This window comes from Cetorhinus maximus, chromosome 29 (genome assembly GCF_964194155.1).
Source record: "Cetorhinus maximus chromosome 29, sCetMax3.hap1.1, whole genome shotgun sequence".
NCBI lineage: Eukaryota > Metazoa > Chordata > Chondrichthyes > Lamniformes > Cetorhinidae > Cetorhinus > Cetorhinus maximus.
Window position 1 is genome coordinate 19586875 of NC_135907.1, and position 122612 is coordinate 19709486.

Here is a 122612-nt window from a genome sequence, read left to right on the forward strand (position 1 = left end):
GAATATGGATTATAAGTGGTCGAGGCTCCAGCGCTAATCCTTGCAACACCCCAACAGCCTGCCAACCTGACAATGACCTGGCTATTCCTACACTCTGCTTTCTGTTTGTTAACCAATCCTCTACCCATGCTAATAAATTATCCCCAACCCCATGATTCCTTATCTTGCCTAATTCTGATAGGTTTTACACTTGCATTTATTACCAAAGAAGTAAAAGTAATTCGAAGTAATTTTTAAATATCTCTCAGACCTGATAAAAATCTATACAAATGCATACCAGTCTGTTTTTATTGAAGACTGCCTCTCTGTATTTCCAGTTGCAATTTGATATAATTATAAAATAAATACAACATTTGCGCCTGAGTGGCACAGAAATCTCCAGAGTAGACAGATTTCTGACAGGTGATGACAAAGCATACACTAGATGAAAAGTTGTTACACATAAAATTTTCAGTTTTACAACCTTGCTCCCCTATGTTTCATGTCTAATCTTATCAACAAGGCTATCAGTTTTATAGGCATTTTCCTTACATCTCTGGCTAATGCCAAGAGACACAAACTTTATTGCTCATCAGGAATTACCTGGAAAGGATGGCTATTTGCTGTAATTAGAAAGTAGTTGGTAGCATTTCCATTTCTCACCTCTTTCCACTTTCCAATACATAACCACTGATCCACAGAGATCAGTGCTGGGGCCACAATTATTTACAATATATATTAATGACTTGGATGAGGGAAATGAATGTACTATCGCCAAGTTTGCGGATGTCACAAAAATAGGTGGGAAGTCAAGTGGTGAGGATGACACAGTCTACAGAGGGATATAGACAGGTTAAGTGAGTGGGCAAAAACGTGGCAGATGGAATATAATGTGGGAAAATGTGAGATTATGCACTTTGGCAGGAAGAATAGAGGAGCTGAATATTATTTGAATGGAGAAAGACTGAAGAAAGCTGCAGCACAGAGGAATTTGGGGGTCCTCGTGCATGAATCTCAAAAAGCTAGCATACAAGTTCAGCAGGTAATAGGGAAGGCAAATAGAACGTTGGCCTTTATTTCAAAGGGAATGGAGTATAAAAATAGGGAAGTCTTGCTAAAACTATACAAGGCACTAGTTAGACCACACCTAAAATACTGTGAACAGTTTTGGCCCCCTTATCTAAGGAAAGGTATATTGGCATTGGAGACAGTCCAGAGAAGGTTCACTATGTTGATCCCAGGGATGGAGGGATTTTCTTGTGAAGAGAGGTTGAGCAGGTTGGGCCTGTACTCATTGCAGTTCAGAAGAATGAGAGGTGACCTTATTGAAACATATAAGATTCTTAGGGGGCTTGACAGAGTAGATGCTGAGAGGTTGTTTCCCCTTGTGGGAGAATCTAGGACCAGAGAGCTTAATCTCAAAGTAAGGGGACGTCCGTTTAAAACAGAGGTGAGGAGGAATTTCTTCCCTCAGAGGGTAGTCAATCTGTGGAATTCTTTACCACAGAGTCTGTAGAGGCTGGGTCACTAAGTATATTCAAGGCTGAGATAGACAGATTTTTAATCGGTAAGGGAATCAAGGGTTATGGGGAAAAGGCAGGAAAGTGGAGTTAAGGATTATCAGGTCAGCCATAATCTCACTGAATGGCGGAGCAGACTTGATGGGCCAAATGGCCTACTTATGCTCCTACGTCTTATGGTCAAACAGCACTAAAAGGATGGGCAGTTTTTGCGCTGAAGACTTAGCTTAGTTTGAATTGGGTTCAGACTGCACCGAAATGACTTTACATTAAACACTCAAAGGCAGCAAAAGGTGGGGGGGGGTTTGGTCCCCATCGATCTGGATTTGAACCCAGGTTCCAAAAAGTAAAATTGCAGTACTGCTTTCATGCTGTCCAGCAAAACCATGATAGATTTACACAAGACTCACCCCCCTGCCTGATATTTGATCAAAAGGTTCAATACACAATTCATTATATTAAAAAATTACAGATTTTCAAAGAGCTCATTTTCCCTGAGTGTGGAAGATGGTCCCAGGATCACAATCGATTGAGGGCAGTGAAATTGTTGTGCAGCACCTTCAGAGCTTTGCAAATCTATGGTAAGCGTATTAGTCAATCTTGGGTGAGACTTTCCATTTCTTCAGAAGTTTTCTTTTTGAATAACCGAATGTTTCCACCCAATAACGGCCATGAAGCGTGGGCTAACAGGAAGCTTTCCTTACAATTCGCAATTGGTAGGTAACACATTTGGAGTAAGTTTGCGAAATTATCACCCTCAAAATTCTGATTCAGTTAGCAAAAACACTAACTAGTTGACAATCATGAAATGGAATGGGGCGCTGATTACACATGACTTATCCTTACACAAGTAAAGCGGATGGGATGTGCTTTCATGGGTGAGGGAACTAACTTCAGCCTGGGGGCACAAGAGGGGAAGGAAACAGAAGAAAGATGGAAAGGACTAGCAAGATGCATTGGAGCTCAGTTCTTTATAGAATGATCAACTCAACGACAGGGAACAAAACTGGAAACACACTTTAATTTACAACGGTCGAAACTGCAAAGAGTTGCAAAAAAAAACTAAACCTGCTCTTTGTCATCTGAGCTGTGATCCATTTCTGATCCCTAATTTATGCAAGTCCGAAATCTATAAACGATATGGCCATTATTCTTTTATTTTGCTGATAGCTATTGTCTGTGTAGTTCCCGCTCATCAGATACCCTACCAACACGAGTGAAAGTATTGACCAGATCTGTGACCAATTAGATTGGAAAATTTTGCTGTTTGCTGCCTAACCCAATATTCATATTACAATGGGAAAGGCATGTTAATTTAGCTAGACAGGACTTCTTTCTCCCACTGTTAAAAATCATTGATTGTTGCCCTCCTGAAACAAGAATTACGTTCTGGAAAGGTGGGGGAATGTTGTAGTCTGTTAGCCCAAGGTATTGTGGCTCTAGTTGGCAAAGATTTCTCCCATTGGAATCCAGATGTTCTTGCACTGCGTAGCTTGGTACAGAAACTCTTCTCCTGCCCCCTGCTGAGGGTTCCACCAGTCACGCTGGACCCCATAGTTCACCCAGGTCCGCTTCACATTTGCAGCTGATGACCACTCAACAAACTTTGACCCCTATAGAAGACAACAAAAAAATGGGTGAATTTTTTTTTTATATAGATATAAAAGTTATGGAACCAAAGTAATGGTGCACAGCCCATGATGCAGGATTTCAAAAAGGAAGACTGGTGTCATGGATTAGACACTGACCTGTAAACCTCTAGGACAAGAGCAAACAATGTTGGATTTATTTAGCATCCTTCAAAACCACAGAATGTTTCATAATGCCTTACAGACAATGAAGTGTTTGTAGGAGAATACCTGGGAGGCAGTGATCACTGTACCATAAAGTTTGGGATGACTACGGAAAAAAGACAAATAACAATCCAGAATAAGAATAATTAACTGGAAGAAAGCCAGCTTGACTGAGGTAAGAACAAATCTGGGCTGAATAAACTGGAGGCAAAGGTTGGCAGGTAAAATGGTAGCTGAACAATGGGCTTCCTTCAAAGGAGAGATACTTTGGGCACATTCAAGATACATTCCCTCAGAAGGGAAAGGTATGGCAAACAAATCCAGACCTCCCTGACTGGCAAAAGAGATAAGAAATTAAGATAAAGAAGAAAAAGTGTGCTTATGACAGATGTCAGGTAGAAAATACAATTGAGAACCAGGCTGAATATAGAAGGTTCAGACGGGAGGTGAAAGAGCAAATAAGAGGAGCAATGAGGGAGTACAAGAGGAGACTGGCAGCCAACATAAAAATGAATCCCCAAAGTCTTCTATAGGCATAAAGATAGTAAAAGAGTAGTAAAATGAGGAGGGGGGCTGAATGGGAACCAAAAAGGGGTTTTACACATGGAGGCAGGGGACGTAGCTGAGGTACTAAGTTAATCATTTGCAGCTGTCTTTACCAAGGAAGAAGATGCTACCCAGGCCACAGTGAAAAAAGTAGGTAATTCAGACACTAGAAGGGTTTAAAATTGATAAAGAAGTGGTATTGGATAGGCTGTCTGTACTTAAAGTGGGTAAGCCACAAGGACCGGATCAGATGCACCCAAGGGCATTGAAGGAAGTGAGTGTGGAAATTGCGGAGGTACTGGTCATAACTTTTCACACTTCTTTCGACTTGGGAGTGGTGCAGAGGGCTGGAGAATTGCAAACGTGACATCCTCACTCAAAAAAGAATGTAAAGTCCAGCAACTGGAGGCAAGTCAGTTTAACTTCAGAGATGGGGAAACTTCTAGAAACAATAAATCCAGACAAAATTAAGTCACATGAACAAACGTGGGTTAATTAAACAGAGCCAGCATAGATTTCTTAAGGAAAAATGGTGTTTAACTAACAGAGTTTTTTGAAGAGGTAACAGGGATGGTAGAGGAGGGCAATGCAGTTGGTATGTTGCACATGAACTTCCAAAAGGCATTTGATACAGTGCCGCACAACAGACTTGTGAGCAAAGTTATAGCTCACCGAACAAAAGGGACAGTAGCAACATGGATTCAAAATTGACTTGAGTGACAGGGAACAGAGAGAGTAGTGGTTAATGGATGTTTCTTGGGCTGGAGGGAGGTTTGTAGTGGAGTTTCCCAGGGGTCAGTGTTGGGACCCTTGCTTTTCCTGATATACATTAATGACTTAGACCTTGGTATACAGGGCACAATTTCAAAGTTTGCAGATGATACGAAACTTGGAAGCATTATGAAATGTAAGGAGGATAGTGTAGAACTTCAAAAGGACATAGACAAGTTGGTTGAATGAGCGGATAGGTGACAGATGAAGCTCAATGCGGAGAAACATGAAATGATTCATTTTGGTAGGAAGGACATGGAGAGACAATATAAAATAAAGAGCACAGTTCTAAAGTGGGTGCAGGAGCAGAGGGACCTGGGTGCATACGTGCATAAGTCATTGAAGGTGTACAAGAGCAAGGAGGTCATGTTGAACTTGCGTAGAACACTAGTTTGGCCTCAGCTGGAGTACTGCATTGAGTTCTGACCGCTACACTTTAAGAAGGATGTGAGGGTACTGTATTTTGAGAAAGTGCAGAAAAGATCCACGAGAATGTTTCCAGGGACGAGGGACTCCAGTTATGAAGACAGATTGGAGAAGTTAGGGCTCTTTTGGTTGGGGAAAAGGAGGCTGAGAGAAGATTTGATATAGACATTCAAAATCATGAGGGGTCTGGACAGAGTAGATAGGGGGTAACTATCCCCACTCATGAAGAGATTGAGAATGAGAGGGCACAGATTTAAAGTAATTGGTAAAAGCAAAAGTGGCATAAGGAAAAGCCTTTGATTTCTGCTGACACAGCCTGGAATTGACAAATTAAGTTTCACCCCTCCTCTTTGGAAGGTGTCCTGTTGAGGTTCGGTACACTGGTGCCTGCAATGCTCTCATACTTTGCCCAAGTAGCCATTCAAGGCAAGTGCCAGTCAGCAGTTCAACCAGGGAAGGAGTCACAACCACCTTCCATGCACACTTTTCAGCAAGAGTCACAGGATAAGGAAGCCTGTCTGGTTCCCCTCACCCCTTTTATGCTAATTATAACACAAACAGTGGCCCTCATGGGGCTTAACAAACCCACCGCAGACCAGGAATCAAGTCTGGGTTCTTCTGATCTGCCTGGCGATGCCTTTAGCCAACTAACCCTCCCAGGAAGCTACTGAAATTAGTTTTCAACTTTCTGCTGCTATGCACAGATAGGTTAACTGACAGCACTTAGCAAGTCTCAGGTCATTGACCTACATTGCAACAGGAAAATATGATTTTGGGCACTGCACCAAATCTAATTAGGGGAATTACACAAATTACATGCAAAAAGGACACAAGCAGGACATCTGTCACAGGTCACCTTATGTGATAAATTTAAAAACCACAGTTGGACTGAAGTAGCAGCAAGTTTTATGGTGGATCGAACAATCAAACACAACAGTTAAAGCTAGGTCTTACAATGTAACCATTCACCTCATGTTACTGCATGAGTTTTCAAAAACAGAATGTCATTCTTGGTTGACCTTTGCAGTGGAGGGGGTAAAAAGGAACTTGTTTACTCTCTGTCCGGTCAAAGGTGAGGGAATCAAATGGAAAGTGATGACATGTTAACTGTTTAAAGTGGGCAGTGAACAAACATATCTTTGGCAGGGAGCAGTCGGACTAATTGCTAGCTAGCAGTTTGATTCAGTCGGTAGCAATCCCATTTAGAATCAACTCCCATTTCCAAACTCGAACACATGATCTAAGCCAGTGGTTCCCGATCATTTTCGTCCGCAGATCACTCAGATGGGAACAAAAGACTGGGCGGATCACCTACCAGCCCTTCCCCACTGACTATCACTTGCCACCAGAAAAAAAAATCATCAGAATCAATGGGAAGAATAATGTTGCTCTTTTATTTATTCTTTTCATGGGATGTGGGCAAGGCCAGTATTTATTACCCATCCCCAATTGCCCTTGAACTGAGTGGCTTGCTAGGCCATTTCAGGGGGCAGTTAAGAGTCAACCATTCTCTGGATCTGGAGTCACACATAGGCCAGAATCTGATGGCAGATTTTCTTCCCTAGAGGATATTAGTGAACCAAATGGGTGTTTACAACAATTGATGATAGTTCTCATGGTCACCATTACTGAGGCTAGCTTAATATTCCAGATTCTTTTTATTAATTGAATTTAAATTCCACCAGATGCCATGGTGGGATTTGAACCCATGTCCCCAAGGCATGAGCCCAGGTCTCTGGGTTACTGGTCCAGTGACATAACCAGGACATTGTTAAGATACCAATGAGGTGATACCTGTGAAGCCCAAACGCAAACTGAAGGAACGGCGCCTCATCTTCTGATTAGGCACTTTACGGCCTCCCGGACTTAACATTGAGTTCACCGACTTAAGACCATGAACTCTCTCCCCCATTTTTACCCCTTTTTTAATCCAATTTATTTATTTTTATTTATTCATTTATTTTATCCATTTTCCCCAACTCCACCACCCTCCTCATCCACAGGGCCATCTGTCACTTGTTTCTATGTTGTACTTTCACTGAGCGCTGATCCTTGTATTTACCACTACCATTGTCTTGTGTCCATGACATAATTGTCAATCTTTCCTTAGCTTGCACCACCTATCCCTGACTTCTATTTTGCTCCACTCACTCTTAAACAGTATAAAATCCATCACATTTATACTTCTCTTTAGCTCTGAATAAGTGTCACACGGGCTTGAAACGTTAGCTCTTGTTTCTCTCACCACAGGTGCTGCCAGGCCTGCTGAGTTTTTCCAGCATTTTCTGTTTTTATTTTAGTTTCAGTCTCACGGTGGGCTTCACGTTCAGCCAGTTCCTCTTCTTTGTTTTCAGCCCCACGAGTGTTGAAAATGCAATCTCACAGTTGTACTTTGCTGGGGATGGCAGCCGGTGCTTCAGAGTTGCATCAGCAAGTCCAGGATACTTGGGTGTGTACATGGAACCAAGCGTCTGTCAAACCTTTCCCATCAAATACCAGCTTCACTGACTTGCATTTTGGACCAGTCTGCGAACCACAAGTAGGATCCTCGTGGACCACCAGTGGTCCGTGGAGCAGGCTTTGAGAACCACTGATCTAAGCTGACATGACCTGCATGGAGGTGAGGGAGTGCTTCATTGTTGAAGGCACTGTCTTTCAGACGAGATGTTAAGCTGAGTCTACACACGCCTGTTTGGTTCGATATTAAGAGATTCCATGGCACTAATTGAATTTAGAGCAAGAGGTTCTCCCAACATTGGGCTCTCAACTACCAAAATCTGATCAACTCAACTCTTCATTTAAAGGTAATCAAGGTTATGGAGAAATCTCACAATGTGGACGAGGGAGATCTCAGATTCCTGAAATATTTGATCACCAAGTGGTCTGAGCAGAATGCCAAGACTCAAACGTTTCATGGGAAAATGAAGCTGGCTTTATATTTTAAATAGAGTTTGATAATCCAACAGCAAAGTAACTTTAGCTTTACACTTAAATGGGCAATTTCATTTAGAATCATGGAATACTGCAATAACAAAAGGTGGCCACCTGGTCCATTAATTCTTTGCTACTCCTTTCAAAGACCTTCATCCCTGGTCTTCACATTTACCTTTCTTTTAGCTATGTGCTCCACTAATTCCTCACGGAACTGTCAAGAGACCCACCTTACAAATCCCCTTAATTAACCCATGTCCTTTTAAGTGAATATTAGTCATATCAAGTCACACGACCGCTAGAAACTTCTCTATAATTACTCTGTTTAATCGTTTCCCTGCTTTGTGAAGAGATTTACACGGACGATGCTTTACTGCTCCAGCACAACTTCCATATCTGAGGATATTTGAAGATTTTGCTCTTTCCTCCACAACTTCCCTCAGCATTCTAGGGTGCATGTCATTAGGGACCGGTGTCTTTCCTCCTTCGAGTGTCAATTTTTAAATACTACACCCTTATCTAGTCATCTTATCAAGCTGCTCCATTTCCTCTTCCTGTACCTGTTCAGTCCCATCACTACATGCTAAAACTAATGACTCAACTAGCTAGGCTCATTTGAGAGGGGAACGTGGTATATTGTTCAGCACACAAACCTCTTGAAAGTTACACTTTATAAAATTTAATGGTTGTTTCTGCTAATCCTGCTTCCTCACACGATCGGGCTGCCTAACCCCAAGCCCCGCGTCACCAACATGGACCTGACCCAAAGTGATGACCCAAATGGTAAACTGGATCATTCTTTTAAACAATTTTAAAGGGTTTCTTGACGGGCAGGCTCTTTCTTCATAAATCTATTTTGTACTGGGCTCGTTTTGTTACAATTTCGACAACTGCCCTCTTGGTAGTCATATACAGAGCAGGCCTTTCCACAATGGAAACAGTTATTGTTAAGTGAAACCAGATCAATGACCCAACTGCCCTAACTATCCCTCAGATCCAAAATTTGAGTGAGTGGTATTCAGCAGTAACTGTCAGAACTTATAGCGGGGGTGTGAATACACGGTTTCTATTTTTATTTCACCAGATCAGAAACACCGTCACGAACACAGAGTGCCACCCTCCAGCTATTTCCTCTATATGGAAAGTGAACGGGTGTTGGCTGCCGGCTGCTACAGGCTCAGCAGCAAGGTTCAGAGAGATTTTTGATGTGCTTTAGGAGCAATTCACTTTATCCCACAACCTCCCCTGTACGGAAATAGTGACTACTGCTGCAGGTCAGCACACTCCAACTGTATCTAGAGTTTCCAATGTTCAGGTTTATTAATCTCACTTCACAGTCACCGGGCTGAGATAAATTGAGGTCAGCATTCACTTTGGTCACACCAAGAAAATGTCAAAAAATATAATGGAAAAATTAAAAGCCCCAGTACATATTCTGCTGACTTCCATCCAGCCCACCATGCCCACCATGCAAAAAAGCTCTACTAAACCAAATCAGCTATATTCTCTCTGGGTTAATACATTTCTGATACTGTGAAATTTCCAAATTTTAAAATAAGAGATCACCCATAAGGAATGGTAAATGATTGAAAGCAAGACCTTGTGAACAAACCAAAGGACAAAAAAAAAACATTTAAGTAGATCACAGATAGCCTGCAAGGATCAAAAGACTGCTTCCTGTTCAGAATGTATTAATAAATCAAAACCATCCAAATTCACACAGTGTACAGCTAGCCCTCTCATAACTCTTAAAAAATGGCCATCACATAACGCTTGAAAGAGCTATAAAACCATTACCTACTTGCACCAGCAGGGTTTTAAAAAAGGAACTTTTAAATACGCACCACAGCAGACAGTAAAGGTGAGCTGGAACTGTTCAGTTTACTGCACTGAAACTATTCACACGGTTCCACCATCCAACTTACACAGTAGCTCATGCTACGTATGTACAGAACCCATGTTTTAAACACCAGTTTGGTCATCATGGCTAACATAAACATTTTAAAAGTGCTTAAACGGAGGGGGAATGGCTTTGTCTTCTTTGCAAGTTCATGTTGTAGCTTCATTTCTATTTAAAGTTTATTCAAAACAAAACTTTAAAATCTCTCTTCCTAAAGTGTGAGCTATGTATAAACATAATGTAATCGAATGATGAGATGCAGAGTCAGTTCCTAAACTCAATGTTGTAGATCAGGCCTAAAAACATTAACAGTGCGTGTGGTTTACAATGCAATCTGAACCCCTCAAAGAGACCCCAGGCTGAAACCTGCCTCAGGTATCAGTGACTTTAGTAGAAACCATTCAAGGCCCTCCGTTTGATTTCAGCCTTGAGTTTACTTCCAGACCCACGACCACTACTATCTAGAAGGACAAGGGCAGCAGACACCTGGGAATACCACCACCTGAAAGTTCCCCTCCAAGCCACTCAACATCCTGACTTAGAAATATATTGCCGTTCCTTCAGTGTTGCTGGGTCAAAATCCTGGAACTCCCTCCCTAACAGCACTGTGGATGTACCCACACCACATAGACTACAGCAGTCAAGGAGGCAGCTCACCACCACCTTCTCAAGGGCAATTAGGGATGGGCAATAAATGCTAGCCTAGCCAGCAACACCCACATCCAGTAAATGTATTTAAAGTCTTTTGTATTTGCAAGTCTTTGTCTGCACAGGAGAGCTGTGTTTGGCTGCAGTAGAGTGCTTCAGTTGGAGATTGGTGACTGTGGGAATTTATGGGTTAAATTCTATCAAAAGTCTAATCTTTCTTTAATTTAGCAATTAACTAAAAGTTGCTGCTAGGGTTGGAAGGTGAGTTTGAGTCCAGCCTTGAAGCAGGCTCTGCTTGCAACTGTAACTAGTTAATTAAGTAACTGGCTTAATCAGGTTTACAGAGGCTAGGTTAAGAGGCAATAAAAGTAAGCTATCTTATAGTGCTGACCTTGTCTTCACTGGAGTGCTGTGTTTGGCTGCAGTAGAGAGCTTCAGTTGGAGATTGGTGACTGAGGGAATTTAAGGGTTAAATTCTGTCTAAAGTCTAGTCTTTCTTTAATTTAGCAATGAACTAAAAGTTGCTGTTAGGGTTGGAAGAAGGTGAGTTTTAGACCAGAGAGGAGAGCCCAGCGAGAGCAATATAAAAGGGCACGAGAAAGAGAGGCCGAGACCGGAGAGGAGAGGCATACCCCTCAGGACCTTCAGGCAGTAGAGTTCAAAGCGACATCACTATTCAAAAAGTAACGCGACACAGGGGAGGCAGCTGATTGGTAAGTAGGGTCAGGTGAGTACTTCTACTTTTTCTACTAATTAAACTGATGTAGTCCATTAGCTTAAAGTGAGGACTTTGGACTGTAGTGGGAGTGTTTGGAATGGAATAAGGCCCCTAGCTTAGTTAGTATTCTTTAAAGGGAGTAACTAACAAGCTTAATCTAAAGGGAAGTCATGGCAGCAGAGCTCCTCCTGCCCAATGTGGAAAGTCATGGACACTTCCAGTGTCCCTGGTCACCACGTGTGCAGGAAGTGTGTCCAGCTGCAGCTACTGGCTAACCGCATTTCGGAGCTGGAGCTATGGGTGGATTCACTGTGGAGCATCCGCGATGCTGAGATTGTCATGGACAGCTCGTTCAGTGAGGTGGTCACACTGTAGGTAAAGGCTGAACAGGCAAAAAGGAGATGGGTAACCACCAGGCAGAGTAGAGGAAGGCAGGTAGTGCAGGAGTCCCCTATGGCCGTGCCCCTCTCTAACAGATATACCGTTTTGGATACTGTTGAGGGAAATGACTTCTCAGGGAAAAGCAGCAGGGGCCAAGTCCATGGCGCCATGGGGTGGTTCTGCTACACAAGAGGGGAGGAAGAAGAGTGGCAGGGGTATAGTGATAGGGAATTCAATAGTAAGGGGAACAGAAAGGCATTTCTGCGGCTACAAAAGAGACCCCAGGATGGTATGTCGCCCCCCTGGTGCCAGGGCCAAGGATGTCTGAGAGAGGCTGCAGGGCATTCTGAAGGGGGAGGGCAAACAGCCAGTGGTCATGGTACATATTGGAACCAATGACATAGGTTAAAAAAAGGGATGAGGTCCTACAAGCTGAATATAGGGAGTTAGGATGTAAATTAAAAAGTAGGACCTCAAAGGTAGTAATCTCAGGATTACTACCAGTGCCACATGCTAGCGAGAGTAGAAATAACAGGATATATCGGATGAATACGTAGCTGAAGAAATGGTATAGAGGGAAGGGATTCAGATTCCTGGACATTGGGACCGGTTTTGGGGAAGGTGGGACCAGTACAAACAGGAAGGGTTGCATCTGGGCAGGATCGGGGCGGGGGGGGGGGGGGGGGGGGGGGGGTGTTTGCTCATGCTGTCTGGGAGGGTTTAAACTAGAATGGCAGAGGGACGGGAGCCTGAGCAGGAAGACAGAGGAGGGAGAAACAAGACTAGAAACGAAAGACAGAAAAGTAAGAAGCAAAATTGGAAGGCAGAAAAAACAAGGGCGATAAACAAATAGCTTTATTTTTCACTATGACGCCAAGATGACTAACCAGGTTAAAAAGGCAAGTCTAAAGGCATTGTATCTTAATGCGCGAATTAACAGCCCAAATAGATAAAAACAGTTATGATATAGTTGCAATTACAGAGACATGGCTGCAGGGTGACCAAAGATGCAAACTGAACATCCAGAAGTCCACACCTGGAGTATTGTGTGCAGTTTTGGTCTCCCTACCTAAGAAAGGATATACTTGTCATAGAGGGGGTGCTACTACAGAAGGCTGTGGAGGCCTCAAAGGGTATGGAGAGAAAGCGAGAATATGATATTGAGATAGAGGATCAGCCATGATCATACTGAATGGCAGAACAGGCTTGACAGGCCAAATGGCCTACTCCTGCTCCTACTCCTAGTTTCTATGTTTCTATCCTAAGCTCTGCTGCCCATATCTTAAACTCACAAGTCCCATTCACCCAACACCTGTGTTCACAACCCACATTTGCTCCCAGTTAAACAATATCTCGATTTTATCTTGTTTTCAAAACCCTCCTTTGCCTTGACCCTTCCTATCGTTTAGCTCCTCCAGAGCCCTATAATCCTCTGTGATATCGACATTCCTCTAATTCCGGCCTCTTCCGCATGCTTGATGTTTAATGCCTCACCATTGGCGGTTGTGCCTTTAGCTGCCAGGGCCCTGCTTCTGTGAAGCATCATGGGACTTTTTAATACATTAAAGGTGCTATATAAATGCTAGTTGTTGCTGTTTTTGCAGAAACCATCAGGAATCCATTATTAGATTCCAGCCAAAAGTAATTCACTTTTTTGCTTTGGCTTATGAGCTAAAACTGCAACAGCAGCTTTGAAAGATGGACTAGCTCCCATTCTCGACCATTAAAATTGCTTCGGCTCTCCTTTCCCAGCCTACTCTTTTATCCCTGCTCTGTGACCCAGTGCTGCAGTTGCTTACAATGCAGAATGCTGCACGTTTCCCCATGGAAAGCAGTTGCACAGTAGCAGCTTACTTTTTCAGATCCAAAGTACCACATGGCTTGGACATCTTGATGCTCGACTAGGGATTTACTGAGGTGGTCTCGACATCCAGTCAGAATATTCACAACACCGGCAGGAAGATCAGAGGTTTCAAAGACCTACAGAAGCAGAAATAGGAGTTCTTCAGTTACAACGTGGAATGCTCATGTAAATTAGCCTGACTTTAATCCACAGGTATGGTCTATTATTAAGATAACTTCTGATAATGATTAAGACTATTTTTAATGACTAAAACATCAACAAAGCAGTCCTGAATTGGAAAGGATGGTTCCACCTCTATAATGTCATAAAGGCATACGGCTATAATGGAAAAAGGATTTTTTTTTAAAATTCGTCAAATTTTTTCTTCAAATCGTTCATAAAAAAGACGGGATTTTAAGTTATCGCTATACAGTGCAGACAATTAACATCAGTTTTTTAACCTCTGATCAATATATTAACTCCAGCCAATCTGCTTATCCAATGTGTAATAAGTTTGTTTATACATGAGGAATGCTTTAGAAATGTAAGTAGTTGTTGTTGTTTAGAGATAGATTTGAATCCAAAAATTAATTGGGCAAGTCTGGAGCACAGAACTGGGCATGTGGAGTCGTGCCGAAAATGGTCACGATTAAGGTGAATTTTATAGAATAGGGTAGCTGAAGCTTCAATCCGTACCTGACAAGATTATGCCTGACTGGATGCCAGTGCTGATTTTAAAATGTGGAAAAGCGTTCCAAATGCCAGCACGAGCACATAACGTGATGTTTGAGAAATTAAAGTAACCAGTTCAATGCTACTATGGACATTAAATAGCAAGGCATCAACCCGAAATGGTGCCAGAAACAGAGGGAAAAATAAACAGGAATCTATTTCTAGATTCTAGGGTGGGGGGGGGGGGGGGGAGATCATGATTCATAAGATCAAACAGTGCAATAATCGTAACGCAGAATCCAAGGCGGTGTGTTTAACAACACGTAGAAAAAGTAAGAAAGCACTGCCCACAGCTTTAGATCCCTCAGCTGGCTGGGCTCCTCGAAGATGCTCGTCAATCCGCATCCATAGAGAGATGATTGCTAACAGCAGCTCTGAGCAGGAACAGTCACCAGGCTGCAGGCAACCTGATGGCCTTCGAGTCAAGTAACCATGGGCACAGCTGGACAGCAGGCAGTTCTGCCCCTTGAGCCTGTGGCACAAGTGGAAACAGCACACTGCTTCAGGGAATGTTAGAGAAGAGAACTGTCTGACCAACAGGCACCCGTACATTGGTGCCCCTGGAACTATAGTACAAGAAATTCCAAAACCTACCAGAGCAAAGTTTACACGAAATTTTTACCATAAAGATAAAATCCGTTGCCAAACCTCATTATTCATGCAGATTGATCATTTTTTTCTCACTGTTCTCACCCACTGATGGCACTAAACTCTAGTGATACCATTTTATGGGTGCTGGGGCACCTCTGGTAACTCGCCCAAGTACCCAGTCTTCACATGTGAACCCAGTCAGCAGGCTATTCAAACATGAAGGTTTCAATCCTGTCCTCACTAGAAATTTCTACCTGTGCTTTTCAACATGGAGTCCTGGGTAGGAATCAGCAGCGGAAACCCTAATAGACCGAGGACTGTAAATGCTAATAGTGGCCCATCTGAGATCAGTTAGCTCAGTATATGTTAGTGATGAAATCTACTACATTCCTGGTCTGGATAACTGGATCAATAGATTAGGTGGGTTGAGACTTTCAAAAAGTTTAAATTTGTGTCACTGGCTGTATAGCAATATAATCATTACAGCACAAACCAAGAGTGGGAGAAAAGGTGGGAAGTTTTCTACAAGGGCAATCAAAAATATCTCACTGCTGCACAGATATCTTCAAACTCTCGCTTGTACCTGGTAGAGTTCCAAGGCTGGCAGAGGATACCTCTCACTGGGAACAATGACGACTGCATTTCCTCGAACAATGGCTGGAGCAAAGAGACTCACAAAGCTGAGCAGGGGATTCTCATCTGGGCACGCAATGGCTATCACCCCAACCGGCTCCCGAACCATGACTGTGGCACCATAAAGCAGGGTTTCCTTCAAGAGGGAGAGAATAGTGAGAGAAGTTAATGTTTTAATGGTTAATAAACCACAACCCTTACACTGCTGAATGAAAAGATAGTCTATAATTACACAGTGAGCAACCTTTACCTTACTGAATAGATGGTGACTCCAGATAATTACAGAGACATTAGCACCACTTCTTTTGTGAGGCTGGGAACAGAGCAACAGCTATAATTTTACATCAAGGTGCTCAAGCCAGGATGTTACGTCAGGAGTAGTGGTGTGTATCGCTCTAATACCTCACATTAGCATTAACCCCAGTGAACGGATGAATTCTATGGTAACCCTCATCCTGCCGAATTAACATGAAATTCATAGGCGTACACAGAGGACCTTTTATCTTGATTGAACAATAGCTCAATGATGACACTAGGAGTAACACGTACACAGCATGTGTAAATATGTCAACATAACATCACAGAATGATGCAACACAAGAGGACCATTCAGCCCATCATGTCTATGTAAGAGTTATCCAATTAGTTTCCCTCCCTTGCTCTTTTCCATGTAAGATTTTTCCCTTCAAGTATTTATCAATTGCCTTTGGAAAGTTATTATTTAATCTGCTTCCACCACTCTCAGGCAGTGCATTCTACATTATAACATCTTGCTGTGTAAAAAAAAACAAAATTCGCCACATCTTCTCCACAAAGCTTCTAGTGCTTTTGCCAATTAACTTAAATCATGGCTGATGATCTTGTGTTCCGATTTCCACATTCCCATCTAACCCCAATAACCTTTGATTCCTTTGCCTGACAAGAATCTATCTACAGAGATAAAAACAAAAAGCTAAAAGCTACTGCGGATGCTGGAAATCCAAAACAAAAACAGAATTACCTGGAAAAACTCAGCAGGTCTGGCAGCATTGGTGGAGAAGAAATCAGTTAACATTTCGAGTCTTCATGACCCTTCGGCAGAACTGAAGCATAGTTAGGAGAAAGGTGTAATATAAGCTGGTTTAAGGTGGGGGGGCGGGGGGAGAGAGAAGTTGAGGGTGTGGTGATTGTGGAGATAAGCAAGCAGTGATAGGAGCAGATAATCAAAAGATGTCACAGACAAAAGGATCAAAGAGGTGTTGAAGGTGGTGATATTGTCTAAGAAAAGTGCTAATTAAGAATGGAAGACAGGACACTCAAGGTACAGCTCTAGTGGGGGTGGGGTGGAAAGACTAACAAAGTTTTAGTTTTAGATTTAAAAATAATGGAAATAGGTGGGAAAAGAAGAATCTATATAAATTATTGAAAAAAAAGGGAGGGGGGAGAAACGGGGTGGGGATGGGGGGAAGGGGGAGTTTAAGATCTAAAGTTGTTGAATTCAATATTCAGCCCGGAAGGCTGTAAAATGCCTAGTCGGAAGATGAGGTACAGTTCCTCCAGTTTGCGTTGGGCTTCACTGGAACAATGCAGCAAGCCAAGGACAGACATGTGGGCAAGAGAACAGGGTGGAGTGTTACAATGGCAAGCGACAGGGAGGTTTGGGTCTTTCTTGCGGACAGACCGCAGGTGTTCTGCAAAGCGGTCGCCCAGTTTGCGTTTGGTCTCTCCAATGTAGAAGAGACCGCATTGGGAGCAACGAATGCAGTAGACTAAGTTAGGGGAAATGCAAGTGAAATGCTGCTTCACTTGAAAGGAGTGTTTGGGCCCTTGGACGGTGAGGAGAGAGGAAGTGAAGGGGCAGGTGTTGCATCTTCTGCGTGGGCATGGGGAGGTGCCATAGGTGGGGGTTGAGGAGTAGGGGGTGATGGAGGAGTGGACCAGGGTGTCCCGGAGGGAACGATCCCTACGGAATGCCGTCAGGGGGGGGTGAAGGGAAGATGTGTTTGGTGGTGGCATCATGCTGGAGTTGGCGGAAATGGCGGAGGATGATCCTTTGAATGCAGAGGCTGGTGGGGTGATAAGTGAGGACAAGGGGGACCCTATCATGTTTCTGGGAAGGAGGAGAAGGCGTGAGGGAGGATGCGCGGGATGTGGGCTGGACACGGTTGAGGGCCCTGTCAACGACCATGGGTGGAAAACCTCGGTTAAGGAAGAAGGAGGACATGTCAGAGGAGCTGTTTTTGAAGGTAGCGTCATCAGAACAGATGCGACGGAGGCGAAGGAACTGAGAGAATGGGATGGAGTCCTTACAGGAAGCGGGGTGTGAGGAGCTGTAGTCGAGGTAGCTGTGGGAGTCGGTAGGCTTGTAATGGATATTGGTGGACAGTCTATCATCAGAAATTGAGACAGAGAGGTCAAGGAAGGGAAGAGAAGTGTCAGAGATGGACCATGTGAAAATGTTGGAGGGGTGGAGATTGGAAGCAAAATTAATAAATTTTTCCAGGTCCCGACGAGAGCATGAAGCAGCACCGAAGTAATCATTGATGTACCGGAGAAAGAGTTGTGGGAGGGGGCCGGAGTAGGACTGGAACAAGGAATAAAGAGACAGGCATAGCTGGGGCCCATGCGGGTACCCATAGCCACACCTTTTATTTGGAGGAAGTGAGAGGAGTTAAAGGAGAAATTGTTCAGTGTGAGAACAAGTTCAGCCAGACGGAGGAGAGTAGTGGTGGATGGGGATTGTTCGGGCCTCTGTTCAAGGAAGAAGCTAAGGGATGTAGGTGGGAAGGGACTGGACAAAGGGAGAGAGAAGGGAGTCAAGATAACGAGAAATGAGTTCCGTGGGGCAGGAACAGGCTGACACGATCACCACCAGGATGGTCTCCTTTAACTCCTCTCACTTCCTCCAAATAAAAGGTGTGGCTATGGGTACCCGCATGGGCCCCAGCTATGCCTGTCTCTTTATTGGGTATGTGGAACATTCCTTGTTCCAGTCCTACTCCGGCCCCCTCCCACAACTCTTTCTCCGGTACATCAATGATTACTTCGGTGCTGCTTCATGCTCTCGTCGGGACCTGGAAAAATTTATTAATTTTGCTTCCAATCTCCACCCCTCCATCATTTTCACATGGTCCATCTCTGACACTTCTCTTCCCTTCCTTGACCTCTCTGTCTCAACTTCTGATGATAGACTGTCCACCAATATCCATTACAAGCCTACCGACTCCCACAGCTACCTCGACTACAGCTCCTCACACCCCGCTTCTTGTAAGGACTCCATCCCATTCTCTCAGTTCCTTCGCCTCCGTCGCATCTGTTCTGATGACGCTACCTTCGAAAACAGCTCCTCTGACATGTCCTCCTTCTTCCTTAACCGAGGTTTTCCACCCACGGTCGTTGACAGGGCCCTCAACCGTGTCCGGCCCACATCCCGCGCATCCTCCCTCACGCCTTCTCCTCCTTCCCAGAAACATGATAGGGTCCCCCTTGTCCTCACTTATCACCCCACCAGCCTCCGCATTCAAAGGATCATCCTCCACCATTTCCGCCAACTCCAGCATGATGCCACCACCAAACACATCTTCCCTTCACCCCCCCTGACGGCATTCCGTGGGGATCGTTCCCTCCGGGACACCCTGGTCCACTCCTCCATCACCCCCTACTCCTCAACCCCCACCTATGGCACCTCCCCATGCCCACGCAGAAGATGCAACACCTGCCCCTTCACTTCCTCTCTCCTCACCGTCCAAGGGCCCAAACACTCCTTTCAAGTGAAGCAGCATTTCACTTGCATTTCCCCTAACTTAGTCTACTGCATTCGTTGCTCCCAATGCGGTCTCCTCTACATTGGAGAGACCAAACGCAAACTGGGCGACCGCTTTGCAGAACACCTGCGGTCTGTCCGCAAGAAAGACCCAAACCTCCCTGTCGCTTGCCATTTTAACACTCCACCCTGCTCTCTTGCCCACATGTCTGTCCTTGGCTTGCTGCATTGTTCCAGTGAAGCCCAACGCAAACTGGAGGAACTGTACCTCATCTTCCGACTAGGCACTTTACAGCCTTCTGGGCTGAATATTGAATTCAACAACTTTAGATCTTAAACTCCCCCTTCCCCCCATCCCCACCCCGTTTCTCCCCCCTCCCTTTTTTTTCAATAATTTATATAGATTCTTCTTTTCCCACCTATTTCCATTATTTTTAAATCTAAAACTAAAACTTTGTTAGTCTTTCCACCCCACCCCCACTAGAGCTGTACCTTGAGTGTCCTGTCTTCCATTCTTAATTAGCACTTTTCTTAGACAATATCACCACCTTCAACACCTCTTTGATCCTTTTGTCTGTGACATCTTTTGATTATCTGCTCCTATCACTGCTTGCTTATCTCCACAATCACCACACCCTCAACTTCTCTCTCCCCCCACCCCCCCCACCTTAAACCAGCTTATATTTCACCTTTCTCCTAACTATGCTTCAGTTCTGCCGAAGGGTCATGAAGACTCGAAATGTTAACTGATTTCTTCTCCACCGACGCCGCCAGACTTGCTGAGTTTTTCCAGGTAATTCTGTTTTTGTTAAGAATCTATCTACCTCTGCCTTAAAAATATTCAAGCATTTACATCCTTCTTTAAATAAGGAGACCAAAACTGCACACAGTATTCGAGATGTGGTCTCACCAGCTGAAGCATAACATCCTTACTTTTATGTTCAATTCCATTCCATTATCCTTCTTATATACTTACTGTATCTGCATACTAACTTTTCATGACTCATGTACTAGAACACCTAGGTCCCTCTGCACCTCAGAATTATGCAGCCGTTCTCCATTTAAGTATGCATTAAAATTTCCCTGAATTAAAATTTCATCTGCCATGTGCTTGCCCATTTCACTAGTCTGTCTCTGCCTTCCTGAAGTCTGTTACATCCTCAATGTTCACTACATTAGCAAGTTTTGTGTCACCTGAAAACTTTGAAATTATGCCTTCTATAATTGAGTCCAGGTCGTTAATATATATTGACAAAAGGCAGTGGTCCTAATACTGATCTCTGCTTGACACCCCTGTATCCTTCCCTCCAATCTGAGAAACAACCTTTCAGCTGCTTTTTCCCCCTAGTCAATTTTGTATCCATTCAGTCACTGCCCCTTTAGTCTCATGGACTCCGATTTTGCTAATAAGGCTTTAGAAGTCCAAATGCATAACATCAACTCCACTACCTTCATAAACCCTCTCTGTTACGTCAAAGAAATCATGTTTGTTAAACACAAAGTGCTTTTAACAAATCCGTCCTGGTTGTCATTTATTAACACATCATTTTCCAACTGATATTACAAAGACTAGCGCCAGAAGATAAAAAGCATTCTTATTACCAGACCTATATGAAACGGGAACAGTAACAACAATCAAGTTAAGATTAGGAATGCTTGCCACTTGATACAAAGGCTCATCTTGCAGTGTTTCATGTGCTGTTAAATATAATAAAGCTTTACTACAAAGAGCACATTTATTTATGAAAACGTGGCCATTTTCAGCAAGTGGTTGAGACTTGAACATGTTTGGCTCTCTTTCTGGTGGATTATGTAATGCAAGGTAAAGGGGAAAAGTCACTTTAAAAAGAGGACTCACTTGCTTGGAGAGAGAAGGGAGAAGAGAAGACAAATGGAATGAAGGCTTTCTTAAGTTAGCTTTCTTTTGCTGAAGTCAGGTAGTCTTATGGGTGCAATCAGGATGAAAGCACACTCAACCTGGCTTAGCTTCAACACATAAGGGTAGAAATTCAACAAATTCAAAGGCAGCCCAAAATTGGGCTTCATTAATTTTTTTCTGCCTGAGCTGATATCAGCACCCGTCACAGTCCCACACTCCAGACTTGCACAGGGGAACTTACCTGCTTACATCCCACTGCTGTGTCATGACACACTGGGGTTTAGCCATACTTACATTCTGCTAATCAGACAGTAAATCAGTGATATCATGTTCATGATCAGCACGATGCTCTGTCATTCGTGTCTCCAGACTGCCTGTCACCTTATTGCGCCCTCTTTTCCTGAATATTTCAAGGAGAACGTGATTCCACTGATAATAAACATCCAAATGGGTGAAGTAAGTGAATGCCTAGATAGTGAATTTGGCTGAAGGGTGGGGAAAACACATACAAGACTTGCTCCGAATCCCTACACAAGTGTCAACTCGCAGTTGGCAGCCTTCAGCCGGAGCAGCACTGTCTGATTTTTCACTTCGCTTGCCCAGGGATATCAAAGCAATCATAGCATCCTGACTGCCCAGCACAAATGAGGGACTGGGCTCTAAATATTTGTGCTTTGTACAAGCTCAGTTCTACACCAGCTTTAACATTTACCCATTGGGCCATCGGTGGCAGGAAAGGGGCAGGTTTGAGGGTGAATTCAATTCAGCAACTGTTTTGATTCTTCCTAACAAAACACGCGATCAGTTTACCCACCTGGACTGTGCCCCCATATTTGTCACAATAGGCGCCCCAGTAGAAAAGTCTCTCAATGCTTGAGTCCACTTCTCTTAGGGCTTCCTCGATGTCAACACCAGTCAGGGAGCTCAGGTGCTGCGCCATCTCTTCCCGGCGTACCTCCAGGTTCTCCGCCATGTAGTAGACAATCTGAGCCCTGTTGTGTGCAGCTCGCTTCCCCCAGCTGCAGGAGACAAATCACAATTCTTTCATTATTCTGTCCTGCTTTCTTCAGATTCTTCACCCCAACCCATACTGTCTTTTTGCCAGTCCATGACTTCCGAGAATCAGCAGGAGCAGCCCAATCCTAATTAAATTGGATCAGGTCTCATGCCAGGTTTTTCTGGTGCTGCCTGCAGTTAGAAAATTTGAGGGACCGGCCAAAGGTTTATTGACTTTGGATGGGAATTTCCAGTCCTGAGGCGGAGGGGGGAATGGAAAATCCCAGCCACACTCTTCCTCCAGGGCAGCCTACTCTGGCCTTTGGGTGATCTTCAATGGCTTCTAACACAGTTGCAAGGCAGAACTCAGACCGTTATACTCGTGCCTTCTGCAATCAGTTCGAGACCTGCCCTACCCACAACTCATCTCATATCCAGATACGCCAAAGGTTTTTTAAAATTCATTCACGGGATGTGGGCTAGCATTTATTACCCAGCCCTAACCTGGCACCTTTAGAAGGTGGTGGTGTTGAGCCGGCACCTACAACCGCTGCAGTGCATGTGGGCAAAGGTTGTCATAGTGGTTTGAAGCACCTGATGACTTACTAGGTTATTTCAGAGGACGGTTAAGAGGTAATCCCATTGCTGTGGGTATGGAGTCACATGTAGGTCAGGCCAGCTAAGGATGGCAGATTTCCTTCCCTAAAGGGCATTAGTGAACCAGTTGAGTTTTTACAATAATCAATGATAGCTGTCATGGTCACTATTACTCAAACTAGTTTTTCCTTTCCATTCCAGGCTTATTTAATTAATTAAATTTAAACTCCCCAGCAGTCTATTGGGATGTGAACTCACGTCTCTGAATCAGTAGTCCAGTAACGTAACCACAAGGCTACTGCTCCCATTGAGTACTATCGCCTCGAAAAGAATCAACAGAGGTCGGGGGAGGCAAGTTCCCAACACACTTCCAGGTTCTCGGCGATGTAGTAAACAACCTGAGCCTGGGAGAAAACTGAATGCGGAGATTCATACCGACATGTGGATTTATCTCGGAGCAGAACCTTTACAAACACTCACCCGGGTGCTCCTGCATGAGCGGCCTCGACTGCATTTCGGACATCTTTCCGGTTACAATCACCGACATAGGCCAGGGCCCTGCCACAGTGGTCAAAAATGGGCCGCGAGTACATGCTGTAAGGCCTCTTCTGAGCACCTCCATAGTACAGTTTATACGTACGGTCAATGCTGCAGGTAAACAAAACACCAACGAGTCAGCTAAGCTTATGAGGATGGTAAATTTAATCGGGCTTAGTGACAGAAGTCCCACGTTTTCTCACCTCGGAATGGCATCAGTCTGGTGTAGCTTGGGTCGTGCTATTTGTCCTGGGATTGGCGGTAGGTCTGCTCCATGTACGGCTGCATACGTACTATACTGAATCTCTCCTGGGTTCGGATGGGGTCGTTCTTCCCAGGCAGGCCTCACGTACTCAAACAAGCCCTAAATGGGAGAGCGGAAGGAGGGAGGACGAAAGGCCAGAGATGAGTAACTTCAAGGTTAATTTTCTGCTTCAACCCAGGGTCGTGGGAGCATAGCAAATCTCAACTAACTGGAAAACTGATCCCAGGTTGAAGGAGAGCCTCGCTTTTTAAGTTCTACAGATTCCATGCCAGCACAATATGAACACCTTCTTCTGTGCATTAAAGGAGAAAGTCTAAAATAATCCCTTATCGTTCACAACATTCCTCCACAGTGTTTTCAAAAATATACCTTCGTACATACCTTTTAACGTGTTCTTTTTTTAAAAAGAGATGTCAAGTTGTCTCTGACCAAAGATCCACCACCAGTGCAAGACTTTTCCTAGCTGATAATTTAAGGTGTCACTGGTCTGATATTTCTCACTATGTGCTGTCCTGGTCACCATATTATAAAAATAATATAAAGGCACCGAAGGGTGTGCAGAGAAGATTTATAAGGGTGATAGCAGAAATGTGTAGGTATACATATCAGGAAAGGATTGACAGGCTGGGTCTCTTTCCTCTTGAAAATAGAAGGCTGAGGGGTGACTTAATAGAGGTCTTTAAAATTACAACAGTTTTGATACGAGTGAATACAGAGAGAATGTTTCTCCTTGTGGGGAAGAGCATAACTAGCGGCTGTCAATATAAGACAGTCAGCAAGAAATCCAATAGGGGATTCAGAAGAAAAGTCTTTACCCAAAGAATGGTAAGAATGTGGAACTCACTATCATAGGGAGTGGTTGAAGTGAATAGTATAGACACATTTAAGGGAATCTAGATAAGCATATGAGGGAGAAAGGGTTGCAATGGTAGATTTAGATGAGGAAAGATGGGAGGTGGCTCAAATGAAGCATGAACACCAGCATGGACTGGCTGGGCCGAATCATTTGTTCCGTGCCATATACCTTATGTAATGTTATGTAATTCTATGATGTTTCTTGATTGAATGCATTGGAGATGTGACTGCAAACTGTACCATGGCAATATGAGCTAGTCCACACCAGTACGCGTAATACGCAAGTAGGGAGGTTATGCTTAAGTTTTAAAGGGCATTGGTGAGACCACATCTGGAGTACTGTGCACAGTATTGGTCTCCTTATTTAAGGAAAGATGTAAGTGCGTTAGCAGTTCAGAGAAGGTTTACTAAACTAATACCTAGAATGGGCAGGTTGTCTCATGAGAAAAGGTTGGACAGGCTAGGCTTGAATCCACTGCAGCTTAAAAGAGTAATTGAAACTTTAAGATCCTGAGGCGTCCTGACAGGGTGGACATGGAAAGGATGTTTCCTCTTACAGGTGAATCTAGAACTAGGGGTCACTGTTTAAAAATAAGGGGTCGCTCATTTAAGACAGAGATGAGGAGAAATTTTTTCTCTCAGAGGGTGGTGAGTCTTCAGAACTCTTCCTCAAAAGGCAGTGGAAGCAGAACCTTTGGACACTTTTAAGGCAGAGCTAGATAGGTTCTTGATAAACAAGGGGGTTAAAGGTTAGCAGGGGTCAGTGGGAATGTGGAGTTGAAGTTGCAATCAGATCAGCCACGATCTTATTAAATGGTGGAGCAGGCCTGAGTGGCCCAGTGGCAAACTCCTGCACCTAATTCATACGTTCATGTATATGTTCGTATAATGTTTTCAATGTAGAAAGAGGGCAGTGCAGTGCCCTTCGCTATCTTCGTTGCCTTCGTTGTGATCCCGATTAGCTACTGTTTACCTTCTGATATTCTTTGCCACATTCCACCCCCAAGCCACAGTCAAATTCCACGACATAATATTTAAAATTTTACTGAATCCAAAGAACATACACATTAAAAATTTGCTTTACATGTAGTCATTGGGAATGCAAAATTAATCTTTAGAATAATTCAACTGGGGATGAAACGTGGCTCTTAACCTCTCCTCCAGCACTGACCTCTTTTCCACCATCCCGTCCAAATCCACTTTCTTTGTACCCTCCAAAGCCAGCCGCAGCATCAAACATGTTGTGTCCGTTCACCCAGACCGCACCAGCCTTCAAACTAAAGAGAGAGAGTATTTATTAGCAAATCTGGAATATCGACACTGAAAAGGACCATGGTAAATTACACCAGGGACCACAGTGAGGAGGGAACGCAGAGAGGCGGGCAGCGGAGAGGGACAGAAGGAAAGGAAAGAGGAGAGTAGTGAAACAGGGAAGAGGAGATGGGGGGGCAAGGTAGGATCAAGGGGAGAGGGGATGAAAATTGATGGGGGGAGAGGAAGGAAAAAGGGAACAATGCAGAGGTATAAAAGGGAAAGTGGGAGAGAGGAAGGGAAAGGACAGGTGGCAGGGGGAGCTGCTGCATACCCCAGTGCCAACGTTACTGCCATCCTAGTTAATCAATGAACACACCAATTTATCTAATATAAAAACTGAAAATGCTGGAAAAACTCAGCAGGTCTGGCAGCATCTGTGGAGAGAGAAGCAAAGTTAATATTTTGAGTCTTCAGAGCTCTGAAGAGGAGTCATACGAACTCAAAATGTTAACTCTGTTTCTCTCTCCACACATGCTGCCAGACTTTCTGTTCTTACTTCAGATTTCCAGCAGCTGCGGTATTTTGCTTTTCTACACAAATTTTATCACCTCATTGCCACCTCCAGTGCTAACGGCAGGTTTTCAGTCCAGACGCTGCCTGCGAGTCCATACGGTGAGTTGTTTGCTAAAGCAATAGCCTCCTTCGTGGTTCGGAACGTCAGAGCGACCAAAACTGGTCCAAAAATCTAAAGGGTCAGGAGGCAATTACTCATTAAATACAACAGCAGCGGAGGTCCACAATACAAATACTTTCTTCCTGCTGCCCAGAGGCAAAGTTTACTCCTGCAAAGGGCTGAAAGCAGAAATAATTTCTCGATTCAAAGCAAAGAATGCCTCAAGCTTCACTCTGAATCCATCACGTTGCAAACTTCAAAGCTACTTTTCATCTCTCTGTTAATAAACTGACTCTTCTCACCTTCTCTGTCCACGTTGCTCCACAGCCCTTTGCACCTGCCAGGATTCATCAATAGCTTCTGGGGCAGGATGTTCCCTTCATTGGGCAGGTGCGGCGGACGGGCCCAGGATTGGCCTCGAAACAGACTGCTGACCGCGATCAGGCCCCGGCCACAATTTCGCACTCATGAAACGTGGCTCCACACTGGCCAGGAAGGGCCGTGCGGGGGCGGGGGGGCCTGTCGGCCGCCGGGTCTAATGGTGGCCCAATGGGCGGTTTAAAAGCAGACCAGGCAGCCCCTGGAAGGCTGCCGGACGTGGTGGACGTTCCCTGGGCCGGCACTATGGATCCAAGTGTAGCTGGACACAGTAGGCAGGAGGGCAGGGCGGGTGGGCATCCCCCCACCGCTTCTCTGATGAGCGCCTCGCCATCCTCCTGGAGGAAGTGGCTGCCCGAAGGGACAGCCTCGTCCCCAGGGATGGGAGGAGGCAGCCACTAGCACTTCACCAAGAGGGCACGGGAGGAGGTGGCGGTGCTGGTCAGCAGCTGTGATGTGGTGCGGCTATCCTGGGCGCAGAGCCAGAAGCACTTCAGTGACCTGCTGTGCTCAGGAAGGGGGGAGTACCATGTTGACATGGGTCAGTGTGAAGATGTGTTAAGTCTGGCCACACCCCCCCCCATGGATCTCAGGGGTATTAGAGACAGAGTGCCAAGTGTCAATCACACCGGAGCTGGCCAAGGGGGTGAGCCCTGGCTGCTTGAACTGAGGGCCTTACGACTCGAGGGCCACAACTCGGGTGTGCCCTGCCAGGTGTTCCTCAGCTGGGACTGGCCAGGCTGCAATGACGCTACAGGTAGAGAGAGTGGACTCATCAAAGCTCCTCTGTCATTTCAGGAGGAGGCAGCCACAACCAAATAGAAAGGTCACGGAATGGCCGAAGCCCTGCTAGCCTCCTAAACCTTTTGAGGTATGAATAAGGTGCCCTGGAGCTTGACAGCCAGCACCCCACCCACACGCAACCAGGCATGGAGAGGCAGGGTGCCAGAAGAAGGTAAGAGTGAGAATTTGTGCAACCATTCTAGTGTAGTCTCTTCAATGATGGGAGCCTCAAACCCGGAGTCCCCATTGATCATTGGAAGTCAAGGGCACTGTGATGCAGATCTGTGTTGTCTCACCAGGATGCCTGGCATGCACAGTGACAGTGTGATGACTTTAACTAATGACATGTCCTTCTTCTCCCTTTTAGGTTCACCAGCAGGCATTCGATCTCCGGACCCCGAAGGGCCACCCGACACCGGAGGACCACCAGGCATCATTTGCACCTGTGTCATACCCGCTCTCTGAAGCAGGCACCAGCGCAGATACCAGCACCTCGGTGGACATTACAGCAGAGGCTAGTATATCAGTGCACATTGGTGAGGGCATCGCAATCGCTTGAGGCGCAGGCAGAGGCAGGGAGAATCTGGTGGAGATCCATGAGGGTCTGTGTGCCATGGTCTCTGTTGTGGAGGAGTCCCTGTGGAGCACGACCACTTAGTTGACCTTCATGGCTGAGCGCACTGCCTCCTCCATTGAGTGTGTGGCGGCTCTCATGGAGAGGCAGCTCCAGGGACAGAATGAGGGGTTCCTAAGGTCACGCTCGGACCTGCAATAGGCACTGGCCTCAGGTGGTCAGTGTGGGAGGTGGATGAGGTACCCAGTATCCCAGTTACGTGCCCGTCCATCAATGGTGTGCAGGGAGGTCCACAGTGACCTCACGTTGGCACACGAGCTGCCTCTCATCTCCACAGGCTCCTCAGGGCGCTCCGGATGACGGCAGCAGCTCCTCCGCCCCTTTGCCAGTGACCGCAGCGTCTGATGAGGCTGCGGTGACTGGGGAGACCCCAGCCATGGCACTGGCTGCTACCTCCCAGGCAGGGACAGCACAAGCTCACAGGGTCCACTGGCCAGAGGACAGAGGACAACCGCCAAGGTCATCAAGACCAACAAGACAGCAGAGTCTGCAGGCTGTCTCCAATGCTGATGCCAGCAGCAGGGGGTTCACCTAGATGTAACACTCACAAACACAAGCTAAAGGCACCATGAGCACAAGAGGGACAGGTCATGGGTGATTTTACGTTCATTTTTGTTTACATTATGTGTACTGGTCCGATGTTGAATACCAGAAAAGTTTATGTTAAGATTATTGAATTGGCACAATGACACAAATTGTGTTTTTGTTGTCAGGGCCTAAGTATGCTTCATCTTTTTACTTCATTGGTGCGGGGAATGCCAATATCTAACGCTGGACGTAGGTGGCCCTGAACTTTATTGCACAGGCACTGAGCGTTCTTTGTATTCAAATGAAAGGGTCCTTTCAGACATCTGGGATGGAGGCGGCAGCCCTGGCATGCGTTTGAAGCTGATCTTTGGTGGACTAACTGAAGGAGCTTTGGATCAAGACGTCCCTGGTGTCCCTGTCTCCCTGCAGGTTACTGAGGTCTGGCTCCACGCCCTCAGCGTGGACTCTCTTTGGACTCTCTACTGGATTCATCATCTGTGACTTGTGCAGCTGCATCAAGATCCTCTTCCTCCAGTGGGTCCCCCATTGCCAGTGCCACGATCAGTGACACCCGCTCTTGGGGGTATTGTAATGCTCCCCCTGAATGGTCCAGGCATCAGAAGCGCATCTTGAGAAGACCTATGGTCCTCTTTACAACTGCCCTTGTGGAGGCATGACTTGTATTGTAACATTTCTCTGCCCCTGTTCTTGGGTGGCGGAGAGGCATCATGAGCCACATCTTGAATGGATACCCCTTGTCACCCAGCAGCCATCCATCCAGTCAGACTGCAGCACTGAAGAGCCTTGGCATCTGGGAGTGTCTGAGGATGTAAGTGTCATGGGAGCTGCCTGGGCACCTTGCACAGACTTGCAGAATGTGCATCCTGTGGTCACACACTATCTGCACGTTCATGGAGTGGAATCCCTTCCCACTGACCCGCTGGCGTCTTGATGGCCATGTGTGCAGTCGATTGCACCCTGGACATGGGGGAACCCAGCAATCGCTGTAAAGCCTCTGGCTCGCTCCGCCTGGCTGGTCTCGTCCGTAGGGTAAAGAATAAAAGTCAGTACCCGCCTGAACAGAGCTTCTGTCACCAGCTTGACGCAACCGTAGATAGCTGATTGGGAGACTCCACACAGATCCCCCACTGACCCCTGGAAAGAGCCAGAGGCATAGAAGTCGAGGGCCACTGTGACCTTCAGAGCTACTGGCATGGGGTGTCAACCCACACAGTCGGAGCTGATCTCAGGCCCAATCATCTGACAAATGGAGGTCACGCTCTCTCAAGAGGCGGAGCCTCCTTCGGCATTGCACTTCGGACATATTGAGGAAGCTGCATCACCGCCTGTAAACCCTGGCAGCAGGATAGTGGCGTCTTCTGCGGCCCCTTCCGCCTTGGACTACCTGCTGGCCCTGCACCCCTTGTGTCTGCGCCTCTCCTCCCACAGGTGGCTCCCCTGAAATCTGCACCGGGACACCTGGCCTCCTCTCCCTTCTGCCCCTCTCTTCCTCCTCAGAAGAGGTGCCTCCAGCGGAGACCACAATCCCCATTACCAGGGTAAGGGAAGGCTGTCTGATACCTGGAACGGTCTACATGGTCTGAATCTTTCGGAGGCCTGGCAGACAGCAATGAGTCCTGAAATGAGACCTGAATATTTCAAGAATGAAGCCCTGAACAGAGATGAAGCTGCCAAGTACCAAAAAGCAACCAGCTGCAAACTTATCTCCAAAATTTGCCACTACTCTCACTGGCAATACTGCTGACCTTTTTATCCCGCCCTTGGATGAGGTTTGTGAAAACGTCCGCTGGCCACCTGCCTGTTTTGCTCGTGCGATGAGCAAGGAAAAAAAATCACAGTCAATTGGACTGTTAAGGGCCTTAAGCGGCCACGTAATTATTGGCGGGAGCCACTCCGGCACCCACGCCCGCCAGCAAGATAGCCTGCAAGTGCACGATGACGTCAGCAGGCGCACCTGACGTCAGCGCGCACTATTTTACTCCGGTTCAGGTCTGGCGCACACCCTCCTGCCGGACAAAAATTCTGCCCCTAGTGTCTACTTGGTTTATTCAAGCGATGAGGAGGGGTAATACACTGTGTGGAACTCAACTCCAGCCACAAAGATCCCAGAGTGAGATTCCTCATTTATTTCCCCCACGGGATGTGGGCATCACTGGCAAGGCCAGCATTTATTGCCCACCTCCAGCTGCCCTTGACCTAGGGAGTTACGAGTCAACCACATTGCTGTGGATCTGGTGTTACATGCAGACCTAATGAGGTAAAGATAACAGATTTCCTTCCCTAAAGAACATGAATAAACAGATGGCTTTTTATGATAATCGATAATTTCATGGCACCTTTACCGAGACTAGTTTACAATCCCAGGTTTTTTTTAAATTAAATTTAAATTCCTCCAGCTGCTACAGTGGGATTTTGACCTGGGCAACCCAAAGCATTAGTCTGGTCCTCTGGATTACTGGTCCAGCAACATTTCCACTTCACCACAGTCTCCCCTAGATTTGTGGCGAGTTAATTTACCTCAGGAAGATACAGCACTTTTCACAACTTCAATTTGTCCAAAAGCTCTTGACAGCCAATGAAGTACCTTTGAAGTGTAGTCACTGTTTAATGTACGAAACAGTGCAGTCATTTTACACACTCCAAGCTCCCACAAACAGTAATATGTTAAATGACCAGATATTCTGCTTTTAGTGATACTGATTGATAAATATTGGCAGGACACTGGGGAGAACTTGCCTGCTCTTCTTTGAAAGAGTGCCATGGGATCTTTTAAGTCCACCTGAGGGGGGCCAGTGGCCTCGGTTTAAAGTCTCATCTGAAAGGAGAGGACAAGATTGGCTGCAGTGCTTTCTATAGTTAAACAGCCTGCTAACATTAAATAAAAACAGAAAATGCTGGAAAAGCTCAGCAGGTCTGGCAGCATTTGTGGAGAGAGAAACAGAGTTAGCGTTACAAGCCTAATATTAATTATCTACATGGAAATATGCTACTTTGGGAAGGAACTGGTGTGTGACTGGCGCTCATGAAACCAGACCCCAGCAGGAGCAGAGAGGGAGGGGTAGATTTATACAAGTACAGTGCATTCTTTGTTCGCGTCAGCTGTGGCTCAGGTGGTAACACAGCTAACTCTGAATCACATGGTTCTGCGTTTAAGTCCCACTCCAGGGCTTGAGCACAAAAATCAAGGCTGACACTCCAGTGCAGTGCTGAGGCACTGTTGGAGGTGCCATCCTTTGGATGAGATGTCAAACCAAAGGCCCATCTTGCCTGCTTGAGTGGAAGTAAAAGATCCCGTGGCACCATTTCGAACAACAGCAGGCGAGTTCTCCCCAGGGTCCTGGCTAACATTTATCCCTCAAATCAACATCACAAAGAACAGAGTATCCGGTCATTATCACATTGCTGTTTGTTGGGAGCTTGCTGAGTGCCAATTGGCTGCCCTGTTTCCTACATTACAACAGTGACTACACTTCGAAAGTGCTTCATTGGCTGTAAAGTACTTTGGTCGTGAAAAGTGCTACATAATTTATTGTTTTAATATTTTTTATTGCTTTATTTCTGTGAAATGAAAAGGTACTACAGGGAAGAGTCAAACCATTAAATTAGTTGCTCTATGAGAAAATGGAATCTGATCTTCCAGAAAGGATTTATTTACTTCTTCACGGACAACACGGGACACTGTGTTCACATTGGTGATGAGGGTGGGTGGATAGAAGAGACCCTTCTGAGTCTTCTGATGTATTTCTTCACACATCTGGTACACCTGCAAAGAGAGAGAGAGAAATTTAATTTTGCTGCCCTGGGTCAACGGTGGTGATTGTGAAGAAGGAAAGCCCTGTCTTTAGAGAGTCGGGGGCCCTCTGGCCCATCATGTCTGTGCTGGGCAAAAGAGAGGTTACCAGCCTATTCCCACTTTCAAGCTCTTGATCTATAGCCCTGGCACTTCAAGTGCATATCCAAGTGTTTTTTTAAATGCAATGAGAGTTTCTGCCTCTATCACCCTTTCAGGTAGTGAGTTCTAAACGCCCTCTGGGTGAAAACATTTCTCTTCACCTCTCCTCTGATCCTTCTACCAATTATTTTAAATCTATTCATCCTGATGATTGACCTTTCTGATAAGAGAAATAGATACTTCCTATCCATTCAACTTTAAGCGCCTCAATTAAATCTCCTCAGCCTCCTCTGTCCCATAGAAGAAAACCACAGCCTATCCAATCTTTCATCACAGCCAAGAATCTCCATTTCTGGCAACGTCCTCGTAAATCTCCTCTGTGCCCTCTCCAGTGCGTTCACATCCTTCCTGTAAAGCAGTGACCAGAACTGTACGCATCTTTGTCACACTTGTTCTTAGTGAGATGCTGTGCTGTCAGAGAGCCAAATGAAATTAGCTTTGGACGCTTGTGTATATCTTGTAATATATAGTAGGTTACAGCACTTCGAGTGATTATCCAATTATTTTTTAAATGCGTGACAGCTTCTGCCTCCACTACCCTTTCAGGCAGAGTTCCAGAACCCCACTGGGTGAAAAAATTAGTCCTCAGCTCTCCTTTAATCCTTCCATCAATTACTTTAAATTTATGTCTCCTGGTTATTGACCTCTTTGCTGTTGGAAATAGGCCCTTCCTATCCACTCCATCTTGGCCTCTCAATTTCATCCACCACAACTAAATTTCCCCTTAGCCTACCTTTCCAAAGAAAACAATCGCAGCCTATCCAATCTCATAGCTAAAATTCTCTATTGTTAGTGAGTAAACAGGGCTAAAGTGCATTAGAAAAAAGGATTATACAAATATAAGTTTTCCCTGATGATCCTGTGATCTGTGCAATGAGTAGTTGAACCTAACAGACCAAAACATCTGTTGCAATCCCTGGTCTCTGTTGAGTTACGTTATCTGATACATCTCTGTAGCAGCATCACATCTGGCCCTAGCACCACTGAAGCTGGGAAAAAACACATCTGGTGACTATATGGTGATCTCGACTGGAACAGCATGTTGTCTACATCATTGATGACAGGATCAGGCTTAGCTGCACTGGTCCCCACAAGTCAAAATACCTGTGACATTCACTGTCAAGGCCACTCATGCCTAATAGGCAATTGAATGAGGTACTGAATGACAAGGCATTCAGAAGAGATGGGGAGGAAAGCTAACTGGAAATAATAAATACAATTACTCTAGAGTAAAACATAAACTGTTGGGATGACGCAACTTGCCTAGTTCCAATTATCAAATTCATTTTAGATTCCAAAGCTAACTTCCACAGTGTAGATCGTCAAGCTAGATAAGGGAAATCTGATGAAGCCAACAACTTGGGTTTTAATTGTTTGAAGCTTATGGGAGCAAGGAATGATTGAGGGTGGTAAAGGGGTTCTGAAGCCATTGAAAGAATTGTTTTAAGCAGGAGATGGTGTAGCGAGTCTCGATTCTAATGGAGTCACGGGCAGGGAGGAGCAGTGTTGGGATTATCAATCACTAATCATAAATTGTCTCTAGAGGTCATCTACAGGAAATCGCTAGAACAGGAACATAGGCCTGAATTTTACCTTTGGCGGGAGCGACCAAGAGACAGATCGCTGACCACTATCGGCCCCCGACTGCGATTTCACGCTGGCTGGCCAATTAACGGCCAACCAACACGTGCCGAATAGCTCAGCGCTTCCGGGTTGGGGGGGGGCGCGATGATGTCACCATGGACGGGCGTGAAGGCAGGCAGCTGCCTCAGGGTGCTGCAGACATTCAAGTGATGAAATAAAAGTTTAAAAAGCTGCAAAAACTGTCCATGCATCGCAATCAAGCACCTGAAAATATACCTCATTAAAATGCTGTTCACAGATATTTACTTCTATTTTATTTCATAACAGAGATTTCATCCCACCCTTGGATGAGGTTTGATGAAAAATGTAAAGGCCGGCTGGCTGATCTGCCCGTCCGCCAGCTGTAAAGTTGGATGTACCACGAAAAATCGGAGGCAATTGTGCCGCTAATGGGCTTATTTGTCGGCGGGTGAACACAAAAGCCGGAAGCGCGCCCACCGAAGTGAAATATCGTGCGAGTGCGCGATGATGTTGGGACGCTCACCTGACGAAATCTCACGCGGTTTTATGCCCGATTGGGTCGGGCACACGCCCGCCTGCCCACAGGACGTGAAATTCTGCCCATAGGGTTGTTGCCTATCCAGCTTTGGACTGGCCAGTTCAAAATGTCAACCTTCACCAGAATGTATGGGGGTTATTCTGGGACACGAATCCTTTCCCATTGGAATGAAAGAGAATGGAATGAGATCCAAAATGGAAAACCTCCATCCAACGGTTTCAATTCCATGTGCAAGTACCACATTTGTAACATTCATCAACGTATACTTGTTGAATAGATAATCTCCTTTCAGGTACTAGCTAGCATCAAATTGTGCACACTCTAAGCCTTCATGCAAATAAAGGATAAAAAGGAAAATGCTGCAGATCTGAAATAAAAACAGAAAATGCTGGAAATATTCAATAATAACTTGAGTTCCAAAGAAGAATTATATTCAGCTCGAAACGTTAACTCTGTTTCTCTCTCCACAGATGCTGCCAAACCTGAGTTTTTCCAGCACTTTGTTTTTATGCAAATATAGGAATTCGCTCACAGACAAGTGTCAGCTTAAAGGGAATGAAGTTTCAATAACTGAAAAATAATTAAGACAGATATGATTTTTGACCTCTTACATCTGCTCCTTCAGCCTTGGCCTGTTCCACGTACTCCGTGATCGTCTTCTTCTGCGATTCATCCACCAATGCACCCATGTCAATGCCCTTGTCCAGGCTGTCACCCACACGTAGGCGTTGCATTCGTTGCTTCAGCCGCTTAATCAGGTCGTCTGCAATCGACTCCTGCATCAGCAGCCTAGAGCCTGCGCTGCACACCTACAACAAAGGAACATCATCAGCCCTGGAGAGATCCAGAGTATCTCATATTTATTTTCCAGCTGATACAGGGCGAGGAATGCCAATGCTGGGGAGTGGAGCACTTTCCCTTTAGTACACTCAGTGTCAGTACCGGATATTTCCTGGTGAGTTTAGAGGCAAGATAAAGCTCCCTTTGCTCAGCTCCAACCAGGCTCAGGACTGGTGTTGGCTGCTACAAAAGCCCTTATGCAAAAGTGTGGAAACAGCCAAGTCTGTCAACTGTGACTGCAGAGAGGCATCCTAAGCAATGAAACATCTCCTAAAATGCTCTCCATTACCAGAGTCATGCAGCCCTGAAGATCTTCAACTCTCGAGCCACAGCCTGCATGGAACAGTGGTGAGAGGAGGGATAGCGACATGTCAAGAAGCTCTAACCATTTGTCTTAACCATCCCAACCTCAGGAGATCCTGCTTTCAAGTAGAGAACATGCACTTGGAAAACTAGCCATCCTTGTGAAACTGGCCATAGTGTCAGAGCAAGAGGAATCTGTACTGTCAGACTCCTGCTGATGAAGGATGGAAACAGCAACTGTGTTGAGTTGGCTGTTCTCAGTCAGGACATCAGCTTGTACGCTGAAGCTTGCTCTAAAAGGAAATGACACTCTGACTTGTATCTTACCCAACTGATCATTCTTTATATGCAAGTCTAGGCAGTGTATGGGGAAGGCTATTCAACCATGGGTACCGGTTTTCACAGCTGAACCCTACCCTGTCCTAATCAGACACAATCACAATGGCACTTATCAGCAGAGGTCAACGGCAGGTGTTTAGGAGCTGGCTTGTCCACCAGCCTAGCACAAGTTACTGAGGCCCATCTCGTACACTGGCTGGCCGTGTTTGTTAAGATCCCTTGAAACATTATCACCAAAGTCTCTTACAGCCTTGCTTAAAAACCTTCCCTTTGAAGTCCATTATTACCAAACGAAATGTCACGTCATGTCGCCATAGTCCCAAAGGACCATAGACATCTGTCTTCATCAGAGAGAGAATTTTTTTTAGCAACTTGTAGCTTGAGGGGCACCACTCCGCAAGTGCGGGGCAAGACCAAGAGACAGGGCCTCCATGAAATATCACAGCCAGTAAGGGAATTGAAACGGCACCGCTGGCATCTTTCTGCATTGCACTCTAGGCATCTAGCCAACTGAGCTAGCTGGCCCCAAATGAAATTAAATACTCTAACAAAGCCAAATGTTTGAACTGGGCTACAATAGTACATTCCCTTGGGTGTTTGTTGTCTGGACAATATAGAGCATGCAGCGTATATTAACCAAACTCCCTGCCACTAGCCTTACCTGTCCTTGGTTAAACCAAATCGCATCCACCAGGCCTTCTACCACACTGTCCATATCCGCTGTATCAAACACAATGAAAGGAGATTTCCCGCCAAGTTCCAGTGATAGTTTCTTGCCGGTGCCAGCTGTAGATCGACGGAGGAGCTGCCCAACCTGTGTGGCAGAGTAGAAGGGTCAGGTTACATAATCAACCTAGCTAAATTTATAAGATTTAAGGGGTTTGACAGGGTAGACACAGAGATTGCTTCCCCTGGCTAGGGAAATCTAGAACATGGGGCCACTGCCTCAGGACAAGGGGTCAATCAATTAGGGCTGAGACGAGGAGAAATTTCTTCACCATGAATCTTTGGAAGTGTCTACCCTAGAGGGTTTTGGGATGATGGTGGCATAATGGTAATGTCACTGGACTAGTAATCCAGAGGCCCAGACTAATGATCTGGGAATGTGGATTGAAATCCCACCAACTGCCGTGGTGGGATTTAAATTCAAATAATCAATCTGTAATTATAAAGCTGGTCTCAGTAATGGTGGCCATGAAACTACCGTTGAATGTCGTAAAAACCCATCTGGTTCACTAATGCCTTTTAGGGAAGGACGTCTGCTGTGTTTACCTGGTCTAGTCTATGTATGACTCCAGATCTACACCAATGTGGTTGACTCTTAACTGCCTTCTGAAATAGTCTAGCAAGGCACTCAGTTCAAGGGCAATTAAGGACGGGCAACAAATGCTGGTCTTGCCAGCAACGCCACATCCCATGAGGGAATCATTTTTTTTTTAAGTGCTCTATCGTTGAGCATTTTCAGGACTGAAAGGTTGAGAGTGATAGATTTTCAAATGCTCAAAGAATCGAGGAATACAGGGAGCGGGCAAGATAGCAGGGTTGAGGTGGAAGATCAGCCATGATTGTATTGAATGCGGAGCAGGCCTGAGGGGCTGAATGGTCTACTCCAGCTCCTATTTCTTATGTTCGTACTAAAACCCAAATTAAAATTAGGAAAAGGACACCTAACCCAACAACTTCACATTTTGCGAGAACAACTATTTTCCAAACGTCGGCTAAAAATCACATCAGAACTTAACCCAATTACTCCCTCCTTTGTCACCACGTCACTCGAAACATGTCTCTTGATGCTATTTATACTGTGCCTCACAGCCTTTTCTAGTAACCTATTCCCCAAATTAACCATCCTTCGCGTGAAGATGATCTCCCCCCACCTCTGCCCCCCCACCCGACACCCAATTTCCCTTCTTGCCTCCTAACTTCCTCAATCTCAATTCTTCGCAAAGTGAGACAATTTGTCTTGACCAATTTTCTCAATCTTGCTCCAAATCTGACAAACTCCAATTAGATCACCACAAAGTCTGCTTGTTTTTGAAAGGAAACAAGTCCAACATCCACAGAAGTAGTGAGCACAGGGCTGGAAAAACTCCCCTGCGGAAAAGCGCTAAAGCAACTAGTTAGTTCTGCAAACATCGGCAAATTCTCTGCCTTTCAATATCCATTTCCCGTTAGTCCATGACTCCAGAGAGCTCCTCTCACACTGAGCAGCTTCTCGTCTACAACTTGTCTATAGCATCTGAGTGCTCATTATCAAAAGTAATTTCTACATTTACAATTATGTCACTTTTCTGAAGACATTGATGATTTTTGGCTGGGCTACAGACCCATGAGTGCTGCCAGTCTTCTAGCACATTCCCCAAGTGCTTGCTTGCCACGTGAGAGACTGGACATTGAGATCAGCAGGGTGTTCAACTATGGGAGACAGGCTGACCCTGTAACAGGTTCACCAGGCTGATTGCTGGGATGGCAGGATTGTCATACGAGGAGAGATTGGGCCAACTATCAAGTATTCACTGGAGTTTAGAAGAATGAGAGGGGATCTCATTAAACTATAAAATTCTGACAGGACTGGACAGGGTCGATGCAGGGATGATGTTTCCTCTGGCTCTCAGGTCACAATCTCAGGATACGGGGTAGGCCATTTAGGACTGAGATGAGGAGAAACCTTTCAGTGGTGAACCTGTGGAATTCAGGGTTGCAGAGGCCAAGTCACCGAATATATTTAAGAAGGAAATAGATAGATTTCTGGACTCTAAAGGCATCAAGGGGTAGGGGGAGAGAGCAGGAGTACGGTGTTGAGATAGGGGATCAGCCATGATCATACTGAATGGCGGAGCAGGCTCGGAGGGCCGAATGGCCTACTCCTGCTTCTATTTTTCTAGGTTCCTAACTCAGTACCTACATACCAATAGCAGTCGGCAGCAGGGACCCTGGTTGATTTTTCCCCTCCCTGGCGCAGGGGCACCGAGGTCAATTGTAACGCACAAAAGCAGAAGATTCTTCTCAGATTAGAGGCCAAACGCTTATGGCTGTTCTGTTCGAGCTTAGCAACGCACTGGATGGTATCCTTAAGCACTGGTCATCAGAGAATAATTGCAAAGCTTTACCCTGTCACCTGAAATGAGCTGCACAGCTCTCAATACACAATTAATTTTCTGGCCTGGGGATCATGTCGCAACGAAGATGACATACAACTACCAGTTAATGGAATTTTGGAACCAGCTACCAGAAGGGACTGGAGGGAAATTGTGGAGAATTCAAGGAGAATGTCATACACCGGTTAACTGTAGGCCCTGTGCCCTCCAACACTGAGACACAATGAGCTAACAGAAATAGGGTCAGATGGCTGGTGTGAAATCACTTAGTTGTTGAACCTGAACAGTAAAACGTTGCAAAATGATGCTCGTCTCATGCTCCATCAGGCTAAACACCAACAATTTTCCCTCCCATTTTGTTGTTTGCTGCTACCATAGTAGCAGTACAGCCTTTCTAATCACCCATGTAAGATTCTATGCAGTTGAAGCAGCTGTCACTGGAAACACGATGTGAGGACAGTATATATCTCAATTTACAGTAATTGTAAGCTTCAAGCCAAAAGAAACACCAATAACCAAAAGCCAATTGGATTGCATATTATCTTTCTTTTGAGGTGTTTTATACCAAAGGAAAGGAATGTTAGCACTTCCTCTTTCGGACAGTGGCTGTCAGCAACTGCTCCAGCAACTTGATCCATCCAGTATTCCCAGCTAGCAAGGGTTAGATAGAGAGCAAAAACACCTTTGAATATCTCACATCAATTACTCCCAGTAAGGTACACAATCAGTTGAACAAGAATAAAACTCCCTCTATAATTTTTATCAAGCACTTCCAGCTCAGATACAGTCTAGATTTGATGCAGATTGAACTTCAGCAAACATTAACAGGAGCATTAAGCTTTTTTTTAATAGCTGACAGGAACTTTCAGTGCAAAAGTATAAGTGCAATAAATGACGATGGTAAAATCCAGCCAATTCACTTATGTAAACATCACACTGAGAATTGCAAATAAATTGTCTTTCTGCCAAGCATAATAGGCTTGCATTTCTTCCAATTGTGTAGGCAGGTCACAGGGCTTGGCTCACTCCTGTCATTTAGGGGTATAGTTGTAGAGATTTATTTAAAAAAAACACTTTAAAAGTTTTTCTTCTCAGACCTCTGAAGATTCTTATCATTTTTGAGATAGGATATTATTGCCAAAGATCAGAGGGGAACACTCTCCCCCACATGCCCCCAGTAAAAAGGAGTGCTAAAGCCATTTCTATCACCATCCATGGAGACCCTGGTGAAAACAGAGATCAAACCTTCTCATCTGTAAGACCTTGGCAATACAACCGCGGTGCCTTTATTCCCAAGGCAGCTGGGCCAGCAAATTGACTGGAAAGTTACTGAATACACCAGCAGTCTCTGTTGCTCAAGTAACTGGGTTATGGACTTTCATTTAGAGGATTAGCCTCTTTCTCCCAGAGCTGTCAGTAGATTGAGTCCATTTGCCATTAATAGCAACAATTGTTGGTCAGGTGACAGATACACAGTGCACTGTCAGGGGATAAATGTCATTAGGTAAGCACAAAAGTTACATCGATAGTAAGTTGGTGCTGTCTGCCCTCCAGGGTAAAAGAGGATGTGCAGAAACGGGCGTGGGGTTGAATTAGAGACCACAGGAGCTTAAATTGTGTTAGTGAGGGAGGGGGGGGGGGGGGAATGCGGTGAGGGTGGAAACTAAACAGGTTTAAGAGGAATGTCTCTAAAAATTGGTCTGATGCAATACCGTGGTAGAGCCGGTGAAGGCGACCTTGTCCACATTCTGATGTATCGCCAGTTTGCTGCCAAATGCTCCATTTCCTGTCACCACATTGAACACACCGGGTGGGAGGCCAGCCTCTGCGCAGATCTCGGCAAACAGCAGGGCGGTAAGTCGAGTGTACGATGCTGGTTTCAACACCACGGTGTTACCTGGAGGTTGAGAGAGCAGGGAATGGTTCAGGCTAGAGAGATGGACATTCAAAGAAGCACTGCTACCTTTCTTTATGAACTGCACCAACACACCTTCAGATTAACATTCATGGGCCACTACACGGTTAAAAGTTATCTCAACCCTTAATCTTTACCACACCATGGGAATTATTTATTCATCTGCTCTGGAATGTGCGACATTAATGATGCAACCGTGGCCGGGATTTTCCAGTCTTGTCCGCAGTGGGAATCGTCGCAAGTGGGATGGGAAATTTGATGGACCAGCCAAAGGTCCGTTGACTTCGGGCAGGAATTTCCAGTCCCCCAGCGGACGGGACTGGAAAATCCCGCCCCGTGTCTTGCCTTTAGCTTTTGGTTAAAAGAACTTGCATTAATATAGCGCCTGTCATAACCATAGGACGTCCCAAAGCATTTTACAGCCAATTAATTACTTTTACATTGTGGTCACTGTTTTAATGCCAGAAAAGTGTATTTGCCAATTCATCCAGAGCAAGGACAAGAAACAGCAATGAGGTAAATGACCAGGCCATTTGTGTTCAGTGATGTTGTTTGAGAGATAAATGCTGACACCAAGAGAACAATCATGTCTTTCTTCAAATACTATAGTGCCATGGGATCCTTTATACCCATCGAAGGGTTCATGGCAGGGTCCTGGTTTAGCGTCTCATCCGAAAGACAGCACTCCCTACGGTGCAGTACTCCATCAATTCTGCACTGAAGTGTCAGCCCCTAGATTACATGCTTAAGTCTCAACGATAGGGTTTGAACTCACAACCTTCTGACTCAGGAGTCACTGAGCCACGGCTTATTGGCTGAACACAGTGTGCCTTATCTATTCTTTCATGGGATGTGGGCACCACTGGTGAGGTCAGCACTTGGTGCCCATCCCTAATCTCCAGGGAGCCCTTTACCAATCAAACCATTTTGAAAATTAATAGACAGGAGGAACAAGGAGACTACAGGCAGGAAAAAGCAAGTTTAAGTTAGTTTTACTCAATTAAAAATGGATGGAACTGTTAAGGTTAGGAAGAGGTCAAATACAAGTTAAATTAAGATCAGATAACATGAGGGAGAGAAGGCAGAAAGACAAAGCAAGCAGATTTAATTAAAAACATATTTAAAATTATTTCCACAGTTTCAAGTTATTATTTCACACATATCAATAATCTTCAATCTGCACACAAAACCTTACTTCCTGTTGTTACATTTTCATCAGATTTTTGGGTCAACTTTTTCCATTTTAAGTTCATATTTGTAGTGTATTTTAAATACTTGCAAATAACTTGCACTTTCTAGAAGTGATTTATTTAGTTTTCCCAGCTTATTGACAGTGTCCCTGTTGGTACAAAACAGCTCAACCTCCAAATTGCCAACAGCCAAGCCACTGGAGATTTGACAGTAACCTCCAGACATGACTATTCCAACCCTTGGCTGGCCTCCCATCTTTCCCCCTGTGCCAACTTCAGCTCATCCAAAACCGTACTGTTCACGTCCTAATTTGCACAAAGTTCAATCACCCATCAACCATCTGCTCTCCAACCTACACTGCTCAGTGTTGAAAGTCCCTCCGTAGGCGCCTCTCCAGCCAGAATCATCTGCCCCCCCGGAGGCGGTGCCTTTAAGACACTGGCCTATCCCTTTAAGACACTGGGCCTGGGAATTTGGTGGGTTGGTGGCAGGACCGCTACCCGACGCCTTCCTGCCTTCACTAGAATAAGTTCTGGTCAGGAAGGCCCGTAAATCGACCTTTCCCACCCCCCCGCCTCCGCTAAGTGGCCAATAAACGACCACTTAAGGCCTCTTCTGCCTCCATGCAATCTTCCCAACTCCAGGTGGGCCTGCCGACATGCGGCCTGCAACACTGCTTCCTCGATCTGCACTAATCTGTACATGAGCGAGGACATGAATACGGCCACTGGCAGCCATCCCCTTACCCTTGCTGCCCCCCCACCCTCAACAGCACTTACTCTTTTCCTGGGTCGCTATGCAATCCTGGGACTCCAGGGGGTGTCGTTCCAGTAGCAGCCGTGGCTGCCTCCGTGATGCTGCCCAGTGCAAGGGCTGCCAGCCTCTGATTGGCCAGCAGCTCTTGGCAGGTGGGAAGTCATCTCCCAGGGTCCTCGGTCTGGAGGAAAACCTTCCGCTGTCCACTTAACTGCCTGATGGGCAGAAGATATGGCAGGCCTTCTTCCTCGGAGTCAACAAGGGAGTCTCGCCCCTTTCTCAGGCAGCGAGTGAGGCACCCGCCATGAATGGAAGATTCCGTCCTCTCGGTCACCTGCCCCAACCCTACCAGCCCCCAAGATCACTGTGTTCCTCAATTTTGTCCTCTTTTATGTCTCCGATTTCTATCGCCCCACCGTTAGAGGCTGAGACTTCAGATCGCAGCCCTAAGATCTAGAATCACCTCCCTAAATTTGCCCAGGCTCCTCTCTCCTCCATTAAAAGCTACATAAAATCTTCCTCGGGCCAAGCTTTGGTCATTCATGTTAGTGTCCCCTTATGCAGCTTGGTATTTTTGCCTGATAAAGCTCTTGTCAAGCAACTTGGGGGTGCTTTACCATGTTAAAGACTCTCCAGTATATACTGAGAGGCTGTTCCCCATGGCTGGAGAGTCTAGAACTAGGAATCATAGTCTCAGGGTAAGGGGCTGGCATTTAGGACTGAGGAGAGGAGAAATTTCTTCACTCTGAGGGTTATGAATCTTTGGAATTCACTACCCTGGAATGCTGAGGATGCTCACTCGTTGAGTATATTCAAGACAGAAATCGACAGATTTTGGGACATTAAGGCAATTGAGGAATATGGGGATAGGTCAGGAAAGTGGAGCTGAGGCAAAAAGATCAGCCATGATCTGTTGAATGGTGGAGCAGGCTCAAGTGGCCATATGGCCTACTCCTGCTCTTATATATGGCCTAAGAGCCTCACAAAGCGATGGCAATACAGAAATGCTGTCAGTGGTCTCAAATTAAAAGGAAACTGATGCAAGATTTATTGTGAGATATAAGGTAGTTTGCTATCTTGTGCACATTACATAGCTGGCAGCCAGCAGCTAGCTTTTGTCTCCAACTTTAGCATCAGCAAATTTCATTCACTGTCTTGTATAAATTAGGGAATTGCAGTCAGACAAAGGCAAGAGGGGTTTTTATCTTCTCTGTGAACACGTTCGTCCTGACACTGAGTGAATCTGGTGGTCATTTCACCATCCTTGACACCATAAAAGAGATTTTTGCACAATTAAAAACACATTAACCAGAGTAAACACCTTCACTGACTGCTCTTCAAAAACCATAAACTGTTGCAAAAAAAATAAAGATAAGCTGCTGATCAGTTTATAGACCTCAAGGAACAAAAAGATTTCAGATAATAATCTTCCTCTGATCAACAAAACTATTGGGCAAGATTTGGCCAAGAAACTTTAAACAATCTCAGCAGTCTGGAATTTACAGCATTAACTGGTGGCACAGTTGCAAATTGTACTCCTCATGCCTGCGGGTGGCTCTGGTTCGAATTAAATTAGTGGCTTTTCCTGAATAAAATGCACAGTAATATTAGGTTCCTGCTTGTGGAGTTGCTGAGTGGCTTGCTCTCTTGTCTGCCATCTTGATGCAGCTTGCTGTTGTGCTGCAGATTTATCATCTCTGTCCAGATTTAACAACAGGCCTCTCTGCCCATCAGATGGGTGCAAAAGATCCCCTATTTTCACTATTTTCGAGAAGAGCCGGGGAACTCTCTTCAGGGTCCTGGCCAGTATTTCTGCCTGGATCGACATCAGGAAAACAGATGATCGCGTTAATGTTGATGGGAGCTTGCTGTGCACAAACTGGCTGCCACGTTTCCTACATTACAACAGCGACTACCTTCCAAAAGTGTTGCACTGGCTGTAAATCATTTTGGGATGGCCTAAACTTGTGAAAGGCACTATTAGAAATGGAAATCTTTCAGGGTTAAATAGACCGGGTTTCTTCATGCTTTCCTGAACTTTGCCCTCTGGCATGAGGGATCAGTCTGCTAGCCTCTCTCTGCACTGCCTCCAAAGCTTAAATACCTCTTGAATATGTTGATGGCCAACACTGTTCTCCTCCTCCTCCCCACTGTTATTTTTTAAAAATAAGGGGTCGCCCGTTTAAAACAGAGATGAGGCGAAATTTTTTCTCTCAGAGGGCCGAGAGTCTTTGGAACTCTCTTCCTGAAAAGGCGGTGGAAGCAGAGCCTTTGAATATTTTTAAGGCAGCGATGAATAGTTTCTTGGTAAGCAAGGGGGTGATAGGTTATCGGGGGTAGGCGGGATGCAGGTTTGTGGTTACTATCAGATCAGCCATGATATTATTAGCAGGTTCGAGGGGCCGAAAGGCTTGCTCCTTGTTCATATGGACCATGCCCTACGAGGGTGTTGGCGACCATGGACTTCCGTGATTATGCTTATCAAAGTACTCAGCGGTTTGCAGTTGCCTTCTGCAGTATGGCTGACCAGGAAACTCTCCCGCTCTTATCGCCTGCCATCAGGCGTATTGGAAGGATTTACAGGCTGATAATCAACCTGTTTGGCCATTTTATGAACACACCTTCTGGCCAACACTGTATATAGTCTTTAAGATGCAAGGGCATTTAGGACTGAGATGAGGAAAATTTCTTCACTCCGGAGGTCATGAATCTTTGGAATTCTCTACCCCAGAGAGCGCGGATACTCAATCGTTCAGTATATTCGAGGATATGATTGCCAGATTTTTGAACACATAAGGCAATCAAGAGATATGGGGCTAGGGCAGGAAAGCAGAGATATGGCATAAGATCAGCCATGATCTTATTGAAAGGCAGAGCAGGTTCAATAAACCAAATGGCCTAATCCTGCTCCTATTTCTTAAATTTTCACATCCAATTTTAGCTTGAATAGGTGCTAAATATTCTATGCAAAGTAAAGCTGACAATTCATGTTTTCCCCCCCAAATTCAATCTACAGATTTATTCTTACACAGAAAAGGCCTCCTTAGGCTTACCAAGAAACTATTCACCTCTGCCTTAAAAATATCCAAAGGTTCTGCTTCTACCGCCTTTTCAGGAAGAGAGTTCCAAAGGCTCACGGCCCTCAGAGAGAAAAAAATTTTGCCTCATCTAGTTTTAAATGGGCGACCCCTTATTTTTAAACAGTGAGGAGGAGGAGAACAGTGTTGGCCATCAACATATTCAAGAGGTATTTAAGCTTTGGAGGCAGTGCAGAGAGAGACTAGCAGACTGATCCTTCATGTCAGAGGGCAGAGTTGAGAAGAGCATGAAGAAACGTGGTCTAGTTAACCCTGAAAAAAAGTCTTGAAGCCAATCCCATTCCAACATTTTACATTCAAGTTAGTCAGTGGTGCTCAGTGAAGATTTCATTTCATGTTCCTTTATATGAAAAAGCATAGCGGTTATGTCAATGGACTAGTAACCCAGAAGACTGGACTAATGATCCAGCGATATGAGTTCAAATCCCACCATGCCAGGCAGACTATTTATTAATTCAGGCAATAAAGAAAAATCTGCACTTAAAAAGCTAAACTTCCAGATTGTTGTAAACACCCAACTGGTTCACTAATGCCCATTAGGGAAGGAAATCTGTCGTCTTTGCCTAGTCTGGCCTAAATACGACTCCAGACCCACAGCAACATGGTTGACTCTTAACTGCCTCTGATATGGCCTGGCAAGCCACTCAGTTTTTTTTTAATTCATTCATGAGGTGTGGGTATCACTGGCGAGGCCAGCATTTATTGCCCATTCCTAATTGCCCTTAAGGAGGTGGTGGTGAGCTGCCTTCTTGAATCAATGCAGTCTATGTGGTGTGGGTATACCCACAGTGCTATTAGGGAGCTCCAGGACTTTGACCCAGTGACAGTGAAGGAACGGTGATATAGTTCCAAGTCAGGATGGTGAGAGACTTGGAGAGGAACTTGATGGTGGCGGTGTTCCCGTGCATCTGCTGCACCCGTCCTTCTAGGTAGTAGAGGTCATGGGTTTGGAAGGTGCTTTCAAAGGAGCCTTAGTGAGTTGCTGCAGTGCATCTTGTAGATGATACACACTGCTGCCACTATTCATCGTTAGTGGGGGCTGTGAATGTTTTAAGGATGGGATATCAGTCAGGCAGGCTGCTTAACCTGGATGGTGTCCAGCTTCTCAAAAGTTGTGGGAGCTGCACTCATCCAGGTAAGTGGAGAATATCCCATCACATTCCTGACGTGTACCTTGTAGATGGTGGACAAGCTTTGGGGAGTCAGGTGGTGAGTTATCGCTGCAGAATTCCAAGCCTCAGTTAAGCACAATTATTGATGGAGAGCAAATGCTAGCATTGCCAGTGGTGCCCACACCAGTGAGGGAATCAGAAAAATGCTAATGTCTTACCCATAGCTAGAGCTGGACAAATCTTCCAAGTCAGCAACATCAAAGGGAAGTTCCAGGGAACTATTGCCGCGACAACACCTGAATAGAGAGGGAAAGGGAAATGTATGTTACCGTATTTAATGTCAAAGCGCAATAAGGATGCATCTTCAAAAAATGTGCAACTCTCACTGTGCTGAATCATGACATTTTTTGCATGCAGGTCTCATCATTGGACAAGGTTTATGCAACTTACCGTAAAGGCAAGTCACTTAAAATGGTACAGATGGAAGTAGTTGACACAGTGGATCAGAATCCAGCAAAAAACAGGGGTCTGACATCTCTGCCACCTGTAAACTCAAGATATTTTTACACAGTGGATGCTACTTAGGTTGTTAAATGTGCAATGAGTTTGGAGCTGTCCTACCTCCTAGTGCATGGCACAAAATGCACTTATTCAGTGCAATGACACTCAGTTTTTCAGTATCATTCAGTGGTGCCCAATGGAATTTGGCATGGAAATTGGACTAGATCGTGCAGGTACAGTGGGCATGCACCTTTAGGCTTAGTGTACAAAACTAGCCAAGTTTTACATGATCCAAATGTGTTTGATATGTCAAAGTAGGCAACGTTTTATTTTGTATCTAACCCATGCTGTGGCTGACCTAGGAACCCTTGATGGAGCAGTGCAAAAGATGATTAATGGTGCATCTAAATTATGCTTTACCCAGATTGTGAATGCAAGATGGGGCAGTGTAGAGGCAGCTAACTAATCCGTGCTGTACCTTCCCTGGGAATGTTTGATGGGGATAGTGTAGAGGGAGTTTTATTCTGTATCTAACCCCATGCTCTACCTGTCCTGGGAGTGTGTTGATGGGGACAGTGTAGAGGGAACTTTACTCTATAATTCCCTGCAAGTGTTTGCTACTGGTGCCTATGTGGAAAGTGAAAATTTAGGTTTGTTGGTGGGGTGGGGTGGGTGGAAGAGACATGACCCAGCTCGGCTCTGGCGCTCCTTTTCCCTCATAGGCAAACAGTTTGACAACAACTCCTGCCTATCTCAGGCATGATGTGTGGCCACTTGAATTAGGTCCTGTGTTGGGCTGCTGGCACTTGCACTGTACCTGAACAGAAGTCAGTGCCTTCAGCATGGGGGAGGAGGGGAACTTTTGGCAAAATTAAACCAATAATAATACAGTTGGTAACAGCTCACAAGTCAGGATGAGCCTCAGGAACTCTGTTTCAGCCTCTCCTGAAACAATTATGTCACAAATGTCAATGCTGCTTCTGTTCTGCTCTCACAACTGCATTGACAATTATACCGTGTCCTTCCCCCTTGCAAGTGTTCCAAAGTTCAGTGCTTTTCACAATGTAATTTTCCATGCAGGTAACCATAGCAGGTTTAGCCCATTTTGTGCTTGGGTGAAGGGGAACTGAAAAGGGTTTTGGAAGGGAGTTTCTGCCGATCTTTCCCAACAGTCTAACTGAAGCTCATTGCTGAGGCTTGACATCAAATGCAAATTTCCAATTTGTTTTTCATTTAAACACTTTCAGTCTGCTGTCTCCACCTAGTGGTGCAACGGAATAATAAGGCAAACTTGTTGAGGCAGCCTTAACACAGAGGTCTAATTGGAATGAATGATGCATTTAAGAAAGAAGGAGCTTGCATTTTTACAATGTCTTTCACGACCTTGTAATGTCCCAAAGCACATTACAGCCAATGAAGTATGTTTTGAAGTATAGTCACTGTTGTAATGTAGGAAACATTGCAGCCAATTTGCGCACAGCAAGCTCCCACAAACTGTTGTAATGACTAGGTAAGAAATAAGAAATTGGCTGAGTGACAGGAAACAGAGAGTAGTGATAAATGGTTGTTTTTCAGAATGGAGGAAGGTTTATAGTGGAGTTCCCCAGGGGTCAGTGTTGGGACCTTTACTCTTCCTGATATATATTAATGACTTAAACTGGGGTGATCAGGGCATGATTTCAAAATTTGCAGACGATACTAAGATTGGAAACATTGACAACTATAATGGGGATAGTCATGAACTTCAAAAGGAATTAGACATGTTGGTGAATTGGGCAGACAGGTGGCAGATGAAGTTCAATGCAGAGATGTGTGAGGTGATTCATTTTGACAGGAAGAATGTGCAGCGACAGCATAAAATAAAGGGAGAAACTCTAAAGAAGGTGCAGAAACAGGGGATCGCAGTTTATATGTACATAAGTCATTAAAGATGGCAGAGTATGTTGAGAAAGCAGTTAATAAAGCATATAGTATCTTAGGCTTTATTATAGGGTCATTGAGTACAAGGGTAAGGAAATCATGTTGAATTTGTATAAGATACTAGTTAGGCCTCATCTGGAGTACTGTGTCCAGTTCTGAGCACCATACTTGAAGGATGTGAAGGCATTGGAGAGAGTACAGAGGAGATTCACAAGAATGATTCCTGGGATGAAGAACTGTAGCTATGAGGATCGATTGGAGAGGTTGGGACTCTTTTCCTTGGAGAAATGACTTGATAGGGGCATTCAAGATCCTGAGGGGTATGGACAGGGTAAATAGTGAGAAACTATTCCCACTCAAGACAACATCAAGAACTAGAGGGCAGAGATTCAAAATACTTGGCAAAAGGAGTTAAAGTGATGTGAGGAAAAATCTTTTCATCCAGAGGGTGACTGGAGTACGCAACAAACTTCCTGAAATGGTGGTGGAGGCAGGTTTGATCGAGGTATTCAAAAGGGAATTGAATTGCTATCTGAAAAGAAAGAATGTTACAGAGATAAGACAGAGGAGTGGGACTAGGTAGAATGCTCTTTCAGAAAGCCAGTGTAGGCCCAATGGGCTGAATGGCCTCCTTCTGCACTGTAAAGATTCTGTGATTGTGAGGTAAATGGCTGTAGTGATGTTGGTAGAGAGATAAATATTAACCAGGACACCAAGAATACCTCCACTGATCTTCTTCGAAATAGTGTCATAGCTGAGAGGGCAGGCGAGGTTCCAATTTAACGTCCCATCCAAAAGATGTTACTTCTGACAGTGGCAGCACTCCCTCAATACTGGAGTATCAGTCTGGGTTATGTGTTCATGTCTCTGGAGTAGGATTTGAACCCACAATTTTCTGACCCAGATGCAAGGGCACTACCCACTGAAAGGTTTGATAAAGCAACAGATCTCTTTTCAAAATAAAGCCTGTGGAATAAGCCTGATGAAAGGTCACAAACCTGCAAATTTAACTCTGTTTCTCCCTCAACAGATGCTGCCGGACTTGCTGAGCATTTCCAGCATTCTCTGTTTTTATTTCTGATTTCCGGCATTCACAGTATTTGCTTTTGGAGATCTCTTTTCAAAATGGTTTGTGTATCTGTAGCTGAGCTGATACTGACCTACTGGCTTCCAGTCCTTCATTTCGACATCCATGAGCTGTGCCCAGCCAGCATGGTGATAAAAGTGTCGCACTACCAGCGGGATGTCGCAGTCTCGTGACTCACGGATTGGCTTCCCATTGTCCAAGCTCTCCAGCACACTCAGTAGCCTCTGGTGCTTCTGAACATTTCTGGCAACACTGCGCAAACAAAACATCACACGGTGACCACTCTGGCACAACACAAAAGGCACGTCTCCACCATTCCAAATTATTTATTCTGAACATCTCCATGCAATAAGGTCTGCAAATCTAATGTTCACAGTGCTGACAGAGGTTGAATTTTTACTAATTTTGTTTAATAGAAGCATGCAGTAATGGTTCTAACCAATCTCATTCAAAAAGTTAAAACAGTGTACACCCCGGAGGGAGAATTGAAATACTTCCGTACCGGTTACGACACGCGCATTAATCAGCAAGAATCTCAAATGGTAGAAGCCAATTATTTCAGCACTATTACAGACATTGCAGCCTCATTCCGCACATCAGGATTGCAAATGAGTGGATGTAACAAGTAATGTCCTCCTAGAGAATATGCCAACAGCATTCTAGGCATTATTTTTTTCGTTGTGTCAAAGAATGGAGCAGCACAGGAGGCCATTCAGCTCATTCAATCTACCTCAGTTCTCCTAAAGACCAATCCAGTTAGTCCCACTTCCCTGTTCTTTCGCCATATTACTGCAATATTTTTTCTCATTCAAGCGTACACCCAATTCCCTTTTGAAAGTGACTATTAAATCTACTTCCACCACCATATAAGGTAGTGCATTTCAAAGGATAACTACTCAATGCACAAAAAAGCTTTTTCCTCTTGTTACCTATAGTTCTTTTCCCTATCATCTTCAATTAACAACCCGGCAGCTCCTGGAAAAAGTTATTTACTCAGTCGGAGCTCTTCATGATTTTAAACACATTTATCCAATCTGCTTTAAAAAGAACTTCAACTTCTCCAGTCTATCTATGTAACTGCAATTCCTCATTCCTGGAACCAATTTTCTTACTCTGGGAATTCTGTGGAGAGTAACAGACCTCCTGACTCCCAAAGCCTGTCCACCATCTACAAGGCACAAGTCAGGAGTGTGATGGGATACTCTCCACTCACCTGGATGAATGCAACCCCAACAACACTCAAGAAGCTCGACACCATCCAGGACAAAACAGCCCGCTTGATTTGCGCCCCATCCACCACCTTAAACGTGTGCTCCTCCACCACCAACACACAGTAATAGCAGTGTGTACCATCTACAAGATGCACTGCAGCAACTCACCAAGGCTCCTGCAACAGCACCTTCCAAATCTGCAACTTCTAACACCTAAGGACAAGGGCAGATGCATGAGAACACCAGCAAGACACACACCATCCTGACTTGGAAATACATCGCCATTCCTTCACACTCACTGGGTCAAAAATCCTGGAACTCCCTCCCTAACAGCACAGTGGGTGTGCCTACATGACAGCAGCAGTTCATGAAGGTGGCTCACCACCACCTTCTCAAGGGCAATTAGGGATGGGCAATAAATGCTGGCCTAGCCAGCATCGCCCACATCCCATGAACGAATTAAAAAAAAGTCAATGTCCTACTTTGGCATTGCTAGGGATCATTGGGGTTATGGCTGGAATTCTGATCAACCACAGCATGGTATGTGACGTATCTGCCAAATGTACTTGTGATGTTGTACAAGTTTACTGTAACTGTTGGTTGCACATGTGATTGTGCTATCCAGCCACGGGATCACAAGTGCAGTCAGTGACTTAGCACAATGACTAATCAGCTCCAGCAACCCAACTGGATGTTCCCCAACAGTTCATTACAGCAAGACTATAATATATATCCAACAACCTCTCCACCTGTTAGTCAGGCCTGTCAGTTGGTGTCTCTAGTTAATGGATTAGATTTATTAAGGCTCACTATCTACCCAGGATTGAAAGCCAGTTGTACGACTGGGACTTCGTTAAAACGGCTGAGCACTGAAATTTTTCTTCCTACTTGACCAATAAAAATAAATCACTGCATAAAGCCCGTTCATGAAAATAGTGCGGAAACAGTACCGAAGCTGAGGAAGTGACTAAGACAGTGCCCATGCGAAGTTGAAAGTGAGAAAAATCTTTTGCCCAGAAAGCAGAACCAAATCCCAGAATGCTGATTATCTTCCAGAGGGAATTGGATAAACACTAGTATGAAAGCAGAATACTGCGGATGCTGGAAATCCAAAATAAAAACAGAAAATGCTGGAAATGCTCCGCAGGTCCGGGAGCATCCGTGGAGAGAGGCAGGAGTTAACATTTCTGGTCATCACAGGCGTGAAACGTTAACTCTGCTTCATTGTCCACAGGTGCCGAAGGGCCTGCTGAGTATTTGCAGCATTTTCTATTTTTATAACTGAATAAACACTTTGATATCAACTGGACTGAACAAAGTCACTGCTGTTGATCTGTTGACATCTGAGCCTCAATTGCAGCAAAATGTTGTATCAATTGTGTACTGTGGTCATTATGAGATTGCCCGAGCTCAATTTAAACCAGCACCTCTGCTGTGAGCAAAGGAGAATTGGCAACCCCATCAATCTGTACTGAATTCAAACCAAAATCTCACACTGTGATTTAGTTATTTACTGAAACAAGGCGCAGAGCATCATACTGTACCTGTAGAGATGCCTCGCTCTCACATGACACGGCAGCTTGCTCCAGGACTCAAAAGCCTTCTTTGCCGCATTAACTGCTAGTTCTATATCCGCTTCCTCGCCCTCGATGGTGGTGGCCAGAGATTCCCCTTGCAGAGATAAAACACTTTGAATAAAAGGTGATGCCTCAGTTGGGTGTTAACATTAATAACAGGAGGCTATTCAGCCCCTCCGCCATTCAATGAGATCATAGCTTATCCATGTTGTAGCTCCATCCATCTGCCTTGGTTCCTCATCACTTAATACACACGGCCAGCAAAACATTATCAATCTCAGATTTAAAATGATTAATCGAGCTAGCATCTACTGCTTTTTGTGGGAGTGAGCTCTACACTTCTACCACTCTTTGCATGAGGCAGTGCTACCTAACTTCTCCCATGAATAGCCATGGTCCCATTTTAAAGTTATCTCCCCTGGTGCTAGACTCCCTCACAAGGCGAAAAAAAAGTTCTCTTTATCTACCCCATTGATCCCTTTTAAAATCCTTACTTAATCACTAATAATAAGACACACAGACCATGTAAGAACTGGATTTGACATCTGTTCCTGTACCTCAGCACATTCTGCTAATGAAACCCTCACCCATGTTTTTGTTGCCTCCTGATTCAACTCCTCTAATGCTCTCCTTGCTGTCCTTCCATTTTCACTCTCCCTAAATTTGACTTTGTCTGAAGCTGCTCATATCCTAACCTGCACTGTTCCTTTCACCCACTGCCCATGCCCACAGACCTACATTTATATAGTACCTAGTATGACTGAAAGACAGCCACCTGTCACAATGCTGCACTCCCTCAGTACTGTGCTGAGGTGGCGGTCTACGTTATGAGGTCAAGTCCTTACAGTGTGGGGCTTACATTCTACACTGCCTACTGTCACATCACCAGGAACAATCATATGCCACTCTATACACGTATGGAAACTGACACTACAACTGACAAACTAGCTGTACAGTACCAGACAAGAATCCATTGTTCCTTATGGTCTGAACATCCCTTTCACCTACCATGTATTGTGCATCAATGCAAACTGATGCAAAGACATGGTTAAGCTGTAAAAGGTCAAATTGCTTTGCTTTACCTAATGCACATACAGATATATAAGCTGTGCACAATACCAGGAAGCAGTAAACTGTGGAAAATAATAGTGTTACGAAGCAAAGAAATCCTGTCACCCTGCACTAAGAGCAGCCTCACTGTACCAACACCTTATTGCAGCCCTAAGGCATGGCCGAACCGTACCTGGTTGATGAAAGGGAGGCGAGCAAATGTCGCTGACCATTTGTATAATCTCCAGTGACAAGAGAAGATGGAAGTGGAGGTGAGAAGCTGTGTTAAGCTTTTATTTGGAAAAAGACAAGCGCTTCTTACCATTAGCAGGGTTTTTTGATGCGTAGAACTTCCGGTTTTCAGGCTTCACCCAGGTTCCTCCAATGAAATGACCGAAACATCGCTTGTGATAATCTAGCCAGGCCTAGCAAAGAGAAACTGGATTGAATGAAAAGATCTTTTCCTTCCCTCCAATGAACTACTCCTCTTGTCTTTAGACACCAACTCTGGCTGGAGTATAGGGCCATCAGCTGTCCTCGACCAAGTGGCCATTTTGACAAGCAAACCTAAGCGACGCCCACACTTCCTAGCAGGAATTACCACACCGAGTTGAGAGGTAGAAAGGCAGCTGATGTTCAGAGCCTATTTTGATTGGCCCCCTTTGTCTCACTGGAAGATGAGCCGACTCAGCACCAACCAGAAATGAGAATTCAGCTTTGAATGACATGCATTCGCAATGCCACATCAGAATGCTGCCATTACACACTAGGTGGGAGGGACAGATGGCACCGAGACTATCTTGGGAGTGCAATGTGCGAGTTCAACAATCAGGAACAAATTTTGGATCGCTATTCTTAACAAAGAATTGAGAACTCGGGCAGGATTCGCACCCCACATCGGGGGTGAATGCAGAGATGGGCAGGAAGGAAGACTTGTGCGCAGCAGGTACCCAATTAAAATTGGTAAATGCTCTATTAAGGCCAATTGTTTGAGGGCAACTGTGCACCCCCCAACACCCAGCCCCCCCCCCCCGGAATGTCAGGGACTAGGCAAACCTGCCCCCTGTCAACAAGTTCAGGCAAAATCATTGCCAAGTGACTGCTTCCCACACGAGGGTTGCGACCCTCATCTGACCCAATCATTGCGGTTCCGGCTCAAAACCCAAAATCCTGCCCTTTGACTTGCAAACGAATGACTAACAGATAATGTTTACTCTTGTCTCATAATTATTTTCTCTCCGATCACAGGATCTCAATTTGCTTAGTGATTGACTTCCGGTGATCTGGCGTAATCACGCATATGGCTATCGGATCAGAGACGGATTCTGCAGTAAACACAGAAGTCAGCGTGTGACAGTCTGAATTTTCTTTGGTGAAAGGTTTTCTTAAAATCAATTATAGTTATGGCCGATAACCCTTATAAAGGAAAGGCACTACAGACCAACCCAGAATTAACTGAGATACAGGGCGATTTGGAGGTCTTGTCCCTGTCTCTGAGTCAGAAGCTCCGGGTTCCAGTCCCACTCCAGGATGTGAGGCCAAGGAAGGTGGCATTCACAACACGCCAATTAGGTTCAGTCTCAACCTGTAAATCCTTCCAACAAACATTAATGGCAGGCAGTAAGAGTGGGAGAGATTCCTGGCCAAGTGATGGAAAGAAAGTTCAAGTTTCCACCATCACTATCCATAGCTCCAATCTACAACATGCATGCAAAAGTGCATGTTGCCATTGCAACTCGCACTCCCTGAGCGAACTATAACCCATCACACCGCCACCACAAGGTGATTTTCTGTCTCACAAGTACTACACAGCCTTTAGGCTCCTGTAACACATCATTCCTGGCACTGAGCGAGTCAAGTGGTCAATTCACCAGTCTGATGACCGACGCAGTTGGTAAAGCAGAGTTATTTTAAAATTCCAGAGGGAAACTTTAAACAACTGTCATAACCAATAATTTTAAGTGTTATTTTTGAGATGTGACTCTAAACCAGGAATCAGGCCACTAGTTGGAGGTTTTACATTAAACTAAATGAAACATTTTATTAATTTACACAGGTTAAAATATGTGTACACATGGCTACAAATTACTACTACCATGACTTTTAACAAATTCCCAAACTAATCTCCATTAAGGCAACAGCAACTCATAGACTTAAAAAAACACCAGGCAAAACGTTTTCACCTTATGAATTCAAAATGAGGTTCTTTTCACTGTGGAGCCTGTTGGAGGCTTGCAACTGCTTTTTGGTCTTACATTGCCTCTGCCTGCACACACGAAAACTACTGAAGTTATACCTACCACCACTGATTGAATTCAAATTCTCATTGTTTCACCAGCCTCTTTGAACCCCACATTTTATCAATGAAACCTCTTTCATAGTACCAATTTTATTAGCAATATAAACATATGGCTTGGTATCTGTTAGAAAAGTGTCAAGTTTTCACCCCACTTCTTGAATTCTCTATTCAAAAAATGCAAACGCACGCTATCTCTCTTACACAACAAAACCTAGTATGTATCAAAGCACCCAGGCTAGCTGGCTTTAATCCAGTTAAGAAAGATTCACAGATCAAACGTCTATTTTAAAAGAAAAATATTTTCGACAATATTATATACATTAATAGCTTCATGGCAATCAGCCTTGGCACCATAAAAAGGAAGGGACTTTTACACAATTAAAAACACCTTCACTAATTGCTTTTTTAAAAAACCATAAACTGATGTGGAAAATAAAGATAAATTGCTGATAGGTTTATATACCTCAAGAACAAAAGATTTCAGATAAATAATCTCCCCTTGAACTACAAATAACTCTTGGGGCAAGAGATAGCCAAGAGTTCAAACCATCTAACTAGTCTGGAATTTACAACGTGTGTAGTTCCAAAACCTGAAAAGGTAAGCACACTGAAATAAATATTTAAAAGCTGCAGTGAAGCTTTCGATATATTGAACTGTTGAACTGAAGCAGTCCATGTTCAAATGCAGCAAGACCTGGACAATATACAGACTTGGGCTGACAAGTGACAAGCAACATTTGCGCCACACAAGTGCCAGGCAATGGCCATCCCCAACAAGAGAGAATCTAATTATCGCCCCTTGACATTCAGTGGCATTACCATCACTGAATCCCCCACTATCAATATCCTGGGCATTTCCATTGGCCAGATACTGAACTGGACTAGCTATATAAATACTGTGGCTACAAGATTAGGTCAGAGGCTAGGAATCGTGCGACATGTAACTCACCTCCTGACTCCATTAGACCATAAGACATAGGAGCAGAAATTAGGCCATTCGGCCCATTGAGTCTGCTCCACCATTCAATCATGGCTGATAAGTTTCTCAACCCCATTCTCCCACCTTCTCCCCATAACCTTTGATCCCCTTACCAATCATGAATCTATCTATCTCGGTCTTAAATACACTCAATGACCTGGCCTCCACAGCCTTCTGTGGCAATGAGTTCCATAGATTCACCACTCTCTGGCTAAAGAAGTTTCTCCTCATCTCTGTTCTAAAAGGTCTTCCCTTTACTCTGAGGCTGTGCCCTTAGGTCCTAGTCTCTTCTACTAATGGAAACATCTTCCCCACGTCCACTCTATCCAGGCCTTTCAGTATTCTGTAAGTTTCAATCAGATCCCCCCTCATCCTTCTAAACTCCATCGAGTATAGACCCAGAGTCCTCAAACTTTCCTCATACGTTAAGCCTTTCATTCCTGGGATCATTCTCGTGAACCTCCTCTGGACCCTCTCCAGGGCTAGCACATCTTTCCTGAGATACGGTGCCCAAAATTGCTCACAATATTCTAAATGTGGTCTGACCAGAGCCTTATAAAGCCTCAGCAGCACATCCCTGCTTTTATATTCTAGTCCTCTCGAAATAAATGCCAACATTGCATTTGCCTTCCTAACTACTGACTCAACCTGCAAGTTAACCTTAAGAGAATCCTGGACTAGGACTCCCAAGTCCCTTTGCACTCCAGATTTCTGAATTCTCTCCCCATTTAGAAAATAGTCTATGCTTCTATTCTTCCTACAAAAGTGCATGACCTCACATTTCCCCACATTGTATTCCATCTTCCACTTCTTTGCCAATTCTCCTAACCTGTCTAAATCCTTCTGCAGACTCCCCAAAGCCTGTCCATCATCTACAAGGCATAAGTCAGGAGTGTGATGGAATACTCCCCACTTGTCTAAATGAGTGCAGCTCCATCAAAACTCAAGAAGCTTAACACCATCCAGGACAAAGCAGCTGGCTTAATTGGCATCCCATCCACAAACATCCACTCTCCCCACCACCAACGTACAGTGGCAGCAGTGTGTACCATCTATAAGACGTACTGCAGAAACTCACCAAGGCTCCTTATACAGCACCTTCCAAACCCATGACCTCTAGGAAGGCAGGGGCAGCAGAAATATGGGAACACCACAACCTGGAAGTTCCCCTCCAAGTCACACACCATCCTGGCTTGGAACTATATCACCAATCCTTCACTGTCGCTGAGTCAAAATCCTGGAACTCCCTCCCTAACAGCACTGTGGGTGTACCTACACCACATGGAGTGCAGTGGTTCAAGAAGGCAGCTCACCACCACCTTCTCAAGAGCAACTAGGGATGGGCAATAAATGCTGGCCCAGCCAGTGAAGCCCACACCCCATGAACGAATAATAAAAAAAAATTCAGTTTTTAAACTGAAAACCTGATAAGTTGCCACAGGGTACTCAGAAGGTAGCCCAGAGACTAGATTTACAAGCTGCAGCAACTTGCATTTATATAGCACCTCTAATATAGTAAAATGTCCCAAGGTGCTTCACAGGAGTGTCACCAAACAAAGTTTGACACCAAGCAACTTATGGGGATATTAGAGCGGATGACCAAAAGCTCTCTTGAAGATGTAGGCTTTAAGGAGTGTCTAAAGAAGTAAACAGAGGTCAAAAGGCAGAGAGGTTCAGGCAGGGAATTCTAGAGCTTAGGGCCTAAGCAGGTAAAGGCATGGCCAGAAAAGGTGAAGCGATTAAAATCAATGATGCATTAGAGGCCAGAATTGGTGGCGTGCAGAGACTGCAGAGCCAGAGGAGTTTACTTAGACAGGGAGGAGCAAGGTCATGGAGAGATTTTAAAAGGAGGGTGGGAATTATAAAATTTATATGAAATCCTTTGTTCATTGTGGCATATAAACCTATCAGCAATTTTTATCTTTATTTTTCCATCATTTATGGTTTTTAGAAGAGCAATCAGTGAAGGCGTTAACTCTAGATAATGTGTTTTTAATTGTGCACAAGTCTCTTACCTTTTATGGTGCCAAGGATGGTGAATTGACCATTCAGCTCACTTAGTATCAGGGATGATGTGTTAAAGGAGCCTAAAGCTAGCTAAAGGCTGTGTAATATTTGTGAGACAGCAAATCACCTTGTTGTGGTGGTGGTGTGGTGGGTTCCAGGAGGTGTCAGCTGTGGCTCAGTTCATAGCACCCTCGCCTTTGAATCAGAGGGTTGTGGGTTCATGTCCCACTCCCGGAAAACCAAGAACTGTGATTGTACTCAAAAGAGTTGCAATCTGTGACTGTTGATAACTCGAAAGAGTTTCACTCAGGGAATGCAAGTTGCTGTGGCAACATGCACTTTTCCATGCATGTTGTAGCCTGGAGCTATGGATAGTGATGGTAGAGAATTCAACTTTTATTTCCATCATATGGCTGACCAGGAATCTCTCCCACTCTTACTGCCTGCCATTAATGCTTGCTGGAAGGATTTACAGGTCGATACTGAACCTGTTTGGTGTGTTATGAATGCACCTTCCTTGGCCTCACATCCTGGGGGTGGGACTCAAACCCGGAGCTTCTGACTCAGAGGCAGGGATACTACCCACTGCGCCATAAAACCTCCAAATCGCCCTGTATCTCGGTAAAGGTGTTACTTAGGTCAGCGAGTACAGGAGAGATGGATTAACGGCACTTGATGCAAGTTGGGATATGGGCAGCAGAGTTTTGAATGACTTTAAGATTATGGAGGTTGGAAGATGGGAAGTCAGCCAGAAATGTGTTGGAATATTCAAGTCTAGAGGTAACAAAAGCATAGATGAGCCCCAGATAATTCTTTAATTAAAGTTAAAATTAAGGAGTCTCAGGTGTCTGAGGACTATGCAGCTCCAATTATTTTTAAACTGTAAAAGTAAAGTAGAAACTCTACTGGTTACTCAAGTCCTTTTGGGGTGGAAAGCTAATGCAAGTAAAAATTGACTGTACAAAAATATATTATTACAATTTACAGAGTGTATACTGTACAAGGACATGAACTAATGCTGAATTCCCTACAAGCTTACTTCAGCCAAGTGGAGAGATTAGAGAACCTCGGGAGGGTCTCCTCCTTAGAGCAGAGAAGGTTAAGGGGAGATTTAATAGAGTTCAAAATCATGAGGGATTTTGATAGGAGGAAGTAGAAAGTCATTAACAAAGGTGGGAGGTTTAAAATAATCAGCAAAAGAACTAGAGGGGAAATGAGAATGTGTCTCACAAAGTGTGATTAAGATCCAAAGCACACTACCTGAACAGGTGGTGGTATCAGATTCCATAGGAACTTTCAAAAAGTAATCAGGCATGTATTTGCAAAGGACCAATTGACAGGGTTATGGAGGAAAAACTGGGGTACGGAACTACAATGGACAGCTCTTTCAAAGAGCCAGCACAGGCACAAGGAGCATAATGCCCTCCTTCTGTGTTGTAAGATTCTATCATTCTAAACTTGGCAAAATCAGATGGGAGTGTGTCATTCAACTCGAACTGATGTTATTCTATTCTTAGCAAGTCTCTGGTCTCAGTGTCTTATAAATCACACTTTCCTCCTTACATCCCTATTATACCCAAGACTTTTAACTAGTGAATTCCCTAAGGGCCTCGCTCATGGTTTGCTGGAGGGGGCAGTAAGTCTTCGGGCTATGATTGGTGCAACAAGCCAAAATGGCAGATGGACCTGAATGTCTTGTGCCATGGCACCACCAATGGTGGGGAGGACTTAACAGCAGGTGTTGCAGTGAATCTTACTCCAAGCAAACAGAAACAGTATTTGTAGGCGTTAACTGTCACCAAGCCATGAAAAATAAATAACATACGCATATAGATATATGCTGCATATATTCACAATATATACAGATATAATTTTAAATCTCTCAAAAGACAGAAACACGATTAGGATAGAATAATTACAACTGGAGGAGGAATCAATGTTTATTTTACTCCTAATATATAGATCTCATTCGGAGGTCTTTGTGGCACAGTTTCTGTGGACAGAAGCTCCGGGTTCGAGTCCCATCCCAGGACCTGACGGCCAAGGAAGGTGCTTTCATGACCCGGACAAACAGGTCGAGTATCACCCTGTTCCGAAAAAGTCATATTGGACTCGAAGCATTAACTCTGTTTCTCTCTCCACAGATGCTGCTAGCCCTGTTGACCACTCTCCAGTACTTCTGTTTTTATTTCTAATCTCCAACATCCACAGTATTTTGCTTTTATATTAGGTTGAGTATCAACCTGCAAATCCTTCTAACACATGCCAATAGCGAGCGGGAGAGATTCCTGGTCAGCCCGCGTTGTCATGAAGATATAATAATGTTATTGGAAATGATTTTAAAATAGAGCTCTAATGAGGTCTGTGTCTATGTGTGTGTCTTAATTGGATTAAAGTCAGCTAGTCTGGGTGCTTTGAGGTATAGTAGTTTTGAGATGTTAATTAGATAAACGTAAGGAGGGTAGAAGATAAAGTGTAAATCTGCATTTGTTAAAAGAAACCATTCAAGACTGCAGGTGAAATCTTATAGCTAGCTAGAAGACGCCAAGCAGTGCGTTTATTTTTTTCACCTTATTAATAAAATTAGTGGGATGAAAGGGTGTTATTGTTGGAAGACATAAATTTCAAAGCCTAGTGATACAATGGAAAATTTACATTCAAAGAGAAGGATATGTATAAAGGAGAAAGAAGATTGTGTGTAAGTTAGAGGCATTTTAAAATCCAACAAGTGTAAGAATCCTCCAGCCTGTAAGCCTCAAGCTGCTGTCTGCAAGGACCCAGAGCTGAAAGAAACTCATTTTGAATGTGACTGCCCAGGGTGTGCTCTGCCAGGTGTCTCTTTAAATCTATGAGCTTTACTGCTGCCTTAACAGGGGTGTTACTGAGAGTCAGATTAATTAGGGGGTTTTTGTAGTTATTATAGTCATAATTTTGTGGACGTATGATGTGCTTACAAGCTTTCTTGTATTAATAAATGTTTAATTTCGTTTTATAAAAAACCTCGAGACTCGGTGTCTTATTACTACCGAATTCAAAGCCTACATCTCGAAACATATAAATTGCGAAAGTGGGTTATGACAGTTGTTTCAAGTTTCCCTCTAGGATTTGAACAACTCAGCCTTTACCACCGGCTGCATCATAATAACGTGATGGAAAGAACGTTGGAGCCTCTACCATTACTATCCATAGCTCCAGACTATAAAATGCGCGCAAAAAGTGCATTTTGCCACTAAGATTCCAAGTGAACTCCAACACCTCACCATGTATTTCTCAGGTGCCTAAAATCTCCCATCTTCTGGGGAGCATGTTAGGGTTCCAGCTGCAACTAGCAAATAGTCTCATGAAACAAAGCTCTGTCGGCCATTTATTCCCAGTGAAATACTTCCCTGTGTTTATTTAGCTTCAGGATAATCAAATTCCTGCAGAATCTGGAGTATCATAAATGACCACAGTTCTCTCATCGTCTTGTGACCGGTTCACTTATTAACCAATTAAAATAACAAGGGCTGATGAGGCACAGCATGGAGGGCATTCCATGCCCTGCCTCCTTCTGACCAACGATTGGAAAGAATCTGGAACCAAAATTAACTGAACTACTATAGACCGAGCAATACTGAAAGATGAAATTCAATGAGTTTTAATGATAAATAATTCTAGTCCTTTGCAATCCTTCCAAACTGATCCAATTTACCATACAAATAAATTGTGAAAAAAGCATTTTCCAAGCTTTCCGTCTAACATTGCGCTTTCTATGGATGTGTTTTCACAGAACTCTCCCCCAATTGGTCAAAGCAGTAACAACAGCTGCTTGTATTTATATGGCTTCTTTAATGTAAACATATCAGGCCGCTTCACAGTAGATGTTTATGAAGGTAATTCCAGAGCTTCGGGGCTTAGTGTTTAAAGGAGCGGTCACCAATTTGGTGTAATTAAATTCAGGGACGCACATGAGGCCGAATTTAAAGGAGCATAAATATTTTGGGTGGTTGTGGGTCTGCAGCAGTATCAGGCATGACTCAGTTGGCAGCACTCTTGCTCTCTGTGACTGAAAGTTGGGAGTTCAAGTTCCATTCCAAGACCTGAACGCAAAACTCAAAGCTGACATTCCAGTGCGGTCACTGAGGGAGTGCTGTACTGTCGGAGGTGCCATCGTTCGTTCATACGAGACATTAAAGCGAGGCCCCATCTGCCCTCTCAGGCAAGGGATCCCACAGCACTATTTCGAAGAGGAGCAGGGGAGTCCTCCCCGGTGTTTTGGCCAATATTTATCCCTCAACCAACATTACCAAAAAAAAAACAGGTTATCTGGTCATTATCACATTGCTGTTTGTGGGAGTTTTGCCGCGTGTAAATTGGTTGCCGTTTTCCCTATATTACGACAGTAACTGCACTTCAAATTTTAAAAAAAAAATACTTCATTGGTTGTAAAGTGTTTTGGGACGTCCTGAAGATGTGAAAGGTGCTATATGAATGCAAAGTCTTTCCCTATAATTGACTTCATCAGTCAATCTTCCAACTCCAGTTGGATCAAGCTATTTGCAGGGAAGCTGTGCAATCATACTGCAGCCAAATCTATTACCTTCAGGGCATGTGGAAAGGAACTAAAATTTTTGAAAGGGGATCTGCAAAGCTTCATCCAACTCCGCCCCTTCAAAGATAAAAACAAAAAGCTAAAAGCTACTGCGGATGCTGGAAATCCAAAACAAAACAAAAACAGAATTACCTGGAAAAACTCAGCAAGTCTGGCAGCATCGGCGGAGAAGAAATCAGTCAACGTTTCGAGCCTCCATGGCCCTTCGGCAGAACTGCAGCATAGTTTCAACAAGGGAGAAATATAAATTGGTTTAAGGTGGGTGGGGGGCGGGGGGGGAAGAGACACATTGAGGGTGTGGTGTGAGCAGATAATAATCAAAAGATGTCACAGACAAAAGGGTCAAAGAGGTGTTGAAGGTGGTGGTCTTTGTCTGAGAAAAGTGCTAATTAAGAATGGAAAACAGGATATTCAAAGTACAGCTCTAGTGGGGGTGGGGTGTAAAGACTAAAGGTTTTAGTTTTAGATTTAAAAATAATGGAAATAGGTGGGGAAAGAAGAATCTATATAAATTATTGAAAAAAAAGCGGGTGGGGGGGAAAAGAAACGGGGTGGGGATGGGGGGAGGGGGAGTTTAAGATCTAAAGTTGTTGAATTCAATATTCAGCCCAGAGGGCTGTAAAGTGCCTAGTCGGAAGATGAGGTGCTGTTCCTCCAGTTTGCGTTGGGCTTCACTGGAACAATGCAGCAAGCCAAGGACAGACATGTTGGCAAGAGAACAGGGTGGAGTGTTAAAATGGCAAGCGACAGGGAGGTTTGGGTCTTTCTTGCGGACAGACCGCAGGTGTTCCGCAAAACGGTCGCCCAGTTTGCGTTTGGTCTCTCCAATGTAGAGGAGACCGCAAACGCAAACTGGGCGACCGTTTTGCGGAACACCTGCGGTCTGTCCGCAAGAAAGACCCAAACCTCCCTGTCGCTTGCCATTTTAACACTCCACCCTGTTCTCTTGCCAACATGTCTGTCCTTGGCTTGCTGCATTGTTCCAGTGAAGCCCAACGCAAACTGGAGGAACAGCACCTCATCTTCCGACTAGGCACTTTACAGCCCTCTGGGCTGAATATTGAATTCAACAACTTTAGATCTTAAACTCCCCCTCCCCCCATCCCCACCCCGTTTCTTTTCCCCCCCACCCGCTTTTTTTTCAATAATTTATATAGATTCTTCTTTCCCCACCTATTTCCATTATTTTTAAATCTAAAACTAAAACCTTTAGTCTTTCCACCCCACCCCCACTAGAGCTGTACTTTGAATATCCTGTTTTCCATTCTTAATTAGCACTTTTCTCAGACAAAGACCACCACCTTCAACACCTCTTTGACCCTTTTGTCTGTGACATCTTTTGATTATTATCTGCTCACACCACACCCTCAATGTGTCTCTTCCCCCCCGCCCCCCACCCACCTTAAACCAATTTATATTTCTCCCTTGTTGAAACTATGCTGCAGTTCTGCCGAAGGGCCATGGAGGCTCGAAACGTTGACTGATTTCTTCTCCGCCGATGCTGCCAGACTTGCTGAGTTTTTCCAGGTAATTCTGTTTTTGTTTTGTTTCCGCCCCTTCAAAGTTTATTTGAATCTGACGCACGTGACAGCAGACCCGGGGCAAAGTTCACTGGGATCTTTCTAGAAGGCACAGCCTTGTAACCAGCTTCCAAAAAAAGAGACAAGAAGAAAGAAAAAGGACCCTGTTTCTCACCTGGGCGATCTTGGGGGTCTCGGGGACTGGTCCATAGCTCATGGTGCGGAAGATGTCACTGACATGCACCTTCTCCGCCGCAGCTCCAGCAGCCATGACACCTTCCAGCAGCGCAGCTGTCAATCACCTGGGATACTTCCGCCGGAAGGAGGTCAACGGCTCGGCGTGCCCAACCCAAACCAAGTCCGCCGGAAGAAGGTCGGAGCGCCTGCGGATTCGGTTCCTCGTGCCGTTTATGACCCGCATACTCCCCACCAACGGATTTTGTTTTTGAGTTTTACACGTACATATTAGACTTTTGTTATATATTCGCGCGGTCGCAGGGGGAGTGAAAGGCGGATTGAGACCGGTGTGTTAGACTTTGTTTGTTTCACCCTAGCCCCTGGCCCTTTTGTTTTGGGGCGCTGTTTGTCGGGATGCAGCTTGGGACGTTGCGCATAGCAACAGGAGGAACAGCAGGTGGGCGCCGCGCGCAGTGAAGCGTCCGGAGGAGTGGGGGCCCCGGGAGGAGTGAGGGCCCCGGGAGGAGTGGGCACTGCCGGTTTACTGGGCACCGCCGGTTTACTGGGCACCGTGAGGAGTGGGCACTGCCGGTTTACTGGGCACCGCCGGTTTACCGGGGCTGTGAGGAGTGGGCACTGCCGGTCTACTGGGCACCGTGAGGAGTGGGCACTGCCGGGTTACTGAGCACCGTGAGGAGTGGGCACTGCCGGGTTACCGGGCACCGTGAGGAGTGGGCACCGCCGGTTTACTGGGCACCATGAGGAGTGGGCACTGCCGGGTTACTGGGCACCATGAGGAGTGGGCACCGCCGGTTTACCGGGGCTGTGAGGAGTGGGCACTGCCGGGTTACCGGGCACCATGAGGAGTGGGCACTGCCGGTTTACTGGGCACCGTGAGGAGTGGGCACTGCCGGGTTACCGGGCACCGTGAGGAGTGGGCACCGCCGGTTTACTGGGCACCGTGAGGAGTGGGCACTGCCAGTTTACTGGGCACCATGAGGAGTGGGCACCGCCGGTTTACCGGGGCTGTGAGGAGTGGGCACTGCCGGGTTACCGGGCACCGTGAGGAGTGGGCACCGCCGGTTTACCGGGGCTGTGAGGAGTGGGCACTGCCGGGTTACTGGGCACCATGAGGAGTGGGCACTGCCGGGTTACCGGGCACCGTGAGGAGTGGGCACTGCCAGTTTACTGGGCACCATGAGGAGTGGGCACTGCCGGGTTACCGGGCACTGAGGAGTGGGCACTGCCGGGTTACCGGGCGCCGTGAGGAGTGCGCACTGCCAGTTTACTGGGCACCATGAGGAGTGGGCACTGCCGGGTTACCGGGCACCGTGAGGAGTGGGCACTGCCAGTTTACTGGGCACCATGAGGAGTGGGCACTGCCGGTTTACTGGGCACCGTGAGGAGTGGGCACTGCTGGGTTACCGGGCACCGTGAGGAGTGGGCACTGCCGGGTTACCGGGCGCTGTGAAGAGTGGGCACTGCCGGTTTACTGGGCACCATGAGGAGTGGGCACTGCCGGTTTACTGGGCACCATGAGGAGTGGGCACTGCCGGTTTACTGGGCACCGCCGGTTTACCGGGGCTGTGAGGAGTGGGCACTGCCGGGTTACTGGGCACCGTGAGGAGTGGGCACTGCCGGTTTACCGGGGGCCATGAGGAGTGGGCACTGACAGTTTACTGGGCGCCGTGAGGAGTGGGCACTGCCGGTTTACTGGGCACTGCCGGTTTACTGGGCACTGAGGAGTGGGCACTGATGGTTTACTGGGCGCCGTGAGGAGTGGGCACTGACGGTTTACTGGGCGCCGTGAGGAGTGGGCACTGCCGGTTTACCGGGGGCTGTGAGGAGTGGGCACTGACGGTTTACTGGGCGCTGTCAGTGGTGGCACATCAACTCGAAATCCCTGAGTGAACCGTACCCCATCCTAACCTGGCGGCAAATAATAATTTGTCTCTGATTGAATTCATTGTAGTGTCTCTTTGAAACACTTGCATGATGGTTGTGCTTGTGTGAAGACCTTAAGGAACAGATGAGAATAACAGCAGCTACTTGTATTTATATTGCTCTGTTCATGTAATGAAACATCCTCCGATGCTTCATAGGACCATCATGAAACACCATTTGACACCAAGCCACATGAGGTCTTTTTAGGGCAGGAGATCAAAAGCTTGGTTGTAGAGATAGGTTTTAATGAGCATTTTAAAGGAGGCGATAGAGAGATCTAGGGAGGGTATTCCAGAACTTAGGACCTGGCCAGCTGAAGGCACGACTGCCAATAGCAGAGGGATTAAAATCTGGGGTGCTCAAGATGTTTTATGTTATTAATTCACAGGATATGGGCGTCACTGGCTAGACCAGCATTTATTGTCCATCTTGGATTGCCCTCGAGAAGGTGGTGATGAGCCACCTTCTTAAACCGCTGCAGTCCCTGTGGTGTAGGTACACCAACAGTGCTGTTAGGGAATGATTTCCAGGATTTTGACCCAGCGACAGTGAAGGAACGGCAGTGATATATTTCCAAGTCAGGATGGTGAGTGGCTCGGAGGAGAGCTTCCAGGTGGTGGTGTTCTCATGTGTCTGCTGCCCTTGTCGTTCTAGATGGTAGTGGTCATGGGCTTGGGAAGTGCTGTCTAAGGAGCCTTGGTGAGTTCCTGCAGTGTGTCCTATAGATGGTACACACTGCTGCCACAGTGCGTCGGTGGTGGAGGGAGTGAATGTTTGTGGATGGGGTGCCAATCAAGTGGACTGCTTTGTCCTGGATGGTGTCAAGCTTCTTAAGTATTGTTGGAGCTGCACTCATCCTGGCAAGCAGAGAGTATTCCATCACACTCCTGACTTGTGCCTTGTAGATAGTGGACAGGCTTTGGGGAGTCAGGAGGTGAATTACATGACACAGGATTCCTAGCCTCTGACCTGTTCTTGTAGCCACAGTATTTATATGGCTAGTCCAATTCAGTTTCTGGTGAATGGTAACCTCCCCCCCAACACCCCCAGGATGTTGATAGTGGGGGATTCAGTGATGATAATGCTATTGAATGTCAAGGGCGATGGTTGGATTCTCTCTTGTTGGAGATGGTCATTGCCTGGCACGAATGTTACTTGCCACTTGTCAGCCTAAGTCTGGATATTGTCCAGGCCTTGCTGCATTTGGACATGGACTGCTTCAGTATCTGAAGAGTCATGAATGGTGCTTAGTAAGTTGTGCAGCTGGAGGGAATGACAGAGAGGTAGTGGCCATGGAGAGATTTGTAAATACGATTTGAAGGTCAAAATTTTAATGTTCAAAATTAAACAAAAGATCAACTTTAGCAGCTAGGTATCGGATCATAGACCGCCATTGGCAAGACCAGACAGGGTGTCACCTAATTATTGTTACACTCCGCAACCCATCTCATCATCGATTCCTATCTTGCAAAAATGTAACTTCAAAAGAAAAGTAATATAGAATGAAAAGTGAATGGCAGCTTTAATAGATTTTCCATATACTATATATATAGTCCTGTTGACCTTGATGCTCACTCTTTAGGTGATTTTTGAAAGACGCATCCAGACATTTCACAGTCAACAAGCTGGACCATGGCAACAACAGATGGAAGTCTGCTTTCGGCTGAGATGAACAATGAGGATGCGCTGTACGAGCAGCTGCTGCTGCAGGTAGGCATACAGACCCACCTTCCCGCCCAAACAAAATAATATAAGAGCACTCAAAGTTTGACTATCTGGGCCGATGCAGTTTTAATTATTGTGGTACTGAACCTGAACGTGCGTTTCTCACTGTTTTCCTCCTTAGGCTGCAAAAGAGATGCAGTATCAACTTCCAACAGCACCGGAATCCAAGCAGATCAGACCACAGCCAGGTACACCGTCACATCCTCACTTTCTCGCCCGCGTAGCATTCCACAGGTGTGGCAAGCAGCTCCCCCCTTGATGTTGGCCTTTCTCTACCAAAGTGATCAGCTAATCCATAACTTGGAATCAGTTTCAGATCTGGGTTGCAAATTCTTGTTAACCTGAGAAGTAAGGGTAAAAGCAACAAGGGAATCAATGCATTATCAAAATGTAACAAAGCATTAATGCGTCTTAATGAGAACATGGGAAAAAGCCATGTAGATTTCAGATAGTCTTTACACAGTGTGACTCCTTTCAACTTGCTCTTGGTAGGCAGGAGTTAAAAGAAGCCTAGTTATTTTACTCTCTGCCCTCAACTTTGCCCTCCGCCATGTTACCCACTACTGATTAGCTGTTGTGTCCTGTGTTTTGCCGCCTTTGTGCCATTTCTGCATTAGTGAATGATTTACAGGACCGCCAATGCAGGTTCCTGATCCCTTTTGTTGTTCAATAATGGTTATTTGTGTTTATAGGACATCTTGAAGGCAAGGAATATGCCAATAAGCTTTGCCTCCATTTTTTAAATCTGTTCTTAGGTTGAGCATCACCTTAATTGCCCTTCAGAAGGCAGTGGTGAGCTGCTGCAGCCCATGTGGTGTAGGTACACCCTCAGTGCTTTTTTTTCTGTAGAGCTTCGATACAACAGAGTGGCTTGGTGGGCCATTTAGGTGTCAACCACTATTGCTATGGATCTGGAGTCATATGTAGGCCAGACTGGGCAAGGATGATAGATTTCCTTCTCTAAAGGGCAAGGGTGAACCAGATGCATTTTTACTAGAATTTTATTCTAGATTTACTAATTAAATTTAAATTTCCCCAGCTGCCATGTTGGGATTTGAACTCATGTCTCCAGAGCATTAGTTCAGACAGCAGGGTTATTAGTCCAGTAACATGACCACTATGCTACTGTCTCCCTTGTAAAATAGTTCCAGGATGAAGGAAAAAAGGGAAAAGGCAGGAAAGTGGAGTTGAGGATTATCAGATCAGCCATGATCTCATTGAATGACAGAGCGTACTGGATGGGCCAAATGGCCTACTTCTGTTGCTACTTATTATGGTCACTCTAAAATTTAGAGATATTCTCGGGCTCTGCTCAGCGCCTCCTCCCACAAGCTGGTCTAACAAAGAGTGGGGAAAGTCACTACATAGGAAGTCATGTTCATGTTCTGCCTTTCTACATGGTGCTGCATGTCCATGTGTTACACGTTGCCACTAGCTACTCCAGTTTTTTCTTGTTCTTTCCTGAAAACAACCACCCATGCTACATTACAGTTGTTCTTCTTCAATTCACTGCCCAAAGGTAGGTCCGGTCCACAGCGCCACAGCCTCCACCACAGGTAGGGCAAGTCCCAAACTGATCCCAGTTGGAACGGGGATCAAATTGCATGCTGTTGGCACCAATCTGATCCACTCCAGCCAGCTGAGCCAACGGGCCCCCCCAAGGAGTCCGTGTTGCTTTGTCAGCATGTACTTTTACATGCGTGTTGCAGTCTGGAGCTATGGATAGTGATGATAGAGGCTCCAGTTTCTGTCCATCACATCGCTGACCAGAACTCTCTCCCGCTCTTACTGCCTGCCATTGGCGTGTGTTGGGAGGATTGACAAGTTGATTTGGCTGCACTATGAATACACCTCCCTTGGCCATCAAGTCCTGGAATGGGACTCAAACTGGGAGCTTTTGGTTCAGAGGCAGAGATGCTGCCCACCATGCCACTGGACCTCCTTGCGTTACTGTTCCATTGATTTAAAGAAAGAAATGCTTGTATTTATATGATACCTTTGTCAACCTCAGGATGTCCCAAAGCACTTTACGGCCAATAGAAGTAACTTTTTGAAATGTAGTCACTGTTGTAATGTAGGAATTTACGCGCAGTAAATTCCCACAACCAGCAATGTGAGACTGATCAGATGATTTCTTTTTAATGATGTTGGTCAATGGATAAATAAGAACCAATATGGGCTCTTTTGGCTCCATCCAACAAGATAGACTTTAGATTGATAGGTTTAAAGCCTCATCCAAAAGACAGCAACTTTGGCAGCACGGTGTAGTGCTATACTGGGGGTGCCAGCCTAGATTTTGTGCTCAAATCCTTGGAGTGAGACCTAAACTCTTAACCACCTGACTTAAGCGGTGAGGTTGCTACCCACTGAGCCATGATTGGCAGAGGTTACCCTAGAGTACTTCATCAAAGGGGTATTCTACTTGTGCAGGTAATGCTGTAAGCATCAGGTTATTTTGCCATGGGCAATAAAGCCATGATTCTGACCTCATCTAACATCTGTGCATGTGTACTTGCCGATGTAGATCAGTGGGAAGCAAATGGGAGGGGGCATCCTTGAGTTATTTCCTCCCCCACCCTCTCACTAGACCAAGAGAGCTGAGGCCAGTTGTGTATTCCTACCTGTATGACAACAACTTGTATTTATATAGCACACTTAACATTCCAAGGCATGCCAGGCAAAATTTGACACCGAGCCGCTGTGGGCAGGTGACCAAAATCTTGTTCAAAGAGGTAGGTTTGAAGGAGGAAAGAAGTGGAGAGACTCGGGGAGAGAATTCCAGAGCTTGGGGCCCAGGCAGCTGAGGTTATGGCTGCCAAATGGTGGAAATCGAGGAAAAGCTACTCTACTGTTTTCTTCTACTGATAGCACTAAATCATTTGCAAAAACAAAAAAAATCACTCTTTTTACAGGCTTCTGTGTGAAGACAAAGACGAAGAACAGCGGGAAGGTTTTCATCAACGTTTGCAAATCCGATCAGATCCCGCCCCCGCCAGATCTCTCCGAGGAGAGTTTGGTGGCCTTGCTGGAATCAGATGATCCTTCCGGATACAGGATTCCCATGAGTCTCGGTGAACCGCATGCCGAAATTGACAACAGTAGGTGTTTGTGTAAAATGGGGGAAAGGAAGGGGGTGAACTAAACTCTGTCCTTTCTGCTGGCTGGAGGGTGGGGGTGTGGTGAGGCGTCAGCACCAGTGAACTGTACAGATCAGGATGGTCCCAGCTTGTGCTGATCATAGAGCGGTTACAGCACAGAAGGAGGCCACCCAGCCCATTGTGTTCATGCTAGCTCTCTGCAAGAGCAACTCGGCCAGTCCCACCCCCCTGCTCTTTCCACATTGCTCTGAAGGTTTTTTACTCTTTAGATAATTATCCAATTCCTTTTTGAAAATCATGATTGAATCTTCTTCCAACACACTGAGGCATTGCAGATCCTAACCACTCGCTGTGTTTATAAAAAAAAAAAAGGTTTTTCCTCATGTCACCTTTGCCAGTCACTTAAATCATTGCCCTCTGGTTCTCAACTCTTCCGTCAATGGGAACAATTTATATCTCTCTGCTCTGTCCAGACCCCTCTTAAGTCAACTGTAAATGTCAGATGAGGATAGGATTGAGCTTGGGGTGTGATGTCTGTCGTCTTTGCAGTGGAGAACCCTAGCATGAGCTCACGTGGTAAGCCCTCTTAGGCAAGGTGCCAGAGGGCAGCACTTCCTGTGCCAGTGGGAAAGGGAATAAATGAGAAAAATAAATGCTGCATTGTGGATGATTAAAATTGATTTTTCTTCCCAGGCGGCAGTGGATGCACTGCATACGACATAGTCATCAATTCAAAATTTTACCACAAAATTCAGGTAAGGACCAAAGATTTATATTGATGGATTTTGCCATGTTACTGGTGGGTTGGTGCGGGTAGTGTAACGTTTATAACACGGAACCAGTAACCTCGAAGATCTAGAGTTTGTGTCAACGTGAAAACCTGAATTTGTTACATCTGGGCTTTGTGGATCATAAGAAATCGGAGCAGGAGTAGGCTATTCACCCCATCAAGTCTGCTCTGTCATTCAATAAGATCATGGATGATCTGATTGTGGTTTTAACTCCACTTTCTTGCCTGCCCCCCCATAACCCTTGACCTCCTTGTCAATCAAAAACCTGTCTAACTCAGCCTTGAATATGTTCCATGACCCAGGCTCCACAGCTGAAAGCATGGCTGCCAAAGGTGGAGTGATTAAAATCAAGGATCAGCAAGAGGCAATAATTGCTGGAGCACAGGTATTATTGAGGTTTGTTGGGCTGGAGCAGGCTACTGAGATAGGTAGGTGTGAGGCCATGGAGGGATTTGAAAAGAGGGATGAGAACTTTAAAATTGAGGCATTCAGCCAGGAGCCACTGTAGGTGAGCAATCATGGGTGATAGGTAAACAGCACCTCGTGCACGTTTGACCCAGGGCAGCAGAGTTTTGGATGTGCTTAAGTTCAAAATTATGGAACAAAAGCTTGGTCAAAGAGGTAAGTCTTAGGGAGCATCTTAAAGGAGCAGAGCGATTTGGAGAGATTTAGGGAGGGGATTCCTGAGGTTGGCGCCAGGGCAGCTGAAATCCAAGCTGTCAATGGTGAAGCACACTTTATGGTGATGAAGTGATTTGTGAGTCTGTGTACAAGAGTTTTCAGAGCATTAGTCACACTGCAAAGTGACAAAAGCATAAAGAACTAAGACCGTAATTTCATGCTGACCCAGAGCTGCAAATTTACAATCATCATCCAAATGCAAAGGCCCATTAAACACTGTTTGACCTCTGGCACCGTGTAGGTGGTGCCTACACAGTTTAGATTTTGTGGCCTTAATGAGACAGATCTCCTTGAAACTCTTTCGAGTTATCAACAGTCACAGATTGCAACTCTTTCGAGTACAATCACAGTTCTTGGTTTCCGGGAGTGGGACATGAACCCACAACCCCCTGATTCAAAGGCGAGGGTGCTATGAACTGAGCCACAGCTGACACCTCGATCTCCTTGAATACGAATATATCCTCACAGCAGGATGATCTATTTCACCTGTTGTGCTCCAGCTGTAGCAATGCCACAGTCGATTAGCTAAAAATGCTGATACTGGTGTAAATAACAGTGAGATTTCACATGAGGGTCCTCATGGTCAACCCACCTGTTTCACTACTGCAGTACTTTTAAGTGGCACCCTGAACACTTGCAATGCACTATATCTGGTTGCTACTATTACTCTACAGCATAATGTGATCCTTTAGGAGTTGCTTGATTTAAGGATTTGTTTATCCTTTATTGTTGGGACTCTGGAAAGTAGAACAACAAAGGAACTTTGGTCTATGTAGTGCCTTTCACAACCTCAGGACATCCTGTGCTCAGAGCCAGTGAGTTACCACTGAAGAGTTTTTCTTTATTCTTTCGTGGGATGTGGGTATCGCTGACAAGGCCAGAATTATACCCATCCTTAATTGCCCTTGAACTGAGTGGCTTGCCAGGCCATTTCAGAGGGCAGTTAAGAGTCAACCACATCTGGTGCTGGAATTTCGTGTAGGCCAGACCTGGTAAAGTAGGCAGATTAGTGAACTAGGTGGATTTTTACGAAAACCAATGATATTGTTTCAAGTCACTATTACTGAGACTAGTTTTAATTTCAGATTTTTTTTTTGTTTATATTAATTAATTGAATTTAAGTTCTGCCAACTGCTGTGGTGAGATTTGAACCCATGTCCCCAGGGCATTAGCCTAGGCACCTGGACTCCTAGTGTAGTGACATTATCATTATGCAACCACCTTCTCATAGGTGTAATTACTTCTGTTTCCAGATGTGGTGTTAAATTGAGGCCTTGCCAGCCCTTTCAGGTGGACATTAAAGATCCCATGGCACTAATTTGAAGAAGAGCAGGAGAGGTGTGGTGTCCAGGCCAATATTTCTCCCTCAGCCACATCACTAAAACAGATTATCTGGTCATTATCACATTGCTGTTTGTGGGAGCTTGCTGTTTGTAAATTGGCTGCCACATTTCCTACATTACAACAGTGACTACACTTCAAAAGTACTCCATCGGCTGTAAAGCACTCTGGGGCATCCTGAGGCCGTGAAAGGTGCTATGTCAATGCAGGTCTTCCTTCCTTTAATAAAGGAAAGTAATTTATTTTCCATTTGTTTCCCTTTTGACACAGAACAACAAACTCTTCATGGAATTCTTCCTTACTATCGGCTTTGAAGGGCTGGAAAACAAATATAATTTGGAGCTGTCCCGAGGTAACTACCAAGATTGTTGTTTAGCTTGCCGCTTACCTCTAGACTTGGATCCCACCTCTTTCTAACCTTGGAGCTGAACCTTCACGTACTGAGTTACAGTTGATGATGGCCGGTTCCAACAATGGTGCAGGCACTTGAGCAGAATGAGGTGCTTTCCCAAGTGGCTGCCCATCGTTAAATCAACATTTTCCTCAGGGTTGAGTCTCCTTCCTGGGGACCTGCTGAGATTGTTGCAATATGTGGGTGATGGAGGGCGAAAGAGAGAGACCGTTGCACACTGCTATTTTCAACCAAAGTTTTTGTGAGGGTGGGAGACACTTGTTTCTGTTGGGGCAATTACCAGTCACCTGAAGGCTTAGCTGGCTAAAGAAGGAAATGAAAGACTTGCATTTATGTAGTGCCTTTCATGACTACTGAAGTATTTACAGCATGGTATCGGCCAATTTGACTCAACTGGCCTGTGTTGGTGTTTATGCTCCACGTGAGCTTCGTTCCCTCCCTACTTCGTCTTGCACATGAAAAAATGGAGGAACTGGACTGATTTGCAGCATCATTCTGAACGTGTCCATCACCAGAAGGACTGACTGGAGGTTGGGGGGGTGGTGGAATGATAGGATTGACCAGAGTTAGGGTGGTAGGACTGAGAGGGTTAGAATGAACAGAGAAAGAACTTGCATTTATATAACACTCCTCAGGACCGCTAGACAGCTCAAAATGCTCTGAAGAAGAGTCATACAGACTCGAAACGTTAACTCTGTTTCTCTCTCCACAGATGCCGTCAGACCTGCTGAGTTTTCCAGCATTTTCTGTTTTTATTTCAGATTTCCAGCATCCGCAGTATTTGGCTTTTATTTCAAAATGCTTTACAGCCAATAAAGTACTTTTGAAGTGTAGTCACTGTAGGCAATGTAGCAACAAATTTGTGCACAGCAAGCTCCCACAAACAACAATGAGATAATGACCAGATTTTTTTCCATTCATTCATGGGATGTGGGGTGTCGCTGGCTAGACCAGCATTGATTGCCCATCTCTAATTGCCCTTGGGGAGGTGGTGGTGAGCTGCCTTCTTGAACCACTGTAGGTACACCCACGGTGCTGTTAGGGAGGGAGTTTCTGGATTTTGACACAGCGACAGTGAAGGCAATGTATTTCCAAGTCAGGATGGTGAGTGGTTCGGAGGGGAATTTCCACATGGTGGTGTTCCCATCTATCTGCTGCCCTTGTTCTTCTAGATGGTGGTGCTCGTGGGTTTGAAGGTGCTGTCGAAGGAGCCTTGCTTTTTTGTGATGTTAGTTGAGGGATTAAGATTGGCCAGGACACCAGGGATAATTCCACTCCCCCCCCAACGCCCTTCGAAATAGTGTCAATTTTTTACATCCACCCAAGCACGCTGGTTGGGGAGACGGTGGCTTGGTGATAATGTTGCTGGACTAGTAATCCAGACACCCAGGCTAATGCCCTGGGGACGTGAGTTCAAATCCCACCATGGCAGCTGGTGGAATTTAAATTCAGTTAATAAACCTGGAATATAAAGCTAGTCTCAGTTATGGTGACCATGGAGCTATCCATTGATTGTCATAAAAAGCCATCTGGTTCACTAATGTCCTTTACCTTTTTACCTTACCTGGTCTAACTTACATGTGACTGCAGACCCACAGCGATGTGGTTGACTCTTAACTGCCCTCTGCCAGGGCCTAGCAAGCCACTCAGCTCAAGGGCAGTTAGGGGTGGGCAACAAATGATGGCCTTGCCAGTGGCGCCCACATCCCATGAAACAATAAATAAAAAAAGATGGGGCCTTGGTTTAAACATATCATCCCAAAGATGGCACCTCCGACAGTACAGCACTCTCCAGTGCTGCACTGGAGTGTCAGCCTTGATTTTTTTGTGCTCAAGCCCTGGGGTGGGTCGTGAGCCCGGAACCTTGTGACTCAGGCAAGAGCACTACCAACTGAGCCGCAGCTGACACTGAACTCCAGCAGTAATGCTTGTACCCAACTGGCGATCTTTCCAACCTCCATCTAATGTCTCTGAGTTTAGGCAAGTGAGGAGAATTGGTGCAGGAGGAGAATCAGCACTCCACATTTGATGAATATATCACTATTTTGATTGACAGGTACTGATAGGCTAATCATTGATGAAATAAGTCGAGGAAGACCCTTGGGCTAAATCTGAATAGTTTAGTGTAGTGTCCAATTCGATCTCCATTAGAGAATGGAGATCTTTATTGTATCTGAACCCAGATTCCAGAGGTATGTTCCCACTGCATTGCTGAAATTGTTAACTATTTTGTTCCCAGAGTGGCGAATGCTGAAAAACAGGAAATTTCTGGGATCCATAACGGAACAGAACATCAGAACAAAGTCCAAACCTGTTATCCAAGAACTGGAATCTAGGTAAAGTGATTGATGAAAGAACTTACATTTATTTGGCACCTTGCACAACTTTGGGGTGTGCTTTGTCTTTGCACATTGATGCCATGGTGTTAGAAACAGCACAACAGCTCCAGAATCCAGCACAGCAGGAGCCCATTCTACCTGAAGAAGGTTATCCAATTAGCCTTACTACTTTCCCCACAGTCTTGCAGTGCACACATAAATAATCGCAACCACTGCTGGGGCTCTGATGGGAGTGTTGTTACTTTTTTAAAAATAATTTATTCATTCCTGAGAAGCGGGTGTCACTGGCTAGGCCAGCATTTATTGCCCATCCCTAATTGCCCTTGAGAAGGTGGTGATGAGCCACCTTTTTGAACCACTGCAGTCCATGTGGCGTAGGTACACCCACAGTGCTGTTAAGGAGGGAGTTCCAGGATTTGACCCAGCGACAGCAAAGGAACGGCGATATAGCTCCAAGTCAGGATGATGGGTGGCTTGAAGGGGAACTTGCAGGTGGAAGTGTTCCCATGCATCTGCTGCCCTTGCAAACTCTACTATCTAGAAGGACAAGTTTAGAAGGATCTGTCGAAGGAGCCTTGACGAGTTGCTACAGTGCATCTTGTAGATGGTACACACCACTGCCACTGTGCACCAGTGATGGAGGGGGTGAATATTTACTGTGTTGGATGGGGTGCCGATCAAGCTTTTTCTTGGTTGCTGTTACACAATGGGCAGACAACTGAAGGAGATCTTGCTTTTTTTGTAAATATCTCATGTATAAAGATTCAGGCTAGTGTGAACCCCAACATAATAACTAAAGTTTAAACCATACCATCCTATTCTGTTTTGACAGTGCTTTGAATCCAGGAAGCTGCAGTAACCCCCTCATATCAGAAGTAGAACGGTAAGATTGTTTCATCTTAATTCAGAGTGAGAGAAGGTAATTGATTAGATGACTTATAACTAATAGAATACTCCACGATTGAGATGCTGATTGCAGGAGCGACAATCCACATTCACACTTGGAGCATGGCAATGGGTTTATTTATTCAGAAGGAGCATTAGGCCTGTAAACATGGAATGTGCATTGTTGCAGAATTGTTAACGTCCTCTCTTTCTCCCTTCCAGCAGTACCTGTGTGGAGCCGGAATACACAATAGTAGCTGAGCCTGCAGACGAGCACCCCAGCTTCCTGGTTGCAGAAATTTCCTTACCAAAAGTGGTTAGTATATAATTCCAGCTGCATTTTGGAGAGGGATCCTACAGTGCCACGATTTTAAGATTTGAGAATAAAGTTATAAAATATGAAAACCATTTCCTAACTAGCTGTACTAGTGGCTAACAGCAAAAAGCCCACCCAGCGCAATACAGAAGTGCTCTATTACCTAGCGGAAGCACTCGCAATTGATTATTAATACGTTTACTTGTCTCTTACTTTGTCTCAGAAAGTTGTGTGTTCTAGTGACGTACCAGTGTTGGAACCAATCTAAGCTCACGCCCGAGTGGAGTACAAAGGGAGTGCTGCATTGTCAGAGGTACCATGGTTCAAATTGAATCTGAGCCTCCAACCTGATCAGGCTGTGCTGATTCAGTCAGGTTTCAAACCCCGATATGAAATCTCACTACCCCTGCTAATGAGGGTGGATGTGAATGTCTGGTGGGGGTAGCATTGGCTTGTCTGTAACTTCATTCGCTATCAGACATTTACAGTTTAGGCTTCCACATGAAGAAGACCCTCTGAAATACTGGAGTGTAACTAATGCCCACAAGACCATATTCCAGTAAGAGCCATAGGTGTTCAGGAGAGGAAAAGAAAATGAAAGCACCATGTCAATCCAATATTGCCAGTGTGTATATCCTTATAGCAGGGAAGGCTAAGAGGAGATTTGTTAGAGATTTTTAAAATTATGACAGTTTTAGATTGAGAAACTGTTTCCAGTAGCTGAAAGTGGACACGATTTGGATCAAAATCCTGGAACTCCCTCCCTAACGGCACTGCGGGTGTACCTACATCACGTGGACTGCAGCAGTTTAAGGAGGCAGCTCACCACCGCCTTCTGATTGGCAATTAGGGATGGGCAATAAACCATGAATAATTTTTTTTAAAAAGCAAGGTGATTGGCAAAAGAAGCTGAGGCGACATGAGAAAAAATGTTTTTACACAATGATTTGTTAGGATTTGGAATGCATAGCCCGATATGATAGTGGAAACAGTTTCAAGAGTGGCTTTCGAAAATGAATTAGATAAAAAGCTGACGGATAAAATAAGTTGCAGGAGTATGGGGAAAGAGCTGGGAAAGTGGACTAACCAGATTGCTGTTCGAAAGAGCAAGCGCAGATTCAGAGGGCCGAATGGCCTCATGTTGCACTGTCCGATTCTATGATTACAAGTTCTCTCTGTGTGTGCCGCAGGATTCAGCAAGATCGTTACTACTTGACCTTGGAGAAGACCGGATCGTGTTGTGGGCACGGCCAGATCTTTATCACCTGGATATTTACATCCCATATAACATTGTTCAGGAGGAATGTGGCTCTCAGTTCAATAGGAAAACCAGGGTAAGGAGATGTGAAACTTTCAGGCAGATCACCAGCCTTCCTAATACACAAATGGACTGTGGCAGACACCAGGCACAAGAAACTTTGGAACTATTGTGAAAATAGCCTTTTTTTAAAAAACAGTGTACATAGACAAGAGCCAGCATTGGCACTATGTTTGCAAAATTGCTTAGGAGGGAATTGTTTCCTTTTACCCGCTTTTTGTTGTACATGTATATTTGCTGGCACAGAGACACCCCGTACCATATAGCATCAGGCAGGAGTGAATTGTCCCTCTTTATACAGTGTGTACTGTGCATGCACAAGAGCAGGGGTGCCATATCGTGCCAGACAGGAGTGAAACGAACACTTTTTGTCAGTGTGGCGTGGCGAAAGAGAGTTTTGTACGATGGTGACAGAAAATGAGGAGGAAACCTGCCTCGAGAAGGAAATAAATATATTTGCCTAAAAGGCAGTGTGGAATTATTCAATGTCTGTTCTGTTTTTTGGCAGGTTCTGACTATAACAATGCCAGTGCAGCCAGCCTAAGACCAGGATCGCTTACAGAACCAGCATTATGCACGGAGATCAAATAACAGGGACTTTCACTTGATCCCATGCCATCAGTGCCAGACATTTACTATCCGATTCTATGATTACAAGTTCTCTGTCTGTGCACCGTAGGATTCAGCTGCATCGTTACGACTTGACCTTGGAGAAGACCAGATCGTGTTGTGGGCACGATTTTCACGTTGATTTCCACGCCAATGACTTTGTGTTCACTTTAAATTTGTTTTTCACCGTCACATTCTAGGGAATTATGTTTAAAAATAATTTATGTTCCAAGTCCATGGCCACTGGCCTACCCTCTAGTATCTTGCCCGAGTTTTTCTTTCAATATTCATTTACAGAATGTAAGCGTCACTCACAAGGGTTGCATTTATTCATTCCTAATTATCCTCTAGGTGGTGGTGGTGATCTGCCACCTTGAGCACCACTGAGTGGCTTTCTGCACCAGATCAGAGGGCGGTTAAGAGTCAGCTGCATTGCTGTGGATCTGAAGTCACATGGAGGCCAGACTGGATAAGGACGGCAGATTTCCTTCCCGAAGTGAACCAGATGGGGTTTTTATGACAATCCGTTAGTTTCATCGTCATCATTACTGAGACTAACTTTTTATTCCAGATCTTTATTTAATTGAATTTGAATTCCTCAGCTGCTGTGGTGTGATTTGAACTTGAGTCTCTGGATTATTAGTCTAGGCCTCCGAATTACTGGTTCAGTAGCATAACCACTAAGCTACCATGTTACCACTGTTGTATAAAAATTAATGGCGAAAGCTGGCAAGCTATTTGACATTGGAGGGCATCATAACCATGTCCAGTGCTGTCCGTCTCCAATATTCTCGTATTCTTTGCAGCAATGGTCACTGGATAATGATTGAATGTGAGGATGCGAATTGATTATTGCAACTACACGGGAGGAGGACAAAAGAGTTTGGGAAGCGCCCTTTACCCAGAGCCCCAACTCACATCCAAAACTTTACCTTTCAGGCCCTGACTGACCTGCTGCGTGTATGTGTCTTACGTTTTCTGTATTTATTTCGGATTTAAAGCAGCCAAATTTTTCTCTTGGCTATCAATGTATGTTTCACTGCTTGGACATAATATTTCAGGGCCTGTTCTGAAGCCTGGTCTAATGTATTAAATTTCTCAAATGATGGAGTGAAATTGTGAGCCTGTTTGCCAAGTTCTTTGAGTGCAGTGAGTTCTGAGTTCTTGATCCTGCCCATCTTTTATACTAGGTTTTCCTTCTGCACAATCGCTTGATGGTTATGTTTTCCTAACGCAGGTGCAGTGTGTAGGTCTGGGATCATTCTTACTTAAATGGCGCATATTTCAATAGATGTATCTTCTTTTACCCCTGGCTTTTGTGATTTTTGAGAACTGGCTGCTGTTTGCATTTGTATTCTTTCAGTGCAAAGGGACTCGCATTGGTCATTTAGGATGAGGTTGGTGGGAAGAGGAGAAGGAGGGTATTTAATACATGCTCATGAATTGGAATACAGAAGGACAAATTGAAAAGTGATATCGAAGGAGATCTCCTTGCAGTTATGCATACCTTGTACCACCTCAATATCTTGTTTGGAGGGAGAGATTCAGACGTTAAACAGCACCACTCACAAAAGTAGCATCAGGTGATTTGTCAGGTTTATAGCAAGCAGTGCTTCCAACCCAACTCCCTGGTTTCCACCCCCCAACCCTTATGTGTTGTCTTGAATTCTACCCTTTCAGTGCATTGCCCATTCAGATATGGCAAAAGATTTACAGATATGTTTGTCATTCGAGGAAGCCAATGTGCAGGTTCATCATAACCTGAGAGGAGAGAGAAAATGGGCCAAATATTCCTGCGGAGGGGAAAAGAACAAACTTCCACCTGGAATTTTAAAGTTGGGAACAGTTTACAAGGTAAAACTTGGCAGTCAGTTGAAATACTTTTGCAGTGCTGTTACCTCAGTCAGTCTGTACAGCAAATCTTGACGGTGGTGATGATCATCGAAGGGGCAATGTCGGCTCAAGCAGCAGAATTCCCTGCTCTCCTCTGAATAGCTACATGAGATTGTTTTTACGTTCACCCCTGCAAGCAGACAGGACCTTGATTTGACCTCTCATTCAAATTATGACACCCCCAGCAACGCAGCACACTCTCACTATTTACTGAAGTGGCAGCCTAGTCTTTATGCTGGGAACCAGCGGACCTTAAACCCACGACCTTTCACTTAGAAGGCAAGCAAGCCATGCTTGACGTACACGCATTTAAAGTGTAGCTGCATTATCTGCGAGAAAATAGATCGAAAGATTAAGAACGATTTGACAATGCAATACAGCTCTTTAAATTTGCTAGTTCTTCAGGTGCACTGTTACGTGAAAACTAAAACCGTTATTTGATGCAAAGACTAATACAGGCATATTTTTAGTAAAATTGAGTCAGTTGAGGATAAACTCTTGACAATTGGCATGTTATAGCATCACATAGTTAATATGCTGGGGTACCAGTGACAGTTTCGCCTGGATTTAGCCTGTTCACAATGAGATGGGGTGAGGTGGAATATTGTTCCAAGGTCAGGAATCCTGGAAAAAGTGAATCCCTGAGTGTTCTGTAGAATCTAACTTCAGGGGCTTGTTTAAGTGGGCTACCCACACCCCCACTGACAGCCTGATTGATAGGCCAGAGGGACACCCAGAAGAGCGGGTAGGTGTTTTGGGGGAACTGAGAGGGATCGTGGTGGAAGCAGGGAGATCATGGGAGGTGGATGTAGCTTGTTGGGACTAGAGGAAGGACACCTGCTGCTCTAAGCCCACAAGCAGTGCTGTAAAGGCAATTACTTTCAGCCTTTACTTCTGGAATGAGTCCTCCAAGGCCAAGAACTCACGGCTGTCAACATTGGACATTTCTGAGGTCAGTGGATTTTCAGTCTCATGACATGAAAAGGGTATATGCAGAAATTGCATTTGTTCGATGAGCTTGCCGGCCTTTTATATTTTTGTCTTTTTAAAGAAAGCTCTTGCAAACATGCCTGAATGTGAGATTTCCATGTGTTCTCTTCTGTTGGCAGACAGGGAATCAAGGCTACCACAGCATGCATAGCAATAGTGAAAAATAACAGAACTGGGTCTGGAGTTTTACTAAAGTTCTTACTGAGGTGCCTCATCCTTTTTAAATTTCTATCGACCCTTCGTATGTCTGTAACCCCCCCCCATGGCCCTCTGAGATTTCAGCATTCCTCCAATTCTGGCCTCTTAAGCATCTGAGATTTTAATTGCTCCAGCCTTGGCAACCGTGCATTTGGCGACCTAGACCCTTATTTCTGAAATTCCTTCCTATACCTCCCTGCTTTCTAACTCTTCCTTAAAACCTACCTTTTTGGCCAAGTCTTTTGTCACCTGTCACCCCTTTATCTGGGCTCAGTATTTGATCACATTCCTCGGAGAATTTTACTATGTTAAAGGCGCTATGTTTGGTGATGTATTTTGGGGGTTTGGCCCACTTTCACTCAGGCACAAAGAAACAGGCTGGCTGATTGCAAATCCCGGGGAGCAATGTGATGAATAGAAGAGTTTTACTTTTGGTTATCAATGGTGCACCTCTGAATTAAACAGGGCTTTAGTGAGGAATGTCGCTGAAATCTGTTTGTGAATCCCAACAAGAGTCTGGCTGCATGGTTTGGTAATACCCTCAATTTACTCGATGGAGGTCACATTTAGGCAAATCAGGAGGAATGAAAGAGATTTCGTTGTCCTTTGATGCACAACTAACTGGCAAAAAAACACCAACTATTTATGTTTAAAAGCAGAAAATGTTAGAAAACACTCAGCAGGTCAGGCATAGTTAACGTATCAAGTTGACAACCTTTTGGCCAAGACCAGCATATGTTTGAGATGAACAGTATTTAAGCAGCTGAGAGCTGGGGAACAGTGAAAGAACAAGAAAGGGAAATGTCTATGAGAGGTTGGAGGATAGGGGTGATTAAAGGTCAAAAGGAATGATTAGATAGCTTTAGCGGAACGGTTTGGAACAAATAAACAGGCAGAAATTTCAGGCTTTTAAAACTTGACTTTGCCATCAACTGGTCACAACTCCTGGATTTATCTTATCCAATAAAGGCAGCCACAAGGATCAGTGTCTGGCCCTCAGCTATTTACAATCGATGTCAGTGACTTAGATGAGGGGACTGAGTGAACGGCCTGAAGGTGCTGGGGATATGGTTCGGAGGGACTGGGGCATGCGTTAGAAACTGGAAGGAGCGAGTGTCTATGGTGCCAAGAAAGCTGGGCATGTGGGAGCGACGCTCCCTCTCCATTGCGGGTAAGAACCTGGTCATCAGGTGTGAGGCACTCTTGCTGTTGCTGTATGTGGTGCCTGCGCAATGGCGATCACCCGAGCCATCTTTCGCTTTATCTGGAGGTCGAAAATGGATCATGTCCGCAGGGACGCGATGTACAAGCCTCTAGAGAAAGGGGGGGGAAAACGTGCCCAACATCGGCCTCGTACTGATGGCACCTTTGTGTGCGGCTGCATCAAGCTGTGCGTAGACCCTCAGTACGCAAACACCAAGTGTCACTACGTGTTGAGGTTCTACCTGTCCCCGGTGTTGCGAAGGATGGGTCTGGCCACGCTGCTGGGGAACGCTCCAAGTAGTTGGACCGTGCCGTACCACCTGTCCCTCGTGGAAAAATTTATGCAAAGAAACACCTTTGACCACAAGTCCATCAGGCAGTGGTCAGCACGTAACGTCTTAGAGGCCCTGCGGGAAAAGAAGAGGGTGGATCCTGTGGGATGGTTCCCCGAGCAGACTGTCAAAGTCATTTGGCAGAATGCCTCATCGCCAGAACTTTCCAACAAGCACCAAGATGTAGCTTGGCTGGTGGTGAGAAAGGCCCTCCCCGTCAGATCCTTCCAACATGGCAGGAGTCTCACCTCCTCGGCACGTTGCCCTCGAGGTGGCTGTGGTGGGGACGAGACCACTGTTCACCTCCTTGTGGATTGTGCCTTTGCAAAGAAGGTCTGGAGAGAGATGCAGTGGTTTCTTTCGAGGTTCATCCAGAACAGTTCTGTGACACAGGACTCTGTGCTCTACGGACTGTTCCCAGGGACACACACAGAGACAAACTGCAGCTGGAGGAGCATCAACTCGGTGAAAGATGCTCTTGGTCTGCCCGAAACTTATTGGTCTTCCAGCGCATTTTCCCACATTATATTCCATCTGCCAAGCTTTTGCCCATTCACTTAACCTGTTTATATCCCTCTGTAGACTCTTTGTATAATCCTCACCACTTGTCTTCCCACCTATTTTTGTGTCATCCGCAAACTTGGTGATAGTACATTCGTTTCCCTCATCCAAGTCATTAATATGCATTGTAAATAATTGTGGCCCTGACACTAATCCCTGTACACTCCACTAGTTACAGGTTGCCATCCTGAAAATGCCCCGCTTATCCCAACTCTCTATTAGTTAGCCAATCCTCTAACCATGCTAATATACTACCCCCAACATCTTATTAAGTAGCCTTATGTGCGGTACCTTATCGAACACCTTTTGGAAATCCAAATATATTACATCTACTGGTTCCCCCTTCAATTCAGTTCAAATCCCTCCATAACCTTGCTCCTCCCACTCTCAGTGATCTCCTCCAGCCCTGCAACCTTCTGAGATCTCTGCATTTCTCCAATTTAAGTCACTTGCGCATCCCCGATTTCCAGTGCTCCACCTTTGGTAGCTGTGCTGTCTAGGCCCCAAGCTCCCTAAACCTCATTACCTCTCCTTTCAAGTCAATCCTTAAAATCTTCCTCCTTGACCGTGCTTTTAGTCAGCTTTCCTTATATCTAAGCTCCAGTGTCAAATTTTGTTCAGGAAGGCTCCTGTGAAATGTGTTGGAATGTTCTACTGCATGAAAGGCATGGTATTGAAGCCTCGAGGAATTTTCAAGTGAACAGGATCAGACAGAGCTCCAATTCCTTCGGCAGTCAAGTAACCTGTGGGTGCTTACTGTATATTCTGATGCCTGTGGAACCCCACTAAATGTTAGTGCCTCAGGACCAGAGTAGAGAAAATAGCACAGCAAAAACCCTTCAGTTTGTTGGGATGTGAGCTTCTCTAACTAACAATTTATGCAATAGCAGGGAAATGGTAGCATAGTGATAATGGCACTGGACTAGCAATCCAGAGGCCCAGGCTAATGCTCTGGGGGCATGGGTTCAAATCCCACCATCAGCAGCTGGTAGAATTTAAACTCAATTGATAAAAAATAAAGCCAATTTCCATAATGGTGGCCATGACAGCTATCATGGTTCACTAATATCCTTATTTCCCGATATATATCCCTAATTTCCTCCTTTAGGGGAGGAAATCCCTAACCCGGCTCTGGACTACATGTGAGTCCAGACCCAATGTGGCTGCCTCTTGACTGCCCCTCTGAAATGGCCTAGCAAGCCATTCAGTTCAACAAATGCTGACCTTGCCATGCCTTGAAACAATAGAAAAATAGAACTTTTACAGCGCAGGAGGAGGACATTCACCCCACCAGCTCAGTGCATGCTTTTTGCCTGATCAATCCAAAACTAATCCTGTTGGCCTGCGTCTTCTCTGAGCAGGCGTTGACCTAGATTAGTGAGGAGCAATCTCATCTCTCGTTTATGGGTTTGAGTCCCAATTAAGAGACTGGAGTAGAAAAATCTAGGCTGACATTCCAGTACAGTACTGAGGGAGCACTGCACTGTTGGAGGTACTGTCTTTTCAGATGACACATTAAACCATGTCTCCCATGCCCTCTCAGCTGAATATAAAAGATTCAATGACACTATTTTGAAAAAGAGCAGTGAAGTTCTCCCTGATACCATAGCCAATATTTATCCCTTATCTAACAGTAAAAAAATTAAAGATTATCTGGTCATTCTCACCTTGCTATTTGTGGGAATTTTCTATGTGCAAATTGGCTGTCACGTTTCGCTACTTTACAACAGTAATTACACTTCAAAAAGTGCTCCATTAGCTGTATCTGCACTTTGCAATGGCCTGAGTCATGAAAGGCACTATAGTTTTCTTTCTCCTTATCCCTTCACATCAGTGTAACTGTACCTGCTCACTTACCTTATTCAATCCCTTTGCAAGTTGCTTCATTTGCTTGGCAATCTTCACTGATTTATTCAAATTAGAGCTGATGATCCCATGGATGTCACTGAACTCTGAGATCGCGTAGAGTAGAGATATTGCCAGGAACATAGGATAACAATTACAATGTTCAACAGGCGTTCGTGCTGAAGTTGAACACATTGCAAATACATTTTTTAAATTTCAAATGCTATCAATCTTTATTCCCTACTCTTCTTCTCTAGATTTGTCCTCAGCATTCATCATGGAGCAGGCAATTTGTACCCAAGTACTCTTATACTGAAATGGTCCACAAACACTCAGTTATCTACAGAAGAATTGTTCATTTGGGGAAGTAATGGAGATCAGCATGTCTATTGAAACTGTTATACAGCAGTCAACACCATGGGATTCTCCCTCCCCCCTCTCACCCAAAGAGTAATTCATAGATTTTTGCAATAAGCTGGAAGAGAGGGAAAGGTAGAGGTTATGTGAGCTGCTGGAGTGGGGCAAGGCAATTAGTTCCTTTCCCATCCTTCCACCAAGCACCACGCAATCCCCCTCCCCCCACCAAAAATGCAGGCCCTGGTGAATTGGCCAAGCAAACTACTTGAATGGCATTCAGAAGGAAGGTCACTTGGTCCATTGTGTCAATGCTGGCTCATTGTATGCCAGATCACAAAGTGCTAGGATGCAGACAGAATTCATGTCACATAAGGTGCCAGGTGTCAAACTGAGCCTGGGAAGCGAGGAATCTACCTCCAGCTTCCATTCTTACTCGCCCATGAGTGGGAGCATTTTTGGGAGCAATCTGCTTGCCTGTCCTCCCGGCTAGCAAGTGGATTGTAGCAAAGATCCTAATGAATGGAGAATTAATGATTTTCTGAAATTGAGGAGTGCTGTGCAAATTTTGTGGGGTTTTACTGTTCAAATTTTCATCAGAAATACTCACACTTGTACTTAATGCATCTTCCTTGTTCTGTGGTGTCACTGTGGATGAGGTGTGGCAGCTATTAATAAGGCCAAGGTTCAGATGTTGGCCTTGAATAAAATGCTGTTTCTGTTAATGAAAGAACATATCATAAGAGATATGTAGGAGCAGGAGTAGACAATTTGGCCCATCGAGTCTGCTCCACCATTCAATAAGATCATGGCTGATCAACTCCACTTTCCTGCCTGTCCTCCATAGCCTTTGACTCCCTTGTAGATCAAAAATGTCTGCCCCCCCTATAACTTTTGACTCCCTTGTAGTCCAACTCAGTCTTGGATATATTCAAGCTTGCACTGCTCTTTAGGCCAGTGAATTCCAAGGATTGATGACCCTCAGAGAAGAAATTCCTCCTCATCTCACCTCCATCTTAAATGGGAGACCCTTATTTTGAAACCGTGCCCCCTAGTCCTAGATTCCCCATCAGGTGAAGCATCCTGTCAGCACCTGTAGGGATGTACTACTGAGAGACTCCTTTAATTGAACAACAAACTTTATTTACAGAGCTGCTAGATTAGCTGCAGGCCTCCAGCAAGGCTACAATACAATCTCTAGACTAGGAAAACTCTGCCCCTTAGAAGCTTCCCTGTGCTCAGTGCTGATTGGCTGTTCTGACCATGTGACTCCCCAAGTAAGGCTGGCCTTAAAGCCACAATCACCACATCCCTCTACGCTAATTATGGTTTTATTTAGTGTGTAATGTATCTTTGAGAACAATGCTTGTTAAGGAAGATCATATGATCTGTAGTAACCAATAGGAGAGTAGCGCAGGCTACCTCAGGAGTAGTGTGTAGAGATAGAGTTGGAGTTGAAAGCACAAGTGTAGTTGCTGAGTACATTGTTTATTTACAATGTTTCCATCCTAGAAGTATCTGGAGATCAACTCTATCAATAGTAGCAATGCAGCCACAAACTGGTGACGAGTATAAAACAGGATTGAACAGAAGAAACCAAGTTAAAAAGAAATCGGCACTGTACCTCACCCAGTGATTGTAAGTAGCAGGCTCCACTAGAATTGAAGAAGTTATCCTCTCTTAAAACTTGAGAGAATTGATCCTTTTGAACCAGTCACAGATGATTGGTCTCATTACATAGAACACCTCACATTCTTTTTTCAAGCGAACGAGGTTATGGGGGAAGAGAAGAGGTGAGCGATCCTCTTAAGAACTTGTGGCAACAAAACATACAGTTTCATTCGAATTTTTTCAGTGCCCCAGATTTGAAAAATTTCGATGAATTGGAGGACCTCGTGAAGGGTCAGTTTCAACAAAACCCCTCAGTCACGATGCAGAGGTTCAGGTTTAATTTGCAAAATAGAGCCCCGGGTGAAACAATTGCGTGCTACATGGCAAATCTGAAGCAGCTAATGGAACATTGTGAGTTCAGTACATCTCTAAACAACATGCTCAGAACTCACTTAGCGTGTGGTGTGAAAGAGGACACAATTCAGAAAAGATTATTCTCCAAAGTGAATTTGGATTTTGAGAAGGTGCTAGAGATAGCGCTGGCCATGGAAAGCGTGGTAAGAGATTCAAAAGCAATACAGGGTGGGCAAAATAGCGCCGTCCTCCACATCGGGCGGGAAACCCCAGCTGAAAAGGGCGCGAAAATGCAAGACTCTGCCGAGAAGCAGGAAACAGCCCCCACTAGCCGAAGAATAAAGGAAAATAATTTAGCAGCAAAATCAAAGAATAATTTCAATAGAGGCGCAAACATACAGTCTTTTAGCGATTGGCAGTTTAAAAAACTCGAATACTACTATTGTCACAGAAATGGATATATAATGAGACAGTGTGAGGAAAGATTCAAACAGGCTTGTAAACAAAAGAAGAAGCCCAATGAAATCTACAATGTAGAAGAGCCTGAAACAACAAATTCAGATATTTACTCATTGTTTAATCTGAAAGTTGGAAAGACAGAACCAATATTTGTCACAGTGAAAGTAAATGGCAAACCTGTTAGAATGGAAGTGGACACGGGAGCTTCCACTACAGTAACTGGGGACCAGACCTTCAGATATTTGAATAATGGTGAACATCAATTAAGTTTAGAAGAAACTGCTGCCCAACTCAAAACATATACGAGCGAAGACATTCAAGTAAAAGGCATAAGCAGAGTAACTGTCCATTATGGAAGCCAACCTGCAAAGCATCCACACTTGATGGTGATAGCAGGTGAAGGGCCAAGCCCCCTGGGGTGGAATTGGTTAAAGGGGATTAAGTTAGAATGGGCTGGAATTTTTCAGCTGAGAGCAAGTGGGCTATCAGAGCTACTTAGGAAGTACGCCACCATCTTCAAGGATGAACTTGGGAAAATCTAGGGCCTGCCGGCCAAGATTCATGTGGATCTGGAAGCAACCCCTCACTTCATGAAGGTGAGACCGGTGCCATACGCACTGCGAGAAAAAGTCAACATTGAACTGAACAGACCAGAGAAACTGGGTGTTATACAACCTGTTCAACTCTCAAAATGAGCAGCGCCCATAGTCCCCATCCTTAAACCCGACCAAAGCGTTCGAATTTGTGGAGACTACAAACTGATGGTTAATAAAGTTGCTAAGCTAGACAGACACTCCATTCCAAGAATCGAAGACCTGTATGCCCAGCTGGCAGGAGGGACAACCTACATGAAGCTTGACATGAGTCATGCTTATCAACAAATAGAATTGGATAATGCCTCCCGGGAATTTGTCACAATTAATACCCATAAAGGGTTGTACCAGTATACACGATTGCCTTTCAGTGTCTCCTCAGCTTGTGCCATCTTTCAGAGAACAATGGAAGGCTTTACTGCAGGGACTACCCCAGGCTGTAGTCTATTTAGACGATGTAGTGGTGACAGGATTCACTGAAAAAGACCATTTGTCGAACTTAGAAGTCTTAAAACATTTCTTGCAAGCTGGAGTGCATTTAAAAAAAGAAAAGTGCACATTCCAAGCAAGGGAGGTAATCTAGTTGGGTTACAGGGTAGATTCACAGGGCCTCCACCCAGTTGAGGAGAAAGCGAGAGCCATAAGAAATGCACCTGCTCCAAAGAACGCCTCAGAGCTCAAATCATTCCCGGGAATGAGCAACTATTATAGGTGGTTCTTACCCAATTTGTCGACAGTGCTGCCCCCTCTGCATTCTCTACTCAAAAAGAACAAACGTTTTCGGGAGGCGCCCCAGAAAGAAGCTTTCATAAAGGTGAAACAATTGTGGCACTCGTCCAATCTATTAGTGCATTATGACCAGACGAAAGAATTGGTGCTGACATGTGACACATCTCCCTACAGAGTGGGAGCAGTGCTCTCTCATTGGAACAGCCAATTGGATACGTATCAAGAACGCTCACTACAGCGGAAAAGGGAGACTCACAGATAGAAAAAGAAGACCTGTCCATCAACTTTGGTGTCAAGAAATTTCACCAGTATGTACACAGCCATCATTTTACAATCAGTTCAGACCATAAACCATTGCTAGGATTGTTTAGTGAGGACAAGGCTATACCACCCATACCCTCAGCAAGAATACAAGGATGAGCTTTAACTCTGGCAGCATACGAATACACCTTCATACATGGACCTGACAATCAAACCGCAGACAGCAATACACTTAGCCGTTTGCTTTTACAAGAAACTGATGAGCACGTCCCAGTTCCACAGGACCTTGTTTTACTGTTAAATTTCTTAGATTCCTCGCCGGTATGTGTTCAACAGATCAGAGACTGGACAAGTCAGGACCCAGTCCTATCTCAGGTACAAGAACGAGTGCTGCATGTTGGTCACAGGAGCCTGTATCTGATGAAATGAAACCGTACTTCAACAGAAGACATGAAAGAACCAGCCAGGATGGCTTCTTACTGTGGGAAGCACGAGTGATAGTTCCTCCAAAGGGATGGGATTCACTTTTAATTGAACTTCTCAGTGCACACCCAGGAATTTCCCGAATGAAGACCATAGCATGCAGCAATCTATGGTGGCGTGGGATGGATGGCGAAATAGAGAGCTTAATAAAGCACTATGTGCAATGTCAGCAACTGTAAAGGTTGCCAGCGACAGCTCTGTTACACCCTTGGGAGTGGACAGGTAGACTCTGGGTGTGGTTACACATTGGCTACACTGGACCTTTCCTGGGAACAATTTATCTGCTCATTGTCGATGCCCATTCAAAATGGATGGACATATGAGGTGAAATCGCCAACATCAGCTGCTACAATTGAGAAACTACATCAAAGTTTTTCCATTCAAGGTCTACCAGAAGTAGTTGTTTCCGATAATGGCATGACATTTGCTGGCGCTGAGGTTCAGCGGTTTACCAGTCTCAACGGTATCACTCATGTAAAAACTGCTCCGTACCGCCCTTTCTCAATGGACTGGCCGAAAGGGCAGTTCAAACATTCAAGGCAGGCGTGAAAAAGCTAACTGGTGATTCCTTGGCAACCAAGTTAGCACGCTTTCTTTTTCATTACAGACTACCCCTCACATCACAACAGGTGTCACACCTGCAGAGTTATTGTTGAAACGCTGTCTCAGGACGAGATTGAATTTAATAATACTGAATTTAGAGGGGAAGGTGGAAAGGATTTAGGGAAGCCAGAAAACTAGACACGACTGGCATAGTCATGAGTGGCAGTTTACCGTGGGAGAGCCAGTGTATGTGAAAAACTTCGGGGAAGGACCAAAGTGGTTACCGGGTGAAATAAGTGCAGTGACTGGACCTCTATCTTCCAGGTGGAAGTGGAAGGCCGGATCATACAGAAACATGTGGACGACTTAAGGAAAAGAGAGACAAATCATCAAGATTTGGTTACACCAGTGACCATGACCGGATCTGCACTTCCTGTGGAGGATACTCAGCCCAGGACAGACATGCCTGATGTTCCTGTAAGAGTTGAGGATACAGAACTGCAAGTGCCCACCGAAGCATCTGATGTTCAGGCAACTCAGGAGATTCCTGACAAAGTACCTGAAGCTGTGGAGCTGCGACATTCCACACGTATCAGGAAACCACCTGAAAGACTGAACTTGTAAATTCCATACCCAGTGTAAATATTGTTGTTAAATTTCTTAGATTCCTCGCCGGTATGTGTTCAACAGATCAGAGACTGGACAAGTCAGGACCCAGTCCTATCTCAGGTACAAGAACGAGTGCTGCATGTTGGTCACAGGAGCCTGTATCTGATGAAATGAAACCGTACTTCAACAGAAGACATGAAAGAACCAGCCAGGATGGCTTCTTACTGTGGGAAGCACGAGTGATAGTTCCTCCAAAGGGATGGGATTCACTTTTAATTGAACTTCTCAGTGCACACCCAGGAATTTCCCGAATGAAGACCATAGCATGCAGCAATCTATGGTGGCGTGGGATGGATGGCGAAATAGAGAGTTTAATAAAGCACTATGTGCAATGTCAGCAACTGTAAAGGTTGCCAGTGACAGCTCTGTTACACCCTTGGGAGTGGACAGGTAGACTCTGGGTGTGGTTACACATTGGCTACATTGGACCTTTCCTGGGAACAATTTATCTGCTCATTGTCTGCTCATAACTATAACATTATAGTTATACTCGTAACTATAATATGTATTTATTTATTTAAATACATATTTAAATATATGTATTTAAACTATATATGTACGAGTTAACGGGGGAGGAATGTAGTAATTATGGTTTTATTTAGTGTGTAATGTACCTTTAAGAATGATGCACAGGTGAATAGAAAACAATATCAAAAATCTTAGAAATAATCACTCTGGCACTTTGTCATCAATTCAGATTATACGCTTATATACATAGGTCCAGTAATTACAAATCAAGTTGTTGAGGGGGTTTTCTGTTCCAGGTAGAGCGACGTAATTCTATAGCCTGAAGCTGTCCCACAAGATCAACGTAACAGGAACTGTGATAATGGATACCTCTTTTAGCACAGGCCGTTCATCACTATTTGATTCAACGGAGACCTCAGGTCGATCAGGTAACTTCAGTGCTTACGGGCTCAATAACATTCCTTGGTGGCAACACTAACTGTGGAAGAGTCTCCCTGCTCCTCAGGTGATCCATGTGTTTATGAACGATCACATCTACTTGGTATGAAAGGGGTCCAGTCTTAGAGACAATAAGTCCTGGGATCCAACTTGGACCACTACCAAAGTTTCTTACATATACGGCTTCATCTACTATAAATTTCCAGGCTCTACTATGCAAATTGTGGCTTGTTTTCCGATTACCTTGGCTCTTCTCTACCCTCCCTGGCAAATTTGGAAATAGGAAGCTCAGTCTCATTGAGAGATGACGCTTCATAAGCAGTTCTGCTGGTGGAACTTGTTGCATGTGGAGTCATGCGGTAGCTAAGGAGGAAGCGTGAGATGATTTTGGCTTCCAAGGTTCCTCCCGACAATTATTTTAGTCCTGACTTGAAAGTTTGGTCGGCTCTCTCGGCTAATTCGTTTGATGCTGGGTGTTCAGGCGCAGTTTGGATGTGTTCGATGCCATTTAGATTGGTGAAGTTTTGAAATTTAGCACTTGTAAATGCGGCTCCATTGTCTGATACAATGGGCACTATTGCCACTGTGCGCTGCTGGCACAGGGAGTGAATGTTTAAGCTGGTGCATGGAGTGCCAATCAAGCAAGTTGCTTTGTCCTGGATGGTGTCAAGCTTGTTAGAGCTGCACTCATCAGGCTAACGCTAACTAATTACTAACACTAATCCTCATTCAACGCACCTCTGGTACCAATAATAAATCGCTATTTATTATCTCAGGCTCTTTCAGAATTTTGAAGACTTCTATTTAATCCTTTGGCTTTGTCCCTGTGAATATGAGCTTAGTTTTTTTTCCCCCCAAGAATCTCATTCAATCTAGATATATGGTTGTTGGGTGGATTCTTTGAAACAGCTACTTGGGTCCGATATAAATATACTCACAAATTCATTGTGTATATCCCGTGGAGAGAGTGTGCACCTGGTGGGAGATCGCGACAGCACATTCAAACAATTCACTTATTGAAATTGCTCGGCGTTCACCAAACTCATTGGCACAAACGGGCAAAGCCATGATAACCCAAACCCCGGCTTGAACTCCAAACACTAACATGAGCAGGGAAATTAGAGAGCGGCGAGAAGCAAGAGAAATTCCTTCATGGAATTTAACCAAGCATGAATTGCATAGTTTGTGCTATTAAGTCACTATATCGATCTGTTGTACTGGTTGGTGAAAATGGGGCAAGTTCATGGGGAGATCCGTGTTGTGTCCTGCCCAATTTTACACTCTTGGACCTCGAGCAGCTTTGGGTTGGATTAAGATGGAAGAATGTGTGGTTCCTCTCTGGAGAGAGAGGAAAGCTCACAGCCCTTTCTGCGAGAGGGTTCAGAATCAGGAAACCCCCGAGCAGCCTGCAAACACTCAGCATCCAAGCTCATACATAAAGATTGGCCACTGTTGAGGCCTGCGTGTGGAACTGTACTGAAACACCAGCCAGTGCCTTTACCAGAGGAGAGGAAGAAACAGAAGCAAAGAAAGGTTATAAAAGCATTGTTTTCTACTCCCATTGTAATAGGAGTCATCTCGAAGTAAAATAAATCTACAACATCAGAACTCACCATAAAACGTCTCCTCTTGTTTAAAATTATTTGCAGTTATCTTTTAAAAAGGAAAGTTATCTCTATAAGCTCCTTCAAACCCACAATCCTTTGTGAATTCTGGCCTCCACCTATGCCTCATTCCCTTCGTCTCACCATTGGTGGCTGTGCCTTCAACCATCTAGTGCCCAAACCTCTTTGCAACTCCGCCTCTCTCTCCTTTAAGACGCAGCTTACCTCATTGACTATCGCATTTTATCACGTGTTCAAGTATCTGCTTGTTTGGCTTGGTGCCCAATTTCTGCCCTATTACGCTCCTGTGAAGCATCTTGAGACATTTTATTATGTTATAAGTGCTATATAAATGCAAGTTGTTGTTGTAATGAGATGAAATCACAGTAATCGATGTGTTACCAAAAGACTTGCATTGGATGAATGGAGCCTCCCTTACCCACTGACTGTAAGCAATGGATAAGAGAACACTGCGCGTGTCAGAACTGGGCTCATGCTCCCGTCTGCTGTGCTCACTACGGGCATGAGGTGGCATGGGGATGCACAACCTGTAACAGCAAACAACACTTGTATATCGGATGAGACATCTCAGATTGACATATAAGATCCCGTAGCGCAATTCGAAGAAAAGCAGAGGCGTCTCTCCTGGCCAATCTTTACCCCTCAACCAATACCACCAAAAAAAAAATAGATTCTCTGGTTGTTACCACCTTGCTGTTTGTGGGTCCTTGCTGTGTGCAAATTGGCTGCAGGGCTTCACCTGTTAGAATGGTTCCTACACTTGATAAAAGTACTCAATTGGCTGTCAAACACTTGGGGAGATCACAAGGTTGTGAAAGGTGCAAGTCTTTAAATTTTCCTTCTCCTTAAGGAGTAATTATGGAATGCAGAAGACATCATCACCCCTTTGTTGAAGGGATTCTAACATTTCCTCGCTGGGAAAGCACTTAATTTCTTCTAATCCAGTACACAACACCAAACACACTACAAAAGAAAATCTGTTAAGCATTTACTTCAACCCCCTGTAAGGATCCTGTGTTTCAAACCAGTCTCAATCCGATTCCTCGCAGCCATGAGCCCACAGCATAAGAATTGGACTCTAATTGCTCACTCAACATCCCCATAAGTTGGCTATGATGAAATGGAAGATCACCATAACAGCACCTTAGGAACCACTATCCTCTAGTTGGGTCTAAGGCACCTGGTTGGGGCAGAGTGTGGGAGCTTTGTCCACACCTAACCCATGGTATATTTTTCATCCTTGGAGACTTTGATGCTGAAACTGGCTTCCTCAGATGAAAAGGATTCCATTCTCCAGCACAAATATCCCTTACCTTGGTGGATGCAAAATGTCATTATAAAAATAAGTTAAGAAAAGTCCAAACCGTTAAGGGAAATACGACCATAGATTTGAAGGATAATCATTGCTGTTTGATGTTGTTTTAAGCAGAGAGAAGCAAAGCCTCAACCTGTCCTTTTACTTACCAAAGCATTTGAAGCAATTTATACACCTGGTTATAATAATATTCATAAAATATATCCCTGCGCTTGGGCCATGATTAATATTCAGTTAGCACCTTTCACTACACAATTAGACATTTATTGGAAAGATATTGTATTGCACTGGACCAGCCATATAAATACTGTGGCTACAAGACCAGGTCAGAGGCTGGGAATTCGGCGACGAGTAACTCACCTCCTGATTCCCCAAAGCCTGTCCACCATCTACAAGGCACAAGTCAGGAGTGTGATGGAATACCCTCCACTTGCCTGGATGAGGATAAGAATTTTAAAATTGAGGCATTGTTTAATCAGGGGCCAATGTAGGTTAACAAGCAGAGCGTAGTGGGCGAATAGGAGTTGGAGCGACATGGGCAGCAGAGTTTTAGATAATATCAGGTTTACGGAGAGTAGAATGTGGGAGTCTGGACAGCAGTGCATTGGAATAACTAAAACAAAGCTGGAGCAGAGTTCAACCTGGCTTCATGCACGATGGACATGAGTGAGCCTACCACTCGGGATGCTGGAGCTAGAAAGAGAATAAAACAGCATGGCTTTGTAAATAGGGGCATTAAATACCAAAACAAGGATGTTAGCTAAACCTTCACAAATATCTGGTTAGACTTCCGCTGGAGGTATCGTGTACAATTCTGGGGCACCAACCTTAAGGAGAAATGTCAAGGTCTTGGTGAGAATGCAAAGGGATTTTAGTCAGATGATATCAGGGATGAAGGGCTTATCATAGAACAGTAAAAGACAGAAGGTGGACATTTGGCCCATTAAGTCTGTACTGGCACATCCTAAGAGCAATCCAGTTAGTCTCACTCCCTGGCTCTTTCCTCATATCACTACAATTTTTTCTCCAAAAAATATTTATCCAATTTCCTTTGAGCGCTGCTATTGAATCTATTTTCTCCATCCTATCAGGCAGCACATTCCAAATCCTAACCCCGCATTGCATAAAAAGGTTTTTCCTCACGTCACCTTTGGTTCTTTTGTCAATCACCTTAACTCTGTGCCCTCTAGTTATGGAGCCTTCAACCATTGGAAACTGTTTCTCTTTATTTTCGCTACATTCAATGAGGCCAAGAGATTGGAGAAACTGGGATTGTTCTCCTTAGAGCAGAGAAGGTTGGTGGGGTGGAGGGGGTGGCTTGATAGAGTAAGTAGGGAAAAACCCCAGTTTCCTCTGGGAAGTGACTCGGCAAATAGACGCCGTAGACTTAAAATAATTAGCAAAAGAATTAAAGGGGAAATGAGGAGAACGGTTTTCACTCGGGGATGTTATGATCTGGAACTCACTCCCTGAAAGGGTGGTGGAAGTAGATTCCAATGGAACTTTCAAATGACAATTGACATGTGTTCGAAGTGGACTAATTTGTGGGGATATGGGAAAAAAGCTGGGAAATGGGACTAAATTAGGAATCTTTTTGTGCTGCAAGATTCTTTGATTCCAATTGGGAGCTGAGCTGTCACAGCATCCAGTGAAAGGATTCCATTAAAATAGAACCATTTGATAGAATTATTGGATCTAGTTTGTTTTTCCCTTACTGCGTGACAGTGATTATCTCCATTTGTCACATGTTCACATTTGGGTTGATATGAGGAGCTCACTCTGTGGAGAGTTACAGCTCGTTGCCTCACCACCCTACAGTGCATTTCAAAAAGGTGCTGCAGAGTGCCTTACTAGCCTATCGCCCTCCAATGCTCTACATTGGCTCTACTGGACTACTGTTCAAGTCCCTTCATGACCTCACCTTCCACCACCCCACCACCCCACTATCTGTAATCTCCTTCAGCCCTATAACCATCTGGGAGCTCTGTGTTCTTCAGCTCCAGCCTCTTATGCATGCCCCACACCCTTTGACCCATCAAAGGGGGGCCTTACCTTCAGCTGCCTAGGTGGGGAGAAGTGGAAAGGCTAAGAGTTTTAGGGAGGCATCCCAAAGTTCCTGTCCCGAGTATGCTTCTGTTCATCATACAAGTTGACTCTATTATGACTGTCTCTGAAGATGCACCTTGCGCTTGTTACACTAGGTGGTACTATAAGCATGTAAGCTAAATTTTAGCAGACAAGGCAATGCTTTTTCAGCTTTACCATATGGAATTTACACCAGTTAAAAATAAACAATTCACTTGTGTTTGGTAGTTTATTTTTTAATGTTTTATTAGGGTTAGTGTCACTGGCTAAGCCAGCATTTGTGCCCGTCCCTAATTTCCCTCGAGAAGGTGATGGTGAGCTGCCTTCTTGAACCACTGCAGTCCATGCAGTGTAGGATCACCCACAGCGCTGTTATGGAGAGAGTTCCAGGATTTTGACCCAGCAACAGCGAAGGAAAAGTGATATATTTCCAAGTCAGGATGGTGCGTGGCTTGGAGGGGAACTTGTAAGTGGTGGTGTTCCCATGTGTCTGCTGCCCTTGCCCATCTAGGTGTGAGAGGTCTCTAGTTTGGAAGGTGCTGTTGAAGGACCCTTGGCGCGTTGTACAGTTCGCGTGTGCCTCACTGTTCGACCCTGCAGTACACACTGAGCTAAAGGGCCATTACAGTCATGTGGCTCATGTGCATCAGCAGAGTTCCCAACAGTGAGCAAAATAGTGTGTGCAAGATGGTTAGTTACAAGACGTTTACCCGAGGCACTCACATAAACCTGAAGGTAAACATGGCTGAAAGGGGCACAGTGTCTGGGCAATGGCCAAATAGCATTGATCGCTTCCCCCTGCTTTGCTCTGTGTTTCTCCTTTAGCTTTTATCTTTATCTCTCTTTCCCTGGCTCCTTTTTTCTCTCTTTCATTTTCCCCCTTCACAGCTTATCTGACTTCGGGACCGTTTCCTCTCTTGCAGGAGACTGAGAAAGCTTGAGATGGATGTGGAGGTAACTACCCCAGCATTCATAGCGGCCACGAAAGCCCTCTATTAAAACAATGGAGCCTCTGAGTTTAATAGTGGACTTTAGCTTCCTATATATAATTGCAACACCTTACCCACACAGTCTTTGCACATAGGAATTCACAATCAGCAATTGAGAACATGGGAGATGACAGAACTATCTGTCAGTGATTCCCACCAAATATGGGAGAGTTGCGCATCCAGAAAGAAAGAACGACTTCAGAATGTCAAAAAGTACTTTTAAATTGCAGTCACTGTTGTCACAGAGGAAACACAGGAGCCACCTTGCAAGCTCCCACAAACAGCAATGTGGTAACAGCCAGACCATCTTTTATAGGTGATACTGGTTGAGGGTTAAGTATTGGCTGGGAAATCAGGAGAACTCCCCTGCGAAAAATTGTTATGGGATCTTTTGCATTTATCTAAAAGGACCCTGGCGTAAAATCTCATGCAAAAGACAACGCCTCCGACAGTGTAGCACTCCCTCAGTACTGCCTAGTTACAGCCACTTGTTCTGGACTCCCTCAGTAGCAGGTTATGCCTCAGGAGACGTCTCGGTTCTGAGTAAGCACAGATTTAAAAAAACTTTCCTTCTAAATCAAGTGTTTGGCACTGACTCAGTGTTACTTAGAGGGAAACTGAAAAATGTCACATTGTCTTTACATAGGGAGAGACTGCAGAATGCAGCAGTACAGAAGGAGCATGAATCACAAAAAGTCAACATGCAGGTAGAGCAAATAATTAAGAAGGTAAATGGAATGTTGACCTTTGTTGCGAAGGGGATGGAATATAAAAGTAGGGAAGTCTTGCAACAACTGTACAGGGAATTGGTGAGACCACACCTAGAGTGTACAGTTTTGGTCTCCTACTTAAGGAGGGATACACTTGCATTGGAAGCAGTTCAGAGAAGGTTCACTAGGCTGATTCCTGGGATGAAGGGGTTAACTTATGAGAAAACGTTGAGCAGGTTGGGCCTATACTCATTGGACTTTAGAAAAATGAAGGGTGAGCTTATTGAAACATATAAGATCGTGAGGGCGCTTGACAAAGTAGATGGTGAGAGGATGTTTCCCCTCACAAGGGAATCTAGGGGGCACAGTTTACAAATAAGGGGCCTTCCATTTAAGATGGAGAGGAGGAATTTCTTCCCTCAGGGCATCGTTGGTGTTTGGAATTCTCTACCGCAGAGACCAATGGAGGCTGGGTGATTGAATATATTCAAGGCTGAGTTGGACAGACTCAGTTTGATCTTCAAGGGAATCGAGGGTTTATGGGGGCCAGCAGGAAAGTGGAGCAAAAGCCATAATCAGATCAACAATGATCTTAATGAATGGCAGAACAAGTTTGAAGGGCTGAATAGCCTACTCCTGCTGCTTCTTATGGTCTTATTGTGGGTGGTTAAGTGTGAGGGGAATGAATCTCAAAATTGCTAAAATTGGTATAATAGAGAAGCTCTGGGTCAAAGGTTTCACGTGAAATGATAAGGAGGAGGGCTGCTGAAACAGATTGGCTGATGATGTCATAGTGGTAGTGTCACTGAGTTAATCATCCTGAAGATTAGGCTATTGCTCTAGGGACATGGGTTCAAATCCCACTGCAGCAGCTTGTGGAATTTGAATTGGGTTAATTTTTCTTAAATTCTGGAATATAAAGCTAGTCTCAGTTATGGTAAGTTATCATTGATTGTTTTAAAAACCCATTTGTTTCACTAATGTCCTTTAGGGAAGGAAATCTGCTGTCCTTACCTGGTCTGGCCTACTTGTGTCTCCAGACCCACAACAATGTGGTTGACTCTTAACTGCCCTCTAAAATGGCCTATATAGCAAGCCTCACAGTTCAAGGGCAATTAAGGATGGGCAACAAATGCTAGCCTTGCCAGTGATGTCCACATCCCATGAAAGAATAAAGGAAAAAAAAGATGGTATGGGTGGGCTCAAGAAACAATTGGAGGTGCTTCCAGAGAAAGCTTGGGTTGAGGGACGAGCCCAGAAGGTGAGTTGAGCTGATAGCATTTTCTCCTTCTTAAAAATCCTTTAATTCAAAGGCAGTGCCCTGGTTGGGTTTAAGAATGCCTAATGCTGTAACTGATTTCACCATCACCCTATGTAAAGTGCTTCACGGCAAAATATTCTTTGAATACATCAATCTTGAGCGTGAAGTGAAATATTTGATTTCCAATGAAAGTAGATTTTGACCCAACCTTAATCTGACATCCTAACATAACTTTGCAATGATTTGAAAAAAAACATATTCCCTGTAAACCTGCTATTAAAGCTGCCACATCCATTAAAGCTGATAATACTACAGTGTTATCACTTATCAGTAATCAGAGACCTCATTAAGACCTGTTTCAGTAAGGCTGCAAGCTTTTAGGATTTTTGTGCAGCTCACATGACTCACTGCAATTATAAGAGAGAAAAAGAGAATGTGATTCTTGCGAAATGAAAAGAAAAAATGATGCTGGGGAAACATGACACCTTACTGCACCAATGCGAAATCGGACCTGCCCCCATTTCTAATTCTAGAGTCTCAGGGGAAGAGCTTGAAGAGCACTTACACTTTGCAGAGAGAAAATGTGCTTGCCCGTCTCCCAGCAAGACATCCCAACATCCTGCTGCATGACCTTGAGTGCAAGAGAGACGCTGAGGCAGGCGCCACACAATGGATCTGTCCCCTGATGCTCACATCTGCACTCGAGTTTGTGGTCCACCAACATTAAAGTGAAATCGTAATATAAACATCAGCCATGCCAGGCAGTGGGGATGGAGGTTGTAGGGGTTGGGGTGGGGGGGGAAATGCGTTGACCACTCTGACAATGACTGTCTTTTCTCAGAGGCAGACGCGAATTGCAAACTCACTTACGCTTGTGAGTCTTGGCTCGTCAATGTGAAATGGAATGATCATAGAACAGGAGGAGGCCATTCAATAAGATCATGGATTACCTGTATCTTAAATCCATTTGCCCATCTTGGTTCTGTATCCCCATACCCAGCGAAAATTTATCAAACTCACTGCTAACGTTTTCAATTGACTGTGAACTGCAGCAGCCTTTTTGTTGGAGAAGGGCTCCAGATTCCCACTCCCCTTTGTGTGAAGAAGCGCTTTCTGATATGATGGCCTGGTACTAATTTTAAGGAGATGCACCCTTGTTTTGGATTCCACCAGGGGAAATAGTTTCTCTCCATCTACCCTATCAAATCTCTTAATCATCTTAAACACCTCAACAGGATCACCCCTTAATACCCTATATTCAAGGCAATACAAGCCAAGCCTATGTAGCCTGTCCTCATAACACTTTTAGCCCCAGTATCATGCTACACTGTGTCCCCTCCGTGGCCAAGATATCCTTCCTGAGGTCTATTGGACTGAACTGAATGCAATACTCCAGTATTGTCCAGTTCAGACGTTTGCAGCAAGCACTCCCAGGTCAAATACCATGTGGGTGGTTGCTGATTAAAAGACTTTGGGTTAGAAATTAAGCTTTGTTGCACCCGTTTTTAACCCCAGTTCCAAATTGGGCTCCCCCAAAATTCTAGGCATGGATGCCAGCCAGGTTCAGCCCCTTCGCACTGTATTCCTCCTACCCACCACCCTCTAAAATCCCTCCCTGCCACCCCACATATCCCTGGCCTTATTCGAGGGCTGATACCAATGAGGCAGGTTTGGCTGGAATCTGGGCTTCTCAGTTGGGTGAGCAGACACATTGGCATCTCACCTTGAATGTGTATACAAGGCTCATGGATCAATTTCCTGTGTTGCTTGGGCCTCCACCTCTGGGAGTATGGACCTAACTAGCAGTTCAAAACAAATCTGAACTAATTTATCGGCCTTTGTCTTCCTTCAATCCTGATGTACCAGAAGGTTAGTGAGTTTTTTGGGGAGTTGCTGCCTAAGTAATCCCCAAAGGCCCATCTCACAATCTGTTGGGTTCCGAAAGGTTTAAGATCCCTGCCCTGGGTTCACATTTATCATACATCGGCTCTAAGGGTTTAACCTTAACAGCACATTGAATATGGATGTTTCCTCATTGCTATGCATTAATAGAACTCTTCTCAAGGTGACAGTCACTGGTTGCCCCAAGTGACAGATCCTATGAATGGGGAATGTGGCAGAGGAAGAGTGTGTCCATTCAGTATCAATTAATCATTTATTCGCAACTGGGTTAACTCACAACTGGATAGAATCAATAAAGCCATTTTAAGTAGGGTTGAAAATCCTGTTGACGTTACACATATGCGAGCAAAAACTGGTTTTCCCAACTTTCTTGATCAGCCTTTCTATCTCTCTAACTGGCTATCCTACCTATATTTCTATCTGTCAATATTTATCCATCCCTCTTTTATTCTTACTATCTTTAAATATCAATCTACTATCTAAATCTACATAATTCTATTGAAACATATAAGATTCTGACAGAGTAGGTGCTGAGAGGATGTTTCTCCTCGTAGCAGAATCTAGAACTAGGGGACACAGTTTCAAAATAAGAGATCTCCATTTAAGAAGGAGGTGAGCAGGAATTTCTTCTCTCAAAGGGTCAGTAACCTTTGGAATTCTCTTCCCCACTGAGCAGTGGGTCCTTGAATATATTCATGGCTGAGGTAGGCAGGTTTTTGATAGACGAGGGAGTCAAGGGTTATGGCGGGGACAGGTAGGAAAGTGGAGTTAAGGCCACAATCAGATCAGCCATGAACTTATGGAGTGGCAGAGCAGGCTCGATGGGCCGAATGGCCTACTCCTCCGAATCCTTCTGATCTTATGATCCATCTCATCGACCTATCTTGCTATCTACCTAATGTATGGACTGATTCCTCGGATGGGGGGGGGTTGTCCTAAGAGAAGAGGTTGAGTAGACGGGACCTATATTCCCTGGAATTTAGAAGAATGTGAGATGATCGTGTTGAAAAATATACAATTTTTGACAGGGTAGATGCTAGGTGGATGATTCCCCCGCCCATGGGATCTAGAACACGGGGTTACAGTCTTGGAATAAAGTATCAGTCATTCAGGACTGAGATGAGGGGAAATTTATTCACTCTAGGGATCTTTGAAATTCTCAATCCCGGAGACCTCTGGGTGCTCAGTCATTGAATATATTCAAGACAGAGACCAATAGATTCTTGGATGTTAAAACAATTAAGGGATATGGGCATAGTGCAGGAAGGTGGAATTGAGGTAGAAGATCAGCCATGATCATATTGAATGGCAGAGCAGGCTCAAAGAGCTGAATGACCTTCTCCTACTCCGTTTCTGATGTTCTTACATAATTTATAGATGCCTCTATGCAGAATCAGAGAATCACAGAATCAGAATCACAGTGCAGAAGAGGCCCTTCAGCCCATCGAGTCTGCACCGGCACCTGAGAAACACCTGACCTACATACCCAATCCCATTTACCAGCACTTGGCCCATAACCTTGAATGTTATGACGTGGCAAGTGCTCATCCAGGTACTTTTTAAAGGATGTGAGGCAACCCGCCTCCACCACCCTCCCAGGCAGTGCATCCCAGACCGTCACCACCCTCTGGGTAAAAAAGTTTTTCCTCACATCCCCCCCCCAAACCTCCCGCCCCTCACCAGGGGCTTTACACTAAACAATCTATCGTTCTCTGTCTGGAGTATACATTAAAGTCCCGCCGTTCACGACGTCCTGTTTCGCGATTTTGCTCGCTCACTCAAAAGTCTTTGTGCACCAGTTCACTCGTTGCGGGCGCAAATGTTCACGTATCCGCCATTTTAAAAATAAAAAATATAGAAGCCATCTTTAGAAAATATCGAAAAAAAGAAAAAAACACCTAAGTAAAGTTGAAAAAAAGGAAGGTGCCCATGACGTATTCCCTGAGGAGAAATTGCGCACTGCGCGTGCATCGTGGGTGTTCCAAGTTGCTGCGATTTAATTCCTGACCAGAGTCCACCTCCATTCTCAAGTAAAGTACTGTAAGTGTGGCAAATTTTACATTTTTCTTGTTTGACCACACAATTTCTCCAGTAAGTTTCTCTTTAAGTTCATTAAAAGCATAGTTTCTCTCACCTTTGAACCCTTATACCTGTAAAATTTTAGGAATGACTTCACGATCCACAAGGAACCTGTCTAATTGACTCCCATCGTAAAGCACGTTCATCGATCGCGATTTCGCTGTTTGCAAGGTTTCGCGGCAATGTTCCCCACGTGAATGGTGGGACTTTACCGTACTCAGTAACTGAGTATCCACAGCTCTCTGGGCCAGAGAATTCCACAGATTCCCATCTCTTTCAGTAAAGGAATTTCTCCCCACCTCAGTCTTGGATGGCCAGCTCCATGTTCTGAGACTGTGCCCCCATGTTCTAGATTCCCCGGCCAAGGGAAACATTTTCCCAGCATTTACCCTGTCAAACCTCTTAAGAATTTTGTGTGTGTCAATTAGATCAGCTCTCGTCCTTCCAAACCTCAGGGAATATAGGCCTACTCTACTCAATGTCTACTCATAGGACAGTCCCCTCACCCCAGAAGCTAGTCTAGTGAACCTTTGTGACACTCCCTCTAAATTTGATTTCGGCTTCCCACTGGTATTGTAATGCTTAATTAACTTTGCTACACCATTTTGGTATAAATAGAAAGTGTAATAACTAGTGTGATAAACCTATTCATGCATGGCTGGTGAGAATCAATGACAAAGCTCCCTTGTGGATCGTGAAGTCATTCCCACAATGAAGTATAAATAAACATTTCACACTCTACCAATTAGATTCAGGCTAACAGGGAGAATAGTGAACTGTGAATATATCACAGCTCTATGATTGGGTAAAGATTTTTTTTAAATTTTAGTATGCTGGTAAAAGAACAGAAGTTGTTTTGTCGCTGTGTGAGGCGGTGAATATTGCATTTGTGGTGAACCCAGAGTTTTAAAATCCAATCCAAACTTTGACTAAAGCAAGAGGATACAGGTTCAAATTAATACAAGGAGGGGTTTGGGACAGATATCAAGAAGAGAATGACCAATATGTGGAATTTACTTTGAGCAGTGAACAAGCCTACAATGCCATAATCCGGAAAATTCCTCTCCAACCCCGGGAGGTCAGCTGTTCTCAAAGTGTGATCGGTGGACCTGCGGTGGTCCGTGAGGGTCCTCCAGGTTGTCCACGGTCAGGTCCAACATGCAAGAAAACTAGCGACCCCATGGCTGAGAGAATAGGCCAGAATCCTTATGCCCGGCACTGGTGGGATGGGCACAGTCAGACCAGCTCCCACGTGCAAAGCATGAGTCATCACATACATGAGTGACAACATTATAGTATTATAAGCAAGATTTGTGTTCCTGTTGACTATGTTTGATTGATAAGACAAGTATTAATTTCACAGGAGAAGATTACTGTGATAATTTTATAATACATCTTAATAAACTTGTAGTATTAATATTTATAAAATGAAATTGCCTATACTTCTACTCCTGGCATGAATTAATAATTTACTTATGATGTTTAATTTTAAAAAATCAATGCATATAAATTTACGACATTCAATAATGAAAAAGCCTAGGGTGGCATAGTGGTCAGCACAGCTCCAGGGACCCAGGTTTGATCCTGACTTTGGGTGTCTGTCTGTCTGTGTGGAGTTCAATGTTCTCACCGTGTCTGTTTGAGTTTTCTCCAGGTGCTCCAGTTTCCTCCCAATGTCCAAAGACGTGCTGGTTAGATGGATTAGCTAAGGCATGTTGCCTTTTAGTGTGCATGTGCCCTGTGACAGACTGGTGCCCTGTTCTGAGTGTACCCTGCCTAGCACCCATTGCCTGCCAGGGTAGGCTCCGACTCCCTGTGATCCTGAATTGGATGAAGCAGTTCTGGAAAAGTGAGTGAGTAATGAAATATTTATAGTTCCCATTAATTCTGGTCAGTTTTTTTTGGGGGGGTGACAATAGAAAGTAGCGGGAGAAGACCATGAGGCCTTTTGCCCCATCAAAATGGTCCATGGATGTAAAGGTTTGAGAACCCTTGCCTGAGGCAATCAGAACCAGCCCCAGAGATCACTCTAGATTAGATTATTTCGTAAAGTACCTACCTTTGGTAGAAGGTAATCTCCAAACCAGCCAGATACAGGTCCAGCTCTCGCTCAAAAGAACTCAGCAATCCAGTGTCCACCTCACGAGTTGACAGCCTGTTCCTGAGGTGCACGATTCTCTGACTAAAGATCAGCCTCCAACCTAGATCTGGCCTCATACATTTTAAAATGGTGACCCCTGGTCCTGCCAAACCTATTGGAACAAACTTTCAAATGGAACATAATAAAGCTATGCACTTCCTGTGCGTGCCGGGGTGGGGGGAATTTCCTAAATGCGAGAGTGCGCTCTTTCACACATCTCCCTGAGGTGAAGTGCTGCCTCAGGGAGATCGCTGAAACTCTGTGAAACTCTAAAAATAGAAAAATTTAAAAATCATTAACATGTCCCCCTCATGTGAAAATGTCACACGAGATGGGACATGTTAGTGAAGAACACAAACACTTTATCAAAAGATTTTAAACCCGATATCAAACCTCATCCCGCCACTGGATGAGGTGTGTAAAAAAAATCACTTACCTGCCTGCCCGTTGGGCCCGTGCGCCGACCCGAATCGCACGGGCCCCTCAAAATCCTGGTCGATTGGAGAGTCAACGGCCTTAACAAGGCCTTTAATTAATGGCGGGCGCGCGTCCCGCTGCATAGCACGCCCGCCGACCGAAATATCGCGATGCTGTGCGCTGACATCGGGAACGCTTGCGCGACATCAACGCGTGACATTTTAAGCGCTGGCGTGCGGACTCCGCCACCCGCATGCCAGCCAGAAGATTCTGCCCCAAGTCTTGCTCACCTACTGCATTGTCCTCCTTGGCTCCCAGTCTCCCCTCCAGTTTATAATTTTCATCTTGCGATCAAATCCTATCATGGCCTTCCTGTCCCTATCCCTGTAACCTCCATCATGCTCGCGAAATGTGGACTCATGGGTTTATTTGAAATGAACATTTTACCTTAAAATGGAGAATGGATACTCTGTTTTTGAAACAAACTAGAGTTGAGAGGTCAGGTAACCTTTTTCTTTTCTGTCAATGTAGTGGAACCATACAAGGCCCTGGAAGCTAACCTACGTGTCTAGACAAGATATTTAAATGCAAACCAGCTTTTGGGGCATTTCATTGAGCAGGCATTAAAATGCAGCAGATCTTTCCTGTTAGATTAATGGCTTTATTCAAATAATTGCATAAACTAGTTCAGAATGGACTTGCAGCCTTCTTGGCTATGGAGTGGAACTCCAAAGAATGAATGTGAAAAAAACATTATATGACAAGGATGTGTGAATGGGTGGAACTCAAACACTATTGTGTGTCAATGGCCAGGTTGTCAGAGACCATTTGTAAGGGCATTAAACTGGAGTAAAGCCGGAGAAACCAGCTACTGCAAGCAGTAAGCCATTGTGAATCTGTCAGCATAAACTTCCAACCTCTATTCCTTTAGTGGACCAAAAAGGAAACACAGGTCTGCAATGTCCCAAGCCTTCACCTTGCAAAAAGCAAATGTGACAGTGAACTTTGGTCTTTTAAGACCTAAGTGCATGCTACCTCTTTTGTAATCACCTTTTCTTGTGTGTACATATGTGTGAGTGCGTGTGTGTGTGTTGTGTCTGTGTGCATGTGTGTGTGTGTGTATGCACGTTTGGGTGTTTGTGTATATGAGTGCACGTGCAGTTTGTGTCTGCATGTGTGTCCGTGTGTGTATATGTGTGTGCATGTGTATAAGTGAGTGAGTGTGTGAGTATGTGTGTGTGTACATGTGTGTATAAGTGAGTATGTGTGTGTTTGTCTGTGTCAGTCTGTGTGCATGTGTGTGTAGACCGACTGTGAGTGTCTGTGTGAGTGGGTGCTTTTGTGTATACATTTTGGGTGTTGAGTAATAAATATTTATCTTTCTTTTTAAAAACTTAGGAGAAAGCTTCTCACTTGTCTGTTCTTAACAGTTAGATCACTGAAGGGGTTAAAACACTTTTTTAAAAAAAAACATGTCTTCGATTAGCGGAAGTGAAAAAAGGGGGAACCATCTTCACATCTCTCCTCTGTAGATAACACCTCCTATAACCCTACAGCCACCAGTCTCTCCACCTCCGCCATTCCCCAAATTCTCTATTCCTCTGACTCTGGCCTCCTGTGCATCCCCCAATCCAATTGGTCCACTCTTGTCAACCCTTGTTTCAGAGTTGTGTCAGCCCTGAGCTCTGTAATTCCTTCCCTAAATCTCTCTTTCTCCTTTTCCTCCTTTACGACACTCCTCAAAGCTCACTTCTTCAACCATTCTTTCGGGTCACACCTTCATTGGAGTGGCATCCATTTTATCCAATCATGTGTGTGTGTTGCGCCTTGAGATATTTTTCAACATTAAAGACACTATGTAAATTTAAGATGTTGTTTTTGGACATTGTGGAATGATAGTATGATGATTGCGTCACTGGACTGTGCTTGCATAGGCCAATTATTTCAACGGGACATGTTAGAGAGGACCTGGGGTCATGATTACTAATTATGTAAGGACTGGACCAGGTTAGTTGTTTGTCAGTTCTTCTTTTCCCAGAGAGTATGGACCTGTGGAGCAAGTTACCATCTCATGCAGTAAACACTGATTCAGTGTTTATCTTCAAGCAAAAGTCGGATCTGTCCTTAGCTGGGATGGACATCACCTCATACCACACCTGTCACATAAATCAGAGCCAATGACTAAGAAGATTGCAGAGAAATATTCCAGTTTCTTTTTCCCTAATTGTTCTGGGTTTAGATCTTTTTTTTTTCACCTCTCCTTGGGGATTGCATGTTTCCAGCTGGGTGGTCAAGTGTACATATTGTGATGCATAAGCTAAATGGGCCATTGGTCTTAACCTGCCTGTCAACTCATAGTAATCTCGAGGCCTGACCTAATAATCCATGTCAGAGGAGGTGGCATCCCAGGAACAAGTAAAAAAAAACCAAATGGTGGAGTCAAATCGCACCAAGGTAGTTTGAGAATAATAATTCAGTTTTAAAAGAAAACTGGATTTTTAAAAGTTATTTGTGATTTGGGCATCACTAGCAAGGCCAGCATTTATTACCCACCCCTAATTGCCCTTGAGAAGATGCTGGTGAGCTGCCTTCTTGAACAGCTACAGCCCGTGTGGTGTCAGTACACACAGTGCTGTTAGGGAGGGAGCTCCAGGATCATGACACTGGTTCAGCAAAAGTGTCCATTAAGATGTTAGATTATTGGAAATAAAAATAAACTATGTCCCTTTAGGGAAGGAAACTTGCTGTCCTGGCCTGGTCTTACCTATTTGTGATCCCAGTCCCACCACCATGTGGTTGACTCTTAACTGCCTTCTGAAATGGCCTGGCAAGCTGCAACACTGCAAAGAATAACCAGTCCAACAGCGCCGTGGGAGTATCTTCGCCACACAGGCTGCAGTGGTTCGTGAAGAAGGTTCACCGCCATTTTCTCAAGGACAGTTAGGAATGGGCAACAAATGCCAGCCTTATCATTGACATTAACACGCCAAGAATTAATTTTAAAATAAATAATACTGTAGATGCATGAGTTAAGGTGGGTCAAAAGTCCTTCCTCACCTACTTGCAGCTTGTAAGCTCTGGGCACAACAGAATTCAGTAATACACCTAACAGAAAACTGAAGTCTGTTCTCACTGGGATGAACATAAGATCATCAGAAATAGGAACAGGAGTAGGCCATTTGGCCTATCGAGCCTGCTCTGCCATTCAATAAGATCATGGTTGACCTGATTTTGGCCTCAACTCCACTTTTCTGCCCGTCCCCCATAACCCTTGACTCCCTTGTTGATCAAAAATCTGTCCAACTCAGTCTTGAATATATTCAATGACCCAGCCTGCGCTGCTCTCTGGGAAAAAGAATTCCAAACATTAACAACCCTCTGAGAGAATAAATTTCCCCCTCTTCTCTGTCTTAAATGGGAGACCCCTTAGTTTTAAACTGTGCCCCCTAGTTCTAGATTCCCCCACGTTGGGAAACATCCTCTCAGCATCTACCTCTCGGGCCCCCTCAGAATGTTATATGTTTCAATAAGGTCACCTCTCGTTCTTCTAGACTCCAAGTCTAGTGGCCAAGTGGCCCAACCTGCTCAACCTCACCTCATAAGGCAACCCCTTCATCCCAGGTTATTGGCCTAGTGAACCTTCTCTAAACTGCTTCCAATGCGAGTGTAGCCCTCCTTACATCCCTGAAACCACAGTGCAGCATAATCAGTGCTTTCCGGGCAAGTGGTCTGGGTTGAGGCATCAGCAAAGGCAAAATGCAACAACAATAATCTCTCAGCTGCTTGTTACAAACTTGCCGAGCTCTGCACCTTATTTATGATGTTATCTGAGCATGTTGATTAGATTACTGTCTTTGTAATCACTCCAGGGGATTCATATCAGGCCAGGAATATTCCACTTGACAATTCATCAGCCTCTTGACCTTTGACCCTTCACTGCCTTTTATCCTTTGTGGCCTTTTACTTCGCCCTCCAGCCTGCTTGCTACCTCATTCCACATTCATCCCTAAGGTCTGCTTTATTCCTTCCTCTTCCAGCATTCCTGTTTTTCTTCTTCCTTCCAGATTTGAACGGTCTGGTGGCTGAATATCTAAAGACTGGGTGGATTCCTAGTTTGGTCCCTTGTCTCTGACCACTCAGTTGTTTGCAGCCAGGTTCACTACAGCTGACAATCCCTGCGATAGGCAGCAAAAAAGAACATCAGTATGTGCCCCTTCCCCTGCCACCACTTACCCTTTACCCCACCCCCCCAATCAATATCCAGTGGCTTCCTGTTAGGAAGTTGCAAGAACAGGATCAGGCATGACTGCGATGCCCTCCTGGATCCATTAGCCTGTTTGCACACATGGAACATGGCACTTGGTTGACATAGCACATAGTCACTAGCTCCCCTAGGACCAATCTTTTTTCATTCTTTCGAGGGATGTGAGGGTCACTGGCAAAGACAGGATTTAGTGCCCATCCCTAATTGCCCTTGAGAAGGTGGTGCTGAGTCCCCTTCTTGAATCACTACAATCCATGTGGTGCAGGCACACCCACAGTGCTGGGCTTTTCTATAGCAGTTTGGTACAACTGAGTGGCTTGCTCATTAAGAGTCAACCACATTGCTGTAGGTCTGGGGTCTTGTGTAGGCCAGGCCAGGTAAGGACGGCAGATTTCCTTCCCTAAAGGGCAGTAGTGAACCAGATGGGTTTTTACAACAATCAATGGTAGTTTCATGGTCACCATTACTGAGACTTGTTTTTTAATTCGGAATTAATGAATCAATTAATTAAATTTAAAGTTCCTGTCTCCCACGATGGGATTTCATCTCAAGTCCCCAGGGCATCAGACCAGGCTTCTGGATTACTCTCCCAGTAACATTACCCCTACATTACTATTCCACCACAAAGGGCAGCAGCTTCAATAACAATTCTATCCAGAGAGTGGTGAGAATGTGGGTCTCCCAACCATAGAGAGTGGTTGAGACAAATAGAGTAGATGCCTTTCAGCTTGATAAGTACATGAAGTAGAAAGGAACAGGAGGATATGCTGTTTTGAGGTAAGGTGAGAGGAGGCTCGTGCAGAATAAAAAAGACCGGCTGGTGGGCCGAATGGCCTGTTCCTACTCTAAATTTCTATGTACCTTGCATTTATATAGCATCGTTGACATGGTGAAATGTCCCAAGATGCTTCATGAGAGTATTACAAGGTAGAATATCAACACAAAGCCAAAGAAGGAGACATTAGGTGAACAAAGATTATCAAAAGAGCAGGAGAGCAAGTTGGAAAAGAGGATTAATTTGCGTGCCAACCCTGCTTGGAACAGCGCCAGGCTGGAATTAATCTCTCACATGTGCATTTGTTTCCCGTTACATCTGCAGTTTGCATTTGCTGCAACTTCAGTGTTTTGGGGCAGCGATGCAAAGAGAGCAGCCAGATACACGATAGGAACCCCATCCCACCATCAGCAGCTGCCTGTCTCTGCACCTTTACTGCAGCTGTCACTTTGCCTGTCCTTTGTGCTGCATTGCTGCACTGTTTGAGGCACCAGAAATGCTTTGTTCTGGTTCTGTGGTTTGTAAGATGGGGTTGGTGTGATGTTGCTTGCAGAGCACTCTGACCAAATATAGTAAGAGCCTAAAAGCTTACAGCATCATAGGACGCACCGTGCTGCTGTAATTTTTTTAATATATATTGGAAGCACTTTACAACATTCATTTATTCCTCTATCTATTATTAAAGTATTTGGAGCACTCATTGATGTAACACTGACTGGCTAATAAGCAATCACTTCCACTCCTGGGGAAATTACCCAAAGGAGATACCACTGAATAATGGAGAAGAAACCAACAGATCAACTGATCACTCTGAATCTTGGTATATCTTTTTGATTCTATAAATATTCATCTATTAATGTCTCTCGCTACCTCCACCTATTTATATCCATACCATCTTTAACCCTGTATTGCTTTCTCTAGTTTCATATATCTCCATAAATATATGTTAACTACTTTTTATATTTCTATTTTCATGTATCTATCTCTCTATTTATAATCTATCTCTCTCTGCACCCATCTATCTCTCTATCTCTTTCTCTATCTCTCCTTATCTATCTATCTCTTTATCTGTCTGTCTGTATGTCTATCCATATCAATCTTTCTCTTTATCTATCAATCTTTGTTTTTATCTATCAATCTTAACAATAAGCCTATATAAAATACTGAATGTTTTGTGCCTATTTAATTAATTATGGAATTTGTAACACTTTTATTTGCAGTCCCATGGCTAGTGTAGCTAGGAATATATTCAAATCTGGAAGTAGCCAATAATAAGGGTGTTGTGGTAACCCATGGTTACTGCCTCAGACAGATGCTGCTGTCAATACAAACTTATTAAGATCTTTCATTATTTTCACTTCCAAGCTATCCAGGGAGTTCAACATTTAAATATGCCCAGTAACAGGCCTTAAAACACACATGTTCCAGAAATTCTTTTTGTTTGTTTCATTACAAGAATGTAAGAAATAGAGGAGTGGGCCATTCAGCCCTTCGAGCTTGTTCTGCCATTCACTATGATCATGGCTGAATTTCTACCTCAAATCCACCTTCCTGTAATAACCCCATATCCTTTAATTCCCCTAGTCCCCTAGTGTTCCTATGTCCATATGTTCATAAGTCCAAAAATGTATCAATCTCTGCCTTGAATACATTCAGTGACAGGGCATCCACAGCCCTTCCAGGTCAAGAATTCCAAAGATCCTCAACCCTCTGAGTGAATAAATTTTGCTTCATCTCAGTCCTAAATGGCCAAACCCTTATTCTGAGATTCAGACTCCTAGTTCTCCCCAACCAGAGAAATATCCTCCCAGCATCGGCCCTGACAAGCCCTAAAGAATTATATATTTTTCAATGAGACCTTCTCTCATTCTTTGGAACTCCAAAGAATATAGGCCCAGTTGACTCAATATCTCCTCATAGGGCAACCCCTTCATCCCAGGTTTGGGAGAGATAGTGGCAAAGAGGTAATGTAATTTTAGCTATTAATCCAGAGGCCTAGGCTAATGCTCTGGGGACAGTTGTTCAAATCCCATCATGGCAGCTCATGGGATTTAAATTCAATTAATAAAATCTGATATTGAAAGTTAGACTCAGTATTGGTGACCAATTTTTATTTTTAAAATATCTGCTTCTAATTCCTTTACGCAAGGAATTCTGCTGTCCTTACCTGGTCTGGCCTACATTTGACTCCAGACCCTGGATAACCTAACTAGCCACTCAGTTCAAGGCCCATTAGAGATGGACAACAAATGTTGACATTGTCAATGATGCCCACATCCCACGAAAGAATAAATATAAAGAAAGCATAAGAACAGAAAATGCTGGAAATACTCAGAGGTCAGGCAGCATTATTAGAGAGATAAACAGAGTTAGCATTTGAGGTTGATGGTCTTTCACACTTGCACAAAACTTTGAAGGTAGCAGAACATGTTAATAAAGCTGATGAAAAAGCATACAGGACCCTTGGGAGTGAGGAAGCATGAATGTTATGCTAAAGCTTTATAAGGCACTGGTTAGGCCGCAGCTGGTGTACTGTGTCCATATCTTTTTTTTTGTTCATTCATCACTGATTAGGCCAGCATTTATTGCCCATCCCTAACATTTAAGAATCAACCACCTTGCTGTAGGGGTCTTGAGTCACATGTAGGTCAGACCAGGTAAGGACAGCAGATTTTCTTCCCTTCCCTAAAGGGCATTTGTAAACCAGATGGGTTTTTAAAACAATCATTTCATGGTAATCATCAGACTTTATAATTCCAGATTTTTTATTAAATTCCACCATCTGCCATGGTGGGATTCAAACCTAAGCCCCCAGAGAATTACACTGGGTCTCTGACTACAAGTCCAGTGACAATACCACTATGCCACCACCTCTGGACCATCACACAGTTGGAAAGATGTCAAAGCCTTGGAGAGAAGATTTACCACAATGTTACCAGGGATGATGGAGATCAGTTATGTGGAGAGACTAGAGAAGCAATGAACTCATTTTTTAAAAATGAGATGATATTCTGAACATCTTAAAAGAAAAGAACTTGTGTTTACAGTACATCATGTTTTTCATGATTACTGGACATCCCAAAGTGCTTTGCAACTCATGAAGTATTTTTTGAAATATAGTCACTGTTGTAATGTAGAATACACAGCAGCCAATTTGCACATAACAATACCTCACAAACAGCAATGTGATAATGACCAGATAACCTGTTTCTGTGAGGGATAAGTATTGGCCAGGACATCAAGAATATCTCCCCTGCTCTTTTTCAAAATAGTGCCATGGGATCTTTTACGTCCACCTGAGAGAGCATTCGGGGCCTCAGTTTAATGTCTCATCCAAAAGATGGCTCCTCCAATAGTGCAGCATTCCCTCAATACTGGCAATCGAATGTTGGTTTTTGTATTTAAGTCCCAGAATGGGACTTAAACAGAAAACCTTCTGATTCAGAGACAGAAGTAACTGAGCCACCACTGACACATGTAATTACTGAATGACTTCATTCAATGCTCCAAAAATGCTATACTTTCGCTACTTGAACAGTTTATTCAGAATATTTTGTTTGGAAACCAAAGAGCTCAGATCCCGAGTTGCTAGCACCTAAAATTAATGAACGAATGGATGGATGGATGAATGGAAGAACGGACAAATGGACGGACATCAGGACGGATGGACAGACAGGCAGGTGGATAGATGAAAGAAAGAATCACATTGCTGCACTGTTTGAGGCACCAGAAATGCTTTGTTCTGGTTCTGTGGTTTGTAAGATGGGGTTGGTGTGATATTGCTTGCAGAGCACTCTGACCAAATATAGTAAGAGCCTAAAAGCTTACAGCATCATAGGACGCACTGTGCTGCTGTAATTTTTTTAATATATATTGGAAGCACTTTACAACATTCATTTATTCCTCTATCTATTATTAAAGTATTTGGAGCACTCATTGATGTAACACTGACTGGCTAATAAGCAATCACTTCCACTCCTGGGGAAATTACCCAAAGGAGATGCCACTCAATAATGGAGAAGAAACCAACAGATCAACAGATCACTCTGAATTTTGGTATATCTTTTTGATTCTATAAATATTCATCTATTAATGTCTCTCACTACCTCCATCTATCTATATCCATACCATCTTTAACCCTGTATTGCTTTCTCTAGCTTCATATATCTCCATAAATATATGCTAACTACTTTTTATATTTCTATTTTCATATATCTATCTCTCTATCTATAATCTATCTCTCTCTGCATCCATCTATCTCTCTATCTCTTTCTCTATCTCTCCTTATCTATCTATCTCTCTATCTGTAATCTATCTCTCTCTGCATCCATCTATCTCTCTATCTCTTTCTCTATCTCTCCTTATCTATCTATCTCTTTATCTGTCTGTCTGTATGTCTATCCATATCAATCTTTCTCTTTATCTATCAATCTTTGTTTTTATCTATCAATCTTAACAATAAGCCTATATAAAATACTGAATGTTTTGTGCCTATTTAATTAATTATGGAATTTGTAACACTTTTATTTGCAGTCCCATGGCTAGTGTAGCTAGGAATATATTCAAATCTGGAAGTAGCCAATAATAAGGGTGTTGTGGTAACCCATGGTTACTGCCTCAGACAGATGCTGCTGTCAATACAAACTTATTAAGATCTTTCATTATTTTCACTTCCAAGCTATCCAGGGAGTTCAACATTTAAATATGCCCAGTAACAGGCTTTAAAACACACAAGTGCCAGAAATTCTTTTTGTTTGTTTCATTACAAGAATGTAAGAAATAGAGAAGGAGTGGGCCATTCAGCCCTTCGAGCTTGTTCTGCCATTCACTATGATCATGGCTGAATTTCTACCTCAAATCCACCTTCCTGTAATAACCCCATATCCTTTAATTCCCCTAGTCCCCTAGTGTTCCTATGTCCATATGTTCATAAGTCCAAAAATGTATCAATCTCTGCCTTGAATACATTCAATGGCAGGGCATCCACAGCCCTTCCAGGTCGAGAATTCCAAAGATCCTCAACCCTCTGAGTGAATAAATTTTGCTTCATCTCAGTCCTAAATGGCCAAACCCTTATTCTGAGATTAAGACTCCTAGTTTTCCCCAACCAGAGAAATATCCTCCCAGCATCGGCCCTGACAAGCCCTAAAGAATTATATATTTTTCAATGAGATCTTCTCTCATTCTTCGGAACTCCAAAGAATATAGGCCCAGTTGACTCAATATCTCCTCATAGGGCAACCTCCTCATCCCAGGTTTGGGAGAGATAGTGGCAAAGAGGTAATGTAATTTTAGCTATTAATCCAGAGGCCTAGGCTAATGCTCTGGGGACAGGGGTTCAAATCCCATCATGGCAGCTCATGGGATTTAAATTCAATTAATAAAATCTGATATTGAAAGTTAGACTCAGTATTGGTGACCAATTTTTATTTTTTAAAAATATGCTTCTAATTCCTTTACGCAAGGAATTCTGCTGTCCTTACCTGGTCTGGCCTACATTTGACTCCAGACCCTGGATAACCTAACTAGCCACTCAGTTCAAGGCCCATTAGAGATGGACAACAAATGTTGACATTGTCAGTGATGCCCACATCCCATGAAAGAATAAATATAAAGAAAGCATGAGAACAGAAAATGCTGGAAATACTCAGAGGTCAGGCAGCATTATTAGAGAGATAAACAGGGTTAGCATTTGAGGTTGATGGTCTTTCACACCTGCACAAAACTTTGAAGGTAGCAGGACATGTTAATAAAGCTGATGAAAAAGCATACAGGACCCTCGGGAGTGAAGAAGCATGGATGTTATGCTAAAGCTTTATAAAGCACTGGTTAGGCCACAGCTGGTGTACTGTGTCCATATCTTTCTTTTTTTTTTGTTCATTCATCACTGACTAGGCCAGCATTTGTTGCCCATCCCTAACATTTAAGAATCAACCACATTGCTGTAGGGGTCTTGAGTCACATGTAGGTCAGACCAGGTAAGGACAGCAGATTTTCTTCCCTTCCCTAAAGGGCATTTGTAAACCAGATAGGTTTTTAAAACAATCATTTCATGGTAATCATCAGACTTTACAATTCCAGATTTTTTATTATATTTAAATTCCACCATCTGCCATGGTGGGATTCAAACCTAAGCCCCCAGAGAATTACACTGGGTCTCTGACTACAAGTCCAGTGACAATACCACTATGCCACCACCTCTGGACATCACACAGTTGGAAAGATGTCAAAGCCTTGGAGAGAAGATTTACCACAATGTTACCAGGGATGATGGAGATCAGTTATGTGGAGAGACTAGAGAAGCAATGAACTCATTTTTAAAAAATGAGATGATATTCTGATCATCTTAAAAGAAGAAAAGAACTTGTGTTTACAGTACATCATGCTTTTCATGATTACTGGACATCCCAAAGTGCTTTGCAACTCATGAAGTATTTTTTGAAATATAGTCACTATTGTAGAATACACAGCAGCCAATTTGCACATAACAATACCTCACAAACAGCAATGTGATAATGACCAGATAATCTGTTTCTGTGAGGGATAAGTATTGGCCAGGACATCAAGAATATCTCCCCTGCTCTTTTTCAAAATAGTGCCATGGGATCTTTTACATCCATCTGAGAGAGCATTCGGGGCCTCAGTTTAATGTCTCATCCAAAAGATGGCTCCTCCAATAGTGCAGCATCCCCTCAATACTGTCAAAGGAATGTTGGTTTTTAAACTTAAGTCCCAGAGTTAAACAGAAAACCTTCTGATTCAGAGACAGAAGTAACTGAGCCACCACTGACACGTGTAATTACTGAATGACTTCATTCAATGCTCCAAAAATGCTATACTTTCGCTACTTGAACAGTTTATTCAGAATATTTTGTTTGGAAACCAAAGAGCTCAGATCCCGTGTTGCTAGCACCTAAAATGAATGAATGAATGGATGGTTGGATGAATGGAAGGACGGACAAATGGACGGACATAAGGACGGATGGACAGACAGGCAGGTGGATAGATGAAAGAAAGAATCACAGCACAGTACAGAAACAGGCCATCCGGCCCAAATAGTCCACATCAGTGCTTAGGTGCATCAGTGCATCAGTGCTTACACAAACCTCCTCTCACCCTACTTCATCTCAACAAATCAACATGTCATGTTATTCCTTTCTCTCTCATGTACTTGCCCAGCTACCCTCGCATGCCTCTATGCAATTCATCTCAACCACTCCCTGCACGTTCCAGATTCTTATCACTGTTTGGGTAAAGAAGTTTATCCTGAATTCCTTGGTGGGTTTATTAGTGACTAACTTATATTTATGGCCCCAGATTTTGGACATCCTCACAATCAAAAATATTCTCTCTATGTCCAGATACACAGATAGATAGCTGCATTGTTT

The 122612-nt window shown here is 44.4% G+C and overlaps 2 protein-coding genes across 5 annotated transcripts; one reads left to right on the plus strand and one right to left on the minus strand.

Annotated features, from left to right (window-relative positions):
• Positions 1–2451: 2451 nt before the first annotated feature.
• Positions 2452–66340, minus strand: aldh16a1 (aldehyde dehydrogenase 16 family, member A1). Of its 2 annotated transcripts, XM_078531751.1 has the most exons (17): positions 66218–66340; positions 54969–55071; positions 53564–53690; positions 50882–51060; positions 47519–47596; positions 40941–41125; positions 36792–36944; positions 35260–35457; positions 32209–32316; positions 26145–26281; positions 25454–25559; positions 23366–23526; positions 23106–23273; positions 21847–22051; positions 15363–15548; positions 13468–13593; positions 2452–3112 (listed from the first exon to the last, which is right to left on the minus strand). In XM_078531751.1, exons 1-17 carry the CDS (start codon positions 66311–66313, stop codon positions 2939–2941), a joined length of 2490 nt encoding a protein of 829 aa, XP_078387877.1. In that variant the 5' UTR covers positions 66314–66340; the 3' UTR covers positions 2452–2938. The 2 variants fall into 2 exon arrangements, with proteins under 2 accessions (XP_078387877.1, XP_078387878.1); XM_078531752.1 differs by lacking the exons at positions 53564–53690; positions 54969–55071 and having other exon boundaries at positions 66218–66323.
• Positions 66341–66390: 50 nt separating this feature from the next.
• Positions 66391–82788, plus strand: pih1d1 (PIH1 domain containing 1). Of its 3 annotated transcripts, none has more exons than XM_078531740.1 (11): positions 66391–66500; positions 69746–69873; positions 70010–70076; positions 72801–72986; positions 73680–73741; positions 76070–76151; positions 78451–78547; positions 79383–79433; positions 79658–79751; positions 80942–81085; positions 81578–82788. In XM_078531740.1, the coding sequence occupies exons 2-11, from the start codon at positions 69796–69798 to the stop codon at positions 81611–81613; spliced, it is 897 nt and encodes a 298-aa protein (XP_078387866.1). In that variant the 5' UTR covers positions 66391–66500; positions 69746–69795; the 3' UTR covers positions 81614–82788. The 3 variants fall into 3 exon arrangements, with proteins under 3 accessions (XP_078387866.1, XP_078387865.1, XP_078387867.1); XM_078531739.1 differs by lacking the exon at positions 66391–66500 and adding an exon at positions 66546–66676; XM_078531741.1 differs by lacking the exon at positions 66391–66500 and adding an exon at positions 66546–66676 and having other exon boundaries at positions 79661–79751.
• Positions 82789–122612: the final 39824 nt, after the last annotated feature.

What these genes read in the sequence shown, in the direction of transcription:
- aldh16a1 (XM_078531751.1), bottom strand. Translation starts at nt 66,313, where the DNA reads ATGGCTGCTGGAGCTGCGGCGGAGAAGGTGCATGTCAGTGACATCTTC. An exon ending in AGACCCCCAAGATCGCCCAG is followed by an intron (nt 55,072 to 66,217) that starts GTGAGAAACAGG and finishes TCTCTTTGCTAG; the next exon opens with GCCTGGCTAGATTATCACAA. An exon ending in ATCAAAAAACCCTGCTAATG is followed by an intron (nt 53,691 to 54,968) that starts GTAAGAAGCGCT and finishes TATCTCTGCAAG; the next exon opens with GGGAATCTCTGGCCACCACC.
- pih1d1 (XM_078531740.1), top strand. Translation starts at nt 69,796, where the DNA reads ATGGCAACAACAGATGGAAGTCTGCTTTCGGCTGAGATGAACAATGAG. An exon ending in GCATGCCGAAATTGACAACA is followed by an intron (nt 72,987 to 73,679) that starts GTAGGTGTTTGT and finishes TTTTCTTCCCAG; the next exon opens with GCGGCAGTGGATGCACTGCA. An exon ending in AATTTTACCACAAAATTCAG is followed by an intron (nt 73,742 to 76,069) that starts GTAAGGACCAAA and finishes CTTTTGACACAG; the next exon opens with AACAACAAACTCTTCATGGA.